At 36.1% G+C, this 144,179-nt stretch overlaps 6 protein-coding genes and 1 pseudogene across 19 annotated transcripts; 3 read left to right on the top strand and 4 right to left on the bottom strand.

The window, feature by feature from the left end:
• Positions 1-23,489: 23,489 nt before the first annotated feature.
• Positions 23,490-26,811, top strand: LOC306879308 (diencephalon/mesencephalon homeobox protein 1-B; the record flags this gene model as incomplete). Its single annotated transcript, XM_079432136.1, has 4 exons — positions 23,490-23,643; positions 23,990-24,168; positions 25,041-25,413; positions 26,399-26,811. 4 exons carry the CDS (start codon positions 23,490-23,492, stop codon positions 26,809-26,811), a joined length of 1,119 nt encoding a protein of 372 aa, XP_079288262.1.
• A 6,734-nt stretch (positions 26,812-33,545) lies between these two features.
• Positions 33,546-47,112, bottom strand: faah (fatty acid amide hydrolase). Of its 2 annotated transcripts, XM_079431791.1 has the most exons (16): positions 46,543-47,112; positions 45,850-45,963; positions 44,817-44,957; positions 44,606-44,739; positions 43,820-44,026; positions 42,273-42,313; positions 42,060-42,184; positions 41,845-41,970; positions 41,516-41,613; positions 41,317-41,416; positions 41,148-41,191; positions 39,391-39,430; positions 38,359-38,467; positions 36,769-36,914; positions 35,585-35,743; positions 33,546-34,144 (listed from the first exon to the last, which is right to left on the bottom strand). In XM_079431791.1, exons 1-15 carry the CDS (start codon positions 46,753-46,755, stop codon positions 35,609-35,611), a joined length of 1,773 nt encoding a protein of 590 aa, XP_079287917.1. In that variant the 5' UTR covers positions 46,756-47,112; the 3' UTR covers positions 33,546-34,144; positions 35,585-35,608. The 2 variants fall into 2 exon arrangements, with proteins under 2 accessions (XP_079287917.1, XP_079287918.1); XM_079431792.1 differs by lacking the exons at positions 45,850-45,963; positions 46,543-47,112 and adding an exon at positions 45,775-45,839 and having other exon boundaries at positions 33,737-34,144.
• Positions 47,113-47,141: 29 nt separating this feature from the next.
• Positions 47,142-48,759, top strand: uqcrh (ubiquinol-cytochrome c reductase hinge protein). The gene is made up of 4 exons (XM_079431972.1): positions 47,142-47,257; positions 47,564-47,596; positions 48,049-48,210; positions 48,469-48,759. The coding sequence occupies exons 1-4, from the start codon at positions 47,213-47,215 to the stop codon at positions 48,499-48,501; spliced, it is 273 nt and encodes a 90-aa protein (XP_079288098.1). The 5' UTR covers positions 47,142-47,212; the 3' UTR covers positions 48,502-48,759.
• Positions 48,760-49,570: 811 nt separating this feature from the next.
• LOC306878845 (leucine-rich repeat-containing protein 41-like) lies at positions 49,571-56,433 on the top strand. Of its 3 annotated transcripts, none has more exons than XM_079431407.1 (10): positions 49,571-49,776; positions 49,905-49,991; positions 50,067-50,137; positions 51,070-51,754; positions 52,707-52,934; positions 53,138-53,284; positions 54,986-55,084; positions 55,158-55,286; positions 55,890-55,962; positions 56,044-56,433. In XM_079431407.1, exons 1-10 carry the CDS (start codon positions 49,689-49,691, stop codon positions 56,261-56,263), a joined length of 1,827 nt encoding a protein of 608 aa, XP_079287533.1. In that variant the 5' UTR covers positions 49,571-49,688; the 3' UTR covers positions 56,264-56,433. The 3 variants fall into 3 exon arrangements, with proteins under 3 accessions (XP_079287533.1, XP_079287534.1, XP_079287535.1); XM_079431408.1 differs by having other exon boundaries at positions 49,633-49,776; positions 54,986-55,069; XM_079431409.1 differs by having other exon boundaries at positions 49,680-49,776; positions 49,855-49,991.
• Positions 56,434-56,451: 18 nt separating this feature from the next.
• On the bottom strand, positions 56,452-60,079 carry LOC306879203 (DNA repair and recombination protein RAD54-like; annotated as a pseudogene). Its single transcript has 8 exons — positions 59,964-60,079; positions 59,466-59,599; positions 59,277-59,379; positions 58,420-58,543; positions 58,179-58,257; positions 57,787-57,945; positions 57,515-57,700; positions 56,452-56,742 (listed from the first exon to the last, which is right to left on the bottom strand). The product of its transcript is annotated as a DNA repair and recombination protein RAD54-like (transcript).
• Positions 60,080-73,455: 13,376 nt separating this feature from the next.
• Positions 73,456-78,724, bottom strand: LOC306879054 (uncharacterized protein; the record flags this gene model as incomplete). The annotated part of the gene is made up of 3 exons (XM_079431741.1): positions 78,658-78,724; positions 77,879-78,056; positions 73,456-73,880 (listed from the first exon to the last, which is right to left on the bottom strand). The coding sequence occupies exons 1-3, from the start codon at positions 78,694-78,696 to the stop codon at positions 73,456-73,458; spliced, it is 642 nt and encodes a 213-aa protein (XP_079287867.1). The 5' UTR covers positions 78,697-78,724.
• Positions 78,725-91,082: 12,358 nt separating this feature from the next.
• Positions 91,083-142,306, bottom strand: LOC306879154 (CMP-N-acetylneuraminate-beta-1,4-galactoside alpha-2,3-sialyltransferase-like). 10 transcript variants are annotated; one of them, XR_013784993.1, is made up of 13 exons: positions 141,971-142,143; positions 139,583-139,731; positions 136,114-136,161; positions 130,629-130,671; positions 128,856-128,948; positions 120,714-120,808; positions 116,381-116,444; positions 116,106-116,201; positions 115,710-115,896; positions 107,984-108,130; positions 105,271-105,417; positions 103,148-103,422; positions 91,083-91,490 (listed from the first exon to the last, which is right to left on the bottom strand). XR_013784993.1 is itself a non-coding variant. In XM_079431912.1 (13 exons), the coding sequence occupies exons 4-13, from the start codon at positions 134,256-134,258 to the stop codon at positions 103,333-103,335; spliced, it is 1,020 nt and encodes a 339-aa protein (XP_079288038.1). In that variant the 5' UTR covers positions 134,259-134,268; positions 136,114-136,161; positions 139,583-139,731; positions 142,015-142,137; the 3' UTR covers positions 102,751-103,332. The 10 variants fall into 10 exon arrangements, 9 of the variants coding, with proteins under 9 accessions (XP_079288038.1, XP_079288045.1, XP_079288042.1 ...); XM_079431912.1 differs by lacking the exon at positions 91,083-91,490 and adding an exon at positions 134,201-134,268 and having other exon boundaries at positions 102,751-103,422; positions 142,015-142,137; XM_079431919.1 differs by lacking the exon at positions 91,083-91,490 and adding an exon at positions 134,201-134,268 and having other exon boundaries at positions 102,751-103,422; positions 141,971-142,130.
• Positions 142,307-144,179: the final 1,873 nt, after the last annotated feature.

Below are 144,179 nucleotides of genomic sequence, written 5' to 3'. Positions count from 1 at the left end.
TTATTTTCAGAATGATTGTTAAAGCTTTATTCCAAAAAAGACATTTATGCTTCACAGTTATTGAAATTATTTGCCAATAAGATGTTGAATACTTGAAATTTATTGCAATTAAATTTGCACAGTAACAGCGAAAAAACAAAATAAAACATTAATGCAACCTGATGCTTTGTAAATTCTTCCAAACATTGTCTTAAAAATTGTCCTAAGTAAAACTGCTAATTTGTTCACTGCATGCAAAATGAATGAAAATATGTTGCTTTTTTACACTGCATTAAAATACACATTCAAGATTAGTTGTTTACACAGAATTCCAGTTAATACAAGCATAAGCTGACTTGTCTTATTCAGACTTCTAGAAACCAGAATATTTGCTTAAACTCATAATGATAATCGAGTTTATGCATTTACATCACAGATTAAAATATGACCAAATGCTGAAATCTGCTCATAAACATGGCCACTGTCAAACTTTGCACATCCTTACACTAAACAAAACCAGAGTTTTGCCAGGGTTGGAACGACATGACCCACAAGCGTGTAAAAGACGGAAATACACTAGAGGACAGATGAAATATATTTCCATCTTTACCATCTGAAAATGTTCAGGAAAAAAATATTAATAGGAGTCCATTACGATCTCTGTGTGTTTTCCACTCCTGACAGGCAGCGGCGTTCGCCCTGACTTGATGACTAGACTCAATCACCTGTGACAGAGTTGATTTGATGTCACTTGCCAGGTCTCTCCATTTGTTTGAGCACTTAAGAGGTAATTGTGTGACATCTTAGAAACGACGACTTGCTCCAGGAGAGCACGGTGGAGCTGATGAACCACGCACGGAGGGGAAGAGTGAAGCTGTTATTAATGACATCTATTTTCTCCAAGATCCACTGGGAGAGACAGAGAAAGAGAGCTACTGGAGGAAACGCCATAGTTCATCACAACTATCAAACATATACATAGTAAAGGTCATATTATAGATCATATTATTTACACACCTTCATGTCGTTCCAAATCCATATGATGTTAGTTTTTTTGTGGAGCACAAAAGTGGGGATTTTAAGCATCAAGTGAAGCAAATAATGGCAGAATTTTCATTTTTGGTTGAACTCTTATGAAGGTTAATATTTCTTTCATGTTCTTACCGTCTCTGAACGCAGTCTACTTTTACATGCCCCTTGGTTTCCAGCCATATTATATTCCAGGATGAAGAATGTTCGGATTAAGCTGCTCTTGACCCATCACCTCAATTGTTCTGCCGTTTTTGCCTCAGGCTACAGAAAAACAAAACTATTTGAAAAGTCTTTGCAGTGAATCTGATAAGAATGACCACCATTGTGAGATTATGAGATGGTGCATTCATTTTAAGACACTTTTAAATACTGGGTTCACTTACTTGCAATGAGTGAGAATCTTCTGTCTTTTCTACTTTTGCACAATAAAGTTATCCACAACCAAGCTAACTAGTGACCAGAGTTTAACTCCTGTCACCATGTGGCCAGTACTAGTGCAATGAAATCAATAGATAACACACTTAAAAAAAATCACCATGGTTCTATACAGAACCTTATAGCATTCTTCACTCAAATCAAGGTTCCATATAAAAACAAAGAAGCTTTTTAATAACCATGGCATTGTATGTTGACTCTATGATGAATTGTGATTTTGGTTAATAGCACCTCCATAAATTAATAAATTATTACTTTTTACTTTAGGCAGTGTTGTGAGATTGTAAAAATCTAAAGAACCGACAGGATTATAAAACCCATAATTCATAATTTGATTAATATTCATTTACATTTAGCACTTTATACAATGCAGATTGTTTCGAAGCAGCTAAACAGTCAATGATGCAAACTTAATCAAATTATGACACGAAGCAGACAAATTAATGCATGCTAAATGATGATAACGGCAGCCTTTCCTTTAATTTTAAGTTAAATAAGAATTGGAAAACGCCTATAAATGTGTGTTTAATGGCAATGTGATTTGAACAGTAGTGATGAAATTAAGAAGTTTTTTTGTCGCTAAGACTTTAGGTACACACTAAAAAAGGTCCAAAAACTCCAGTGCCTTTTCAAAAGGTACAAATGTGTACCATTAATATGATAATATGTACACTTTAAGTTACCTATGTGCACAATTTAGGGGTAAATAAGGTAACAAAATTACTTTTTAAAAGGGTACTGCCCAAGTACAGCTTTTGTACCTTTTTTTCTTGTGTCTACACAAAAATGGACTTTTAAAAAGAAGCCTGGCTTGAGAAATATTCTGTAGAGTCGAAAGCCGAACATCTAGCCCCAGTTTCCTCTATGATATTCTCATAAACTTTTCACCTACAAGAGAAAGAATGTAGATGATTTTGTATAATAATGCATTTTCCCTACAGAAGAAATCTCAACATGCAGTGCCAGTTTATTTCCCCATGCCAAAAAGCTTTTCCTCCTCATTCTCCTCTCATGCATTTGTTTGTTATCTCAGGGAGGGATTTCAAGAGATTCAAAGCTGATCAAGACACAAAAGCATATAGTGGATAAAAGACACTTAGGTAATTGGTTTAGAGCGGCTCTTCAGCATGCTAAAACTCATCCTCTTTCTTCTCACATTGTTTCCTTTTTTATCACTGTGACTTAACTCGCAGAGAAAAGTAGGTGAGGAAGCAAAAGGGAAGACAAAGCGGGAAAGGGAAGAGGCTTTTAGGCTGAGCAGACGGGAGATCAGAAGCACTGAAGGAGCTGTAAACTGCTTGAGGAGACGCCGCTCAGGTTTATCTGGCTGAAAGCTGCGGGCAGCTGTATCATGCCTCACGTTAAGAGAATGGAAAACAAAAAAAGGTGATACAGGAATTGGAAAGCTGACGTGAAATTGTGACAATTATATTTTTTTCAAAGACATTAATAGTTTTATTCAGCAAGCGCTCATTAAACTGACCAGGGTTCTCTCATGTTCTGTTTCAAATAAATGTTGTTCTTTTCAATTTACTATTCATCAGAGAGTCCTGATAAAATGTATCATGTTTCCACAAAAACATTAAGCAGCACAACTGTTTTCAACATTGATAATAATCAGAAATATTTCTTGAGCAGCAAATCCAGAATGATTTCTGATGGATCTGAAGACTGGAGTAATGATGCTGAAAATTCAGCTTTTATTATCATTTATTATTATTATTATTAAATGTATAATTTATTATACATGCATTAAAGCAGCTAACAAGTGCTCATCACATCATACATGCAAACTTTTAAAAAGCATCACAGGATCCCCCTCATGAAATTGGAAATATTTTTTATTTGTTATGTTCAAATAAGTTTTCATGGCTTTTTCTGTCTACTTGTAATGTAAAATATGTTAAATAGTAGATGTTTCTACCATTAGATACTATTAGATATATACATTTTAATCTTAAATCCTGACTATTCATCCAATGTTTGTCCAATTTTTGGATAGTAATATGACTGAAAACTTCATCAATAAAAAGTGGTGTATGGGGTCTTGATGTTAGAAAAGAAACTACTTTACACCACGAGACCAAAACAATACATGAACTTTCTTTCTTTTTTAATGTTAAATCATGAGGTTGAACGTGACTGAAATCTTCATCAATAAAAATGGTGTGTGGGACATTGAGTGAAACACAGCAAACACGGTAGTGTCGTTCCTCCCACTCTCCATATGGAAATAACCCGTGAGAAAGGTGCTTACTCAGGACAGATAACAGGAAAGATGAGCAGCTATGGATTAGAGCCTGGAGGCGATTATGGCCAAAAGGAGGTGTGCGCGTCTGTGTGTGTGTGTGTGTGTGTTTGCAGGGGGGACTGATTCCTCTGTGAGTGTGTAAGTGTGTGTCTGGGCTGCTGGATATAAAGGAATATTAATCTGGGTTTAGTATGAGGAGGACCCCACAAACGGCTCAAGCAAACAGAGCTTAGAGGAGGCCAAGCCTCACAGAAAGTCCTAAATCTTCACATTAGCTCCCCACGTTTCTTCTACTGAACCCATAAGCTCTTTTTCTAAAGGACATCACAAACAACTCGCAACCCCCCAGCACTACCCCTACGCCACCCCGCACCCTCAGACCCACAAAATCAAGACGGATTTGAGAATCCAAGATTGCTGGGAATTTATAAATCCGAGACCCAAGTGGATCGCTGGAGATTAGATGAACCCCTCCCAGCCCGAACCCGAGGACTGCGCTCCTCTCCCAACAGTATGTCCTACTTCTGCATCTGTCAGCCACTGGGGAGCCAGGAGCCACTTTATGGGGTGGAAATGAAAGGCAGGTGCATTTAGACTAACCTATATTCCCTGACTATTGCCATAGACAGTTTGTACCTCTGTTGTGTTTGACAGCTGATTTATGAGCTGATGGAGGTCTTTACCATGTTTTATAGGAGCTCTACCGTCCATACCACGGTGAATTCTGGTACTTTTGAATTCTGACTTAATTAAAAATGGTCTGTTTCAAGCAGCTCATTCATTCATTAATTCTGTATTTAACAGATTTTTACTTTTTATTAAAAATTACAATGTTAATAAAAATGCACTTCAATTCTGAGTAAAACATTTTATATTAAAAAGTTAAAGCAAACAGGATGCATGATTTTGGAGCTGATGCTTTGTAACCTTGTAATTTTGACTTAACTATCTAACTAGCTAGTTATAAAACAAACAAATAAAAATAAATTATTTCCCTGTTCTATGTCTGTGTTTCATGGCCCATCCTGAAAGTGTTTTATTTCACACAATTTCACTTATTGTCAATAAAAATGTAAATAAAAGGCACTTTAAATCTAAAAACAAAATAAGTAAACATGAGGCATGATTTTAGATCTGATGCTTTATTTAGCTAGCTAGCTAAATAACTAACTAAATTAATTAATTAATAAATTGTATTTTAAAAAATATTTATTTGCCTGTTCTATGAATGTGTTTCAAGGCAATTATGTAAATCTTTTTTAGTATTTAACAGAATTTTACTTTGTAAATAAAAACTGTTAATAAATATGCACTTTAATTCTGAATAAAACACTTTTTATATTAAAAAGTTAAAGTAAACAGGATGCATTTTGGAACTGATGCATTATACATACCCATGTTTGTATTTTTAAAATTGTATAATTGTACAAAAAATGCTAAAAATGCACACTTAGTATAAGCATCTATCACTGCCATTCAAATATCCACTTAATCTTTCATTTTTGGCCACCTTTTTAGGATAGAAATGCTACAGCCTATTTAATTTCTTCAACAAAAACATGTGGACATCACAACCCTTACAAACATTAACCATGGTTTTATCGTAGTAAAACTGCTTAATTTTCTTTTGCATGATTTTTGAATGCTTGAAATCTAAATTATAGCCATAGGTAACTGTCTAGAGCTACAATTGTCATTTTCAAATAATACCGTTTAATTACAATTAATTTAATTTATTTATTTACTTTTATACTTTATTAGAGTTCTATTTTGATCCCTATGGTTGTTGTTGTTGTTGTTTTTTACATCCGTAATATTTGGGGGAGGGGCACAACCATCCAATTCTGCTTAGGGCACCTATTTGACCAGCAGCGGCCCTGCATAACACACTCACATCTTTCAAGGAGAATGTAAAACATTTAGTAATTTAGCACTGATATTAATAAAAAGTGCAGTGTAAGAGTTAAAGTGTGATGCTGGAACAGGATGCAGGGGGTTTGGTGGCCCAGCAGTCAGCAGGTAGGCTGAGGTGAGGGATTTAACTACAGATACTAAACCTTATTCTGTCACCTGTGGTTCTCAGGCAGGGTGTAAACCAGGAGAAGCTGCTGTCCTGCAGAGTTTCATTAACCTGCCTGCATGTCCCTAAAGCCCTGCTTTACGCTTAATCAAACTGCAGCCGCTGCAGCCTCAGCGCTTGTCAGGGGCTCCTGAGCGGATCCACGCGCTTTCCCAGCATCCACCGCAGGCCGGATGTGTGACGGACCCAACAGCTTCAGTCCAGTGAGGGCCGTCTAAAATAAGAGAGAGAGACATGTGTGCACTGTATTATTATATAACAGAGGTCAGAGATTAATGTATGTCAGATTATATATTTATTAAGGAACAGTAACTGTCTGATAATATTTTAGATGACCAGACTTTAGATCCTTTAATCCTACCCCATACCAAACCTTAACAACTGCTTATGAAGAGTTTATTGAGGCAAAAGTCATAGTTAATACTGAGAATTGGACCTTAAAATAAAGTGTGACCATATAACAATAATAATAATTTTTACTTTATTTTATTTTGTATCTGTTTCAGTAGTTAAGATGTTATTGGAGGAAAATATAACTTAAAAAATGACCAAGCTTTGGTAAGCACAACTAAGACTCATTAGTACTTTAAGTTCCCTGAATTCTTTGTCAAAATCATAAGATTAATAAATGAATTAAAAAATAAGTGAATAGGAATAAGATCATTTTTAGATGAGCAGATGTGTAGGCCTAACAATGCAAAATCATTGATAACCAAACATCAAAAGGCAAGGGAAACATTGACAAAATGTAAAATAGCACATGAGCATATTTTATACAGTATATGTATGTATGTACGTGTACATTTTTGGTTGTTACCCACCGGATGAGAACCACTGATTCACTTTTTATTTATATAAATTCATGACAACCTAGGGGACGTCATGGCAATCTTTTGGGAAAAAAAAGAGATGTATTGAGATCTATAGTTTTTAAGGAGCTCTTTACTCTGAACCACGGTGAATCCAGACCTAAATAAAAATAAATAAATAAAAGAATAGACAGTATGCTAAACAGACAGCATGCTAGTATGCTATTCCAAATTCAGTCATTTTTAAATTGTTGGTCAGTTTTTATTTTTATTTTTTGCATTGCTTTTCCCTGTTGTCCAGGATAACAGAATGGATTTCGGGTTGTTGCCCACCAAGCAAGAACCACTGTCAAATCAAAGCAACCCATGTTCTTGTTAACAAAAAATGCTGCATTCAGCTGTGTAACGCACACGTTTAGCAGGTCCTCGGTGATGCTGGATGGTCAGCTGATGCTCTGGGCCTGAGGCGCTGCTGCCCAGCTCAGACAGCGACTTCTACAGATCAATCTTCCTCTGACACTTCATTTAGACTGCATTAATGTGGAATTAGGAGCCATTATGGCCATTGGCAGGCCTTGACAGTCCTGAAACGTGTGCAGTTATCCAGCCTCCTGAATTTGAATGGACCAGATAAAGCTTATCCAGCCCCCGCTACAAAGCTCAATAAGTCATTTGATTTTTTTAGCTGCACATTTTCATTCAGCACTGTCATCACTGTTTCAGTCAGCTAAAGGAATGTGCAAGGAATTTATTTAGCATTATTGCTCTCTCTCAAGTGTAAATGAAATGCTGGAATGATATTATCAACCACACGCCACAGAGTTACTCGATACTGCGTTACATTGTCTGGACAACAATCTACACCACAATGCTGATATCACTGTATGACGAAGATACTGAGAAGCCTTTAAATTGATTTGTTATTATTGTATTATTTTTTGTTTTATTTCTTCATCTTAGAGTTGGCTTTTGTTTATTAAGATGGAAAATGTTTATTGTTTTATTGATGTTTCTTGTTTTATCATATCCATGGTTGTGTTTTGCATTTGTTTGGCAATGCAACAGTAGAGCATTATTCAATTTAACTGTATACAAGTATACAATAACAATAAAGGTATTCAAATGCTATTTGATATTTATCTATTCTCTGTGTGTAGCAATAACTTCCATAATTTTAGGCTCAAAAATAGGTTTAACATAATACAATTATGCCACATTTCCACTTGTTTGAATAGATTTATTTTAACTTTAATTGTAAGAATTACTGACAAGGTTCTTCACGGAACCATCAATTCCATTAAAGAAACTTTCAGACACCTGGTTAATTTCTGACCTTGCTCTTATGTCACAAACTTTGTCTTCACACTGTTCTCTCACCTCAGTGTGACTCCTTCTGATTTGGACTCTTGTGGTGTCTTCAATCACACAGTAATTAGGATTAAATAAGCAAAAGCTATATGCAAGAGCAGAAGCACATTATATATATATGTCACGAAAAGCCATATGAAGGGGTGACTCGATAATCACATCACGGCTATCTTTCAGATGTGAATGTACGGGATGACCCTGGTGACCTTTGCATGGGTGCGTGTTATGAATGCAGTCTTGTTCCCCTCCTCCTCTCATTGTTAGTGACCAGAGACTGAGAGGCACACCGATACTCCTTAAGGAGCTTTGCTCTTAGGAGGAAACCTAATCTTCTTTTTTAACGCCATCCCAAAGCTCGTCGCAGACTCTGAAAAGAAAGGGGTGGAGTCCCGTGCTGAGTATCTCTGTCCCCACGAGCGATCATACTCGGGAGAATTAAGCGCTCTATATGCAGGGTAAATCCCTCCTCCTGGTCGCTGCAGCACCTCCTATAGGCTGGGTATTTATTTAGCTTGAGAGAACAGACAAACAGGCTGGATCCCGATTCACATACTTTCCATACTACACAGTGTGCAAGATTAGGAATTGTATGGCCAACAAAAAGGATGGATGATTCTGATTCCACTTAACCAGCTCCTTAAAGAGACAGTTCACTTAAAAATTTACATTTTATCACTTTCAAGCTGTTCCAAACCTGTATGATTATTGTTTATTTTTTTTCTTCTGTCTAGGACAAAAGAAGATATTTTAAAATATGCTGGTAACCAAACAGATGACCAACCTGGTCTCATTAAAGGTAGCAGATGACAGTAGCCATTGACTTCAATATTATGGAAAGAAATCCTATGGAATCAGTGGTTACTGTCAACTGTATGGTTACCCACATTCTTCAAAATATCTTCTTGTGTTCAGCAGAAGAAAGAAACTCATACAGGTTTGGAACGACATGACGGTGAGTAATCATGAAAGGATTTTCATTTTGGGTGAACTAACCCTTTAATGATTATTTTAGTACTTGAAGATTATATAGCTAACAAATCAACTACAGTTCAAAACTTTGGGGTCAGTAAGAAAGAAATTAATATTTTCTTTCATCAAGCATACATTAAATTAAACAAAAGTGACAGACATTGATAATATTGTAAAAGATTTCTATTTCAAATAAATGCTGTTCTTTTGAACTTGCTATTTATCAAAATAATCATGACAATGTACAGTATCTTGATTTCTGTAAAATTATGAACTTTAATTTGGCCGAAGCAGTTTTAAATGTCCAGGACTGTAATCCCTAAAAAAAAAGGCTGGACAGACATCAGTAAAAATAGAAAGAGGAAAACAGAACAGTAAAAGATTTGTGTTGACAACGGCTGTGTGTTTGAGACACGCGTCCACTGTGCCGACAGATACAGAGACAGTCCGCGGCTCTCTCGCTCTGTACAAGAGGTCATGGTAAATATTAATTCTGACAGAGCGCTGTGAAAATCTCAGGCGGTTTTATGGGAAGAAGGTGTGAGAGATTACAGATCTAGAGATTCCTGTGAGGAGAGACAAGTGACATAACTTTTCATCTCGCAAACTCCTGGACTGACTTTCTGACCTTCGCTTTAAGAGTCTTGCCAGTATTCACAAAACAAACACACACACACACACACACACACACACAGATCAGCTCTCGTCAGAATTCACAGACTCTTGTGTACTTTACTCTTTACAGACATTTGAGTAATTAAATGTCTGTAAAGTTCATATTTAAGTTCAGACGTGTTAGTTCTTCTGTTAAACACAATGTGGTCGCTCTGAACATATGGCTCAATGCTTTTAACCAAATATTTCTCAGCTGAAGATTAAAGTGACCATCCTTCTAGCATGTCTGTGTGAAAGAGAGCAAGAGAACGTGTTTAGATGATGCCAGAGCAGGTCAAAGTGAAAGCAAACTGCAGGTATTTTTAATAAAGGTGTGACATTCTGACAGGACCCTGATAATACAGTCCTCACACTAGCTTAAGACAGACAGGAAGTATATAAGGAATTTAAAACCAAAAGAATTAACCGAGAACAACAGCTCTGACAGCTCTACCATAGCAACACATTTATTCTATTTCAGAAACAGTGTTTTTCACAGTAAATCTGTTTTATCATTCAGAAGTGCTAAAGTCTCAGAAAGCACAGTAATATTGTAAAATATTATTACAATTTAAAATAACTCTTTTCTATTTGAATATATTTTAAAATGTAATTTTATCCAGTGATCAAAGTTGAATTTTCAGCATCATTACTCTGGTCTTCAGTTTCACATGATCCTTCAGAAATCATTCTACAACCCGACTTACGGAAATGTTGGGACATTTTTTAAATTTGAATAAAATGAAAATGAAAAGACTTTCAAATCACATGAGCCAATATTTCATTCACAATAGAACATAGAGAACATAACAAATGTTTAAATGGAGAAATTTTAAATTTTTATCCACCAAATGAGCTCATTTCAAATTTGATGCCTGCTACAGGTCTCAAAAAAGTTGTCACGGGGGCAACAAATGGCTGAAAAAGCAAGAAATTTTGAAAAGATTCAGCTGGGAGAATATCTAGCAACTAAGTATGTTAATTGACATCAGGTCTGTAACATGATTAGCTAAAGGGATGTCTTAGAGAGGCAGAGTCTCTCAGAAGTAAAGATGGGCAGAGGCTCTCCAATCTGTGAAAGAGCGCGTAAAAAGATTGTCAAATTGCAAAAGCTTTGCAAATCTCATCATCTACAGTGCATAACATCATCAAAAGATTCAGAGAAACTGGAGAAATCTCTGTGTGTAAGGGACAAGGCCGAAGACCTTTGTTGCATGCCCGTGGTCTTTGGGCCCTCAGACGACACTGCATCACTCATCGGCATGATTCTGTCATTGACATTACTAAATGGGCCCAGGAATACTTCCAGAAACCACTGTCGGTAAACACAATCCGCCGTGCCATCTGCAGATGCCAACTAAAGCTCTATCATGCAAAAAGGAAGCCATATGTTAACATGGTCCAGAAGCGTCGCGGTGTCCTGTGGGCCAAGGCTCATTTAAAATCACAGATGCCATGTCCTCCGGGCTAAAGAGGAGGGAGACCTTCCAGCGTGTTATCAGCGTTCAGTTCAAAAGCCAGCATCTCTGATGGTATGGGAGTGCATAAGTGCATATGCTATGGGTAGCTTGCATGTTTTGGAAGGGACTATGAATGCTGAAAGGTATATAAAGGTTTTAGAGCATATGCTCCCCTCCAGATGATGTCTTTTTCAGGGAAGGCCTTGTGTATTTCAGCAGGACAATGCAAAACCATTGCAGCTATTACAAAAGCATGGCCTCGTAGTAGGAGAGTCCAGTTGCTGAATTGACCTGCCTGCAGTCCAGATCTTTCACCTATAGAGAACATTTGGTGCATCATGAAACGAAAAATACGTCTAAGACGATCACAAACTCTTCAGCAGCTGGAAAACTATATCAGGCAAGAATCTATGCTCTATTGTGAATAAAATATTGGCTCATGTGATTTGAAATTCTTTAAGTTTTAATTTTATACAAATTTTAAAAACGTCCCAACATTTCCGGAATTCGAGTTGTAATATGCTGCTCAAGAAATATTTCTTACTATTATCAATGTTGAAAACAGTTGTGCTTCCCAATATTTTTGTGAAAACTGAGTCTTTGCCGTTTGCTGGTTGCATCAAACCTTTGGACAGTGTTTAGACACTTTCAACGAGATCTCCACTAGCAGGACTGAAGGAAGTATGTCTGTGAAATGATCTCACAAAGTTGATATAAATGTAAAGCAATTGTTCCATTTTACAAAAGGCTTATACAAAACATTTCACTTTTCACTTTTCTGTTTTTTTTTGTTGTTTTTTTCAGATCTAATCATTAAAGGAGTATTTGATGAGATCTGTAAGCAATTATGAAATTCTATTTATTGAAAATAATCAGGTAACACGTAAGGTTTTCTAAAATAATATTATTCAACTACATTCATTAACATGAATTATAAATGAAAATATTTCTAAATCTTAGTAAATGTTCATTTAAATATTTACCAATACATTATTCAAATCAAAAGTTGGACTTGTTAACATTAATTAACGGACCTGAAATTGCATGAACTAAAAATGAACAGTTGCATATTTTTTATTAACTAAAAAAAGATTTGTATTAAATAAGATTAATAAATGCTGCAACAAATGAATTGCCCATTGTTAGTAATTTTTTTATGCATTAACTAGTTAACTAATGTGACCTTAATGTGTTACCAATAATCATTATTTTTTTGGTTCATATTTAGTTTTTTATGGTTATTGTTATTAGTATAATTTAATAATAAATAATATTTATTTATTCGATTTTTTGTCATTTACATTTTGTTTGTTATTTAATGCACAGTGTAAAAAAAAAGTTGAGCCAACTTAAAATTTTAAGGCAAGATTTTTGTGTCCTCAACTTATTTTTGTAGGAGAACTTTTTGTTGTATAAAGTTAAAACAACAAGTTGAGAAAACTCTGCTGAAGCTGGTTGCCTTAAAATTTTAATTTGGCTCAACTTTTTTTTTTTTTACAGTCTACTTAAATGTATTTTTATATTTAGTTTTTTTTTTTTCATTCTTCGGTATGTTTCCAAAAATAAACCAATTTTACCACAGTCATACCTTTTTACTTTGCTCTGTCAGGTCTGGTCTGGTTGTGAGTGCCTTTCCTTTCCGTCTCCAGTGCCACCCTCTGAGACAGAAACAAAATAGGACAAATGAATGATCATCTTTACAATAAAAGGGTTAAGTAGTCTGTTAAATTAATTAGGAATTTCACAGCTGTGAATTTAATGGAGAGATGGAGTGCTAAGTTCATCAAGTGAGATCTAATAGCTCTCAGTCTGCTCAGTGTGTGCATCAGAAGCACTAGGGTGGGGTGAGTTCCTCATATACATTATATCTTGAGAAGTCTTAGACACACTTGTCATGAAACCAAAAGTAAAATACACATACTGTACAGTGAGGGGCCCGGGATTCTATTTTGGGGGAATAATAGTATTTTTCCCCCTGCTGGAGCCTTTCATGTCATTTAGAGAGGTGTTTAATAAGGATGGGCACTAAGAGGATTATGATCCCATTTGGCCATGGCCCCGTTGAGACGGGGGGTTGTGGGGGGCATCCTTCTCACTGTCAAAACTCATTTCCCTCATAAATGATCAGCAAGATGGCAATCCCATATTCTAGAAATGTGCTCCAGCCGCTCCTCACTGGGTTAATGAAGTTAATGATTTGCCCCGACTGGAAGTCTAAAGTCATGTACGTCGCAGAGAGAAGCTGAACCCTTCTTTTCTTTTGGAGACAATAATAGAAATCAAGCAAAATTATGTTTGCATTGCCAAATGTATATAAATGTGATCGTAATTATCATTAATGGTTCTGTCTAGTAGAGTTAGGCCTGTTTCACTCATAATAACATCACAGTTTTTACATCAAGGCAGCAGCTTTCCATAGTTAAAGCGTAAGTGTAATTGCAAACAGAATTTTGCAACTGAGGTTATTTTCGTACAAACTATTGGGAAAATACAGAGAAAATGTTCTGTAAATGCATTAACAGAATCATTTAGACTATAGGCTTTTATTAAGCATCATAAAACAGTGTTACATCTACTCTGTTACTTTTAATAATTTAGCAAATGTTTGTGTCTATAGCGAATTACAAATAAATGAAGTTCAAATGCATGAATGTAAACATGCAAATGGTTTTAATGTATCGTTGTGTTCCAAAATGTGTCGTAACATTTAACATCATAACATCATTTCCTCATGGGAACAGATTTGGAGAAATGTAGCATTGCATCACTTGCTCAACAATGGATGCTCTGCAGTGAATGGGTGCCGTCAGAATGAGAGTCCAAACAGCTGATAAAAACATCATAATATTCCACACCACTCCAGTCCAGCAATTAATGTCTTGTGAAGTGAAAAGCTGCATGTTTGTAAGAAACAAATCCATCATTAATAATTTTTTTTTACTTCAAAGCGTTGCTTCTAGCCAAAATACCAGTCCATAATCCATAACTGCTTTCTCCTGGAGGAAGCAATATTATGGATTATGGACTCATATTTTGGCCAGAAGCAACAGGGAAAATTAAATATGACTTAACAATGGGTTTGTTTCTTACAAACACACAGCTTTTCACTTCATAAGACGTTAATTGATGTATGGATTATTGTGATGTGTTTATCAGCTGTTTGGACTCTTATTCTGACGGCACCCATTCACTGCAGAGCATCCATTGGTGAACAAGTAATGATAAATTTATCCAAATCTCATCCACTTAGATGGCCTGAGGATGAGTACATTTTCAGCAAATTTTTATTTTGGGTGAACTATTCCTATAAGGATTTTTCTGGTCTAAGACATTTTACCATTTATTCATCAGTTGAATTCACTTTGCTTTGTTTTGGTAACACTCGATCACATGGGTGATGTAGAATCTGGATTATACCATAATTATACCGAATCAAGCAGGAGTGCATTATCACCGCCTGCCCTAAGTCAGTACCCTCATGATATCTTCGCCTCTTGCTTTCTTAAGAAAAGACTGCGAGCTTCATTTCCCACAGCATGGGAGTCAAGCTCTTGGCTGGCGTCCCTATTCCAGCCCTCACTTTCTCTCTTTCTCTTCTCTTTTCTGCATGCTTTGGCTATTAAATGCATCTTCAATTCAGCAACTTTGAAGTGGCACTCCAGGAAACGCACTCAATCAATTATAAATGAAATAATCTCCTTATAATATTAGAGATTTTAAAAGTGTAAGAAATACTGCCAGATTAAGGAACCCAAATCAGTTTTAACAGTATCTAAAGTGACAGCAGGAGAATCATGGGAAGGAATGGGGAGAAAGTTAAAATGATTATGTAGATCTGTGTCACGGGCGAATGTTTCTGCAAATCCCTGCAGGATCTCACAGCACAGTGGAAACAGATTATTCCCGGCCTTATTTAAAAAGATATGGCTTTTTTCAAATGGGAAACATTTATATAAATTTATACATAAATTTATGCTGCTCTTGCTATACTTTCTCTCTCGTCTGTTTGATCCAGTGTGGCACCAGTGCTATTGTGAATAATTGACTACTGCACATGTAAATGCAAATTATTAAAAATAATTTGTGTAATTTAAGGTTAAGAATTGTCAAGTAAAACAAGTGCGATTTTGGTCTGAAATGTGAACAAATACTGCAAAAGCATTAAGAAAATCAACATATGTGATTTGATTATTGATTTACATGCAAACGCTGAATTTATTTGTACTTATGATATACTGTAGCTTAAAGTCCATGCCTGTTAGCTTTAATGTCACATATTTATATTAGGAAAAAATATAACAAATATAAATAATATACTGTATAGGAGTAGTGCACTCCTAAAAAAACATTTAGCAGATATAAAAATATTAAAATCTTTCTTATCTTGGAAAACAGACTACAATATTGACGACTAAAGACTAAGGGTTGTTGTTGCTGTTATAATTATAATTATTATTATTATCTATTTATTTTTTATTTATAATAATAAATATTAATTTTTTTAAGTAATTTAATATGTCCTGCAAGTAATTTGTTAACACAGAAAAGAAAACTGTGCTCATTAATCCATATAATGTGGTCTTTAAATGTTCCTGTGTTGCGATTTAATTTTTTTACATTTTAAATTTTTTAAATACAATATAAAAATGTCTTCCATAATAACTACTAAAAATGATTAGCAAAATAATTTTCAAAATAATAATTTTAGATTATATATATATGATGTCACACCACTGGACTGTCACTCTTGTGAAAAGGCTCAGATATAGTTAACGGAGTTTTTACGTGCTTCTAGAAAAGTCTTCCTTGTAAATAATGAAAGCTATTATGTGGAGTGGTGAACTTTCATGCTGTGCTTGTCCTGAACAACGGCTTCAATCAAAAATGATTTTGAAACTTTTGGATGGACAAAAAATAACAGAGCATGGAAGTATTACATGTGGAAATAATTTGGACTGACCTCAGCTGGGTTTCACTACCACCCTATCGGTCAAAAGCTGGACTGTGTGGCTGCCCAGGGGCTGCAAATCAATTGATCATTAGGGGAAGATAAGTAGACAAACACATCCATCACTGCTCTGTTCACTAGCACCCCGCTGCTACAGTGAGCAACAGGGATTATCTGTGTGTGTGTGTGTGTGTGTGTTCTCTGGCGGTCCCCCGTCTAACAGGTTGCTCTCACTCGTTACATGGTTAGTTGAGCTCAATGAGGGCTCTTTCAGCTAAGTGAGAGACAGGCTGTAGGGTTCATTCGGTGTTTGCATCTGTGAAGGAGTTAGACACACTCGGCCAGCGGCTTGACAGCCTTGACTCCACTGAAGCAGCTAGAATCCCTGTGGCTGCACACACACACAGTTTATCAAAGGCATTATGAAACTTCAACAATTTTTCTATAACAGAATGATACTTCAAATTACAGATCAATTTGCCTATAAAAAGGCACAAACAGTCTTAAAATAGACTTTTTAAAATAATTTGTCTTACTTTAATGTGCTTTGTTTGCTGACAGTTTTTACTGCTTACACATCAAATCTTTACTTGTCACACAATTTTTGAAACCTGACACCAAATCTGCAAAACCATACACTAATTCTCGGCCTTTGACTCAGTTTACAATTTCATAAAACACTTTTTGCAAAACACAACACACAATTCTCTATGTAACAAAAATAACAGGAATTAATATTATGGCAAAGGTGTTTGCACATGTTTGCTTTTGAGATGTGTTTGCATATTTTGATTGCAGTGCTTCATTTTGCAAGAGATGTGAGGCATTTTGAATTTTGTGTGTGCAATTCTTGGATTTGTGTGTAAAGTTTTGAAAAAAAGAAAAAGGCAAAGTTTTGAAATGTGTTTAAACAGTTGAAAACAACCGTAAAATCAGATTGTCAGACGGCCACTGCAGCCAAACACTGACAAAGAGTGCATGAAAAGGTTTTCTACTCATCAGACAAGTCTGTCTTAAAACGAGTCTTACTAGGAAATAGAAAACAAAGAGGTCAGAAGAAGCCGTTTGCTCGAGGCGTTGGTGTGTATACGGCTGTGTTTAGACTCCAGAGAGTCATTGCATGGCTTGAGTCCGACTCCATCAGCTCATTCTTTACCTCAATATCCTTCTGAAGGAAAGAATCAGGAGCACAACGGCTCTCTCGTGGAACGTTTAGTGCGAGGGAGAAAATGGAAGCCTTCATCGCTACATTCATAAAGTGGCCACTGAGGGTGAGATTTAGGAGGAAATCGTATTTAAGATTTATACCGGTTGCAGAAATCAGTCACTGGAATACAACAGGTGCAAAACTCATGGCCCAAACCAGACCTACTATTAGCGCTCAAATGGAGTAGACCACTGAGCACATTATTAAGCACTGGGCTTTTGCTTCAGGAGCCAGACTTGAAATTGGACATCAAGCAGCAATGCATGCATCTACCGAATTTGGCAAGCTTCTACCAAGTGACAGGAATTTGCACCAAATCCTGTTTGATTCGACAGAAAACCTCTGTCTTCAGCAACAAAATTTCTGCTCTTTTAAAAATCTTTTGCAAGTTTAAATGAATGGTTGCATTTTATAACTTGCCCTCTTGCACAAAAACAACTTGCAACCTAATTAGTGCAAAGAAAAACAATAATTTTGGGCTTGTAATACAGATTAGGTTTGTACAACTAAAAGCTGTACTTTAAAAACAGTCTTTTACTAGCTTCAGGGGGTAAACAGTGCATGTTAAGATACTTTGAGACTAACATATTTCTTAAAATCAAATCTTACGAAAGTTTCTATGCTTTATCATTTAACTAGTCAAATATCTAATCTGTAGAGCGTTCTCTGTGACTTGGTACTTTGTGTCACTATAGTGTCCCTGAAAGCCTGTCAGAAATGCTTAGTTTCTCCAGGAAAATGTTTTGTATGGATCTTTGCTCCGGGTCTTGCCCTGTTTCTGCACAATTTCTCTCCACCCTCTTGTTTTTTTCTCTCCTTTTGTTTAGGTAAAGCTAGGATTAGGGAAGATTTTCTCCCTAAAGTACTGGTTTGATGGTGCTTTTATCCTCCAGAGTTGCGAAGACGGTGGAGCCCCAGGATTAGACCAACACAAAAGGTGTTGTTGTGTCCGGCCGCAGGCTGGAGGGAAGAAACTCAACTGCCAGTTTCAATATGTCAATGTTCTCAGGATGGGAAGTTGGCCAAACCAATTGAGGAGAGCTCTGGTGTCCAAATACTCATGGGGATGGCAGTTCAGACTTCAGATCAGATTTTGGGGTCCCAAAGTTACAAATCTTCAAAATCCTTCTTTCAGGAAAGAATCCAAAGTATGTCCCATGTGTTACATCTATATATAAAAAAGTAATTGATTAGTATTACACTTTTAGTCTATTTGAGCTCATCTACAAGTGCACTCCTAAAAGTTGGCAAAATTCACTTTTAGAAGTGAAAACACATTTGTCACTAGCAATTGAAGAAAGAAATACTCCAACAAAGAAAACAGAACTTGTTAAGCCATTTCATGATTTTTACATATAAGCAATGTCATTTAAGTAATGATGCCAAATAAAAACTATAGTTTCTATCACTAAAAATCTCTCTTTCAGAAGAGAAAAACATTGCTAGACAATCCTTGTCTCAGCAGTAGCTTCATGCTGCTTTAACCATCCCAAAAACATAATTTCAGCCTTCAACACTAAGTGCTGTGCATTTATGCATGTTAAAGCGGAAAAATTCCAATGCTGTTTAGTATTACTGAGGAAGGATAGAGTGTTATTTTGGCCCCTTTTAATCAGATTCAGCAGAAGTGGAAAGAAAATATTTTAACCAAATGTCTTAATAATAACACCTCTAACGGATTGCTTCTGGCAAGTTGTTTTGCTGTTCTTGTCATAAGAGTCCCCAGGCATCATTCAACTTAAAGCCATTAATCAAAATTATTAATATTTCCTATATCAGCACATACTACAATACCCTTGACCAGAGGTTCAGCCCACTATGAATGGCAAAGTAGGGTGTTTACATTCAAAACTCCATTAGACACAATTTTGCAAGTGTTCCTTTAGTATGTCTCTCAGAGGTAGACTTGATCGAATTCAGACCATAAAATCTTGGATGCATCCATATCATAAACATGAAATTCAAGTAGGCTGACTAAAACCCAGCGTATTGCATTTGGCTCATTGGTTTAAAGTTGGTTTTACACCTCATTGAGTAAGCTTGCACATTTTGGCTGGTTGGTTGAGCTTTAAGAGAGGATAAAGTTTTGTTCTGAAGATCTGCCATGCGAGAGCATCATCTCCAAGAGGAAAGGCGCTAAATCATCTAAAGAGGCTTTCTGTGATGAAGCCTGTTCGGAGTAAAATACAGAGATTGATGCCACAGAACAGCGTCCACGGAGACCGAATAACAGAGATGTGGACCAGAACAGCAAAAATGGTTAAAAATGGTGGTCAGTGCAAAAAACAGAAGGACTCAACTTTAGAATTTTTATTGGCCTAAGTAGCCAATGTATTATAGGAAAACGACTTTGATTAGCCCAGTGATGTTTGTAGAGGCAAGTGTTGCTAAAATTGCTTGTGATTAAAGAGTGTTCACACTGAAATCGAATTGGAGAAAACATTCATTCACTTTTTTGCACCTGTCACCGAGTTGAGAGACAATACTGTATAACAAATGCCACAGTAATGAAATTAATTTTTCTCAATCTCTATAATCCCCTGCTAAATAGATATTTATAAACAAAGAAATCTCAACAGTTGGCTGTAATATAATGTCATAGGCTATCAAACTGAATACACAGGCCTACCTTACTACTGCTAAGGATGCATTTTGTGTCAGAGAAGCTGGCCTAACAACAGTGACATGAAAAAAGCATAATTATTAATAGTTGGTAAGCACTTAAATTTGTCATTAAAAATCGCCAAGCCTAAGGAGAAACCCTAAATGATATTTAGTTTTAGCCAGTAGGATTTCTTTAGTGGCTCACAAGCCCTTGAGACGTGCTGGACACATGTGCATTAGAGTCTGAGACACTGAGGAATTCCTTCTCGCTTTAATTGCCTTAAAAATGGTCTTTACAAAGAGACACTACCCAGATTTACCCCCTATTTAACTTCTTATTTCCACTGGTTCAAAAGTTAATCGGATTTTATTCTAGACCCTAATGCACGCAGATGTGCACAAAACACTAGGAACAGGAGGAAGTTCGGATAGATCAGTAAAATTTTAATCCATTTTAGATGATTATCATGTAAGGAGGTAGCAATATTTCGTTTAATAGAAAATAAATACAATCGTTTTTTAAATAAAAACATAAAACATAAAAGAATTATCAGAAAATATTTAAAGTGCCCCATCAATAAAGGCTTTAATGAATTCACAAAGACTGAAAATATCACCCCGAATCTCCGATTTATCCCAGCATATCAACTAAATATGCAAGTTTTACATTTAAGGACCACTTCTTAATTCCAGCCTAAACGTTTTTCTCTCTCTCTCTCTCTCTCTGAAAAGAAGAAATCTTAAAAAAAGCCTTAAGAAGAGAAGGGCATTATTGTTTTAATCCTCTTAGCATCCGTCATTTTAAGACTGTTTTAAAGGCTGTCTCTTTAAATCCTCCAGGCCGGGAGAGATTCTGCCATCTATTAGAGATCTCATTCTCTCTCCACCTTCTTTGCTTCGGTCCCTCTTAAAAACAGCTTGTAACGCAAATAATAGACTGAACTCCTTCAGAACAGTTTTCTCCTCCACATCTCATGTACAATTCATAATTATCCAGCCTGAAAAACAACATGTTTAGTAGCTTCACCGATAGGCTGTTCCTAAACTGTACATTTGTTTTTGCAGTTTATTAATGGTTTAACAATAATAAATCATATTTGTTTATGAGAAATGCAATTGCAATCATAGCACATTTTTAGAGGTTTAACATTTCAAGATTATTAGTTATGATAACAGCTATCCATTATTTCTTAACTGATTTAGTCCTATTTTTATGGAGACAGCAGAAAAGCATACCGTTGCACGGGTCAGCATCAACCCGTGAAAACTGCTGGAACTGAAGGTGAAGGGAAACCAGTGACTGACAGTGAAATTGGCCAATGAGGTTCTTCTGTGATCTCATCGCGTTCCTCATTGGTCGGTGGGCGGGACCTCCTGGAGCGCTGACCTGGGGAGCCTGTGATATTTTTTGAGGACTAACATCAAACACTCCTCAGAACAGAGCAGCTGTAAACAGTCTCGGATACTTTTGACTTCCAACAGGATATAAAACTACAGACTGGGACAAATCACTTCTGATTAGCTGCGTAAATTGTCAGATAAATTACTGTTCGGAGGAGAAAAAAACTTCTCAGAGGTGAGTAACCACTTTTAAAATTCATATGAACGTGAATATCTGCTTTCATCAAATAAAGCATAAAACTGAGAAATTATAACTCACTCATAGCCTATAAAACTAAATCCTTTTGAAATCTAAATTTTTTGTTCAATCTATTTTTAGGTCCCATAGTCTTTTAAAGTCTAGACTGTAAATGTAAACCTCATAACAATTTTAACAAACGTTGTATTGTTGTTCAATATCGGATTTATAAATTACTTTGTATCATTCAAGATGATTTAGTCGTTTTATTAGGCCTATTTAATAAAATTCTGACCTTTTAAAATAAACATTAATATAGATATTTTTCTAACCATTTTTTACAGTGTTTAATGCTTTATAGATTCAGTTTAGAAATTATTAAACTGATTTATATATTTAGTAGCTACATGAAGTAGGTTATATTTTATAAATATTAAATAGGCCTATATTAAAATATGTATTTATTCTGAATGTACATTAAGCAGTGTTTTTAGATTACTTATAATGGAAAGTAAAAAAAAAAAAAAAGAGGACACATGTAATCTGTATTTTATGTCAATCGCCTAAAATTATTTTAAACAAAAAATACAAATTGTGTCGTGTTGTTGTAGCTTGTTAAAGAACTGTGTTCGAACACAAACTAGCTCCCATCATGTCAGGCTGGCAATGAAAGCTATTTGACATTAGACGCGATCCGACTGGAGCAGCTTTTATAAATGCATGCATCTCCAGCAGAATCAGCCCAGAGGCGATGAAGGACAGAAAGAGCACAACTGAGCCTAACACTGGGAGGCAAAGTAAATGTTTAGCAAAGCACTTTTTGTTCAGCCGAATTAAAGTATTCCCATGTGGCTGGAATATGATTACATTGGAGAATTCAGTGTCAGTGACACAATGCCACGGGCTCTTTAGTGAGGACTAAACCCTCAGGTTGCTTATTCGTGCTTCAAAAAAATAATAATGACTAATAAAGAGATTAATCCCACTGTAGGCAATTATCACCGATTAAAGACTGATCAAACTGGGAAATCATTACACATTCTCCTTGTGAAAATACTTTAGTCTTCTGCTTTTATTTATTTATTATGATTATCATTATTATTATTATTATTAACTGTCGTTTATGGCATTTTTATTTTATTATTTGACAGATGGATATAGTCTAATCATATGCCCTCGAGCCCAGTTCTTGTTAAAGAGAATGCGCAATAATTAATACAAATTGTTAAATATCTATCTAAACGAATTATTTATATATAAATGCCTATATTTAATTTGATAGACGACCTGTCATAATCCCATCCATCAGAGATTTTCACGGCTGTTTGCAAACTGAACGAATGTCATCAATAAAATGCTTTCGCTCAGATTGATTGAATTAAAAACGACGGTGTTTCCCATATTATTTTTTACATTAATTTGATAAAGGTGAATAGATACCATTTACAGGCAGATAAAACAGATATATTATTGGCTGCCGTTATGTAATATGCTATTTATTATTATGTTAAGTCAAAAAGCCATATTATTTGCTTAAAACACAACAAAGAATCCCTTATGAAAATTACTAAAAAAATATTCGATGCAAATTAAATAAAATGCAAAAAATGCGTAGCTTAAAATATGTGATAAAACTTTTTACAAACACACCTGAAGAGAAAGTTTCGGAACACACACAGATATTGAAACACAGCTTTTTATGTTGTAGGAGTCTGCTTTATTGCAATGCACATTCTGTCAAAGACAGCATAGAAATATTTATTCATTTTTGAGGGGGATAAATTATTTAATTTGAACTTAAATTTTACTATATGCGCGATATAAATCATTTATGGTATTTATAGTAAAACATGACATGCATGTAAAGCGCGTGCCGTATTTAAACATTTTAAAGAAGAGGTGCAAATTAGGTTAATACAATACATTTCTGCTAATAGAATTGCATTATTGAGTTCTCTTCATAAATGCTAAATATGCTTTATAACATGACAACACTGAAAATCCTTTAGGATGCCACACTGCAATCAAAAGCAGCATGAACTCATAAGATGATTATTTTAGTCATGACAGTATACTAATTATCTGCATTGTCTGTGGTTGGTCAGAGGGACGCCATGCAGCACTACGGAGTGAATGGTTACTCTCTGCACGCCATGAACTCTCTGAGCGCCATGTACAACCTTCATCAACAGGCCGCCCAGCACGCGCAGCACGCGCCCGACTACCGGCCCTCCGTGCACGCACTCACGCTCGCGGAGAGACTGGCAGGTAAGCCATATCCACTCACCTGAAATAATGATAGATAGATAGATAGATAGATAGATAGATAGATAGATAGATAGATAGATAGATAGATAGATAGATAGATAGATAGATAGATAGATAGATAGATAGATAGATAGATAGATAGATAGATAGATAGATAGATAGATAGATAGATAGATAGATATAGATAGATAGATAGATAGATAGATAGATAGATAGATAGATAGATAGATAGATAGATAGATAGATAGATAGATAGATAGATAGATAGATAGATAGATAGACAGATAGATAGATTGATTTACATATTATGAAACTCACCATAATTTATCACCGTGCACATGTCCAGACATCATCTTGGAGGCGCGCTATGGCTCTCAGCACAGAAAGCAGCGCCGCAGCCGCACAGCCTTCACCGCGCAGCAGCTGGAGGCGCTGGAGAAAACTTTCCAGAAAACTCACTACCCTGATGTGGTCATGCGTGAACGTCTGGCCATGTGCACCAACCTCCCCGAAGCTCGTGTACAGGTGAGTTCACAACATGCGAGGACAGCAGCCAGTGGGGTTAGCCTACAATAATACATGCAAGAACCAAAAAGTGCAAAAAAAATATATATATATATATATATTATTAATTAAAAATAATAATTAAATATATAATTTAAAAAATGAGTATGCTATCAAAACATACACTCAACTTTGTCAGCTATGCAGGTTGTTTGCAGAATTATACATCGTTACATACTTTACACCTTAAGACACTCTAGGGTTTTTTTCTTCATGCAGTGGTCAATTTTGAGACTTCGGTCTATTTTGATTACAAAACATGTCTTCTTTTAGACTAGTAGAAATAAAACAGTCAAACTACACTTTTAATTTTTCCAGAAAGTCAGAAATCTCAAATTCAGCAGCACTTACATACACTAAACTTCACAGTTTTGAAATTATACTTATATTCTGAAGGTATCTACAGAGAGATTTGTTCCTGTATAATTTGCCCGTTTTTTCCCCTAAAAACAGTCAAAATGGTTAAAAATTTCATGTTGTTTTTATCGGATTAATGGAGTGATAAAAAGATAAATATAAAATTCCTTCTTTAAAAACCCTTCAACAAAATGAAGCAAGAAAATTGAACTTGGCTTCATCCAACATTCAGATTTCTGTTCTGGAAATGTATGCAAATTAGTTCATGCTTGATTACTTAGTTAGACAATACCTCATTTGCATATTCAAACATAAGATTTCAGAAAACTGTAATACAAAATTGTCTTAATGTACTATGAATAATTAACCAGGAAGTATGGTGATATCTACTAGTCAAGATTTGTACCCTATTCAAATTAATTCTGTTATTCACAATCTTTAAAGTTTCGCAAACACCAATGTCTTCATGTTAACAGGTGTGGTTTAAAAACCGTCGTGCGAAGTTCCGCAAGAAGCAGCGCAGCCTGCAGAAAGAGCAGCTTCAGCAGCTGAAGGATGCTGGGATGGAGGGAGCCCAGGAAGAGGGGAAAGAAGAAGCTCCACCTGTTGAGGCTCAAGCCCCGCCCTCACCTTCAGATGGGCGTGGCCCCACATGCCCCCCTCCCTGTGAGTTGAGTGAAGAGGTGAATGTCACATCACCGGAGCAGTCAGGGGCGGAGTCAGGGGCTGAGGACATGACTGACAGAGAGGATGAGTCACTGTCCATCAAAGATGAAACAATAGAGGCGGGGCCAACCCTGACTACAGATGACAGTTCACCTTTTTGCAAACCAATCAGCCCTAAATCAGGTATGAATAACTATATATGATCTTTCCTTCACAATGTTCAAAAGGAAACACCTTCAAATAGATTAAAGAATTCATGGAATTAAAGAAATTAAACGAATGTCATCATTTCCTCGCCCTTTCTTTCTGCTGGGATGCACAGAAGGAGAAAAACTGAATGGTCCAGCTCCAAAAAATGTCAAAAAAGGCACCATAACAGTAAATAACGATGGAATTGCAATTTCAGATTTTTTTTTTTTTTACTATTATGTTAAAAATGTGGGTCCAGTTTTTATGGTGAGGGTCAAATTGGAGACAAAATAATTCACCAAAAATCGTAAATATGAAAAATGCTAAATCAATCAATTAGGTAAAACATTAAACTTTGAACATTAATAGTTCTCACACATACATTTTTTTTAACAAAAAAACAAAACAAAACAAAAATTAAGAAAAAACACGAGATCATGATTTTGATTCCAAGTGAAACTGCATGCAAAAAAATATATACAAGTTTCTTCAAATAAAAGAATCATTCAATTGCATAAAAGTAAATGATGACACCTATAGAGATAGTTGAAAAACTGTCATGACATAATTTTTTTTTTTTTTTTGCAACCACCTTTAACCATGAAATTTGGTCAAACTGACCCGGAAATATCACAATCATAACAAATTGTATGCAAATTCCACAACACAGAGTGTTAAAACTCTGTATGCATGTTCATGACTCTACTTCAGGAAAAAGTCACAATATATATATATATATATATATATATATATATATATAAAATCGATCAAATTGGTGGGTCAAAAATGAAGGTTCTTTTTGGGCTCCTTTGATTTGATGGAGAACCTTTAACATCAATGGATCCTTTCCACTGCACAAAAGGTTCTTTATAGCGAAAAAGGTTCTTTATATTATTACAGTTTTCTTCACACTAAAAAAATAGGGTTAAAAATGGGGTCTTTGGGGTTAACAGTTACATTGTCTCCTCTCTCTCCTCAGATGAGCCGCTGGGTTCTCCAGCTCTTCCCTCCTCCAGTGGAGTCAACGGCGGAGTGGTTCAGACCAATTCCTACGCTTCATCTCCTCTTAGTCTGTTCCGTCTGCAGGAACAGTTTCGCCAGCACATGGCCACCACCAACAACCTCATGCACTATCCCGCCTTCGACGTGACCGCGCCATCCTCCTTACCCTACCTGGGTGTGAACGTGAACATGGCGTCTCCGCTGGGATCCCTGCCGTGTCAGCCCTACTACCAGACCCTGTCCCAGGCCCAGCAGATGTGGAGCAGCCCTCTGCTGCAGGGCTCCGGTGCTCTACCGGCCCTCAACAGCAAAACCACAAGCATCGAGAACCTGCGTCTGAGGGCCAAGCAGCATGCTGCATCACTCGGCTTGGACACGCTTCCAAACTGACCTCTGATTTACGCAAATCAATGCATTTCTGCGTCGACGTCTTGTGTTCAGGATCTACATCACATTAGTGTGCTCAAATCAACAACTGGAGCTGTTTCATTATTATATAGCATGGCGGAGTGGAGAAGTTTGGACGACTTTTAAGTGTTTTGGTCCGGCTGCATGGCAGAGGTTTTAATTTTTCCAAACACCCCTGGCTTTGCACTTTGAAACAAAAAAAAGCACATTAATTAATTTCTGTAAATAGGCTTATTCAGGTCCACAGCCTTGGTAGAAGGTTAGTGAAGCCTCCTGTTTGTATATTTGAAGAAGTTTAATTGTCTTCACTGTCTGTGGATGTTATAAAGGGACATAAAGCGCATGGATGAAGCCCCTGCAAACATCAGAAAGACTTCAGACTGACGTTCCTGACATCATGCCATGTGTTTTGTCCATTTAGAGTCTATGGGATATCCCTGAATTGTTTAAATAAATGTGAATAATTTATCAGTGAAATGAAAGGGAATAAACCACATATATAAACTGAATGTGTAACAGTAATTAGTGTATTATTGAGTCTATATTTCAGATTTTCACGTTTTTTTTCTTTTCTGTTGGGCCTAATAATTTATTGCACATGCATTTTCTACCACTGAGTCACATTCATATCAACATGCAGTTTGAAAGTTAAACTTTAAAATGTCAAAAGTTTAAAAAAAGTCATGCATTTCTTACATATCCACAATTGAAACAAAAAATGATCTCAGTCATTAAGTTATCCTTTAGATTTCTGTCATTTCAAACTGAATAATTAAATATTAAAATTAATAAAATATTAACATCTGAATTAGATACACTGCCCTACGAAATGCACAAATCATAATTAAAGGTTTAAGAAAATAATGAAAGTAAATCGCAGGAATACATTTCTCCTCAGTGGAAAAACAACAATCACTGACATAAATTTAGGTTTGTTTTAGATTTCACTTGGATTAGATTTTTAATCATGCCCCTTTTTCCATCTTTATTCTCTCAAATTAGCTTTTTAATCCACATGCACTGCATTACCTGTACACCATTACAAATAAATGGCAAACTTAACCTGGTTAACACACAAATTAAATGTATATGTGCTTCCTCTGTCTGGCCTTTTCCCTCTTTCACATCCATACTCATCTAGATAACCGATCCAATGAAAAGCTTAAAACACCGTGGCAGAAAATGAGTCCATCAACCACATCAGCCTCAGCGAGACGGTCACCACCCACCTGTCAGGTTTGGCAGCTCTGCAGTAAACAGATTAACACGGGTCAGGATTACCAGTGGAAGAATAGAGGAGTGGAGTGAGAAGACATGTCGTGTTCAGACACCTGTTAACAGCCCATACTTTATATGCTGGCACTGCAATGCATTTAAAAACATGGATTTCATTCACATTCCAGAACGAAAATGGAGAATAAAAGACAGGATCTTTATTAAAAGCATAATAATGGTTAACATCTCTAATGCCTTGGTTCTCAAGTAGTTTGTCACTGACAGTGGGGGAAAATCAGTACTAAATGCAATCATTAAAATGTGATTTAAGGATAAAATATTTTTGGAGTTATGAAAATAACAATGAATAAAAATATGGTCCAGGCCACATGAAATAGAGGTTTATGTTTTTATTACAACATGGTTTGTGTGGTGAATTATTTAAACTTAAAAGCCATTTAAAAAAATGATTAAACTTATTTAATCTATGCGGTTTTAGTAATTGTACACATTTAAATGAAAACAAATAAAATGTCAGTTTATGCCATTTTAGTAAATGTACACAAAAAACAAACAAACAAACAAAACACCTCTTAGTCTGTGCATTTTAGGCCATGAAATATGGCTTCACATTTTTATCACTACAAGGATGAATTGTTTGAACTTGAAAGCCATTGTTAAAAAAATAAAACATTATCTTTCTTATTCAGTCTGTCCCATTTTAGTAACTTAATTAAAAATACATTAAAATGAAATAAAATAAAAATACTTAAATTTGTAAATTTTCTTATTTAATCTGCTGTTTTAGCAATTGTACACATTTAAATAAAATTAATAAAAATGTCAGTTTTCTAATTCAGTCTAAACCATAAAAAAAAAATGAATTATTTAAAAAAAACAAAGTCTATGCCATTTTAGTAATTGTACACATTTAAATAAAGATCATAAATAAATAAATAAATAAAGTGTGATGTGCGTTTTTTGTTATTCTCCAATATGAAGCAAAGCCGGTTGAGAGAACCACTGCTTTAGTGATCATTAATGTAATTATACCACAATAAAATGAACTTGATGCCAAGTATGAGATGTCAAATTTCTTCTTTGACAGTTACAACCAACGTTTTTTGTGTGTATGAGTGCCGTTTTTGGGTTGGGTGCTTTTTTCGTCTTTACTTATGTGTGTGTGTGTGTGTGTTAAGCTGTTGAGGTCGTCTTGAGCTCTTTGATGTGTATCAGGGTTGTGCTCTGTTATAGGGATTTATAGGGAGTTGACAGCTGCTTGAATATGTGGCGGTACTGCGACGGCAGTGGGTTAAAGAATGCTGGGAACAGGATTAGGATCATATTCTGGCAGTGGCTGTCAGTTCATCAATGGGCTCAGGTTCCCCAGTGACAGCTCTCCTTTGCCACACGGCTAAGACTTTTAGAGGAGCCATAAAGGAGTGTGAAAAAGGGCTGCTTCAATGGCACGGTATGAGTTTTGTTCTAACCTTGCTGGATGTGCATAAAGTAGAGAAGTCAGGAAATATCAGAGGGGTGTGTCTGATTTTAACACTCGGGAGGGTTGGAGTTTATTAGTTAAACTCCATCTCAGTGGGTGCCCAGCCAAGAAAAAAAGTTAAGGGTGACTACACTATTTAAATATTTAAATGCTATTTGCTTGTTTTTTTCTGCTGCTACAAAAAAATAAAATAAATGAATCTGCAGAGCTGTATGTGCTACACTTGTCTTTCACCTATTTCACTTTTATAATGGGTTTAGAAACAATAGTATCAAGCAATATCCTCATTGCCTCACTGTGAAAGGACGAACCAAGATTCTGAACAGGCACTATTTACATATCAATGTGGGCGGTCTTGTATTAAATGTATTCATCTAATGTTACAAAAGTCCCATGCAGTTTTATTAGATATGCTTATTTTAGAGAGGGGAGGAAGCAGGGCCCAACAGTACCAGCATTTCAATCGCGTTTGAGACTAAAGATAGATGCGAGCAAACTGTAAAATGGATTTAGGAGTACATGTGCAAATATAAAGTGTGTTCGTGTGTCCTAAAAAAAGTCAGAATTTTTTGCTTTTTCTTTCCTTTTTTTTTAATGTAAGGTCATAAAATCTCTTCAATATCTTATAGTATAACAAAAGTATTAATTATTGTCTAAAAAGGAAATAATATTGGACCCAGAAAACAGGAATCACAAGACAGTTTCAGAGCAGCTCGCAATCAATAAATAGGCTACCATGCATTAATGCCAAGAGATGTGTTAATGACAATGTTTACTTAACTGTGTGTATATGTTTTAGACGGTTATACGACATTTTAGAGTCTCAGTGTATTTCAGGTTTATTGCAATTAAACCCCCCGCATGATGCAGACCAATCCCCATTATTAAATAAAAATAAAAAGATCAAGAAAAAATATTTTTCTCCTACAATATGACAGATTTCATGCATGTGACTCAAGTACACTCTAAAAAAATGGTGCTATATAGCACTAAAAGTGGTTCTTTGGCTCGTAATCATATGGGAACCACTTTTGGTGCTGTATAGCACCAAATCTTGGTGCTTCAGTGGTTCTCCAGCATGACTGAGGTGCTATATAGCACCGCTACTATATACAAAACCTGTTAAGCTTCTGTATGGTTCTTCATTGGTTCTTTGGTGTGATTAAGGTGCTATATAGCACCACTGCCATACAAAGAACCTGTTAAGCCCCTTTAAAGGTTCTTTATGAGCCAAAGAACCATTGTTGGTGCTGTTTAGCACCATTTTTGTTGAAGAAACAATGCAAAATGGCACCTCTTATGGTTCTACATAGCACCATTTGACAAAGGTGCTGTATAGCACCTTTAAAGATATGGTGCTATATAGCACCAAAAGTGGTTCCCTTATGATGATGAGCCAAGAACCACTTCTAGTGCTATATAGCACCTTTTTTTTTTTAGAGTGTAGGCTACATGCAATAGCAATTGTTTTCAATTATTGATGACATTGTAAAAAAAAATATCCTGTTCACTAAGAATAATTTATTCCATGCAGAATTGTCCGTTTACACAGAGGTTACAAAGATAAAACATTCAGCTGGTCATGTGATCTCAACATGTTTGCCTCCAAGAGGCGACCCGCTCCCTGTAAATAAACCAGAATTTATAGGCTCCTGATATGACTTGAGTGCACACATTCAGACAAAAAAAGAGAAAATACTCAAGCAGCAGAAAACTGAACGCGATCACTTTTGCAAAACGTTCTCGGTAGGAGTGACATGAAACATCAAAACTCTTCCACCGCTCTCGGCGTTAAGACAACAGAAGAAGCCGCTCAGCAGAAATTCATTCCTCACTTCAGAGGTTTAAAGCAGATTCCACATAATTCCCCTCGACAGGATTCTCACTAGAAAACTCTGCAAAGCGGCGCACATACCCTTGCATCTGACCCGCCCGTCGACTCGCTCTGCCAGCCCTGCAAAACAATACTTTCACAATACCACCGGACTTTTATTGTTGCCGCGGCGTTATATAATTCCAGGAATTACTGACAGGCAAGGATATGCTAAATCCTCCTCTGCTCTACCTGAGAGTGGATGAGACAGACTCGGCGAGCAGCGGCTCTCTGACTTGGTCGGTAATCCCGATACGCACTGTCTGCAGTTTTACTGTATGTGTTTAAGCGCATTTGCAGAGCATTTATCTCCCAATGTAAACCAATTTGGCTGTAAGGGCCTCGGGGCGAGCTCACCGCCGAAGGAAAGAAAGGAAAACTCAAACGTAGCAGAAGCGCGGTGGGGGGTGCTGTGACGTAGAGCAAAAAAATGAGAAAAGACGAAAAGAAGCAGAACGGCGCGAGAGAAAAGAGAATCCTGTCCAGAGGCGATGCTTCCCGTTTGTGCAATAAGAACCCAAAAGCTGCCAAAAACTGAATCACTGGACTGTTGAAACGCAGAAATCTTCACAATCATCGTTATCCCTTAATCCGACTGTACGTGCCGGGCCAGACATACTTTTCAACTTCCAGTCAGGTGTTTGTAGGTACTGCGTGAAACATTTGCACAGTTTTATCCACTGCTTGTAATCTCAAAACTACAATTTTTCTTCAGAAACACTCGTCACCATGATTCTAGGGCCTTCATGCAGAACTTAGAGCCAATGCTGATCAAAATCACCTGTTACTTTTAGTGCAAATATCATATTCATAACTATTACCATAAAGGGATAGTTCACCCAAATTCTGTCATCATTTACTCACCATCATGTTGTTCCAAACCTGTATGAGTTTTTCTCTTCTGCTGAAACAATCAGTTGATGGTCCCCTTTGGAAGATAAGGGCAACCAGCAGCTGTTTTGAACATGAGGGTGAGTAAATGACCGAATTTTAATTTTTTCAGTGAACTGTCACTTTAATAAAATCTCTGCTTACCACACAAGTGATTGTTTGATTTGAACAAATGCCTAAAAACAATTTAAAATCAACTTACAGTTAATTTACAACCCATTACAGGCTTTGAAATGAAATTTGAATTTGACTTACAAATGATATTTTTAAGGTATAATATGTGAGAATGGAGACACTGAATATATAAGTACAGTAATGTACTTCCTGTATAATGTCGCCAAACCAAACCCTATAGTAATTACATGTTTTTTTACTCAGTACTTGTACTCCGCACTGTAACAGGCACCTTAAAGTGTAACTGCATACATTATACTGATCAGTTTCAAGAACTACAATTATTATTCATTCCAATCAATGATCTCCAAATTTAACTACAACTTAAGGAATTGAGTAAGTTGGACACAATTAACAATCACGCACAAATCTTTTCCCACCAAAATATTTGAGTATATCAGATTTTAAAGTGATGAAGACCTTGGTTGGCGTGTGAACAGTTGCTTTGTGTGAGGTACAGACTGGAATTGTGCTCTCTTTCAATGAACAAATCTTTCTTTTGAATCTGTTTTTTGGATTTCAAATGCTCATTTTGTCAGATTTAGGAGTGCTGGGTTAATTTTTGTGCCATATAGTTAGTTGTCTCTAACTGCCGAGAACACTGGTAAGATTTTAAATGTCTTTACTGTCACTTTTGACCAATTTAATGCATCCTTGCAGAATCAAAGTAGTAATTTCTTAAAAAAAAAAAAATCTCCAAACTTTTAAACACAGCATTTGTAGATGTTACATTATTAAAGCAATTTTTTTTTTTTTATATATACAATTGCAGGCCAGAATTAGAATTAGGATCCATTTCAACAGTGAAACAGGAAAGAGAACAATAAGAGGAAGTCAAAATGTCCCTAATTAGTTTCCATCCTTGATGATTAATGTAAATGAAGGATGTATATAATGTGCACAAAACCCAGGACAGACAAATATTTACATTACATCGGAGCTGATGGCGTCATGTGTCATTAAGTCCCATTAAAGCGTTTCCAAGCGAAGTCATCATTCAGGGCACAGAAACGAGAGCCGCTCATTTCATTAATGACAGCCAAGCAAGGACGATGGTTTTCCAGTGAACCCGTGATGTACGGCTCTGATTCATTTTTACTTTAATGAACTTGTGTGGCATTAAATTATACAAAATGATACAGAAATGAAAGGGATACATTCATATCCTCATTCGGTCTTGATGAAGCTGCATTGCTTCTAGAACAGTTTCAATAACATTGTGAGAAATTATTTATTGTTACTTGTTTTTTATTAAAGGTGAGCAATTTCAGCAGCATAATCGTCACCAAACGTTATTGTGCAAAATAAAACCTGATTTCACATCGATTCTTCCCGTATACCACTGGTTGACAAACAAACAAATGTCTTATAGTATTGAAATAAGAAAAAAGGTTTTGGACAAAAGAATGGTACTTATTTTTCAATCACAGAGGCAATCATTAGTAAACATTAAGGAAATGTACAATGGTAAAACTGCATCATACAGAGTTACCAGACTTGTTCTTCGCTGAAAGCATCATATCAGATAAAGCTTTTGATGAACAACAAAGGATTTGTGAGCTTCCTAGAACACCTGTGGATGTTTCTGCGGTCACAGATTCAGTGCAGGCCTGCTCATGACTCACCTAGGACTGAACCGTTAGCAGCCCATACAGGTACATCTAAAAAAATTACAATATCATGAAAAAGGTCAATATTTTTTGTCACTCATTTCAAGTCAAACTTTCATACGTTAGATTCAATACATGTAAAGTAAAACACTTAAAAAAAAAGACAGCTTACAGCTCATGAAAGTCAAAATATTAGAATATTTACATTTGAGTTTCAATTAATGACCATCCCTACAGAATAAATTCTGGGTATCTCTTGTTCTTTGAAACCACAATAATGGAGAAGACTGCTGACTTGGCAATGATCCAGAAGACGAACATTGATGCCCTCCACAAAGAGGGTAAGTGACCGAGGCTCATTACTGAAAGGGGTGGCTGTTTACAGAGTGCTGTATCAAAGCATATTAAATGCAAAGTTGACTGGAAGGAAGGATTTGGGTAGGAAAATGTGCACAAGCAACAGGGATGACCGCAAGCTTGAGAATACTGTCCAGCAAAGCTGATTCAAACACTTGGGAGAGCTTCACAAGGAGTGGACTGAAGCTGGAGTCAGTGCATCAAGAGTCTCCACGCTCAGACGTCTTCAGGAAAAGGGCTACCAAGCCACTTCTGAACCAGAGACAACGTCAGAAGCGTCTTACCTGGGCTGTGGAGCAAAAGAACTGGACTGTTGCTCAGTGCTCCAACGTCCTCTTTTCAGATGAAAGTAAATTTTGCTTTTCATTTGGAAATCAAGGTCTGGAGTCTGGAGGAAGAGTGGAGAGGCACAGAATCCATGTTGCTTGAAGTCTAGTGTGAAGTTTCTGAAGTCAGTGATGATTTGGGGTGCCGTGACGTCTGCTGGTGCTCCACTGTGTTTTATCAAGTCCAGAGTCAATGCAGCCGTCTACCAGGAGATTTTGGAGCACTTTATGCTTCCATCTGCTGACAAGCTTTATGGAGATGCTGATTTCCTTTTCCAGCAGGACTTTAGCACCTACCCACACTGCCAAAACCACTTCCAAGTGCTTTGCTGACCATGACATTACTGTGCTTGATTGGCCAGACGACAAGCCCGACCTGAACCCCAAATGGAATCTATGGGACATTTTCAAGAGAAAGATGAGAAACAGTCGATCCAACAATCAAGACGAACTGAAGGCTCAATCGTGCCTCAGCAGAGCCACAGGCTGATCGCTTCCATGCCCTTCCTCACTGATGCTGGAGTTTGTGCTAAAGGAGCCCCGACCAAGTATTGAGCGCAGAAATGAACATACTTTAAAGAACTTGAACTTTTCTGTTTTGCAAATCCTTTTTTTGATTGATCTTAGGAAATATTCTAATTTTGAGATACTGATTTTTTACTTTCATGAGCTGTAAGCTCTAATCATCAAAATTAAATCAAAAAACTTCTGAAATGTTTTACTTTACATGTAAAGAATCTAAAATATGAAAGTTTCACTTTTTGAAATAAGTAACTTTTTCACAATATTCTAATTTTTTAAGATGTACCTGTATGCAGCAATATTTCAGTCATTAATGTTTCCTGGTGAGTTTGCTCTTGGCTGTAAGCTGTTCAACCTCTCTCATAAAGCGCAGACACATTTCATCCTGCCACGGCAGAGATACACACTGCACTGCCACAGGGAGACCAACGCCACCCTTCACCGCCTGAAAACACACACACACACACACGTTTCAATATATTACTGGGGACATCTCATAAACTTCCATTGTTTTTATATCAGTTCAATTATATTTCAATGGCCTACCCATAACCATAAAAACAACACAGAAACCTGTGCTGATTGATAGAAACATGATTTATAAGACTTTTTAACTAGTGATGGCCACACTATTTTGCTGTCATGATATTTTACTATATAAGTGAGGACATTTGCCCCTCACAAGTACAGCTACAGAAGTACACACAAAGAAACGCAGAAAAGTTTTTTTGTGCCCCATTTTCATCCCATGCCATAGTACTAATATAATTAACCATTAACTTGGATTTGCTTTGTAATACAAAATTAAAGCAAAAACAAAAACTGTATTTTTAACACAAAATGAAACATTATTGACTGTAAAATGAATTCCTACATTCATATAAATCTCTACAGTCGTTTCTACACTGACAATTACACCCAATCACAATTAAATTAAAATATTAAATTAATTAAAATTAAATTTAAACATTTTACATGATTAAACATTTTTTCCTCCATCCTTCAACACATATGAAAACATAGTAAACTATTGGCACTATGTAAGATTGTCATCCTATATTTAGGATTGGGCTAATAGTTTAAAAAATGGCCATAGAAAAACAATGTTCTGACACCTGTTACTTGTTTGGAATTATTAAATAAAATAAAAACATCTGGATCAAATAGCGCAGTCTTTTTAGATTAGAATGACCCAAAAATACACAGTGTCATATATGGCTTTACGACGTTTTTTCCCAAGTTATAAGAGCATTATATTTAATAAAATTATAAAGTTTATTGTTTAATAAAACATGTCAGTCTGCCTCTTGCTGTGTGGTTCCTTCTTTGTAATTGTGACTACACTGCCTCCTTGTGGTAGTCAGGCATTCAACCCACATAATGTTTTTTACAGTATTTTAAGGTTGACTAAAATTACATTTGCATTTAATGTCAATTTACCTCAGTGGTCTTGCACTGGGAAAAACGTACCTTAACGAAGAGTTTGTCCCACACGTCCCCATGGGTACCCGTGTACTGTGGAAGCTGTGCCTCGTCCTCCTCCGTCACTGTAGACACGGTCACGGCCCCGGCTGGGAAGTTCAGCAGGTTGTACAGGCTGGTGTAACTGGCAGCACCTTCAGGAGCAGAGAACATTTACTGCATCTAGGTGACTGTTACTGGCCTTACATTAGGCTAAAATCATTACGGTCGAGTAAATAAGTAACATTAAACTGCAGAAACGTACAACACGATTTCAAACTGACACAGAAACACAATCCACATTAGCACAATTCTTGACCGCTTTTAAGTAACCCACTAACAGGAAGTATAAAATTGGCACATACAGTAGGTAATGCAAGTACATTTTCATTCCCTCAGCATTACAAGTTAAATAGAGTAAAAATTTTATAATAAATGTTACAGGAATATTTCACCCAAAAATGAAAATTTGCTGAAAATGTACTCAACCTCAGGGCATTCGAGGATATATAAGTTTGCTGCTTCTTCTGAACAAATACGTTTTTATTCAAAATAAGTTTGTTTCTCCTTCTGAACAGATTTGGAGAAATGTAGCATTCCATCACTCGTTCACCAGTGGATGCTCTGTAGTGAATGGGTGCCGTCAGAATGAGAGTCCAAACAGCTGATAAAAACATCACAATAATCCACACCACTCCAGTCCATCAGTTAACTTGTGAGAACTTGTGAAGCCAAAAGTTGCGTGTTTGTAAGAAACAAATCCATAATTAAAGCATGTTAACTTTAAAGCGTTGCTTCTGGCCTAATCATGAGTCCATAATCTATAATAAGGCTTCCTCCAGTGAAAAAGTCCAACCTCTGTTGAGTCTCACATCAAAATCCACCCACATATTTGTTTAGAACTATTTTAGCTTGTAAGCGTGCTTGATCTGTGCATATTTCTCTCCGAGTACGACGAGACCACTTTTGGACCGGAGAAAGCAATATTATAGATAGAGGACTCATATTTTAGCTGGAAGCAGCAGTTTGAAGATAAAAACATCTTAATGATTAATTAGTTGTTTTTTTAATACAAACACACAGCTTTTCACTTCACAAGAAATTAATAGATGGACTGGAGTGGTGTGGATTATTGTGATGTTTTTTTATCAGCGGTTTAAACTCATTCTGACGGCACCCATTCACTGCAGAGGATCCATTGTTGAACAAGTGATGTGATGCTACATTTCTCCAAATCTTTTCCCATGACGAAACAAACTCATCGACATGGATAGTCTGAGGGTGAACTGCAACCATCAAGATCTAATCAAAGGGAGACGTATGACAGGTCAAAAAATAATATTTTACTAGTCAGACTAACTAGTAATGCTGAAGGAATTACAACCTAAAAAATAAAAACGAGACGTCAGATGTGATGCAGTGACTAACAAGAAAAAAAAAAAAAAAAAAAGACATTCATATCCACACACACACACACACACACACACACACATATATATAAATTGCATTTCATCACAAAAAATGGTCAAGCCTGGGTTTACAGGCACAAAGATAATAATGAAAATGTAATGGTCATGTAAATATGAGGTAAGACAGTACTGTTGAGTCTCCCACAGTAATGGAAATTGTAGGCTGGTCCAAGCATGGGACACAACAATACATCCACATTCAGTCTCCTCCACTCAGCTATCACCTCCTGAATGTATTCCTACAGATAAGAAAAAAACCTTTTGCAATCACGTCAGAAGAAGAATCTTTCATATTGCTTAACACTGTCACAACAATACACTGGAACAAAAACACAATATCATAAACAGCATGTAAAATACAGTTCAGACACAAGAGGTGAAGAATGTGGTCAATTTGGCAGAAGAATGTCCAATTTAGGAGTTGAGGAAGGCGTGAGGCTATATAGCTATTTGTTGAGTAAGATACGCCAACGTGAAGACGCCATTTAGGTGTACGTTGGTTTTCATCAGGATTTGGTCATTTTCCTTCTCCTCAAAGAGAGCTTTTTGTAGAGTTGTGTGTTCCTGACTTTGTAAGTTTATTTCTTTGGCATTGTTTTATATAATGTTAATTCTTGAGGTTATGTATGTTTGAGTTGCATGTGATTTATCATTCATATGTATCAGTGGTCCTATTTGATTGTTAAACTGTTTAGTGTTGAGTTAATTGGATTATATAATTTGTAACAATTGCTTGAATTCCTATGTTGTTAATTATATTTAAGATTGGTTCTTTGTCTTTTGTTTATAGAAAGCATTCAACTCTATATTTGATTCATACAACTATGCTTTGCTTCCTATGCCTCTGTTGATGAATAAAGATCATGGATTGAGTACTGGATCCCCGGTGTTTTGATGGACACACCATCCTGGTAGCACACTTTCCTGAACCAACGCACTTCCAAACTTTACATTATGTATAATGCAAGAAAACCGCATCGCTGTGCATGGTTTAGTATACTATAGCAATGAGCATTGAGAACAAAGGTCTCTTACAGCCCCCCTCAGTTCAAAAACATCAACATAAAACCACGTCTGTAAAAACCATGTCTTGATCAAGTTGATAATCATTTCTAGTTTCAGTGGTGTTGATGAAAGCTGTTGAAAAACCATAAAAGACTACCTCAATATTTGCATGTTGTCTCCACAATTCTGCCACAGACCTTAAAAAGGTGGAAAAACAAGTTGATTTATATATACAGTATTATACTAAAGGAACAGTTTACCCAAAAATTCATTTAAATTCTGCACAAACACAAAGCTGTCAGAAGACATCTGAAGACTGTGAATATATATTATGCTGTATGAAAAAAAAAAAAAAAGTTTAATAGAAGAAAAAAAAAAAAAGTCATTTTTGAGGTTTTGAAGGGTAAATAATTAATTTTAAAAGTAAATAATTTTTTTCATTTCTAGGCGAAAATACACTTCCATTCAAAAGTTTGTGATTGGTGGAGTCACATGTCGTGCTCATGAACCTAGTCGCACTCCAGTAGCACTCCGTACGTTTGGCCTCTTTTTGCTGATTTTTTCATTTTGTTTTAAGTTTTATTCATTGGTTGTGCTTTACCTGATGGCATGCAGTCGTAAACAGCAGGAGTTGTCTCCATCGGCTTCTCCGATTAAGAAGAAATCCAAGTCACCGAACTCAAGCGATATGATGGACAAGATGCTGAACACGGTTACACACTTTGAGGACAGAGTTGACGGCGATGCGGAACGAGTTCGCTTCTCACATGTCAGTTGTTCAGTCGCTATGCTCTAAACTGGATCTTCTTACAGGGGAGATGTGAAAACAAAAGAAAGTCGTCGCAGATCATGATAGGCGAGTAGCAGCGCTCAAGCAACAGGTTGTGGACTTACAGGATCACAATAGGTGCAGCAATCTGCATCTGGTTAGATTGCCTGAAGGATCCGAAAAGGACGACCCTATGGGCTTTTTGAAAAGATCACTACCGACGTGGCTCCCGACTCTAGCGGGATAAATTCCCCTCACAAACGTACAGGTTTTCTGGATTTTTTGCGAAGAAGGAAGATTGATATAGTGTTAGTTCAAGAATCCCATTTGAAAGAGGAGGTTTCAATACGTTTTATGAAGTGGTATCTCACTCATCTTCGGATACTAAAACCAAGGATGTCCTAATATTGGTGCGGAGGACTTTAAATATTACTATTTTAGATAAAGGCAGCTGCTTTTTGTATTGTACTACTGTTCCACAAAATAAAACTTAATAAACAGTTGTTAACAAAAAAACGTTTGTGATTGGAAAGTCTTATTTTAATGTTTTGAAAGAAGTCTCCTCTGCTCAGCAAGGCTGCATTCATTTGATAAATATACAGCAAAAACAGTAATATTGTGAAAATGTATTATAATTTAACTTTAAAAAAAAATCTGAATATACTCTTAAATATAATGTATTCCTGTGAGTCAAAGCTGTATTTTCAGCATCATTACTCCAGTCTTCAGTGTCACATGATCTTCAGAAATCATTCTAATATGCTGATTTACTGCTCAAGAAACATTTCTGAGAGTTATTAGTGTTGAAAACAGTTGTGCTGCTTCATATTTTAGTGTAAAACATGATAAAAATGTATTTTGTGATTAATACAAAATTTAAAAATGCTGTTTTTTTTACATTTTGCTTTTTTTAACTATGTAAAAGTTTTTAATTGTTGCTTTATCAATTTAATTCATCTTCGCTGAATAAAAGTACTAATTTCTTTGAAAAAAAAAAATCTTACTGATCCCAAACTTTGAGTGGTAGTGCATTTCATTTTTTTCTAAAACTTTCTAAAAAATTGTAACCAATTTAAATTACACTCTAGAAAATTATATTTATCAACATTATTCTAAATGAATAAAAGTGCATCTCTATAACTGACCCAACTCCAAGACTTGCATCTATGGTTGCAGACAACCGTGGATACTGAAGAGCACAAACATAAAGACCAGTGAAAAACAGATTAGGTTGAATATCCCCTTTCCAAAACAACTCATTGCTTAATTAGATGCAAATGAAAAGCAGGAAACAACTGCGATTACAGCACTTACAAAAGGCTTGAGAACAAAAGAAACAAGCTTCTTTATGAAGCGTGGAGTGCTCAGCATGGTGGCCTGAGCGCGGAGACACAGGTCAATGGGACCTGCATTCCTGAAAGCACATGAAACACACACAATACACAACAGACATGTCAATAAGCGGAGACTAGTGTTTTAAATGGAAATCTGAATGTGCTGATAAGAGACATACAGATGACTAAGGAGGGTACGACCTCCGTCAGCCAAGATCCCTCTGACAGTCAACTCATGGAAGACATGGTAGAGCCGCAGGGGTTGCATTGGAACCAGCTAAAATCAAACATCAGACAAGTTTTTCAAGTCTTTACTACACATGTATAACGTGTTGACACAGCGTTTAACCCTTAGTTGTATGGTGTCCACTGTCCACTATAGTAGACTGAAAACCATTCAGACTTTCACGACCAATTCATAACCACTGTTGTGTGGTTTAAAAAGGGCATTTTCTTTCTTACCTACAAGCTGCCATTAGTTAACTGTTAATGCAGTGTGTCTGTGTACCGTGTGCCCCGCTCTCTCCAGCAGGTCCTTAGTCTCCCTGAAGGCCCTGGCCATGCTTGGAGACGGCTGCAGATACCCGTCGTTCTCATAATAACCAATCTTCAGGGGCACGGAGCTCTCATACACCTGTTTAACAAAAGCAAAGTACCGGTATCATAGATTCTGCATTCACATCACAAATACAGGCATCTGGTGTGTGATATTTAATACAGAACCTCTTGGTTGAATGGTATGGGAGGGACGGTGGGGTCTAAGGAGAACATGTCCTGGCAGAGCAGTGCCCGCATACACAGTGCCAAGCTCTCGACGTCCCTTCCCAAAGGGCCAAGAGAGGACAGCACTGCAAACAAACACAATGAGACGAAATACATGACATGATGTTCTGTTTAGTGTATCGTTCAGTCCTAGATCAGCAAGGATGATCTCACCTGATTTCTGGCCTTTGACGCATGAACTGATTCCTTGAATGCTAAATATAAATATTAATAAAAATGTTAAAAAAGCAAGAAAAACAGGTGGATTAAGGTGAAAGTTGAAAGGCGACTTTCAAACAATCTGTCAAGATCATGCTTTATCAAAAACAGGAAATTTTGTACCCCACAATAAAAATAAAATATATATTGCTTGAATAAAATAAAGCATTTTTACAAAGCCACATTTATTTACATGTCAACGAAAATATGACCTAGACACGTTTTTCTGAGATTCAGCCACACATACGCAAATAAACGGACATTACATTGCGTCTCATTAATAATAAAAGTCATATAAAGTTTTTGTTCACATGTTATTATAAGCATTTAGCAATGTGATTCCCTTGATATATTAGCAATTAGGCTACTTTTGATTCATTCTAGTTAATATTACTATCAGTGTTGGGGAGTAACTAGTTACATGTAACGGAATTACGTCATTTAATTACAAAATAAATATAATTGTAATCAGTTACAGTTACTGATAAAACAAAATTGTGATTAAATTATAGTTACTTGTGAAAATGTTAAGAATTAGGGGGTTTCATCTGAATTGTATTCACACACACACACACACACACACACACACACATACAGATTTAATTGATTTCATTCATAAATTACAGTGCCTGCTCTAAAATATAAGACACCGTTGTTTCAGAAGTTTAGGACATGACTGGTCATCTTCGCACCTCCCGTATTAGGAGCGGTGTTAACACATTAATTTATATTTTGTTTGATCTTTCTCTTAAATGATCAACCCTGTTACCTTCATTTTCTATACTAAACAAATGATTATTGAAAACTGGACATTTGTAGCATTACATCATATTTCTAATAAATACCTGAGCACATGGCTATTGATGGCTAAAAGAACTATAGGATGGTTAACCCAGTTACTGTTTAAACACACAGAAATATTTAAACCGTTTATGATTTACATTGAGACGACACACACAACTCTTCATGAGGTCATTTGTAGGACAGAAGCTTTAAAACCTTTGTTGTCAATTACTGTAAGAAGCATCAGTGTAAGGAATTTTAATATTATTCATGTTTACTCCATACATTTACTACAATATTTCTTTGATATTATGAACTGGTATATGTGAGTGTTTAAGAGTGAATATGAGAAGATGTCACCTACGTGTTCTTGCTTAAGAAAAACAGGATATCATGAGGATTTCAGGAAGACGCTACGTGAGAAGTGCTTATCACACTTTCTTAGCTTTATATGGTAATATTGGGAGACAGCTATTGAAAACAATAGGGCAAACGTGTATAAAACATATGTCACACATATGGCGGAGCTCACTGCTGTCTACCTGACTTTCTTGCAAGAATAAAAACTCAAAAGACTGTCTCTGACCGTGTTCTTTATTTAAAAGGAAACTATCTACAACACATCACACTTCCAAAACCTACTGTGGACCCTTTGCTTTGGAATATGAAACTTTTCCTCACAACATACAGTAACCTCACATTGAAAGATGCATATGTACCTTAGCCTCCTTGCTGTGGGCTTGAATCCACAAATCCCACAGAAGGATGCTGGGATACGAATGCTCCCAGCAATGTCAGTGCCTAGGCCCAGGATGGAGCCTCCTCCTCCAATCAGAGCTCCCTCCCCTCCGGATGAACCACCAGGGGTCTTCTGAAGGTTGCAGGGGTTCAAGGTTTGCCCGTAAATGGGGTTACTGCAGTCATAACTAAAGTGTTAAATACAAACACATAGGATCTGATTTGGTAACAACAGTGGATACAATGATACAAAGCAGCTTTCCAGAACCTTCACTCTCTCTGTTCCTGTGTTGTGGCACAGGCTTCTAACCTCCTGATCTGCTGAGACCATCCTTCAATAGGTATATTCATAAGTTGAATTTTTTTCAAATATTTTATTTCAGTTAAATAAAGAAAAAAACAGTAATCAAAACGATCCTTTCTGGACAAAATATTTGATTAAATTAAAAAAAAAGTTAAATTAAAATTCAACAACAAACAATTTTATATTTATAGCTGTACTTTAAAATATAAATAATGCATCATTTTTTCCTTGTTGAAAATGAGATGTTAAATTGATGGTCCATTGACATGGAGGATAAATGGGATAACTGTCATGAATAATGTTTAAAAGACAAAAAACACTTTTATGGCTATGCTCCAGTAAATGAGCTCCTAACTGCATGGTCTCTTCATACACTCCTGCTTGCTAAAGATTAATTTTGCCTTGGCCTGCAATTGATTTGATATTTGATACCCCACCCCCCAGAAATACAGTGTTTTCTCACTTGAGAAGACCTTGTGGTATGTTGGTCTTGATGAACGGGATCGCGCCCTGCTTCTTTAGCACCTTAACCACCACACTGTCCCCAAGCGCAGGCTGATCCAACTTACTCACCACACCACAGGAAGCGTCACGACCCTGCTCACGCAAACAGGATGTTACATACATTACACAGCAAAGACACTTCTCTGAACCTGTCTAACCATCATATTCACCTCATATGCGACATTGTCCTTGATGCTGATGGGCACTCCATACAGAAGACCTTTCTTTTGAGTGCTGATGTCTTTAAGCTGTGCCACGGACTCCATTATGATCTCAGTGCTGCAGTTCAGATTCTTGTTCACCTCCAGAGCCTTTGAAGTACAGCATTACACAACTCAACAATAAGCATTTTCTTTTCCTGCTGGTCCTGTGCACTTTTATATATGTGACCCTGGACCACAAAACCAGTCATAAGTAGCACTGGTATATTTGTAGCAATAGCCAACAATATATTGTATGGGTCAAAATGATTAATTTTTATTTTATGCCAAAAATCATTAGGATATTAAATAAAGATAATGTTCCATTAAGATATTTAGTAAATTTCCTACTGTAAATGTATCATAACTTAATTTTTGATTAGTAATATGCATTGCTAAGAACTTCGTTTGGACAACTTTAAAGGCGATTTTCTCAATATTTAGATTTTTTTTTGCACCCTCAGATTCCAGATTTTCAAATAATTGTATCTCGGTCAAATATTGCCCTATCATAACGAACCATACAATAATGGAAAGCTTATTTATTTATCTTTCAGATTATGTATAAATCTCAATTTCAAAAAAATTTACCTTTATGACTGGTTTTGTGGTCCAGGATCACACATATACATATATATATACGAGAAAATACAATATAGGAAAAGCAATATTATATTCCCACATTATGTACAACTGAATTCAAATGAATTAAAATGTATTAATCAGTTGTTCAACAATATCATAATTGCTATAGCTTTCATTTCTAATAATATATTACTGCTTATGCTCTTTTAAGAAGAGATTTTTTTTAATAATACTATTATAAATAAAAATATGATTAAAACTATTAGTAAATGTTGTATAGAATAGACTGCACAAGACGACTTAAGGTCTCAAAATGATAGCAATTAAAACATTGATTGTAAACCTCTGAAGCTGGCCATAAACTCATAAATCTCATACAGAACTTTATCCACTTGTAAAATATGGCAGCAGTCACAACCTTTTCCATAAAGGCATAAAGCACAGCGTCTGGCTGCAGGGAGCCGTCCTTGAGTTTCCCAGTGAGCTCAGACAAAGACAGAGACACTATAGAGCTGCCCTCAAAGTCTGGCTTCTGGAAAGATGCGAGAAAAACAAACAAAACAATCAGATGTTTATTGAATCAATCTATAATAGAGGAGACTGGGGCTAGTTGTCACAGGTGCTTAATCTCAGTAACTAGTTTTGAGTCAAAAGTCCAATTACACAAATGCTTATTTTCTCTAGCAATTCATTTAAATTTGATTATTCATATATTTAAAGCATTATTTAAATCCACTTAATTTTATTTGTTTACATGTATTAATTATATTTGTTTGGCACAAGCACAGAAAAAAAGTGGATTTTTGTTACACCTTTCATTTTCATAAACTAGTTTGTTTCTTAATTGCTTTGTTTACATTTTGCAGTAGTGGGCGATTTCATTGTGACAACATTAGAATCTGCATACATGAAAATCACATTCATAAACACTTACTCTATATATGAAGAGTTTATTTGCAAAAACAGGTTTTTATTATTATTATGTTATCATGCTTTTGTGTTAGTTAGCTGTTACCTAGTCAAAAAACAACTGTTTGATTGAGATTAACTGGGATGCACAATGAACTCTTCATATATTGCATGAATAACAGATGCATGTTAGTTTTCATACCTGTATTTTAAATTGTTGCACGGCTTGTTCAGCCAGTTGAAGTGATTTATCTCGTCTTTTCCGTGCATTTAGTATTTTCTTCTGAATCTTCTGATAATTTCTCCATTTCAAGAAGAGATATAATGCACCTGTACCACAAACTGTGGCTGCAATCACCGGCGTCCAGTTAATATTCATGTCTAATATAAGCTGCTGCGCATCAAAGCCGTCCATAACTGCTGCTCAGAGAAGAGTAATGCCTTCTTTCTCCAGTTTTTGGTGCATTACCGCCTCCCTCTGCTCCGGAGTGTGGATCAAATAATAGCTTAGTAATGCCAACATGTGCTGGGACCCACATAAATTTAGCCTGACATCCCATATGACTTAATCTTGAGTTTAATTGAAGCACTTCATACATACAGGATATCTTTCTGACCTTAAACTGATAAAGAAACAGAGCATATTAAAACCTTTTCCACCCATTGCAAAGCAATTAAAATTGCCATCATGATGGCAGCACTCTAAATATGTTTATTTACAGCCGAGGTGGTAGACACCGTGAACCGGAAGTTGACGGAGGTGGAGCGTCTCTCTTCACATGAAACTCTTTAAACACTTACAACTTCCGGAAAGTGTCACGCTGTCCTCCATCAGTCCAGAGGGTCACGTCCGGGAAAACTCAGCCGAAATCATGGTTTTCGAAGATAAAATGATCACGAATGGAGAGCCAGAGGAGGTATAGTAGCATATAATGTTCTACAGAGCGCTTTAAATGTCGATTAGTGTAGTAAAGAGACCGCTTTATATAAAGCCGGTGTGGCTAATGGGCCGAGCCTGAGCTATACGTTAAATATAATCTATATAAACTATTATTTTATGCTTCTGCTGTCTAAACTGTTGCGTGACATTTTGCCTTTGTCATGTATGTGTAAGTAAACACACGCATCCTAGGTGTCCTGTGTTTTGTTGTTGTTTTCATGCTATTTCTGTATATATGATATGAATGTATATGTATCCAATTAATATATTTTGTTGTGTTCAGGAGGAAGAAGAAGAAGAAGAGCAGGATTTGGTGGTATGTCTTGTGTTATAAATCAATATTATACTGGCATATTATGTCCAAATCAGTTCAAATTAATTAAAAATTATATTTTGCACTTGATTATTCCAGCAATCAGTATTATGTGCGCCACTTTGGATATATAGCTATATATAATCATTTTAAACAATCTTGTGTGTGTTTATATATATATATATATCAATCATGAAAATGTTAATGAAAAGGTCATTTCACCCCCAATTCAAAAGAAAATGCATCTGCATGCAGCAATTATGAGTCTCCATAATGTGTGTGAAGAACATGGCCAAGATCTTCATCACAGCGGATTTTCTGTTTATGTATCCTTACATTTTCTTATTCACCAATTCACTTTCATTTCAGTCAAACCTACATCAGTTAGCCCTGTAGATGATGCACATCTTCATAATGTCTATGATGAAGAATATGGTTGAATATTTGCTCCTCAGGACCCATTAGAGACGGTGCGTGAGAAGTGTGAGCAGACGGAGCATTGCGTTCACGCTCGTGAGCGTCTGGAGGCGTGCGAGACACGGGTCGGCTCACGCTCGGAGACGACAGAGGACTGTACGGAGGAGCTCTTTGACTTCCTGCACGCTCGTGACCACTGTGTGAGTGCTGAGGCTCAACCAATCCTCTGGATGTCAGTGATTGCTAGAGGTTTAGATGCTGGTGTCTTGTTTACAGATGTGGTTTGAAGTCACACACATTGAGTAGTTTAACCCAAAATATAAATCCTATCAATATTTATTTTCTCATTTGTCATATCAAACTTGTACGCTGCCATTTTATTTCTTTGAAAAATTATTCATGTGACAATTTGGTTTTTGAATGAATAATTTTTGTTCTGCTCTTTTTGTTTTCTGCAGGTGGCTCACAAGGTTTTCCAGTCAGTCAAATAAACGGAGCAGCTGTTTATTAATCAATGTCTGCTAATAGAAATACAGTGCTCGGTTATTTATATAAGATTTGATTTCTGTCCCAGATTCAACAATTCACCATAGGTTCTTCAAATCATCTATGTTGCTGAATTGTGACTGAAGTGTTCATAACTGCTCTGTTTGAATGCGTTTTCTGTTGTTGAGATCAGTAAAGAGGTGATGTTGACAGATTTGGGTTTATTGCGAATGCAACACATAACAATAAAGAAGAAAATACAACTGCTGTTTCATTACTTTATTGCCATAACTTGGCTGTTGGGAATTTAAAGAGCAAATAAGCATCAACAGTATACAAAGATCATAAGTGTACACTACATATAAAAGCTATCTAGCATTAAGGAACATTTTGGATGCAAAACAAGATGCTCTTCATACGAGAATAAATTAAAATAGTAACATCAGAGAAATTAGTTTTGTAAAATTTAAATGAAATTAAGTTTTTTTTTACAACTTTTTTTGTGCAGTCAATCAGTAAATATTGCAGGAGTGCTCTGGTGGGCGGGACTTGCACCACTGCAGCGTGTTTCATTGGCCACTTCAGCGCCCGGAAGTTACAGGCGATCAAAATTGAACCAATTGGCGCGTTCTTTCCGTAGAAATTGAGCAGCTAGAATGGAAATTATCATTAAATATTGCAGTTTTACCTGGCGGGATTAGAAGCCCAAATGTTGTGTAATTACCGCGCATTTTTTAGTTAAATTAATTTTTAAGTTATTAATCACTAGATATATAAATTATAAAAATGTGTTGTCACGTGGTATCCGTTTCTTTACTTTGCGCTGGCCAGATTGGACCAATCGTAGTTGTTTGTGATTACAAGTTACGAATTTAAAAATTATTTTAAGTATTTTTTTTTTAATATTTAAATTGAAACGATTATACTATGTTCCGTTTAAATATCCAAAATAATCGAGATAGAAAAAATATAATTATACAATTCCGCTTAAATGGCTTTTTGAGCCGCCGAGCGCCCCCTGGATAAATCACTACATCACCTCCCATATTTCCTTCTAATAGATTTTTATTTTCCAAACACATGACGGAAGCACAACAGTAGAGAGATGCATGAAACACACGCTCCGGTGTGAGAAAACCCTGGAGCTCGCCGCAGCTAAAAACCTAGAAGAAGAAGAAGAAACGCTCTAGAGATGGGGGTCTTAGATGGAGGCTCGTTGGTGCACATGTGCATCGTCAAAGTTGCTCAGAACATGGATGTGTTGGAAAAAAAGGTTTCGAGTGAGTTTAACTTACAGCAACATGTCTTGCTAATGCCAAACCAATAATTAATATGTACGCAACTTAACTTCATTACAGTTCATGGACATAAAGGACTGTTTTCCGTCTAATCTTCTGTCTTGATGTAGATCTGCCTGTGTCTCTCCTGAAAGACTTACTGCCACATCTAAACATTTATTATCTGGACAGGATTGAAACTGCTGCTGCCACCAAAGGTACAGAACAGCACAGACTCCGCTCTTATATCAGTGACATCTAATGTATTTAACACTAAACTGGTGTTGTTTCAGGCATCTGCACGTCTGTGGTTTGGGCAGCGATATGGAGAGATCTGGACCAGACATGGCGCTGGAGGATGAAGGTTTGTTGATCATTGCTGCTGAATAAAACCATGACGTGAACATGCTTAGAATATCAGGATGCTGTCTTTCAGTGCATTTAGTGCTTCTCTTTTACTTGTTAACTTTTATATTTTCATTTGATACAATTATTTAATTATTTAATTTTTGATGTTTTGTTTTGTTTTATTCTACCCAGTCAAATTCCTTATAAGTGCAACGTACATGGCCAATAAACCTTTATTCATTTATTTATATATTTTCTTGTGTACTTTTATTTTATACTGGCTTTTTAGAGCAAACTACTAAAACAAATTCTTTTTTTGTGTAATTTTTATTACTTTTTAATTATTATTATTATTATTATTTATTTATTTTTTATTCTGGCTTTTCAGAGCAAACTACTCAAACAAATTCTTTTTTTTTGCTTAATTTATTACTTTTTTATTATTATTATTATTTTTATTTTTTTTATTCTGGCTTTTCAGAGCAAACTACTAAAACAAATTCTTTTTTTGCGTAATTTTTATTATTATTTTTATTTTTATTTTTTATTCTGGCTTTTTAGAGCAAACTACTAAAACAAATTAATTTTTTTGCTTAATTTATTACTTTTTTATTATTATTTTTATTTTTTTTATTCTGGCTTTTCAGAGCAAACTACTAAAACAAATTCTTTTTTTTTTGCGTAATTTTTATTACTTTTTTATTATTATTATTATTTTTTATTTTTTTTTATTCTGGCTTTTTAGAGCAAACTACTAAAACAAATTATTTTTTTTGCTTAATTTATTACTTTTTTATTATTATTATTATTTTTATTTTTTTTATTCTGGCTTTTCAGAGTAAACTACTAAGTCAAATTCCTTATAAGTAACATGGGTTTAATGACATTTTATTAATTTAATTTAATTTTGTGTATTTTTTGAGACTCATGTTGTGAGTTTTTCCTCAGTCAGCGCTGCCCGATCAGGACTGGAAGCAGAGGTGTCTGGAATGGCTCTTTCACATGGTCCTGTTCGCTCAGGTCAGACGGGGAGGATCGTACCTTTCCCACCTCAGCGATTCTTGCATTCTCTCCATGACCGTAAAGCACGTCAGAGTCCTTTCTCTCCACACATCAACCAAAAACATCTGCAGGCTGGCATCCGTGGACCTCCGGCCCATCCTGAGCAGTTTAGAAAAGGGAGTGACGTCCCTCAAATTACTGGACGTGAAATCGCTATTCAAACACGGACGGAAATACGTGTTGTTTATCCTCCACCGGCTCCTGGATCACGGCTCTGTTAGAGAAGTGGTTCTGAGAAGAAATCCCGATTCCTCTTTTCTGAGCTGGCTCATGTCCAGACGCAGAGGTCCTCAGCTAACTGTGTCCTCCGCTCCAGAGACGTCCCATGCCGACGGCCATGATTTAGACTCGAGGTGCAGTGCAGAGCTGGAGGAACCCGCTGCCAAACGTCTCGCTTTAGACGTGGAGGGAAACCCAGAGGTTTCGTCCTCAAGCAGCCCTGCTGACCGCTGCCCTGAAGGTCAGATCCACTCGCTCGATTTTGAAGTGTCCAAGCATGAAATCCTGAGCGCAGTGTCACACATCCTGCCCACATGGTTGTGTCTTCGCACGCTGCATCTCCACAGTGACTGTAAGTACATGCTCAATGTCAGCTCTAGTTTTTTGTTGGACAACAGGTTTATAAATGGTTCTTATTACAAGTTTGGGGTCAGTAAGGTTTTGTTTTTTTATTTTATTTTAGTTGTGTATTACTATTTTATTTTATTCTGGCTTTTGATAGCAAACTACTAAATCTAATTCCTTATTAGTGAAAATGACATGACCAATGGACATTTATTTTTATTGATTGATTAAATTTTTTTAAGAAATTAATATTTTTATTCAGCAAGGATGCATTAAATTGAACAAAATATTAATATATTTAATTTTATTTTGTATTATTAAAAAAATGGTTTACTTTTATTTATCAAGGATACATTCAATTGATCATAATATCCATATATTTAATTTAATTTTGTATTATTATTATTGTATTTTTTATTCAACAAGGAGGCATTATATTGATCAAAAGTGACAGTAAAGACATTTATAATGATACAAAAGATTATTTTTTTTATTTTTAAATAAATGCTGTCTTTTTAAACTTGAAAAAATTATCATGCTTTCCAAAAAATGATTAAGCATAATTGACTTAAATTATTAAAACACAGCTGCTTTCAACATTGATAATAATAGGGATGTTTCTTGAGCAGTAGAGTATATTAGAATGATTTCTGAAGATCATGTGACACTGAAGACTGGAGTAATGATGCTGAAAATACAGCTTTGCATCACAGAAATAAATTACATCTTAAAATGTATTCAAATAAAAAAACGTTATCTTAAATTGCAATAATATTTTACAATATTACTGTTTTAACTGCATTTTTAATCACACAAATACAGCCTGGATGAGCATAAGAGACTTCTTTCAAAAACAAACTCATTGGGACCCCAAACTTATATTATTTAAATTATTAGTATATTATTTATTTGTTTAACATGGGCGTCTCTGAATGCAGGAAGTGTGTTTGTGTGTGCAGGGCTCATTAGTGAGCAGGAGATGTCAGTGCTGGTGGAGTCTCTCAGACAGTTGTTTCTGGACCCCGGCTGCTCTCTGACGGATCTCAGTATAAGTTATGTTAGCGGTCACTCACACGTGATCAGCATGCTGAGAGCCTGTCCGACCCTGCAGAGCCTGTGTCTGGAGATCTGCCCGCCTGCCGACAGAAACACACGGCGACCGCAGCCGCGGTTCACTGAGAACAAAGGTGATGGTCTCCTGAGCTGAGACTAACAGCTTTTTTTGGGTCTAAATCCATAGGAATTGTACTGTTGAGATGCTGATATGCTCCAGTTTATCATAGATAGATAGCAGAAGAAAGAATTTGGACACATATTTTGCCACAGGGTAAATACATTTTGTTCTTTAATCTTAAACGTGTATATATAAATGTTCATTATTTATTTGCAGAGCTCTGTCTGGAGAAGCTGACCGTCAGATCCACTGGCCCGATGACTGTGGCGTGTTTTCTGCCGGTCCTGACATCGGCTCCAAAGCTCAACAGCCTTCATTTCACAGGAATCCATCTGTCACAGCAGTTTTTTCACACATTAACAGGTACTCCGACAAATAATCGGTTCCTGGTTTAGCCAGACATTTACACAAAACCTCAACATCCTTTTGACATCCTTGTGAAAAAGTGCACTTCACTATGAGTATGTATTAAACAGTATACTTTTAAACAGTACACTCGTGTGAAGTGAAAGCAATGTTTTTAGACACTTAATTGCATGATCATTTTTTGACCCACTTATGTCTTTGCATGTAATTTCATAATTACTTCAGTTAACCGAAAATGCTTAAAGTGTACCCTGAATGTATTTATGGTAAACTCAAATAAACTTTAATGTAGTTTCTTTTGAAAATTGTATTTAAATGCATTTTATTTATGTGAAGTTGCATTGTAGAACCTTTAAAATATATTAACATTAAATGTAATATTAAACAACACTAGTTTAAAAAAAATATATAATCAAGTACTTTACATAACGCATCAAAATAAGTGTACCTCTTTAAAGCATTACAAAAGATTCGTAAAACAGTGATTTCAAATTGAAAGTACATTTTTAAATGTTATATTATTTTAGTTTACTTTTTAAAGATGTACTTAATTTATATTCTTTATATAATTACAGTGCTATGCATAAGTTTAGGCACCCATGCTAAAGTTGACTAAAAAGAGGAATAAAAAATCATCTTTTGGAAATTGAACTTAATGCCTTAATTAAAAAAATTGGGAAAAATCCTACCTTTAAGGACACCAATTTTCTTTGTGAATGAATAATGTATCGTAAATAAATAAATGTTCTTCCTTAAAATACAGGGTGCATAAGTTTGGGCACCCCTATGTTAAATTCCCATAGAGGCAGGCAGATTTTTATTTTTAAAGGCCAGTTACTTCATGGATCCAGGATACTATGCATCCTGATAACGTTCCCTTGGCTTTTGGAATTAAAATAGCCCCACATCATCACATAGCCTTCACCATACCTAGAGATTGGCATGGTTTTATTTCAGTTAGCCTAATAGCTGGTTTGATTTGCATTGAGAGGTGATTTTATGGAAAGTACTCCATGCCAATCTCTAGGTATGGTGAAGGCTATGTGATGGCTATTTTAATCCTGAACTTTATCAGGATGCATAGTATCCTGGATCCATGAAGTAACTGGCCTTTAAAAATAAAAATCTGCCTGCCTCTATGGGAATTTAACATAGGGGTGCCCAAACTTATGCACCCTGTATTTTAAGGAAGAACATTTATTTATTTACGATACATTATTCATTCACAAAGAAAATTGGTGTCCTTAAAGGTAGGATTTTTCCCAATTTTTTTAATTAAGGCATTAAGTTGAATTTCCAAAAGATGATTTTTTATTCCTCTTTTTAGTCAACTTTAGCATGGGTGCCTAAACTTATGCATAGCACTGTAAGTATAATATTAAGAAACTCTTGAAAGTATGCTCTCAAGCACACTTTAAAATTGTAATTATATTGCAAGTAGTTTTTTAATACTCTTAATATGTATTGATGTACAATATAAGTTCAGATTCAATAGTTAAGTGCACTTCTTTTTCACTTGTATTTCTGAGGTCATGAAGAGTACGTCATACCATGCTTCTCTTACCCGTCCCACCTGATACATCTTTTCATCTAGTGTTTGAATATAATGAATTATATCTGTTGTTTTTCAAACTGTGTTTTTATTACAAAATGTTTTTCCAGACTAAATGGCTATTAAGATTTAATTTCCCCCCATAGGATCTAATCCACTCCTCAAGGTATTAAAGCTGGAAGACATAAACTTGTCTGGCTGTCACCAGGAGATTCTTCAGTTTCTGGAACGTTCTGTTTTGGAAGGTACAACATAATACTGCGGAACACAAGATAAAAAACCTAGTGGCTAATGTTTGTGCTGTTGTTTGAATCTCAGAGCTGTCCTTCAGAAACTGCAGGCTGCTGTATAAGTGTGCTGTAAAGAAGGACTTCCTGCTGCCATTTGTGGAAGCACTGAAAGGGATTTCTTCCCTCCGGACCCTGATGCTCAGCCAGAATCGCCTGGGTAAGACCGAACTTCCTCTGTAGAATAACTACACTACTTACATACACTATCAGGTTAGGGGTCAGTATGATTTATTTTTTCTCTCTCTCTGAAAGAAATGATTACTTGGATGCATTAAATTGATCAAAATCGAGAGTAGTGAGCTTTATTACAAAATATGTATTATTTTTCACATATCTGCTGCTCTTTTGAACTTTTTATATTTATAAATAATCCTGATGAAAACTGTATCAGTGTTTCCACAAAAATATTATCCGTTTTCAACATTAATAAAAACAGTTTCCTGAGCAGCAAATCAGCATATTATTATGATTTCTGAAGGATCATGTGACACTGAAGACTGGAGTAGGAATAAATTATATTTCACAATATATTACAACAGATCTTTGAAATTTTAATATTACTGTATTTTTAATCAAATAAATGCAGCCTTGGTAAACAGAAGAGACATCTTTCAAAACAAATAAAAAATTCTGACTTTATAACAGTAGTGTATATTTTATGATGGGTTTAAATTGATTGTCATCAATTAAAAAAAAAAATCGTATGGGTTTGGAATGACTCAATGGGAAATGAATGACAAATCTGTTTTTCTTCCTCCAGCAACGAGTGCCATAGAGATGGCTGAATTATTCTCAGGATGCCGCCCAAGTAAAATCACAAAACTAGACCTTAGGTAATGCTGGTTCTGTTACATGCATCATTCGTACACATTTACACATGTTGTTAAATAAATGTCATCTCTCCTTTCAAACAGCTCAAATTTCATTCTTCCTGCTGAACTGCTGGAGTTTGCGCAGCTGCTGGAAACATACAGGCCTGTTCAGCGACTGATGCTTGACCTGCAGTTTAATCCACTGGATCGTGACCCTGAGGTCAAAGGTCAAGCACTGCGAAAGCTCATCCCGTACTGTAATATATTAACAGATGACTGGGACTCCAGGTCGATGATGGCAGATCACATCAGTGTGATGTAACAAGTGTTTAGCTGCCCTTTTAAAAGACATTAGCAAATGTGAGCAAAAGCACATGCAAACATGATTGTAGGTAATAAATGACCAGCACAAACACTTTGGGTATAATTATACTTTTAATAACGCAGATGGAGATAATTATTGAATGTTTACAAAATAAATACAATGAAAGCAAAAGGAAAAAGTCAGTGTACTAGTGATTGAACGGTAGAAAAGTTTCAGGAATCCTCTCACTGTTCTCAGATCAGCTCTGGTATCAGTTCCACAGATGATCTGGTGTTTGACTCGTGATGCTCAGATGACTCCTCTCTGGTCCTCATGCAAGCGCTGGTGGAAGACGAACGAGCCGGCAGCGTCCCAGGATGCCTGCAGCACTGGGTCCCTCAGGCCTCTTATCCGAACAGTGATGCCAGTTGGACAGATCACTGGTGCAGTCTGAATCTTCTGGAGGAGGATTGTTCACACAGCGCCTGCAGCGAAACCTGACGGCACAAAAATGGATTTGAATGATCATGCGTCCTTCGATAACACCGTGCATCTTAAAAATTCTGCAGAAGTGTCTTCATATCTAACTGATGATGCGAGGTTCATTAAAGTAGTCAAATGTCTCATTTTAATGAATAGTAGTAATCGGTGCTTGGTGGGCACCAAGCACTTTTTGTCTCCTTATAATGAAAGAAGCTGCGTCCTCGCTTCAGGTGTTTCATTGTGATGTTATCTCCAAGCCTCAAACATCATCGGTCATCAGAGATTTGATACAAGCCTCGACACAGTCTGAGTAAAACAGGCTTCGGAGCGTCAGTGCCAGACGTCCCATCTCTACATCTGGCTCATGTTTGCATTTTGTTTCTGACACTCATAATTCTAACCATGAAATCAGGATTAGGCATAAAATAATGTCTTCAGAATCATTCATACTTGTGAAAATCAACTGAGAATTGTACAAACGGTTGTAATCTGGCTCAGAGGAAAATATGACTCATGTTTTTCTGGAGTTGAAAGGATAATACAAGATGATGTCACCTTGCAACTGACTGTCAAAAGCAGAAATGCTATGAAACGCATTGATTTTGAGAGAAAGTGTTTCATACTAGAGCAAAACAGGCAGTATTTTTGGAATCAGCAAAATTGGATTTCATTCTGCAAATGATGCAGGGTGTCATTTATGAGCTTATGCATTTTCCTTATTCATAAATGAATCTTATGCTGCTTTAGGATTTAGTCAAAAGGCAGAAGCATAAGTGTGTTTTTTACCTGTCATGTGTGTCGCTGACTGTGTCCTCGTTGAGTAAAGAGTTCTCGTAGCTCTCCGAGAGAGAAATGTCTTTCCACATCCTGTTCCTCGTCCACGACGCAGCTACTGAAGGCTTTCGTATGAGCCTGTCTCTGTAAGATCTTCTCCTCTATCGTTCCCGTCTGACAGAGGAAAGAAGAAACAAGCTGGCTAGTCATCCACTTTTAAATAAGCATTTAAAAGACATTGTTTGAGACATTTCCTCTATAATCTGGGAAACATCTCTTTAGATGTAGCAGGTCTTCTTCTGTCCATCTCGCCACACCCTGGCCATCGCCTGCTCGTCATTGGCTGGATTCCAGTCAGGGTCCAACATCAGGCGATTTGCACCAATCAGATTAAGGCCACAGCCGCCAGCCTTACTGCTCAGCATGAAGAAGAACTCTGGATTCTGGAAGAGAAGAATTTAAAGTGTGCAAGACTCAGGGTTTTATCATTAACTAAACTTAAAGCAAAAAAGCATATAAAATTATTAAAGATTAAAATGAAAGCCCAAAAAAAATAACTTAGTAAAAATACAAAAAATAATAGAATACCAAAAAATAAATAAATAAGACTCGATTAATAAATAGACTTAATATGACAGGTTGAACACACAATGTGTTTGAATGGAAACAGACTTACAGAAGGGCTGTTGAATCTCTCCACAATCTTTGCTCTCTTCTTGATGGACATTGTCCCATCCAGCCTAACATAAAGGTATCTATTTGTGAAGAAATATATATTATTAGACCAATTTCAACTTGGTAATATTTTGGTTCATGGCTAATCATGTAAAATATTTTTTTTAAACCTCTATAAAGAAAGTAACTGGGGAAATGTGAGCAGCCTCTGATGTTGGATTTATGTTATATGAATCTCTCACCTTCGGGTTCGATACAGTTTTTCAAAAAGATCCAAAGTCTGTGTGTAGTTAGAAACCAGAACCACTTTATCACTCGTTGTTGTTCTGATCATCGCCAGGATATAGTCCAGTACTAGCATCTTCCCTGAAAACAAGTCATATAGATTACAGTCAGAAATCAATGAATCTGGGCGTCAATGCCACACAGCCTGACCTGTCGCTGGCAGATTAGTTCATGCATTTTTTTTTTTTAATCTGAGGTGAGTGATGTTCTTTGCATGAAAAACAATGAAGAATTGCTTAGAGGGTCCCATGGAGCAACTCTGTCTCTTGGGTTAATGGTCCTTGTGGCGCAGCTCCATCTCTGAGCCCACAGCGCACGTTTGTGGTTGATAAGATTTTTAATGTTTCCGAAATATTTGAATGATTTTTGAAGCTCTTCTGCTCACCAAAACGGAGCCTGGAACTTTTATTTGATCAAAAATACAGTAAACAGTTAATAATAATACAGTTAAATATTATTACAGTTTAAAATAACTGCTTTTATGTGAATATATTTTAAAATGTAATTTATTCCTGTGATCAAAGTTGAATTTTCAGCATCATTAGTCCAGTCTTCAGTGTCACACGATCATTCTAATATACTGATTTGCTGCTCAATAAATGTTTCTTTTACCAATGCTGAAAACAGTTGTGCTGCTTCACATTTTTGTGAATGTTTGATATACATATATATTTTTCAGGATTCTTTGATGAACAGAAAGTTCAAAAGAACAGCATTTATCGGATATAGAAATATTTTGTAATACAAATTTTGTCACTTTTGAGGAATTAAATGCATCTTTGCTGAATAAAAGGTAGTGCAAGTCAGAACTGACCTGAGAGCTGAGGCTCCACTGCTTTAGTGGAATACTTTTGGGGGAAGAGATCCATCAAACCCCTCTTCTCCTGCCAGACACTTCTCATAAATCAAGGCAGAATCTAACAGAGAGACCAAACACACTTGTATTTAAAGCACGGTTTTCATGTCAGAAATGATAAAGAGGGCTGATTATATTGATGAATACTGAGGTTGCAGAGCTTCTTAAGCGAGGTGATGGACGACAGAGAAGACACGCTGCTCTTGCCGCTCTGCACACTCTCCACAGGTTTGGCCTGCTTCAGGAATAACTTATACAGCTCTTTCTGGAGGAGAGTCAGTCTGACAAAGACACACAAATAGAACTCATTAATACTTCTTTCAAGGAAAAATGATCACAGTCACACTAAAATAAAGCCACATGCTCATTTCCAACTAATTATCTTATTGCTCAAGTGCTAATGATGACAAACATGCAAAAGGTTGCTGATTACTGAAATAATGTTATTTTGAGCCTTGCTATTACAAAAAGTAGAGAATATCAATTGATGTCTTGCAGCAGACAACCTGTTCAATCTTCACAGGCAGATACTTGGAAAGAATATCTGAGGTGTTCGAATCAAACACCTTCACAAAACAAACAAGGTTTAATCCAGATGATTTGAATGGTGAGACAGGGAGGAGTCTTTTATAAACTCAAGCTCACCTGTTGACGATGCTGATGAGCTCGTGCAGGGCCTTCCTCACCCCGGCCCGCCTCAATCCCAGAGCCCTGATCAGAGCAACACAAGCACATCTGAACCTCCACAATACATTTACCATGCTAATTATAAAAAAAAAAAAATAATATATATATATATATATATATATATATATATATATATATATATATATATATATATATATATATATATATATATATATATATATATATATATATATATATATATATATATATATGAAGGGAGGCTAATCGTTTATATAAAAATCACACCATTAATTAAAAGATAGTAAAAAACACATTGATGACAATTGCTGAAGTAACATTTATATTTATTTAATATAATTAGGGCTGCAACACGATTAATCGCAATTAATTGCATTCAAAATAAAAGTTTATGTTTACATGCTATATGTGTGTGAACGGTCTATATACACATAATATACACAGTATGCAAACATTAACTTTTATTTTGAATGCGATTAATCACGAATAATAATTTTTACAGCCCTAAATATATTATTTACCAAATCAGAATATATATTTTTTTAAATAAATTAATGTAAAAAAAATAAAAATCTATCTATAAAATAGACTTGTTTAGCTGTCAATAAATGAATAGACAAAACTGTTTAACAGAGACAGTAAAATAATTAAGAGAATGGGAGCTCCATCTGTTCAGGTGCTTGCATTCTTAGCGCTGTCAAAACAAAAGTCCCATTACTGACACATCGACCAATGCTGATAATTAAAAAATGTCAAATATCAGCTTTGGTGATATATCGGTCAACCATTAATGAAAATGAGTTATGAGTACAGACTGACCTGTATAATTTGGGATGGGAACTTTAAATGGCTTTGTGTCCTTTCCAGAATTGATCAATAGTAGTGTTGTCAAACGATCAATCACGATTAATCGCATCCAAAATTAAATATTTTGTTTACATAATATATGTGTGTGTGCTGTGTATATTTATTATGTATATATTTAAAAATGTGTATATATTAAATATATTTATATATGATATAAATGAATCGTTTGACAGAACTAATCAATAGCCTTGTACATGAATACTGCACATTAGGATCCTAAACTTTCCTGTCAAATCTATCATGTATATAATAATGCATCAGTACAAAAATTGGCCAAGTTGTCTGTTAATATTTACATTTATGCATGGCTGTCCTCACACACGGATGTATAATTTCTCGTATTTCCGTTTTTATTTTTTTATTATTAGTTTAGTGTGTTTTAATTTGAAATATAACTCGCATGCTCATTGCCATCTGTGCACAGGGGTCTGTCGGGGAGTGCTGTCAGGGGTTTTCTGTAGGCAGAGATGTAGTCTCTCTTACTTTGTGATGCCTGTAGAGTAAAATCAGTGAAAACACTCCATCATGTCCTCACTGATGATGATAATTCAGTCAAGAACTCACGATGCCAGGCTCCCAGAGTCCTCATCATCTGAATCCGGTGTTCTGTTGATGTAGCATACTTTGTCAGAATAGCATACCGGAAGTTGAGTTTTATAGCAGGGTCTATCAATTTACCCTACTTTGTCAAAACAGCATACCAGTGTTTGTGAAGGGTATGCTGTTTTGATAGCTCCTGGTTTAATAGAAAAATACAGTTTATAAAGGGGTATGCTGTTTTGATAGCCCCTGTTTTAATAAAAATACAGTTTATAAAGGGGTATGCTGTTTTGATAGCCCCTGGTTTAATAGAAAAATACAGTTTATAAAGGGGTATGCTGTTTTGATAGCTCCTGGTTTAATAAAAATACAGTTTATAAAGGGGTATGCTGTTTTGATAGCCCCTGGTTTAATAAAAATACAGTTTATAAAGGGGTATGCTGTTTTGATAGCCCCTGGTTTAATAGAAAAATACAGTTTATAAAGGGGTATGCTGTTTTGATAGCCCCTGGTTTAATAAAAATACAGTTTATAAAGGGGTATGCTGTTTTGATAGCCCCTGGTTTAATAAAAATACAGTTTATAAAGGGGTATGCTGTTTTGATAGCTCCTGGTTTAATAGAAAAATACAGTTTATAAAGGGGTATGCTGTTTTGATAGCCTCTGGTTTAATAAAAATACAGTTTATAAAGGGGTATGCTGTTTTGATAGCTCCTGGTTTAATAGAAAAATACAGTTTATAAAGGGGTATGCTGTTTTGATAGCCCCTGGTTTAATAAAAATACAGTTTATAAAGGGGTATGCTGTTTTGATAGCTCCTGGTTTAATAGAAAAATACAGTTTATAAAGGGGTATGCTGTTTTGATAGCCCGTGGTTTAATAAAAATACAGTTTATAAAGGGGTATGCTGTTTTGATAGCCCCTGGTTTAATAAAAATACAGTTTATAAAGGGTATGCTGTTTTGATAGCCCCTGGTTTAATAAAAATACAGTTTATAAAGGGGTATGCTGTTTTGATAGCCCCTGGTTTAATAAAAATACAGTTTATAAAGGGGTATGCTGTTTTGATAGCTCCTGGTTTAATAAAAATACAGTTTATAAAGGGGTATGCTGTTTTGATAGCTCCTGGTTTAATAAAAATACAGTTTATAAAGGGGTATGCTGTTTTGATAGCCCCTGGTTTAATAAAAATACAGTTTATAAAGGGGTATGCTGTTTTGATAGCCCCTGGTTTAATAAAAATACAGTTTATAAAGGAGTATGCTGTTTTGATAGCTCCTGGTTTAATAGAAAAATACAGTTTATAAAGGGGTATGCTGTTTTGATAGCCCGTGGTTTAATAAAAATACAGTTTATAAAGGGGTATGCTGTTTTGATAGCCCCTGGTTTAATAAAAATACAGTTTATAAAGGGTATGCTGTTTTGATAGCCCCTGGTTTAATAAAAATACAGTTTATAAAGGGGTATGCTGTTTTGATAGCCCCTGGTTTAATAAAAATACAGTTTATAAAGGGGTATGCTGTTTTGATAGCTCCTGGTTTAATAAAAATACAGTTTATAAAGGGGTATGCTGTTTTGATAGCTCCTGGTTTAATAAAAATACAGTTTATAAAGGGGTATGCTGTTTTGATAGCCCCTGGTTTAATAAAAATACAGTTTATAAAGGGGTATGCTGTTTTGATAGCTCCTGGTTTAATAAAAATACAGTTTATAAAGGGGTATGCTGTTTTGATAGCTCCTGGTTTAATAGAAAAATACAGTTTATAAAGGGGTATGCTGTTTTGATAGCCCCTGGTTTAATAGAAAAATACAGTTTATAAAGGGGTATGCTGTTTTGATAGCCCCTGGTTTAATAGAAAAATACAGTTTATAAAGGGGTGTGCTGTTTTGATAGCCCCTGGTTTAATAGAAAAATACAGTTTATAAAGGGGTATGCTGTTTTGATAGCCCCTGTTTTAATAAAAATACAGTTTATAAAGGGGTATGCTGTTTTGATAGCCCCTGTTTTAATAAAAATACAGTTTATAAAGGGGTATGCTGTTTTGATAGCCCCTGTTTTAATAAAAATACAGTTTATAAAGGGGTATGCTGTTTTGATAGCCCCTGGTTTAATAAAAATACAGTTTATAAAGGGGTATGCTGTTTTGATAGCCCCTGGTTTAATAAAAATACAGTTTATAAAGGGGTATGCTGTTTTGATAGCCCCTGGTTTAATAGAAAAATACAGTTTATAAAGGGGTATGCTGTTTTGATAGCCCCTGGTTTAATAAAAATACAGTTTATAAAGGGGTATGCTGTTTTGATAGCTCCTGGTTTAATAGAAATACAGTTTATAAAGGGGTATGCTGTTTTGATAGCCCCTGGTTTAATAAAAATACAGTTTATAAAGGGGTATGCTGTTTTGATAGCTCCTGGTTTAATAAAAATACAGTTTATAAAGGGGTATGCTGTTTTGATAGCCCGTGGTTTAATAAAAATACAGTTTATAAAGGGGTATGCTGTTTTGATAGCCCCTGGTTTAATAGAAATACAGTTTATAAAGGGGTATGCTGTTTTGATAGCCCCTGGTTTAATAGAAAAATACAGTTTATAAAGGGGTATGCTGTTTTGATAGCCCCTGGTTTAATAAAAATACAGTTTATAAAGGGGTATGCTGTTTTGATAGCTCCTGGTTTAATAAAAATACAGTTTATAAAGGGGTATGCTGTTTTGATAGCCCGTGGTTTAATAGAAATACAGTTTATAAAGGGGTATGCTGTTTTGATAGCCCCTGGTTTAATAGAAAAATACAGTTTATAAAGGGGTATGCTGTTTTGATAGCCCCTGGTTTAATAAAAATACAGTTTATAAAGGGGTATGCTGTTTTGATAGCCCGTGGTTTAATAAAAATACAGTTTATAAAGGGGTATGCTGTTTTGATAGCCCCTGGTTTAATAGAAAAATACAGTTTATAAAGGGGTATGCTGTTTTGATAGCCCCTGGTTTAATAGAAAAATACAGTTTATAAAGGGGTATGCTGTTTTGATAGCCCCTGGTTTAATAAAAATACAGTTTATAAAGGGGTATGCTGTTTTGATAGCCCGTGGTTTAATAAAAATACAGTTTATAAAGGGGTATGCTGTTTTGATAGCCCCTGGTTTAATAAAAATACAGTTTATAAAGGGGTATGCTGTTTTGATAGCCCCTGGTTTAATAAAAATACAGTTTATAAAGGGGTATGCTGTTTTGATAGCCCCTGGTTTAATAGAAAAATACAGTTTATAAAGGGGTATGCTGTTTTGATAGCCCCTGGTTTAATAAAAATACAGTTTATAAAGGGGTATGCTGTTTTGATAGCCCCTGGTTTAATAGAAAAATACAGTTTATAAAGGGGTATGCTGTTTTGATAGCCCCTGGTTTAATAAAAATACAGTTTATAAAGGGGTATGCTGTTTTGATAGCTCCTGGTTTAATAGAAATACAGTTTATAAAGGGGTATGCTGTTTTGATAGCCCGTGGTTTAATAGAAATACAGTTTATAAAGGGGTATGCTGTTTTGATAGCCCCTGGTTTAATAGAAAAATACAGTTTATAAAGGGGTATGCTGTTTTGATAGCCCCTGGTTTAATAAAAATACAGTTTATAAAGGGGTATGCTGTTTTGATAGCTCCTGGTTTAATAGAAATACAGTTTATAAAGGGGTATGCTGTTTTGATAGCCCGTGGTTTAATAGAAATACAGTTTATAAAGGGGTATGCTGTTTTGATAGCCCCTGGTTTAATAGAAATACAGTTTATAAAGGGGTATGCTGTTTTGATAGCCCCTGGTTTAATAAAAATACAGTTTATAAAGGGGTATGCTGTTTTGATAGCCCGTGGTTTAATAGAAATACAGTTTATAAAGGGGTATGCTGTTTTGATAGCCCCTGGTTTAATAGAAAAATACAGTTTATAAAGGGGTATGCTGTTTTGATAGCCCCTGGTTTAATAAAAATACAGTTTATAAAGGGGTATGCTGTTTTGATAGCCCGTGGTTTAATAAAAATACAGTTTATAAAGGGGTATGCTGTTTTGATAGCCCCTGGTTTAATAGAAAAATACAGTTTATAAAGGGGTATGCTGTTTTGATAGCCCCTGGTTTAATAAAAATACAGTTTATAAAGGGGTATGCTGTTTTGATAGCCCCTGGTTTAATAGAAAAATACAGTTTATAAAGGGGTATGCTGTTTTGATAGCCCCTGGTTTAATAAAAATACAGTTTATAAAGGGGTATGCTGTTTTGATAGCCCCTGGTTTAATAGAAAAATACAGTTTATAAAGGGGTATGCTGTTTTGATAGCCCCTGGTTTAATAAAAATACAGTTTATAAAGGGGTATGCTGTTTTGATAGCTCCTGGTTTAATAAAAATACAGTTTATAAAGGGGTATGCTGTTTTGATAGCCCCTGGTTTAATAGAAAAATACAGTTTATAAAGGGGTATGCTGTTTTGATAGCCCCTGGTTTAATAAAAATACAGTTTATAAAGGGGTATGCTGTTTTGATAGCCCGTGGTTTAATAAAAATACAGTTTATAAAGGGGTATGCTGTTTTGATAGCCCCTGGTTTAATAAAAATACAGTTTATAAAGGGGTATGCTGTTTTGATAGCCCCTGGTTTAATAAAAATACAGTTTATAAAGGGGTATGCTGTTTTGATAGCCCCTGGTTTAATAGAAAAATACAGTTTATAAAGGGGTATGCTGTTTTGATAGCCCCTGGTTTAATAAAAATACAGTTTATAAAGGGGTATGCTGTTTTGATAGCCCGTGGTTTAATAAAAATACAGTTTATAAAGGGGTATGCTGTTTTGATAGCCCCTGGTTTAATAAAAATACAGTTTATAAAGGGTATGCTGTTTTGATAGCCCCTGGTTTAATAAAAATACAGTTTATAAAGGGGTATGCTGTTTTGATAGCCCCTGGTTTAATAAAAATACAGTTTATAAAGGGGTATGCTGTTTTGATAGCCCCTGGTTTAATAGAAAAATACAGTTTATAAAGGGGTATGCTGTTTTGATAGCCCCTGGTTTAATAAAAATACAGTTTATAAAGGGGTATGCTGTTTTGATAGCCCGTGGTTTAATAAAAATACAGTTTATAAAGGGGTATGCTGTTTTGATAGCCCGTGGTTTAATAAAAATACAGTTTATAAAGGGGTATGCTGTTTTGATAGCCCCTGGTTTAATAAAAATACAGTTTATAAAGGGGTATGCTGTTTTGATAGCCCGTGGTTTAATAAAAATACAGTTTATAAAGGGGTATGCTGTTTTGATAGCCCCTGGTTTAATAAAAATACAGTTTATAAAGGGGTATGCTGTTTTGATAGCCCCTGGTTTAATAGAAAAATACAGTTTATAAAGGGGTATGCTGTTTTGATAGCCCCTGGTTTAATAAAAATACAGTTTATAAAGGGGTATGCTGTTTTGATAGCTCCTGGTTTAATAGAAAAATACAGTTTATAAAGGGGTATGCTGTTTTGATAGCCCCTGGTTTAATAAAAATACAGTTTATAAAGGGGTATGCTGTTTTGATAGCCCCTGGTTTAATAAAAATACAGTTTATAAAGGGGTATGCTGTTTTGATAGCCCCTGGTTTAATAGAAAAATACAGTTTATAAAGGGGTATGCTGTTTTGATAGCCCCTGGTTTAATAAAAATACAGTTTATAAAGGGGTATGCTGTTTTGATAGCCCCTGGTTTAATAAAAATACAGTTTATAAAGGGGTATGCTGTTTTGATAGCCCCTGGTTTAATAGAAAAATACAGTTTATAAAGGGGTATGCTGTTTTGATAGCTCCTGGTTTAATAGAAAAATACAGTTTATAAAGGGGTATGCTGTTTTGATAGCCCCTGGTTTAATAAAAATACAGTTTATAAAGGGGTATGCTGTTTTGATAGCCCCTGGTTTAATAAAAATACAGTTTATAAAGGGGTATGCTGTTTTGATAGCCCCTGGTTTAATAGAAAAATACAGTTTATAAAGGGGTATGCTGTTTTGATAGCCCCTGGTTTAATAAAAATACAGTTTATAAAGGGGTATGCTGTTTTGATAGCTCCTGGTTTAATAGAAATACAGTTTATAAAGGGGTATGCTGTTTTGATAGCCCCTGGTTTAATAGAAATACAGTTTATAAAGGGGTATGCTGTTTTGATAGCCCCTGGTTTAATAGAAAAATACAGTTTATAAAGGGGTATGCTGTTTTGATAGCCCCTGGTTTAATAAAAATACAGTTTATAAAGGGGTATGCTGTTTTGATAGCTCCTGGTTTAATAGAAATACAGTTTATAAAGGGGTATGCTGTTTTGATAGCCCCTGGTTTAATAGAAATACAGTTTATAAAGGGGTATGCTGTTTTGATAGCCCCTGGTTTAATAGAAAAATACAGTTTATAAAGGGGTATGCTGTTTTGATAGCCCCTGGTTTAATAAAAATACAGTTTATAAAGGGGTATGCTGTTTTGATAGCCCCTGGTTTAATAGAAAAATACAGTTTATAAAGGGGTATGCTGTTTTGATAGCTCCTGGTTTAATAAAAATACAGTTTATAAAGGGGTATGCTGTTTTGATAGCTCCTGGTTTAATAGAAATACAGTTTATAAAGGGGTATGCTGTTTTGATAGCTCCTGGTTTAATAGAAATACAGTTTATAAAGGGGTATGCTGTTTTGATAGCCCCTGGTTTAATAAAAATACAGTTTATAAAGGGGTATGCTGTTTTGATAGCCCCTGGTTTAATAAAAATACAGTTTATAAAGGGGTATGCTGTTTTGATAGCTCCTGGTTTAATAAAAATACAGTTTATAAAGGGGTATGCTGTTTTGATAGCTCCTGGTTTAATAGAAATACAGTTTATAAAGGGGTATGCTGTTTTGATAGCCCCTGGTTTAATAGAAATACAGTTTATAAAGGGGTATGCTGTTTTGATAGCCCCTGGTTTAATAAAAATACAGTTTATAAAGGGGTATGCTGTTTTGATAGCCCCTGGTTTAATAAAAATACAGTTTATAAAGGGGTATGCTGTTTTGATAGCCCCTGGTTTAATAAAAATACAGTTTATAAAGGGGTATGCTGTTTTGATAGCTCCTGGTTTAATAGAAATACAGTTTATAAAGGGGTATGCTGTTTTGATAGCCCCTGGTTTAATATAGTTTTTAAGGTTCCTGTATGTCCTCCAATAGGTGAGGCATGAAATTCTTTAAATAAATTCATAGCCTCCTCCTTTGTCTTTATGACTCTTCTGTCACTGCCAAAGGGTTCTCCATCTTTAAGGAATATTGACATTACCAATAATAAATAATACAAAATATGAACACGTGCATATTCCTGTCAGTAAGATGTATTTTGATGTAAATACTGACCGTGAATCCTGAATTTCGAGGAGTATTTCCTTAGGCTTTGCTTCTGCCCTTTATTTAGTTCTGCAGGGTATGAACCCTTTAAAAGGTAATTGAAAATTTCCTCCCACTTATTTTCCATGGTTAAACTACAGTTAGCAGAAAAATAAGCATTAATCATTTAAAAGCAACACATTAGTCGATGTGTTTAATCTCGGTCAGATGGCGCCAAACGCTAGAACCTCGAGTTAACACCAGATTTAACGTTTTAACACGACTTTACGACCCCACTTGCTAAAAATAATATATTGAAAACGTCTGTCAACATTTCTTGTGATTGTACAAGGCATGCAATTAGGTAATGTGTATATAATATGCAATATATTACACCAACACTTACCGCTTGTAATCTTAGTATGTTGAAATGATGGTTTAAATTTAACGCATGCGCAATTCAACAAATTTCACTGCTGCGCATGCGCATTAACCGAAGGTATGCCATTCTGATGGGTACTTGACACCTGGCCCTTGTTTCCTTTTGGCCACCTGACTTCTCCTCTGCAGGGGTTAATAATTGAGGAAGATTTAATGAACTAAGTGACACTAGTACATGAAGATTACAGGTATCTAAGCGTACATCAATCAACATTTATAACGAATTAAAATATTAAAATTGCACCTACCATTCTGAATCAGGAATTTAATCCAAATTAAAGGAATACATTTAAATAGATGTGCATTTTTCGGTCTTTTAAAAAGTCCTTTTCCTCTTACTTTGGCAACAGAAGCACTCCGATAGTTCAAAAAGAGTATCTTATTTAAGAACATATATCAAGTAAACAAAAAGGAAGGGACAGGCGTCTCTGACACGCGTTTCGAAAATAAACACTGCAACAGAATATCATAATTAATTCAGCGTTTTATAATAATATTATATGTAATTTTACTTTTATTGCATAATATTATTTGTCATTACTTGTCAGTGTAAGTGAGCCCATGGCATCAAAATGGAAAGATATATTTTTATTTTACTTGATATTAAAGGTTTGACTGTTTGATAGTTTTAAAAAATAGAATTCTCTTTTAGGTTTTTGTGCTGCTGATTATGCATTTTTTAGATTCTACTTTGGAATTCTAAGGTTCTAAGCGTGTTTTATATAAACGTCCAGTAGATGGCGCTGTTGGGTTATTAATATTGACTGCAGCAGTGACAGCAAGCGGGGACAAATATCATGAATTCATCATCTCTTGTGTGAAAAATAACAGAAAAGACAAGTGAAATTATAGTTGTTCAATAGAAAGATGTGAGCATTAGTAAGCCTAAGCCCCGGAGAACATAAACGCCTCCATAACACTGTGCTCAAGCTGCCTTCATTTCATGGCCTGCGTCCCAATCTGCATACTATCTAATCTCATTTTCAGTACTATTTAGAGCAGATAGGGTGGACGGTGTGCACACTGGGCTGCAGGGACGCTTTCACTCACCTTTTGTTCTAAAAGAGCCAAACACTTGTCTGTGTTTAGTATATGTTGTGCTGTGAGAGCATTCACATGGAAACTTCCTGCTGAGGCCTTTATATGTACTAGACAGTAAACAAGTTAACATACTATTGCAAGAACATTTGTTCTAGTATAACTTATGTTTGTTCAAAAATGCATTTTTTATAGGCTAGTGGTTTATAGAGAGAAACTGTGTCTTGTCTGGTATGTAAATGTTGGTGCAAAGCAAAACACAAAATGAAACACGTGGTATGACACACAAAGATAAAATGTATTTTTCTTTAAATGCATCATCTGTATAAAAATCTGAGCAATAAATTCCAGGTATATACATTTTATAAATAATAAAAAATATAATTATGATAACATGTATACCAAAAAATGCAATAAATACAACAAACAATAGCAGTAATTTCCCTTAAATAAAGCAGGGGATGCATAGCATCCAAAGGGTAAAATGATGCCATCCTGAAGGAAAGGAATTCACTGCGCCGCTGGGAAACTAAATGAGCAGTTCAAGACTAAACCTGCTTTCCTCAGATCTCAGAGGAACAAAACTCAAAGCTGATTATCAGAACAACATTATAGCATTTGATATAAAGGCGAGTGATTATCACATGACATGATGAAAAAGGCTCTGCCCTATCTGGCATCTTTCAAATGTTGGATAATATAGTAAATAACCTATTAGATCTATGATCTAGGAGTCAAAAAACAGAAATGCAACACAAAAACAGGGCCAAAACACTGCAAGTAATCTAATAAAACATTAGGAGGTTAAGCTGGTATCTACTGTATGATGTTTTCTATTAATCGAATGCTTAATATGTAAGTTGGTAAAATCCCTGTTACATTCAAAGGCAGTAACAAAAATGGAATTTGTGATTTTTAATTCCCTTAGTCATAAAATGCGTTTAGTTTGAGGGTGAATCTCATGACAACACAGTCTGGTCACACTTAAAAATAATAATAATAATAATAAAACTAAAATAAGAAATTATGCAATTTGTACTGTAACAGTCATTTTATGTACTACAAATACTACTATAATGTTAAATACAATTTAATTTATGCATTATATTTTTACATTACAGTATTGAGAATGTGAGTTTTGGGGAAAATTTATTTAATTGATTAAATAAAAATAAAAACAACAAAAAAAGTCAAAAAATTCTAAAAATTGGCTTCATTTTTTAAAAACAAAGTCAATTTTTCTGTTTATTTCTGTTGAATTTAGAGTGAAACGTGATCCAGATGTATAGTGTCTTTGAAAACATTATACGTGATATATATAAAAGTAAAAGTAAACCATGAGATTAATACAGTAAGTGTGAGAAACGGAATAGAAGTGTGTGATGGTCGATTATAGAAGTGTAAACCACAGGTTTCATATACTGCCCACTGTCCCTACCTGAGGTGATCTGCTATTTATCTATCTATCTATTGCTTTGGTATATCATTCACCTTGCATACAATAAGTCAACACCCAAAAACACCGAACAAAAACATGAAATGTGACAAGGTCTCAATTAAAATACATTTTGGTAAACCGGCACAGTGCTGTGTGCTACGAACCATAGCCAGGGCACCATTTCATTTAACTGACAAATCAAATGTCACGTATCCCGACAAAGATCCAGTCCATAATAGAACACGCACAGAAAAACAGACATCCACTCGAGCAGTGAAGCAAAATAACAATGTTGATCAAAGAAGCTTAAATTAAAGAGGTATTTCTTGATAGCAGAGGTTACTGAATGTGGCATCAGGATAAGTGGTTAGCTGTTGGTTGTGTTTGTGCAACTGTGTAACGCCAAGAGCACATTACAAGACTGTCACAAGTCAACCCGAGTCATTTAAACACCCACGAAAGAGTTTTGCTTGCAAAAACCTGCATATTATTCATTAACGACCCGCAATACAGTTTCATCTGTGCTGGTACGGCAATGCGCTGTATTATTTTCACTTTTAAAGAAGCCTCTTCTGCTCACCAAAGCCGCATTTATTTGATCAAAAATACAGTAAAATTACAGTAATATTGTGTAATATTATTACAATTTAAAATAGCTGTTTTCTATGTGAATATATTTTAAAATGTAATTTATTCCTGGGATCAAAGCTGAATTTTCAGCATCACTGGAAACCAGACTATTTTTTTCAAGATCCTTTAATGGATAGAAATGTCAAAATTTCTATGAAACAGAACCCTTTTGTAACATTATAAATGTCTTACTATCACTTTTGATCAATTTAATGCATTGCTGCTGAATAAAAGTATCAATTTCTTACCGACTCCAAACAATTTGAACAATAATGTAAATTAGATTGACATTCTTGTAAATCCAAGAATGATTCATTTCTCAGCCTTTTATAGAATACAACATTATTCCAAAAAATTCAACGCTTGTACTGCTTATGGAAAACAGGCGGAATTTGTTTAAAAGAGAAAAGAGTTGAAAAGAGTTAAAAATAGTTTGTGTACATTTTCTAGCGATCATGGCAGCAGTAATTCATCTAATGATGATCAGATGATGGAAGAGAGTGTTATAGCTGGGCATACGTCCAGACATGCAGTGTAATCGAGCATGATTTCATCATTATAAAGAGCCGATGCAGAACTCCACCACTTAGCATTCAGAACCGGCCTGCAAACTGGTAAAATGCTGCATGCATTATGCATTCAGGACAAATTTGGCCTGTATCTGAAAAAAAAAAAAAAAAAAAAACTGGAAATCTTTGTTATAGACAACTCACATACATAAAAAAGTGACACGCTTCAGTCTTGTAATGTGCACACGGCTTAAGGAACGTGTGTGTGTGTATTAAACACACATGCTAAGCTGATGAGTGAATTAAAAGCACCTTCTGTTCTGTTATAATGAACCTTCATGGTATCCAAGTTCTTAAAACATCTCCAATTTCAGATAATGTGAAATGTAGGCCTTCAAGTTACTTTTCACAAACTTCCCATGCGGAACTGCAGTCTGGAACAGGAATCTGACGATTCGCTTCACAGCTCTCCATGCTCTACGGTTTCCGACCGTCTCCCTGCAGGACGTCCCATGTTCCTGTGGTTCCCGTGCTGATGCTAGCAGATCGGCTGCGTTTGCAGTGCATCATCAGGAGCGCTGCATCCCTTTCCTTGCACTGGAATTCCCTCGCTTTCTACACCGGAGCTCTGGGTTGATTTGACCGGCTGCGTCTCCTCGGCTTCTCTCATCCCACACAGCTGCAGTTGGCCGCTGAAAGCCATTTGATGGTCTGCCAGCTCGTCTGGGCGTCCATGAAGGAGATGGTCTCGAAGCACGTGGGTCTGCAGCAGGGTTGAGTGCTCACGTTGCGGCTGGAAACGCTGCCGTTATCCGTCAGCACCTTCAGGGCCAGGTCATAGTTCTTACGGGCACTCATGCACGTCCCCACACAGTACTTAAACACCACGATCTCGTCCGAGTCGTAGCCGAGGCCCAGATCACGCACCTTCATCTCTTTCCTCTCCAAACGACAGTCCTGGCTGCCCCGGCCCCGCTTCCGGTTGCGCCGCTCCTTACGGTTCCTAGGGGACTTCCGTGAACTGGAGCTGTTTGCAGAGGAACGCTGCCACCGGATTCGATGACCCTCGCCTTCCTCGACCAAGGACGAATCTGAGGAGACAGAAAACACGAGCTGATGAGAGAAGTGACCACAGAACGTGACCAAACATAAAGATTCTGTCCCCATTTCTTATTTCATTACAAACCCATATGACTTTTTTTCTTCTGGGCGACCGATAGATGAATTTCTGAAGAATATCTTAGGAGGTAAATTGGGGCTATTAAGTTTAAAAATGACAAAAAGCTCCTTAAAACCATCATAAATTATGAAACTTTTAGCGCTGGTCCTTGAGCTAACAGTCCAACAGCATCGGGACTTTTCACCGTTTCACTTTCATTTTTTTAAAAAGAAAATACAAACTCTATTTTAAAGATTTATTCATTATTAAATGTAGAAAAAGTTGACATCAAGTCAGGAATTGAATAAAGTCGACTTTTAGGCTATTTAATATGAGCCAACTGCGGCAAGAACACACAATGTCAAGTTTGGTGGCGAGGGTTCAACTACCAACATTGATTATTTAGTTTGTGCTTTTGTTCAAAGCATATGGACTGATTTTTAAATGATTTTTAGTAGAACTATTTCTCTAGAGAATACAGCTTCTGGCACGTGGCTCTGATGCATTAAAATAGTCTCAATTCCTGCCAGCGCAAAGCACATCCGCCCACTGTAATGTAACACTGGCATTTAAAAAGGTGATAACACTAGTGGCCCTGGTTCACACCTCAGCAGCTGATTGTGTAACGTGTGCACGTCTCTCCACGGTGTGAAATTCCTCCTGCTGTTTGCTGCCACTGCACTGGACTATTATTGTACTGTATCTCATGCAACTGCAGCATGCAGCTCTGAAAACATCCCACAACATGCCACATCATGTTTATAGAGATTTGTTTAAAGTTACAAGGTGAGGAGAACCTTAGAATATGATTCAAACTTTCTCCAGGCAAAGACTGCAATAATTAGCTTCCAAGAGAGCAATTTGCTGTGTCAGAACCTGCACAGAGGAGCTCTGGATTATTTGAAGTGGAACATAAAACTGATAAGGAATAGTGAGCTGAGATTATTCCATTGCATGCATGAGCCAGAGAAAAACATGACAAATGTACTGGATGTGACAACCTCGGTGAGTCTCAGTAAAAAAACAATCCTCCTTCTTAAAGGTGAAGTGTGACGTTTTTTATGTTGAAATACTTTCTCATCCCAGTTGGTGCTGTAAGCTGTTCTTTTTACGCTTATACAATCATATTTATTTAAATATTGCAAATTCCACAATTAAGAAAAAAAAAAAAGTTCTATATTGCCATAGTTTGTGGTAACTAAATTGTGTTTTTGAAAGAAATTAATACTTTTAAGGATGCAATAAATTGCACAGTGAAGACATTTAAAATGTTACAAAAGATTTATATTACAAATAAATGGTGTTCTTTTGAACTTTTTATTCATCAAAGAATTCTGAAAAATAAAATGCATCCTGGTTTCCACAAAAATATGAATTAACAATAATCAGAAATGATTCAAATGTTTTCTGAAGGATCATGTGACGCACTGAAAACTGGAGTGACAATGCTGAAAATAAAGCTTTGCATCGCAGGAATAAATTACATTTTAAGACATATTCACATAGAAAACAGCTATTTTAAATTCTAATAATATCTCACAATATTACAGTTTTTACTGTATTTTTAATAAAATAAATGCAGTCGTGAGACATCTTTCAAAAACACAGTGTATGCTTTATATATTTTCTTTGCAGACCTCCAGCAGTACCGTTCACATCTGTTAATATATTGTATATTTTAGCCGTTTTGTGTATTTTAATGGCCTGTCAGCATACACTGATGGCGGTGTTTTTGAGAACGGGGTTTAATTCAGTGGCGGTAAAATGGTCAATATCACGGTTGAGTTCCTGAAGAGTGTAAACACTCTGGGGCTGTAGCTCTAAAAACACTGCTCTGTTTGTTTGCCCAACATGTCAGCTTGTGGCTCAGCTAATGCTGATCGTGTTTATCATACTGCACAAAACAAAGTACATGGGCATGTCAGCATTAAATGTCAGAAGATATAGAAATATTTTTGGTTTAATTAGCTCTAAGGATCTTAAGTCTATTGCAATGCATGTCCTCACAAGAGATACTCACGGTAAGTTTGCATTCCACTCGTGTTTCTACATTATTATTTGCACAGATATTTTATTTCCACTGAGCATAAGGAAAATAACAAAAAATTGAATAATTAGCAAGGAATTTGCCTTGAAGCAATGTGTCACTGTGACATAACACAAAATCACAGGATGAGAAAAAAAACACTTTGTCTTAAATTTCAACAAAGACTTTCTCTATAAATGCAGAAAACGTGTGGAAGGATGAATTTCACTTAAACGTCCAGGTCACATTTCACCCTAAAATCAAAAGAAAAGAAGAAATCATTTTTTTTTATGATCTGGGCATGTTTTTGACAGGTTTCGTGAGATTCACCCATTAGGGCTTTGTGAAGTGTTTGAGGTAACAGAAAGTGTAAAGCACCATTCCCAAAGGATTCAGATCTCTGGCAGGTTAGACAGAAAATGTAATATTAACTTCAGCCTGAGAAGACAGAAAACAACTGGTTTCACCTTCCATTTCCTCCGACCTATAGGTTTTCCATGACAAAAAACACACAATGAAATCTCTTTTATCTCAATTGTTTTTCCCAGAAAGAAGATTAAGTTAGGGAAAAAAAAGAAAAACAGAGTTCTGTTTTAGTGGTCTAAATCTGCAATAAAGTTTCAATATAAATAAGCATTCCTCATCAAATTTCCAAATGATCCACATTTTATAGCTCTATATAAAACATACTGTACAGTATGCCAACTACTGACTCATTTGTTAATACTTCTATTTCTCCAAAGGAATTTTAAGAGAAACACCTGAGACAAAGTTGATGAAACACACAGCAACTTATACCTTTATCGAGACCTTCACATCTGAAACAGCTCAGTGAAGATCCATGAACTTCTGTCTGCTAGAGAATTAGCAATATGACTTGATACACAGCCTTTGGTACACACTTTGTGACAACATATCATTTTGAAATTACTCTCATCTATCACCAAGTGTTGCTGATGGGTTAATTTTGCTGTTAGTACAGACGACAAGTCTCCAATTTTAATTACAGGCTTTGCAATAACGTCATGATCTGGATGAGGCTTGTAAACTAAACTAAAGTGTATATTTGAAATGGGGAGGTTGTCAAAAGCGTATCTCAATAACGAAGACTAAGTCAAAAATGCAATTACACGTTTGTTTTCTTTAACAGTGTTTTGTATGTTGAATTTAGTCTTTAATTTAAACTTTGTCCTGGGGTTTTAAAGACAATTAATATATTAATATTATAATTTTAACTGGACTGACACTATCAGATGAGAATAAAATGTGAACTGAATCGATGACACTAACTTTGCACTAAATTGAATAAACATTGAACTGACCTGAGCTGAATAATGGACCTATCTTCTGTATAGTTGCACTGCAGCTGAAATTAAATATGTTTCATAACTGATTAATTTTATAGCATCAACACTGTTATTTTCCTGTTTATCAACACGAAGCTGCTTTGAAACCATCTGTATTGTATAAAGCGCTATATAAAACACTTTTTCTTCACTTCATTTCTTCTCTTCTCTTGCTTTCTAATCTAGTTGTCAAATAAACCTGGCATTGTATATTACAAATATTATTGGCATTATTGGAAATGCTTTTGTTCCTCTTTTGCTTTGGATAAAAACAATGCATAAATGTATGCATGTATATATACACACACACACACACACACACACAAGATTAAGATATAAGATATATATATATATATATATATATATATATATATATATTTTTTTTTTTTTTATTAATAATTTTTTTCAGGGCGAAAATAATAATAAAAATAAATAAATAATAATAATAAAACTTTTAGCAGCTTTAACCTCTTAGAATTCAACACTCATTGCTCATTCACTGAGGTAGAAAGTGTGACAACTAGCCCCGGTTGCCCTCAGTGTCAGGGATGTACTGACCATGCAGTCGTGCCCATGGTGCTCTGCTCTGCCACTCATCTAGATCCTTCTGCCGTCCTGGATGTTCTGGAGAGGTTGAAGAGGCTCTCAGCTTGCTAGGATGGGGTTCGTCTTTCTCCTCCTGAAGGAAATGTCCATCAGTGAGACCCAGAAGACATACAAACACAAGCAGCATCACCTGCAAGAAGGACAAAAGATGTCAATCACTGATACAGCATGGACTGAACTGAAGCTGTTGTTCTGATTGCAAAGAAAGAGCAGAGCCAATAAAACACGCTAGTAGGAAATATAATGACATGAATCCTCAGGGTTAATCTAGTGCGCTGTCACGGCCTGCCCATTACTCGTCTGTGTTATATAAACCCTGACAGCGCAAACCGATCCGTGATGTCCGATCGGCCCATTCACATGGATATGCTTCCCACCCCCAAACCTGAACTACAGCAGACCTCCAGTGATCCTACACAGCCAACACTTCAGCCCCTTTAATTACTTAAGCAACACCCTACACCGCCGTAGATCCCCATGAGTAAATATTTCAGGATGACTTTAATGAATGAATGTCTGTGGAGTGTCTGGCTGAAAAGATCCGATGAGCCGGAGTGAAAATCGAGCGCGCTGACACACAAACAAGTCCAAACTGACACGTTTCTGACACATTTGGTAATGTAGTACAGGCAAGCCGAGGCTAAACAGGGGCTGCGGTGTTATGTCAGGCGGCATCAAAAGCATGCGTTTATTTATTAGCTGATAACCCAAATGATATGAGGACTGCTCACCTTCCAGTTCCTCAGGTGACATCGGGCAGGTGCGGCCATGCAGTTCTCCAGACTTCTCCACCCTTTGCCATCTAGAAAGGAAAAGATGTACAGTTTGATATGCATGCAAATATAATGGCACTAAACAAGTGGTTCTTAAATAAACAGTCTCCCACAAATTAAAAGTCTACAATTATTTTCAGAAATGCATTTCTGAATGTGAATCATTTGGTGAATCCTTTACTAAATTAAATTAGAATCTTTTATTTTTTTTAAATACAATTTAAAAAAAAAATACTTTTTCATTAAATTTTCATCAAATGCTCTAGCAACCCCTGAAAATTATTATAATTAGAGATTCAAAATGATTAGGGGGGAAGTCGTGGCCTAATGGTTAGAGAGTTGGACTCGTGATCCAAAGGTTGCGGGTTCGAGTCCCCGGCCGGCAGGGATTGTAGGTGGGGGGAGTGAATGTCCAGCGCTCTCTCCACCCTCAATACCACGACTGAGGTGCCCTTGAGCAAGGCACCGAACCCCCAAATGCTCCCCGGGCGCCGCAGCATAAAATGGCTGCCCACTGCTCCGGGTGTGTGTTCACGGTGTGTGTGTGTTCACTGCTGTGTGTGTGCACGTTGGATGGGTTAAATGCAGAGCACGAATTCCGAGTATGGGTCACCATACTTGGCTGAATGTCACTTCACTTCACTTCACTTCACTTCATTATTAATATGATTTTTGCAATAAATATTGGTCCAAAGCAACTTTTTACTTCATTTTTTACAGTTTCATTTAACTGACATGTTCCCCAGATGCTCTAGCACCCCCTTAAGAAATCATTATTATTATTATAAATTCAAAATAATTTTTAATATGCTTTTCACAATAAATACTGGTCCAAAAGCAACCTTTTCCTTTATGTTTTGCAGTTTCTTATTGCTGAAATTTCCTGCAGACACTCTCCCATCCCTTTCAGGCATGCTGGGATTCCCATAAACTTTTTATTTACTAAGCAACAGTACAATTTTCATCTAGCAATGTCCTAGCAACCACCCAGAACACCCTTTTACCTCAAAATAAAAAAAAATTGTATTTGGCAAATGTAAAAGCCCTTTCACTTAAAGTGAAATGAATAAGCCTCAGGCTGAAGGAAATGTAAATTCAAAAAGCTCAAACAAACCATTCAGCTGTGCTGCCATTCCTGATTGCATGAAGAATAGGACGCAAGAAAAGAAAGTGTTATGTTTATCTAAAGTCAGTTTTGTTGAATTGGATCATTTAAGGTCAACAGCAAAGACACTGTGTATTAAATACATAAAGGATATTTGTATTATATTTAACATTTAATTATTGTAGGTTTGTGTAATATTCTGAGTTTCCATTTGACAGTTTTTATTAATTTAGAGGAATATTGAATCTGTTTTTGAGCAAGTGTAAATGCATGTTCACATTTAGTCCAGAACTGTGGCAGTCATATCACCCTGCAGCCCAAGACTGGTTGCCCGCTGAAGCTAAGCAGGGTTGAGCCTGGTCAGTACCTGGATGGGAGACCTCCGGTGAAAACTAGGTTGCTGCTGGAAGAGGTGTTAGTGAGGCCAGAAGGGGGTGCTCACCCTGTGGTCTGTGTGGGCCCCAGTATAGTGACGGGGGACACCGAGGTCCTGACTCTCTGTGGTCATTAAAAATCCCAGGATGTCCTTTGAAAAAGAGTAGGGGTGTAACCCCGGCATCCTGGCCAAATTTGCCCATTGGCCTCTGACCATCATGGCCTCCTAACTGGCGTTACTTAGGCCTATTTGAAAAAGTAACTCAGACATTTTCTTGTAAATTAAAAAGTAATGTGTTACTTTTCTAGTTACTTGAAAAAAGTAATCTGATTACATAATTCAATTTACTTGTAATGTGTTACCCCCAACACTGCTAGCAGATACCCAGTACACTTAGCACTTCCACTTTGCCGTGGCAATCATTCAGAACAGAATGTGGGACACTTAGTCTGTTCTAATAAAACATTCCACCTAAATTGATACTATATCATCATTAATCACATAGCTCTGAGGGTTTCCTTGACCACATGTATAAACATGCAGACACCGAAACATTCTCTCGTGCTGCACGTAAATGGCACGCATTTAAAGGCGGCTGCTATAAAACGATTAAGCAACAGGATGTGATGAAAGTAGCAATGCAATTCAGAGCTGACCTAGAGAGATGGGTTCACCTGCAGCCTTAAATATCAAATTTACAGCACACTGTTGCTATGAATAACCCACCATTGCCGAAGGCTTCAAGCTGTTGTGTGCACTGACACAATCTGCACAGTTTGGCAGCTTCACTGAGTGACATCAAGGTTAACAGAAGATTTAAAACACTCTGCGACTGATAACACTCTTCAATTATAAACTACAAGCATATGCAACAATTAAAGCTCAAGTGTCATTGAATAAATGAAGAACAGATAGTCCTGCACCAAACTCACGTCAACGGGTGCGCCAATGTCTACATTTTGGATTGGAAAATCAAAACTTGAATATCAAGACGACTGATGCATTGGTGGATCATGTTGATAGTTAATGTGATTCTCTACATCTGTGTTTCCTCTGTTCGGACACCTGTGAGAACTTGAGGAGAGCTGACTTCATATACTGATTAAAAATCACCAAAACACCAACAGATTCAAACACACTGCATAAAAATAACGAAGAAAAGTGATGTTAGTCATGCAGTATTTGATATAGACACCTGATCTGATGTTTAATCATCAAATGCTTTGACATTCAGACTAACATACTGATACTAACACCCAAACAACTTTAATTTTGATCTCACCTTTAAGTGTGTTATTCTTAGTCCCAATAGTTTCTGGGCCACTGTATAGGTCAACAAGGTCATACAGCATACAACAATATCCATATATATATATATATATATTTAAATTTACATACATATACTGTATGCATGTATGTATATCCTCAAATAAACATTTGTGTCAAAGCAGTAAATCACAAACACGCCAACACCCAATCACAATATACAAATAGTTTTAAGATGATTCAACATTAAGCAACTTCTTTCAACTTCAAATTAAGAAATCGTATCTTTCATCACTGTGAAAGTTTGTGAAAACATACTGCAAGCCAACAAAGGTTTTGATGTGGCAAGATGTTGATGACACAGGAAACTTAAGTCAATATCCTTCTGACATACATCAAAGAGAACGTGCTTAAAGACAGACTGTGAAACTGATATGAGGTGTCTGGTTTCAAACAGTCACACTGAGCTGCTAATGCTGCACGTGCCAATCACATTCATCCAATGAAGATGCCTATAAATCAGCTTTGAATCACAGGAATAAATTACATTTAACATCTATTCAAATCGAAAACACTTATTTTAAATTATAAAAATATTTAGCAATTTTCTGTATTTTTGATCAAATAAATGAAGCCTTAACTAAGAAAAACATAAAAAATTTAAGAAATATTCCCGTCCACAATCTTTTGAATGCTAATGTATGTCTATGAAAATGTATGCGTGATGCAGCTTATTTACAGCATGCAAATATCGGTACTTTATTATTCTGACACTTAAAAGTGTGCAACTTGTTGAGGAAGAGTGTTCTTTAAAAAAAAAAAAATCAAAAATGATCATTTTTCACCTTCAAACAGCAAACTAAACCCCACAGCCGTACACTGAAGGAAAGATGCAAGGCATATTGAGACCAGAATATCAGAGACTTCAGGATGAACTCTTTTCACTTGTTCCAGTAAGTACCCACCTAGCAACCGCCCAGAACCCCGTAGCAACCCCCCAGAATGCCCCATCCACTGCATAGCAACAGCCTTGCATCATGACAGGGAGATTTTAACAGGCAAGCACCAGTCAAACTGTCTTCAGGAGTATCTACTGTTGTGAATAATACAGACAGAGAGATGATCAGAGATGTATACATTTTATACAAGCCCGTCTGTGAACGAAGAGAGATGAGCTGCTCTGGAAGGACAATTTTGACAGAATTTAAACATGTTTCTGTTTCTGTAAATGAAGAGGCGTCTGTTTGGATTCTCTACTGAGAAACGTCTGTGTGAGTGTGACAGCGGAGAACCAGATGTCCGGCTGCGAACACACACACTCTCACACAACCATCTATCTCTCATCTCCTTGTTTCTCTGTGGTGTATACAGATACACACATCTGTCAGCTCCATTAAGACAAATGAACCTGCTCACTGACATGATGAATCAAAAACACCTCGCAAATAATAAAATCCAGTGTGTGTGTGAAACAGATCGCGTACACTTTGCAGCAGTGTGTGTGCGTTCGCTGTGGGGTCCGAGCTGTCAGATGGAGAAATGGGAGCCAAAGGAGAAATCTGGGTGGGTAACGTGTGTTATTGGGAATAATGAAGACCGAGATTGAGAGCTCAACTGAAGTGACAGAAGGAGAAAAAGAGATGAATTCTCAAGTGTTTGTATTTGTTTACTTTGATGACATTACAGAACATTCCACATGGCTGAGTTTGCTGAGTGAACTCAATAACTATCCTGCACACAAGCACAGACTCATACACTGTTCACTGATACTTCAAAATTACTTTCTATACCGTGGCATACTGGTACAAATCCTTACCAGAGGAACATTTTAAAGCAATAAAATGTTGCTCTTTTATAGATTAGGAGAAATACATAAATAAAAACAGACTAAAAGAGTCAACAGTCGACATACTGTATGGAGTAGGTTAGGTAATACTTAAATTATGTGCAAGCTCCTTGGTGTTGGAAGAATTTGATCAGAAACGTTTGAGTTCATATTGAGATCTCTGATTTTTGATTGGCATCTTGATAAATCTGAGCACAGTTTGAGACATTGTTGAGATCCTGTCTGAAACTCTACAGAAAATGTATTTAAAGTATTTCTCAGGGGAAAACAAGTTTGTGACACATTATATGAGAAAAATAAAAGTGAACTCATTTTATCATTGGTCTATAATTCTTTTCTAAGCAGTTAGCATTTAACTAGTTTTACTAGCTCACAGTCTGTTTACTGACCATCTGTTGAAAATCAAACACAAACCGGAAAGCACTTCTTGATCTGGAAAGCTCTAACTTCACTTTAGCTGACTTCTGGGAGTAAGAGCGCACAGGTTTCATTTACAAGCCCTCCTGGAAACTAAGTCATGTTTTCAAGGTTTTGAGGATGAAATAATCACTGAATAGGCAACATTTTCCGGCCTGGCAGCATCAGAGCTTGATGGGTTTTGACTGAGGCACTCAGTAGGAACTTTAAAATGTAAATGAGCAAAGCTTCAGTATCTGTGTAATAATCTGTATATAACTTTTTGGAGTCTATAAACATTCTGTTTGTTTTGAGGTTTTTGTTTTCTGCTGTGCAATTACTTGAATTAATTTTTCCATAATGATAGTGTGGTATTCTATATTTCACATAAACTTGCCCCTAATCAAATGTCGTCTCAGTCAGCTGGTCTCTTTCTGTCTAAGTGGGCGGTTCTTTTCCAAAATAATCTGTACAATGTGCACCAGACTTTACATCAAACACCTTGCTGCACAAAACTAGTATTTAACTTTATGTAAGAATCTCTCTGTGGGCTCTAGTGTCCATCTGCCCTGCTCTGACCCTGGATAAGATGTTTCTCATTATTGCACAACTAGGCTGTTCATTAGTGGAGGCTGTAATAAATTATCCAGCGGTGGACTGCCATGCAGTGACTGCGGCCCATAATTCTTACTAACACCACGGCACTCCTGTGTCCCGTGTGATCGCCTGACACTCATGCTCTGCCCCGTTTCCATGCACACAGAGTCACGAAACCTACACTTGCTATTTAGTCGCTTCATCAAAATTAAATGGACGCTAAAAATATACACCTGAGCAATTTAAACACCTGCAGTTTACATGGAAAGTTCTGATCTACTGGCTCAAATATGCAAAATAATGGATTAATAAACTAAGATCAAACGCAACTAATCATATATTTGCATAGTTAGGATTGCAAAATAAATTATCTTTAAAAAAGGAGATAATAAAAAAGGTAACTGGAACTTTTTTTTAATCACAATTCCGAGTTTACATCTTGCAATCCTAGATTTTTTTTCTCAGAATTCTGAGATTACATGAGATTCTGTTTTTTTTGTGCCATGTAATAAAAAATAAAAAGGTAAACTTTCGTCTCACAATATCCAATAAAACTTTTTATTTATTTTATAATATTATTTATTGATAATATTTAAAACAGAAATTAATTTTCAATTAACTTTTAATTATTTATATTTAATTTAATAACATTTTATGTTTTATATATTTAAAACAAAGAATAAAATAATGTATAAAAATAAAATTATTAATTAATATCTGATTTTAATGACAAAAAAAAAGTTAAATCTGGTTCCTGCAAACGTGAGAGCTTCGATCCAGCGTTAAAGTAAACAGTGACTAGGTGAAAACTAGAAAAATAGACAGTTTGGAAGCGATTAAACAGTATTACAGCTTTCAGCAGACAGTAAAACTGAAAAGGGCTGGACGCTTGCATTAGGGTCTCTTAAAGGAGGTGTGATTCAGACACTTGAGCGTTCAGTGCCAGCACACCCAATCTATCACAGCAACAGGAAAACGCAGCACATTAAAGACATTTCATCATGAATACATGGCAGATCATAAACTACAGAGACCCACCTATGATAATACAGAGGATCAACAAAACTCCATCAAACTCTACTTAGCAGCATCACCATAAAGCACATCATGTGCCCTGTGAAAAAATACCATATGCTGTACATCTTTAAAAAAAAAAAAGAGCACACCAATGACTCAGCAGTGCTATTTAATCTTTCAACATGACATAACAAATAACCCGAGAGAAATTCCACAGTCTGCTGCCTTAGTCACATAAAACCATGCCAACAGACAAATAAATTAATAATTTTGATCCAAAGATTACAGTATACCAGGGAGTAGCCTGCAGTCTATTTGGAAGTGTTTGCAATCTGATCCTGAAATGCAATATTACCTGCTCAACAAACGTGCCAACCAACTCAGCCAGATGGGTGGGATATAGGTAGGAAGCTACATATGGGACTGCTTCAGTGTACGAATCTCGCACATTCCGATCCAAATCTTTTAAAAAGACATTTACAAGAGGAGACAGCAGTGGTGTGGTGTGCATTTGTTCCAGCAGAGAACAGATGGGGAGAAAAACAATGCACCTGAACCAGAACTGAGACCAAATTTATAGAAATGAGAATTTATAATTACATACATGACACTTCTTAGCAAGATATAAGACTTAAAGAACCACAAATGGCCATAATAAGACCCCGGGGTGGAGAAAACAGTCCTGGGATTCTCTTCTAACTGTATCCAGATTGCATCCCTTCCAGACAGGAAAACAGCTCTTTCAGGAGCACACTTACTGTCAGTCCCATAATCAATCATCAGCTCAGTCAGCTGGGAGAAGCTTGTCAAATTACTCTTAATTAAGTATTCTGAGGTACATTTTCAACCTGTTTGTGCGAGATTGAGGAAAGCCAAGCAGCTTTTATTTTCCTTTCATTTTAGGGATCAACCACTTTTCAACAGATCCAACAAAAACTGATGCATATTTATACGGTTTTATAAATAAAAGGACATTTTAAAGGAACAAAAAGAATCGAAAACCAAGATAAAGTAAAAAAAAAAAAAAAAAAAAAGTTAAATTCAAAATGTTTAATTTAATCGAATATTCAGTGACAAATTATTTCTGATTATTTTGAGGGCCGCAACACTTAAAGAACATTATATTACATATAAACTACAAGTTAACATATATACACTTTTTATCAATTATGTGAGAAAATAGCATGCATTTTTTTCTAATAAGCACCACAATAAGAAAGGTTCTGCCAACATAAATACATAATCTAAATATACACAAATTAATACTATAGGTCTATATAAATGTAGTTGACTAATTATGAAAAAAAAAATGTTCAAAGACGCAAACTTAAGACCAATGCCTTACTGCAACAGAAAAGAAGATATAATATACAATCTTACCTTCTCGGTCCTGATCGACCTCTCCTGTCATGGACTTGAGTGAAATAAATTAAGAAACGGACAAGTGAAAATAATCCACAGATAATGAAAATGTATTCCTTAAAATGTTTCCTCTCGAGCTCTCCCTGTAGTGATGATGCATAATTCTGAACTTGCACGTTTTTCACATAAACTTGTGTCCGGTGCGACCAGAAACTAGGGTTATCTTGACGGACCCAGACGCCGGATCAGACGCGTCAGGTCCAGGACACGCTCTCTACTCTAAACGCAGGAGTCCGAGCCAAAATCAAGTCCCATAAACATGAGAGGTTTGAATCCCTGAGGCGTCAAATTCCAGCCCCTATCACATGATACGCTACAAGCGAGCGACGCGACGCGACAAACTCCAGCGCTCCCATGATAATCCACGACGCTCCGCTGATTATAATGAGAGCCTTCTGATTGGCCGATTGGGTGCCTACGTCCCTCGCGTCGCTGATTTTATATATATATATATATATATATATATATATTTTTTTTTTATTGAATGCCATAAAGAACATACAAAAATAAATAATAAATAATCAATGCCAGGGGTGAGTGCAATTAGAAATACAGTTATTAGTTACAAAATATTATGAAAATGACACAGTTAGACAGTTTTAAGAGCTTTGGAGTTGTTGGATGTAAGAAGAGTGTCCAGGTAAGATTTAAGGTCCTTACAGAAAACAGGAAAGTAAGGTTTAGCACCTTGAAACTTACATTTGTGTAAAAATAATTTTGCAAGAAAAATGAACAAGTTTATCAGATAATATCTGTCCTTGTCTTCTTTAGTAAAGTCATGACAACCAAATAAGACATCTTTATATAACAAAAAGAAACTGTGAATAAAAAGCATGTACAAAAATCCTTCCAAAATAAAGTAGTATATGTACATTCCCAAAAGAAATGGGACATAGATTCATCTTCAGCCTCACAAAAGGAGCATAAAGAGTCAAAATCTGGAATCCTTTTTTTTAATATAAAGCTTAACAGGGTTGTCGCTGATGATACTTCTAGTCCGACACGTCGCCAGCAGCGTAGATGGAGTGAGATGCAAGATCAGGTAACGCGCTCACCTGGTCCAGACACTGGAGTAACTGAGCTCTGTTCTATTCTAATGGTTCACTTGATAATATAGGTCTAAGTAGATTTTTACAGTTTCAGAAGGGAATGCGAGTGGCTCCCATAAAGTTTTCCCAGTGTCTTGCTATGCATTTGCTGTGCTTTTGAGTGTTTAAAGGTTGCTATGCAGCTGCTGGAGTTACTTACCTTGGTTGCTATGACTGCTTACTAGCCTGAGTCAAAAACAGGCAACTCACAATTTAGATATTAAATCCATATCTAGATACTCTATTTCTTATTTTTGCAAGCCTATATGTCATTATGTGCCATATTTTAATAATTAGGCTTAGAGAGTTTGTTCAAATCACTAATCAAACGTACACCATATATGTGCAATACTCTTGTAGCTCAAAATGCTTGATAAAGAAGACTTTAATATTTTTTGGGGCAATGCAAAATCCTTGCTGATTTATGTTCACATAAGTTATACAAACAACGATTTTGAAATGCTTTTAAAAATATAATATATATGTATGTAAATATATTTTAAAATATAATTTAGAAAACACATTTTTGGACTTATTATATATATATATATATATATATATATATAATAGTACTTACTATCATTAAGCAATTAGTTATAGTCTTTAATATAGGCCTATAAGGATTAAGATTGCATAAAGCTCTCAGATTTCACATCCATTCATTTTCAATAAATAAATAAAGCATATTTCGATTTGGCACATTGTCATAGCAAAGTTATGCAACCAAAAAGCAGCACTCTATTTAAGGACTACGAAAATGAAAGAGAAAATTAAAATCAGTGACATATTAAATAAACACTAATGAGACATTCTGATTTAAAGGGCAAATACCAAAGCTTTCTGGCTCAATCAGAAACTGCACTGTTATCTGTGATTGCGTCACTTCACGGCTCTAATAGAAATCAGCGTGCTTGATATCAACACCAGATTTCAGACTTTTTAGAATAACTGACAGGTAAGCAAACAACACACTTTCCCACAATGCCGAGGTGGGATTTCTGAACGCCTGAGTTTATCAAGATTGGCTGCAGCTCAAGCACTTCTGCGCTGCTTTCTGAGCTGCTCTCAGACCGTGTGTGTGTGTGTGTGCCCATGCCATCTGAAACAGACAGAGAAAGAGGATTAAAATACCTTCCTCGGGTGAAGCTTGACCTGATGTCTTGCTGGTCCTGATGGAAAACCTCTGTCAGGGTGTAAATGAGGTGCTGTGGCTTAGTGGTTAAAGATGTGGGCTAATCCAAAGGTTGCAGGTTCAAATCATAAACTCCTGTAATTGGCAATGCATTGCTTTGGATAACAAAGCCTCTGCTTTATGTATAATTAGAATAAGATGAGTGATGTCTGCCCATGCAAAAATCACCATCATGATGGCTGGGTGATCCTATGTGCTTGCCAGGAAGTTGATGAAAACCCTTACAATGAGTCACAGATATATTAGCTGTATCCTGAAACTATTTTTACCAGACGTCCAAACATCGTTTCAAACTAAGAGGAGAGATTCAGGAGCCTATAGACACAAGACTGACACACAGCCACGCTCTTAAGAGCTGTATGACACTCAGTAGGGATTCTTGTTTTTCACTCAAACACACACACACACCCTCAGCTTAAAACAAACAAGAAAGAGCCCACCTGCTCTGACTAAAGTGATAAACCCTGCCCTCACACCCCACACACACTGCATTATATCTGAACTTTTATTATTGTTACAAAGCATGTGCAATAGATATTTTTACACTGTGAATATTGTGGAAATTGTCATTTAACAATTTAATTTATTACATTTAATCATTTACTTTCTGATTTTGTTGGTTTATTGTAATATTATATTGTGTAAATTGTATACAGTATATTAAATGGTATAACAGTATAATATATTATTTATAATAGAATATATTTCTAACTCTGCACTTTATTGTGATATCCCCCCAAAATAAAATAAAATGATAAAACAAATAAAATGATCAAATAAAATATTTTGGACTCCCTTAACACATAAAAACTATCCATAATCAAACATTTTAAATAAAAAAATAAGATAAAACCAAATTAAAATAAAATAAAAAACATTTTGACACCCTCCTAGTTTACTAGTCACCCTAGAAATAATCAAAATTTTTAATTTTTTTTTTTTTTGCACTGGTCATCCTTGAAATGTCTATAATAATTTTTTTTTTAATAAATTAAATCAAATATTTTTCATTAGTCAAAATTAAAAAATGTCTGAATGTCAACTGCATTAGAAAATGCTAGAAATATCAAACCATGTTGCTGGAACGTTTCTCTTCACCAACCTATCATTTTCGTTCTTTTAATCAACAGTTTTTTAATTTTTTTTTAGGGATGTATGAAGTCAGTTCTCCTCAAGTTCGCACAGGTGTAGAGAATCACATTAACTGGACAATTGCAGAGTGTCAGAATATATCCTAATCTACATGTTGAACTGTACTAATTTTATTCATTTCAGCTAACAAACTTTTGAACTCAAGAAATGTTTTGCAGGGACAGTTTTGTGCTACTATTCATTTACACAAAAGCAACTTGGTCTGATATAGATATTGATTCAAAGACATTTATACTTTGTTAATTCAGCGATAATCTAATGAAGAGCACGGCGCAGTAACTCAAGTGGCTCTGAATGAAAAGCAGCTGCTCGCTGGTTTCACGCTGCATGTTCCCGAGCGCTGTCTCTGACAATAAAGCAGGCCGTGAAAATGGACTAATGACGAATATGATTTGATTTCAATACTCATTCACTCCACTCGGTTTCTGTCAAAGTGATATATATTCAAGGATACGCTCTTCAGCTGCGAAAACAAAGCGCTTCGCTTGTAAGATCTCCGAGTGTGAGGGAAAGTCGGTCCCCGTAGTGCGATCACAGAGCCGGAGCCCATTCAGACAGATGTGATGGAGTTCGCTCAGGAAGCCAGACTGCGTGTTTTCACAATTCCTGCTACACAAAGTTCTCCTAAAAAAGTCCAGTCTGGATAACATCAAGCTAATTAAAAGAAAAAGCATGCTGTTTTTCCACAAGAAAGTCCTTAGATTTGGTATATTTTGACAAAGTGTGCCAACATTAGAAGCCAGAATTTTACACTCTTTTCAGTCTTGTGACCTGATATTTAATCAGGGAAATGAAAGAATAATTTACATTAATAAATGGCTAAGGAAATAAATAGCATATGAGATATGCTGTGTCTGAGCCAGTATGAAATTGCATGTGTTGACCAATGCCATCAATCTAAAGCACATTATGGCTCGAGCCCCAACGAAGTTCAAGTTCAAATTTATTTGTATAGCGCCTTTTTACGATACAAATCGTTGCAAAGCAGCTCTACGGGAAATTAAGTTTCCACAATACATTTATAAATTGCAGAAACGTAATATTTAACTTATGGCAAAATTTGGTAATTCTGTATGTTGTCTGAGCGTTGGCATCCTCTGAGGGGTTGGCATCATCTCTTCTCAGGTGTTTGGTCATCTCAGATCATTTAAGGCAGGGGTGCCCAACCCTGTTCCTGGCGATCGACTGTCCGGCAAAGTTCAGCTCCAACTCTAATCAAACACACCTGAAGCAACTAATTAAGGTCTTCAGGATTGCGTGAAAATTAAAGGCAGGTGTGTTTGATTTGGCACCCCTGATTAAGGGTTGGATCCAGACTGAAGCTTCTGTAATTCCTGTTAATCCCATGACAGAAACAGAGAAACAAATAGACACATAATTAGTTCCATCTAAGCAAAAATTATTTGTTAAACCCAAGCTAAAGAATAATAATGTACATTTGATCAGATATAACTGCAGTACAAGATTATAAAATGCATTGTGTGAATGCTTGGTTTGAGAGATTTAATCTAGATTTAAACAGAGAGAGTGTGTCTGAACCCCGAACGTTATCAGGAAGGCTATTCCAGAGTTTGGGAGCCAAATGTGAAAGAGCTCTACCTCCTTTAGTGGACTTTGCCATCCTAGGTACTACCAAAAATCCAGAGATTTGTGACCTTAGGGAAAGGGTTGGATTGTAGCGTGGTAGAAGACAAGTAAGGTACGCAGGAGCTAAACTGTAACGAGGAGTCAGTGACGTTAGGATCCATGTGCAGCTCTATTAAAACAGAATGCAAGTCAAACAGGCAGAGTTCAATCACGGGCTTCAAACACAACGTATAGGTAAGGCAGAATCAAAGTCAGAGTTCAGGCTGAAGATCAGGGCAGGCGGCAAACACACAGGATAAATCAAATGACAAGGCAGATTGAATCAGAGTAGGCAGGCGGCAGAGAATCAGAGTCCAGGTCATAGACGGGGAATCACACACGGACTAAACGCTCAGAAATGTTTGCATGGTAAGACAAGACTTCACAATGAGGAAGCTGGGAGAACAGTTTAAATAGTTCAGAGTCAATGGGAAACACCTGTGAGTGTAATCAGTCACAGGTACGGGGTATATGGGAAATGAAGTCCAATGATAGTTAGTACTCAGGTGATGGTGTCTTCTGGTGGTGAGCAGAGGGAGCCACAGAGGCTGAATTCGTGACATAAACCATTTAGGGCCTTATAGGCAAGTAATAATATTTTGTAAATGATACGGAACTGAATAGGTAGCCAGTGCAGAGACTGTAAAATTGGGGTAATATGATCATATTTTCTTGACCTGGTAAGAACTCTAGCTGCTGCATTTTGGACTATCTGTAGCTTGTTTATTGAAGATACAGGACAACCACCTAGCAGTGCTTTACAATAGTCCAGTCAAGAGGTCATGAATGCATGAACTGGATTTTCTGTATCAGAAACAGGTAGCATGTTTTTCGAAGCTTGGCAATGTTTCTAAGATGGAAGAATGCTGTTTTTGTAACATGGGAAATATGATTGTGAAAGGACAAGTTGCTGTCTAATATAACACACAGATTTTTGACTTTAGAGGATGTAACAGTGCATCCGTCTAGTTGCAAATTGTAATCCAAGAGATCCTTGTATACTGTTTTTTGGTCCAATAAGTAATATCTCTGTCTTATCTGAATTTAATAGGACTAATCCCGTATTTTCTAATATTACCAAGGGGCAACATGTATATTGAAAATAGCAGAGGACCTAGGACAGATCCTTGTGGTACTCCATACTTTACTGGTGATAATTGAGACCTAGGATCTAAACCATCTTAAAGCCTGCCCTTGAATACCAGTATAGTTTTGTAATCGATCTATGAGTATGTCATGGTCTATAGTGTCGAACACAGCACTAAGATCAAGTAATACTAGCAATGAGATGCAGCCTTGATCTGAAGCAAGAAGCAAGTCATTTGTAATTTTAACAAGTGCAGTTTCTGTACTATGGTGAGGCCTGAAACCTGACTGAAATTCTTCAGAGAGATCATTTTTTTGCAAGGAGCAGCACAATTGAGCAGACACAACTTTTTCTAAAATAGTAGACATAAACTGAAGACTTGAAATGGGTCTGTAATTTGCCAGTTCATTAGAATCTAGTTGTGGTTTCTTAATAAGAGGCTTAATAACCGCCAGATTGAATGGTCTTGTGACCTAAAGATAACGATGAGTTAACAATATTGAGAAGCGGTTCTTCTGCTACAGGTAACAACTCTTTCAGTAGTTTAGTGGGTACCATACAGGATCTAATAAACATGTTGTTGGTTTAGATGCACTGATAAGTTTATTTAGCTCTTCCTGTCCTATAGTTGTAAAGCACTGCAGTTTTTCTTTGGGTGCGATGAATGGAGCTGAAATACTAGAATCTAAATTTGTTATTGTATTTCTGATGTTATCTATTTTATCAGTGAAGAAATTCATAAATTCATTACCATTACTATTAAACTGTGAGGGAATATTTAGATCGGGTGGCGTCTGTTTATTTGTTAATCTAGCCACTGTGCTAAATGAAAACCTTGGATTGTTTTGGTTATTATCTATGAGTTTGCGGATATGCTGGCAGCTTTTAGAGCCTCTCTATAGCTGGACATACTGTTTTATGATTAAAACGATGAGTGGGCCCGGTGACGTTTTGCTTGACTCCCAAAGAGTTTATTAGGTCAGTAAACGCAATCCTAACACACGAAGCACTTGATGTGGACCGACTAGGTCTATACACAATATTTTTAACATAAGACTGGCCCATACTGAAAACATGTATATTTTCAAATGTATTTCAAAATATACGAAACGACAACAACAAAAACATAAATATATTTTCTACCAATTTATTTTTCAGCCAGTTTTTTTTATATATCTTTGAAAATATATTATAAAAATAACTTTTTTAAAGCATTAAAAATATATTTAGTCATCCATGTATTTCAATCCAAGAAATCACATTGACCTGTCGCATTTGAAGAACAACTTATGTTGTCTATATAACTCGTGAACATTTCAGTGTTATTTTACTATTATTTAGATACTTGCCATTTTTATTACTAATTTGAATCAGCTTTTATTTTTAAATTGTATTATAATTTTTATTAAAATTTTAGTCATATTTTACATCATTAAAATTAAAATGAGAAATGTTGTTTGAATCTAGCTTAAATACATTTTTTTAGATTTTATTTTATTTCAGTCAAAGTTTATTTTATTTCAAGCAACAATTTTTTTTTTATTTTTACAATAACCTTGGAATAAAACATTTGAAGCAGCAAATGTTTCAAAAATAATTTAGCCTATATGTAGGCTTCTGTAAAATTGGAAATTTTCCTTCTATATAAATACATTTTTGGAATAAGAAGGTTGAAACTAAAGATATTTTTAGTTTCAAAAATATATTTCATGGAGATTCCCTATTTATATAACATGTATTTTGCATATATTATCATTCACTTAGCTGTACAAAAAAGCCCATTATGCATCTAAATATTGCAAACTGATATTTGTGATCATATTATTTTAATGTATTGTCATAATGAGACACACACTGCTTTGTAGCACAAATAGTTTTACCTTTTACTGTGCTTTGTTATTCTTCTAGTTATCTATAGCAGCTAATGATTGGGAAGTCTCACATATTCACAGAAAACAGCTTTCTTCAGTGTTGCAACATAAGGTGGGTAGTGTCAGAAGAAATCAAAATGCAATATTACATCACCAGAGGATTGAGTGTAGCATTCAGCACAGGTCCTAAGCTGGTGACCTCGGAGCTTGACCTTTGCCCCCGAGTCCCTGTGTCCTTCATGTGTGTCCAGATGTCCCACTGAGACCGGTTCTCACTCTGCTGTCTATTGTGAGGAAGTTCTTGAGCATTAGAAAACATCGGCTCAGAACGGGACTGTGATCATCCCAGACTGACCTCCTGAGCCCTTCATGCAGAGGAGCGCTGGAGGTCCTGGGTGGTCACTGCAGGTCTACGGCTTCAGAATCAGACTCCTGTGGTTCAGGTCAAGCTGCTAAATCACTCCTCTTCCTCACCACAGCAGGAGACAAAACTAGCAGTAACACCACAGCTCTGCTCAACAAGACACTTGAATTGAGGAGGCATTCAAGTCTGGAGAACAAATGCTGCAGGACGAGTTACATGATAAAATTAATACTTTATGGTTATTATTATATATATTTTTAGATGGTTATTATTATGGAGATATGGGGTTATTCCATTGTTATTTATTATCACTGATATACTATTATAGCATTATTGAATTTTGAATTAGTTTTGTGTTTTCATTTTATTGTAGTTAAAGTTTACATTATTTTAGCGCATTACGGTAAATTACTTGAAAATGAGAAACGTTAACTATAATAACCCATGATTTGGTAAAAAAGCAACAAAAAAAGTACACTGCCATTCATAAGTTTGGGTTTAGAAAGACATAAGTATATAATAATAATATAGTTATAATAAGAAATGTTTCTTGAGCAGTAAATCAGAATATTAGAATGATTTCTGAAGGATCATGTGACACTGAAGACTGGAGAAATGATGCTGAAAATTCAGCTTTGATCACAGGAATAAATTATATTTTAAAATATAAAACAATAGACAGCATTTACCTTAAATTGTAATAATATTTCACAATATTACTGTTTTTACTGCATGTTTGATGTAGCCATGGTGAGCAAAAGACATTAAATAATCCTTAAGACCCAAACTTTTGAACAGTAGTGTTAAAAAAATATGAGCAGCAAACATCACTTATAATGCTAATAAAATTACAAATCAAAAACATTATGTTCATCACAGGTTGTGAATGAAATGTGAAGTTGAGACATTAAAAAAACATTCATTCAAATACAGAATCCAAATCAGCAGTAGAAAGTGAACTATTCAAGGAATGTGTGCTGTTTTCATGTTGGAAAACAGCACATGCTGACCTCTTTAAGACAAACTATAAACTAAACGATATAGTAAACAGCGCTGGAGTTTATATTTAGTGCCTCCAGCCAGAGAATGCAGCAGTACATAGAGAGGATGCTTGACTCTGAGGTAAACACACACACACACACACACACACATACACACACTTCCCAGAAGGGCCTCAAACTCAAAACCTTTATCTTCCACATCAGATCCGTCCTTCTCTCGAGGTACAAGTACATGGTGTAGCTTTACAGAGAACATTCTGAGAGTTAAACAACATTTAGATGCACCAATCACAAGGAGTCTGCTTCAGGATGTGAGCCTCGGAAATTAAATGAAAGGAATGGAGTGACATGAGGATTGAGGGAATTAATTTACTTTTAATGCAAGAAAGACTGGCAGATGAATACTCTAGGACAAGGGAGTTCAAGCTTTTTGATTCCTATGACCCCTTTACACTGAATTAATACAAAGAAAGAGCTAGCACATTGAATGAAACAGTACTGAAACAGTATTTCCTTGTAAAATGTTGAAGAAAAAAACTTTTAAAAATTCAAAATATACAGTATTTGTTTTTGTTGTTTTTTTATGGTGTATTAATATATAACGGCAGTTCACACACACACACACATCCCCCCCCCCATGTATGAAGGCCCAAAAAACTTCAAATTTAACAAAATTTAACAAAAAAAAAAACATTTGTGCTTGACTTAAAATTATAAATTAACTTAATTTGTCTCTTTTTTTTATTTACTTTTAGTAACATTAGAAATAAATTACATTTCTGTTTTTAATATAAATTCCTTTTTCCTTTTAAAATATATTTTTATTTTTACATATTAAATTTTAATTTAATAGTTTTATAACAGGGCTGTCAGCAGAATAAAATCACCACATTTATTTTTAAGTGTGCGAATGTCGATGCATTAGAATTGGAAAATACCAAAAGAAAGTGTCATCATGCTTTTCTCTTCACTAATTTCACTTTAATTTAATTCTTGCATTTATCTTTTAATCAGCAGGTTTTTTTGTGATTTCTATTGGATGTATGAAGCGAGTTTTCCTCCAATTCAAACGTGTACAAAATCACATTAAATATGGATGTTTTTACAATCGCTGTGTCTCAAGTCAGTCAAATCTACATAGAATAATCACAATTAATCTCATCATTTAAAGCCAGTCTCTAGAAAGCAAAATGAACCGGTCATATAAAATTTGTTAAATATATTTTAAAAGTTTGCATTAAATGTGTTACTTTTTTTCCACTTAAATGTTTTGCAGGTCCAGTTTGAAAACGTCTGCTCTAGGAAACACAACCCACACTGAAACTTTTTACTGCTTGAACTCTCATTGAGTGCGAGGGCATTAAAATGCTTCATTTGACGGTGCGGAAGCTGCCCTAGCTGTGCTTTCTGTTGGACGTCTGAAGAGAGGGTGCGAGTGGATGACCTGTCGGGAAGAATAAAGCCAAAGCGGAGTGATTCTTCACAGGCGGAGCTCAGAAACACGGCACACACTGGCCTTCAGTCCGACTGTAACCAAACCCTGCTCAACTCTGCTCCGCCGGGTGTGAAGCTGTCAGGATGTGACCTCTCCATCGCAGCCGTGTCACGAAGGCCCACCTACATGGACAGACGCACCTGTCAGAGCCCGTTCCAGCCCTCCATTCACTTCTCCAGCTCCCAAACCTCGCTGCACCCTCGTCCCGCGGCGTACAGCCAGGTCAAGGATTGTCTTTAAATAGGAGACACCTGCCCGTTGTGTCCATAGCTCAACTGTCTGTGATCTCACACTACTTTCTAAGTCTGTTCAGTGCACTCCGAGCACATCAAGCACATGAAGCGCAGCAGGTTGAAGGCAAGGCATCCCAGCCACGCGGCCCTGAACACCACACAGCCACGCTCTTCTTCTGTAAATGCCTGTTCGCAAGATTTACATTCAACATTTCACTGTTAACACGCCAATTAAAAGACATCTGGAAACACTTCAGAACGTTCCTTAATAACGTAAACAAACATGAAAAATGTGCTGTTTTTACAGTGGATTTGGGCCAGTTCTTTACTGTAAATTTAACAGGGTTTTTTCCCATTGTACATTCAGCCATGGAGCATCCAGTCGTCTGGTCACTGTATCAATGAAAATGTTACAAGCCTGAAAGAATCTCAAGGACAGCGTTTGCTGAAGCAAAAACATTTGGAGGCAGGACATAAACGAAGGAGTTTTCAAAAAAAGTTTTGATCCACCAGAATCCATCTGAAGATGTTATTAAAAGTTTTTTTTAACCCAGGCAGCATTTCATTAACCCAGCATTATATTTTCACTGTTTCTTCATGCCACAAATGTAACAGTAATGCACTTCAGTTACAAAATGTAAGGAGAAAATGGCTTTAAAACTAAAATCTCATATACACTACCATTTCAGAAGTAAAAAAATAATAAAAATAAGTAGTATGTTAGACAGTAAGCACATTTATATTATTATAAAACATTTCTATTACAAATATAAATGCTGTTGTTTTGAACGTCCTATTCATCAAAAAAAAAAAAAACCTTAAATGCATCTGTTTCTACAAAAATATGAAGCAGCACAACTGTTTTAAACACTGATAATAATCAGAAATGTTTCTCGAGCAGCAAATCAGCATATTAGAATGATTTCTGAAGAATCATGAGACACTGAAGAATGGTATTAAATTGTAATAATATTTTTATAATTTTACTGTATTTTTGATTAAATAAACTCAGCCTTGGTAAGCAGAGGAGACGTCTTTTAAAAACGTTCAAAAAATCTATCCAATCCAAAACCTTTGAATAGTAGTCGAAAAAAAAAAAAAAATACAAAATCTAACTATTGATGTTGATTCAGTTTTATGGATAAGAGATCATACATTCCAATTGTCCAAATACTCAGGTTGAGAATTGGTGTAATTTAACAGACTAAAAATATTTAACATAAAAGGATGACAATATATTTTGTGTGTTACAAAAATAAACACACCCTTTAAAAAAAATAAAATTAAGAATGGCAATCTTGCTTCTAAACTTAAAAGCTAATTTCTGCCACTGATCTAGAGCAATCCTCTATAACTAGTCTGATAACTAGTAGGTTACTGGTTCAATCCCATTGAGGAGGAAGCCAATCTTTTACCATTAAGTGCTTAACCAAGACCACTTGTGTTTCTCCAGTGGAAGTGAATCTGTGTGCTAAAAGAGATTCAAAGCCTCAGTTAAATGACTACTGTACATACAGACTGACAGAAAGAAAGAAGAGTAGCAGCTGATCACAGTTAAACAGTAAACACACAGCAAACAAGCCATTACCCACCAGCCGCACATCTGATGCACCACACATGAATAACTATAATCACATTCTGATATGTCGCTACTTGATTCTGAACAGCCTGGAGCAGAACTTCATGCCACAAAAAAAAAGGATAAGATGTGGTTTATGAATCCAGATCGTCTGGATACCAAACAGAAGGATTTCCAGGAACAGCGCCTGACAGCACACACTCTTTAAAAATTCCTAATATTTCCATTAACCTTTTGGTACAAGGACCCTGAAAACCCCCCCATTACCGCCGTGAGTCATGAGACAAGCAGCTGGAGTGTTTGCTTCCGCCGCACACATAAACATCCAACTGTTTGTTTGAAAAAAAAAAAAGAAGAAGCCAGGTTGATCAGGTGGAAGTTTAAATGCTAAACATGAGCTTTCCATAAACCGGTGCTAATGTCTTCCAATCATGTAACACTAACTGAATTGAGGAAGATGTCATTTTTTGCAACAGTTTGCAACAGACAGTTATTGAACTGAATCAACACTGAACTGACTTCAGCTGAATAATGACACTATTTGTTTTTTTTTTAAATCTGTAGAACTGCTTTATAGATGAAATTAGTTTAATAACTGATGAATTTTACAACATTAACACACTTGTTTATTAATGTGAAGCAGCTTTTAAATAATCTGCAAGTACTATATAAACATTTATTATATAATATAATAGTATTTATAATATTATATATTATATGCTATACTATAAACTTTAAATAAAAGTGTTTATAAAATAAAACTATTATAATAGTGTTATAAATATTAACCTATTAATTTAAAGATGTTTATTTAATACATAAAAATATATTTTAAGTTTACTGCAAAATATGCATTTATATATAAAACTCTTTCATTTAATTCTTTTAATTTCTTTGCAGAATCATGGGTAATGTAGTTCTCACCCCAGGAATTCCCGTTAAATGTGATTATTTAAAAAATAAGCTGAAATAATATATCATCAATTAACAACCTTGCAGCTCACAATAGGTCCATTAAAATCAATTACCATATACAGTCCTGGTCAGAATTATTGTAACCCTTGGCAAATATGATCAAAGAAGGCTGTGAAAATAAATCTGCATTGTTAATCCTTTTGATCTTTTATAAAATAAATAAATAAAAATCACAAAAATCTAACCTTTCATTGGGTAATAAGAATTTAAATTGGGAGGAAATATCATTATGAAATAAATGTTTTTCTGTAATACACATTGGCCACAATTAACGGCACCCTTTTATTCAATATTTTTTGAAACCTCCATTTGTCAGTTTAACAGCTCTAAATGTTCTCCTATAACGCCTGATGAGGTTAGAGAACACCTGACAAGAGATCAGAGACCATTCCTTCATCCAGAATCACTCCAGATCCTTCAGATTCACAGCTCCATGATGGTGCTTCTTCTCTTCAGTTCACCTCACTCATCTTCTACAGAGTTCAGGTCAGAGGACTGGAATGGCCAGCAGAAGCTTGGTTTTGTGCTCAATGGCCCATTTTTGTGTTGTTTTTGAGGTTTGTGTTTGGATTATTGTCCGGTTGGAAGATCCAAACATGGCCCATTATAAGATTTCTAATAGAGTCAGTCACTTGTTGATTTTTTTATCTGCTGGTATTTGATAGAATCCATGATGCCATGTGTCTAAACAAGATGTCCAGGACCTCCAGCAGAAATATAGGCCCACAACATCAAAAATACAGCAGTATATTTCATTGTACACATGGGGTACTTTTTATCCCTGTGTTCACCAAACCCATCTTGAGTGTTTGCTGCTAAAAAGCTCATTTTTTGTTTCATCTGACCATAGAAGCCAGTCCCATTTGAAGTGCCAGTCGTGTCTGATAACTGAATATGCTGGAGTTTGTTTTTGGATGATCTAGGAGCATTTTTCTTGAATTTTCCTCCCAAACAACATGTGCTGATGTAGGTGAAGTTTGACTATTTTTTTTTAAAGGTTTTCTGACCCCGAAACTAAACCTTTCTCTACAATTCTCCAGCTGAGGTCCTTGAAGAGTCTTTAGCCACTCAAACTCTCCTTCTCACCGTGCATTAGGACGATATAGACACACGTCCTCTTCCAGGCAGTTTCGTAACATTTTCTGTTGATTGGAAATTCTTAATTATTGCCCTGATGGTGGAAATGGGAATTTTCACTGCTCTAGCTCTTTTCTTAAAGCCACTTCACTAATTTGTGAAGCTCAATTATCTTTTGCTGCACATCAGAAATATATTCTTTGGTTTTTCTCATTGTGATGGATGATTAAGGGAATTTGGGCTTTGTTTTCCCTCCTATTTATATTTCTGTGAAACAGGAAGCCATGGCTGGATAATTTCATGTTCATAATCACCTGGAGTGCTCAAAATTGTAATTATGAATGGGAATATACTTCAGAGATATTTTACTCATAAGAATTTCTAGGGGTACCAATAATTGTGTCCAACGTGTATTTGAGAAAAACAATTATTTCATAATGAGATTTTCCCCCAATTTCAATTGTTTTAGTTCAATGAAAGGTTAGATTTTCGTGATTTTTGGCGCCGGGAAAATAACGTATTTTCCTGGTGCCCCTTTATACTGTGGCCGTGCCAGTAGTGACGTCATAGGCTGTCGCCGGCCAATGTTATTGTCGTGTTTAGATATATACTTCAAGACACCAGTCACGCCGAGGCGTTCCCCATAGCGACCCCTAGAGGACGCAGGCCGAAGTTCCCTTGAAATGGAAATACCATTATTTTAATTATTAAAATACTTATTTTATAGGTGGTATCAACAGTGGTATAGAGAATCCTGTAATTTGACTTGTATTGGTACCAACAAATGTAACCTGCTACCGACACATCACCCACTGAAGTTCTACTATAACATACAATTCTTATGCATTTTTAGGGGGCCGTTCACACAGAATGCATCTTTGCATCTAAAAACACGAGACGCAGCACTCAGGAATGGTTTAGAAAAAAGCACAGAATAAAATGCTTTCTCTGTCATGTTGCCATCAAATAAAACAGTTGCCATGACAATTTGTTGCTGTAAATAAAAGCTTGCAATGCTTGCCCCGCCTCCGGCGTCTTCTGATTGGTCCACTGCTTTGGAACTGACATTGATGAGCGGCGCTGCATGTAAAAGTTGAAATTCTTTTAAAAAGCAGTGCTCATGTGCGAGATGCTGCAAAAGACATGAGGCACGAGCGTAAAGGTCGTACACGTCCATCTAGTGCGTGTTTACATAGAAAAATAATGAAAAAGTAGCACATTGGAATGGAAAAACACGTTGTGTGTGAACGGCCCCTTACAAAAGAAAAGCCCATTTCAGACTGAATGTAGAAATCTTGATAATACTTTAATCCACCTGGTCTCATGATCTGGTTATACACACAGATGGATATACATGTGCAAGGTGCAGCAAACAAGTGGATGCTGATTGATTTAATGGCACACGTCAGAAGAGCAGCAGAAAATCAACAGTGACAATCATTTGTTGTGTGCTGTTGTGCATAGCCTGAGATTAAAGAGAGCATTATTAAAGCAATCAAGCTGACTCAGCTTAAAAAATAAAGCATCTTAATGACGTGATTAAAATACTGTCTAATAAATACTAAATACAGCGGAGTAAAAAAACAGGAGAAAGCAGCACATTTCCAGTCTCTGCTGGGCGCTGCTGTGGCGCACAGGGACGGACTCTTTCCCGCCTACGTGGCATCTTAAAACAAGCATTACCATGTTTGAGGTGAGGTTGCCATGGATACCGTCCAGCATATGAGGTGAGGTCACTTCCTCCATCATGCGATTGGCTCAAACATCTCTGGAGGTTTGACGGCTCGCGTTTGTGTCAGTCAATCGGCTGGGATGTCGGTCACCAGTGATATGGTGAATACTATCAGCTGCGTGAAAGGGACGTGGCGTCAGATCCCGTTGGTCAGGTCCTGGATGACGTCCCCCTTCACCAGCTTTCGGAGAAACTCTTTCTCTTTGGATATGTTGTGTGTCCATGACTGGGTGTGTGTGAGAGAAAAAGAGAAACAGAAAGAGCACAATAGGGTAAACGCTCATAAGTTGGTCACGTGCTGCGTTTAAAAGAGCTATGACGTCTGCACATGCGGCTTTGCTTTTGATTTCACAAGCCACAAAAGCGGTTCGGACGGTCTACCTAAAGTAAACATGTGCAACAACAGAGGTGCTCTTCTAGGTAAAGAGAGAAAATGACAAGTCACTGTGAAATACAGTGCCATCTACTGATTTGCCATTTAAGCTGAATCATCCTTTTAATAAAATAAAATGCATCATCTAATTACAAAAAAATAATAATAATAATTTTGCACCTGAAATAGGTCAGTTTCACACAGCACAGGTGTTTTGGATAAGTATTTCACGTTGCATCACAAAAGCCAATATAGTGTTTGCTACCTATTTTAATCTTTCTGGTCACCGCTGTGATGCTACTGAAAATATAATCTTGTGCATGCATTTTTATGTTTTGCAAACTTAACCCTCATATTGCATTCAAAATCTGTACACTATTATACCATTACACATCCGTTTTGACCTGAAGTATCATTATTTAATAACAGTAATAATTTAATGTTATTCACCTAAAACCATTTTTCCCAAAATTGATGAGAAATTTTATCTGAATATTTCATTGTATGAAATTTATTACTGAATGACCAGTACTAACCCTATCGGAATTCATAGAATTGAATGAAAATTGATTCATAGAATTTAATGAATAACGATTGCTCAAAACAGCCCGAATTTATGAAACATACATATATCAAAAATAAATAAATAAAAGTGGTCAATTTTTAATTTTTTCCTTCTTCGTTCATCAATAGATGTACATACTCATGTTTATCAACTAAATTTTATCAAGTTTCTTAAAGCATTTGCAAGTTTCATTCCCTTAATAAAAAATATACATATATATATTTTTTTAGAAATGTTTATGTATCTCTTCCGGGTCAAAATGGAATGCGAATGCGTTATGAGGGCCATTATACAAACATGTAAGAAACATTACATTATACCGGTGTCATTATACAAATGTATGTCCTCATTTGTCACAAAAACGCGCGCACACACACACAAAGGAACTCCTGGCCTGACTAGACCATCAGAGATGAATCCTTATTTTTGAACCCCGTTAGTATCTTGTAGTATCTGACTGCTTGACTTTATTAGTAGCTTGGCAAAGCTACAGTATCAAAGTAGTTTCCTCAACACTGAAAGAAGAACACACACACAGCTCAGACTGCTAATGCTGCCTCATTACTCTGACCTCTCAGGTTTCTGCATGTTCCTGGAACAGAGAGCAGCGTGAGGTCATGTGACCTGTTTGTGGACGTGACTCAGTGGACGGGATATTCCCAAATATCATCAACCAGCGAGCAGACATATGATAAGACAGAGTTCAGAAATCAATCAGGTTTCAGAGCAAAAAAGTGACAGAAATCCTACAGATATTTGAAATATGAAGGGATATGAAAATTTCCCGCAGTGAATTTCTCTGTCATTATCTGCTATCAAACATGTCATACAAACAAAATAAAAGATCTTCATTAAGAATCTTTCATATCCATGGAATCTTTCAATTGCACAAAAGGCTTTTCAGAGTGGGAAAAAATGGTTCTTTTAAGAACTGTTCACTGAAAGGTCCTTTGGCAAACAAAAAATGTTTCTATGCCATCACCGTGAAAATCTCCTTGAGAGTGTAATATCTAATAATGGGGTTGAATGGGAACAATTCCCTGAAAATCAATTCCAGGGAGCTTTTAAATGCAGCTCACTAGTTCTGTAAGATTGAGAGAGAAATTCTTCAGATCAGGTGAGTGTGGTGCCGTTACCTCTTTGATTGCAGACATCATGAGTTTCTCATAGTAGTGCAGAGGTGCATGAGGTGTGTTCATGTCATATCCGAATCCGGCCACCGCCACCTCATCACAGTTATGGAGAGCCATCGTGATCGCAACAGTACCCAGTGTAGGAATATTCTGGAAAAACAAAACACTTTTAGTACTGCATGTCAATAAGTGTTCAGTCACAGTATATAAAAACCCCAACGGTCATACTTGAGCATGGAGGTAATTCATAGAACCTCAAGTTTAAGAAAACAAAAAGTTTCTAGTTACTGCAAATGTTCAAATAAAAGTTGCATTGTTTTGTTAATATGACTCATCATATACAGCCTCTTTATCAAGTATTTTCCATTGTCTAGTCTTTAATAAACAAACAAAAAACACAAATTGTTATATCGAATCGCAATAGTTTTATAATCGCAATACTCAATTACCGCAATATATACTGAATCGGCACACAAGTATCGGGATAGTATTGAATCTGCAGATTAGCGTATCGTCCCAGTCCTATAAAATATCTACTTTTATTTTATATACAAAACATAAACATTTGTATAAACACACATACATATATAAACCTGTGACTGACAGTCTTGAACTACGAAATCAAGACTAATCTCAATCAAGATTTTGATTTCTAGGCAATTTAAAAGAAAATTTACATTAATGACCAGAAATAATACAGTTATAATGATGCAAAAATGTACAAATCTGTAAATGATCAGTGATTCACTTACAAATCTGATTCAGACAGATTCGTAAATCAACCATTCAGACCAATTTTTTAAACCAAATTTTCAACGATTCACTGAAAAGAACTCAAAAGAATGATACATTTATAAATCAGTCATCTCTATAATGCATGTAGTTTGTATTTACAATATTGTTTGCACAAAAGTAACATAAAAGTATTAAATTGCAAAATGTCTGTTTGAACATGAAAAACATTTGTACTCAAGTAGTCATTTTCTATTAGTAATAAAACAATCAAGTTTTAATTCATTACAATATGCTTTAATTCAGACTACAGCACAGTGAAAAGAAGAGATGAAATGAGTCGAGCAAATGCTGAACCACCATGGATGGACTGGACACTCAGGGTAGTCGAGTGCACTGCTCACACACTTCAGTGCAGATAATGCACCGTGTGACTGACTTTATCAGAGACACAGACAGAGCGGGACGTGTGGGTATCAGCAGAGAGGGATCATCCAGTCACCACCTGATCCACTGAGGCTGGAGAGACGAGTCTGAATGTGAAAGTTATCACCACAGAGAGACACTCTCTGGACTAATCCGGCCCCAGACACTCCGCCTGCATGCTGATAACAGGAAACGCATCACCGCTCGAGCCCCTCCAACCGGGTCTCCATAGCAGCAGAGCGCAAACAGTCTCTGGATCAGGTGGAGATGTGACGGTCCAACACTTCATTTCAACTTCATCTCAAGGGGCTCAAAAATAAGGATGACCCATTGGGAGAGAGTTGAGGGTCATTTCAGGACATTTTCATAGATTTTTTTAATTTTTTTTTGTTTGTTTGCTTGTTTGTCTGTCTGTAAACTTTTAGGGAAAATCATCTTAAAGTATCTATCTGGCTATCATAGATGAGGTTTTGTTGAAATTGCAAGAGTGACTGTGCGAAAAGTTAAAGAGGTCAAAAATACAATTATATTATTAATAATTCTCTCTATCTTTGGAATGCATGTCATCATTTTACATAAAATGTTCAGAAATAAATAAAATCATAAAATGCTTAAAATATTTTATGAAATACATTACATTTATATATTATATATATATATATATATATATATATATATATTTTTTTTTTTTTTTTTTTTTTTACAAGTAAATAATAATGTAAAATAATAAATATATGTACTATATAACTAAAACTATATATGATTTTAAAAAAGAACTAAAAAAATAAAAAAATAAAAAAAATAAAAATCACTGCACCTTGACTCACAAATCCCAAAAGAACTTTTTAACAAACCTTAAAAGTCTTAAAACTAATCTAACTTTTTTTTTTAAGACTGGTCATAACTTTTTTCCCCTATAATTTACAAAATATAGTGGTCTGGTTTCACAGACGGGGCTTATCTTATACCAGGACTACTAGACCTCAGTTAAATTAAGATATTTAAGCAGCTTTTATAAAAATGCCTTAGAAGAAAACGTTACAGTTGTCCATCTTGAGACAGAACAATGGCACAGACATATTTTAAGATATGTCAGAGCAAGATATTTTCAGTTGAGACCACTCAAACATGCATTTTAGTCTGGTACTAGCCTTAAGCCTTGGGGAGTATGCATTTGTGTGTATTTTAAGCACATTTTTATTCTATAATAATTTTTAAATACATGCTTGTACATTTTTCACATATGCAAATGATATGTTTTTCATAAAATATTTAATTAAAAGCTAATTTGCAGTAATAATCAGAAAATATACGGTTACAGTGAATCAGATTTGTAAATGAATCACAGATCAATTACAGATTCGTAAATAAAACGTAGACTGGGCTAATTTGAATATGAAAGGTTAGACAGATTACCTCTTGTCTAACTAGTCCCTAAAACATAGGCTGTGTTTATGCAACTAGCCTCTGGTCTTTTTCAAAAAGGAGAAAGTTGCGATTCTGTTACGGCATGTTTTGGATTGACCGCTTCAATATTTATTCATTGTTTGCTCCTCACCCCTCTTCCCATGAGGCCATTGTGGTGTGGAAGGCCGATGAATTTGAAGGCCGCTTCCTGGATGAAATACGGGTTCAGGATCCGTATGTCTTCTGGCTCTCTGGGAACGTCACGTGCCACGGACTTCCAGAATCCCTCCACACGCCGCTGAAAAACATAGAGCGGAACACAGAAGACACTGAATTAATACAAGAAACAAATGAAAGAATAAACCTGCGTGACTTCGCTGACGGCCTTTACCAGCTTTTCTTTTCAAGCAGTCCTGCTCTGTGAATACGCTATTATAAACGCTGAAAGGCCTAAAGTGAAGCTGACACAGAACAGTCACTCACGGCCCGCTGAATAACGCTCTCAGCTGAGTAAATAAGCCGCTCACTTTGATAATCAGAATAAAAAGGGTGACGCTAGCAAAGCGCTGAAGCCAAGAGCGTGTCCGAACACAGAGCTCTCGCTCTCCTCATGGGAGGCTCACTTCACCTGCAGCTAATACGAAGGATCTTTCGGACGCACCTGGGAGAGAGTGACTGTTAGAAGCCGTAACACCGCTTGACATCCTGGAGCAACGACTCCTGTGGGATTTCATCAAATGGCATCCCGAGTCACGGTACTACAAATAAATACGCCGCGTATTTACGTCCTGCCCGGGTTTTCTTTTCAAGGGAGGGACAGGCTTTACAGAGGGTCGCGCAACTACACAAAAACAAGGGCTTTGGCCCAGGGAGCCTTACTTGTGGTTTTCTGGTGTAACACAAAGAATGTGTGATACAAGGTGTAATACAAACCACGTGTGTCACAGCACAGCTATCAGTCACATCGGCCTGGTTTAAGACGTGCACAAACTCCTCCCTTATTACTATCCAAATGCTATCAATGAAGTTTGACCTTTTTTGAATGTTTTTAGCTTTTTACATTATAATTTGTGCCAGGTTTGTTATTTTGCATGAGTAAGTCCTAGCGTTCTAGACACTGATAGAGCATTGCATATGCTACTGAATACACAGATTTCCAAGAATTTCATTTTAATCCGATTTCATATCATAAACAATAGCTGGCGTTTAAAAGTTTGCCACAGTCGTTTTTTTCATGTTTCAAGTCTCTTACGTTCACTAAGGCTGCATTTATTTAATCAAAAATACAGCAAAATTGTTAAATATTATTACAATTTAAAACATCCATTTTCTATTTGCATATATTTGAACATATATTTTATTCATGTGATCAAAGCTGAATTTTCAGCGTCATTACTCCAGTCTTCAGTGTCACACAGTCCTTCAGAAATCATTCTAATATGCTGGTTTGCATATTATTTGCATAGATTTGATGAATAGAAAGTTCAAAAGAACAGCATTTATTTGAAATTCAAATGCTTTGTAACATTATAAATGTCTTTAAAGTCACTTTTGAGAACTTTAATGTGTCCTTGCTGAATAAAAGTATTAATTTCTTAAAAAAATATTACTGATCACAAACTTTTGTCATGCATACATTTTTTTTAGTCTTAAAAGTCATCGCTACACTCAAGGCCTGGCCAGGATTACTAAGGACGCAGAAAGCAGGTGCAGGATAAATGCTGACATATTTTGAGCGAGCACTGAAGCAGAGCTGAATCGATCTGTTGTTGGGTGCTGGACTCATAGGGCGAGAGTCATAAACACACAGGTGGAAAATGTGACGTGGCTCGGGCAGAGAGAGATGAACACAATACCCTGCATCGTGGAGAGGAGAGGGGCCATTTAAAAGCCCCATGAAAAACAAGAAGCGCAAACAAAGCCACAAAGGCAAGGAAGACCCTATATCAATCACCCGGTGGCAGGATCCACCTCCTACATCGCACGAGGCCTTTGTCTCTGATACCTGTCACCGAGCTGCTTGAAACAGACCTGCAGAAAAGCTGACTAATGATTACAAACTCTGAACTCTGGCTGATGTCTGCTGATGCGTCCAAATGACTCATTGTGCTGTATTACAGACACGGTCACTCAACACTGCCGTTGCAACAAGCAGAAAACTAATCTGTAAGAAAAAAAGTTTTCGAAAAATTGTGATCACCCAACTTTTTCAGCAAACTTAGTTCTGGAAATATTTTTCCAAATTATATGAGATTTAAAAAGAATTCTAAAGATGAGCATTTCATTGCAATTGATGAAATCATAAACCCTTTGTCAACAAGCAATTTTGTCCCTGGCAATATAAATACTTGTCTTGAAGCTCAGGTTTGTCTTGAAAAGAGCAGATGTTTGTCATCTTCAAAACTCAATTTCTCTATGGACAAAATGAATGGCATTTGACTTCCGGAAACCTCCTCGTGATTAATTTACTCAAGCACATGAATCTCTGTATCAACCTAACGAACCAGTCACTGAGTGAACTCTTAGTGATTCACTTACTGAATCATAAGTCATTACTTTCGGTCATATCCGACTATCTGATGAGCACATCCACACACATACTTTCTCTGATGGGTAATTCCCAAACCCCTTCGTTTTTCAAACTTCCCTTGCTTTGGTTAAAAGAGTTCCTGACACATTTTTGAGGGATGATGCTAGGCTGTAACCTGTGGGCGTGGAGTGGGCCCTGTGTTTGCCTGCGCTGGAAGCCATTGTGGCTCATTCACTACAATAGCTGCTCTCAGTCGCTCTGACACTCTGGAGGTGCGAGTCGCAGATGTTATCACAGAATCCATCAGTTTCCAGCGGGCTGAAACACACTGTGGCATTCATAAACCACTGTGGTTTTCTGCAGCCGTCTGTGGAGTGGTAGGGGCCGCTGACCCTGACATTGACCCCCAGCCCTCTGTCTCCTCATGTCTGAGTCACCAGACTCTGAGGACACTTGACACTCACAAATACCATTGTATTGCAGTGTGTAAGCTGAAGATGTCATACAAAGCATCTAATGATTCATAAGACTTGAGCTCTGTTCCGAACCATAGAGAGCTGCCTACCTAGACAGCATGCTCAGTATCACAGGAATGGTCCGGATGAGAATGCTGACAGAAAATAGGAGATCAGAAAAGAAGGATCCACTAAATCGCTTTCAAATTGAGTTTGTTGGGTCAAACACTGAATCTTCTCGAGTTGAATTAAATCTTCTCAATTTCTCTAAATCTTTCTTAATGTTCTCAAATCATTGCAAACCTTCTAGAATGTTCTCAAATTTGAGTAAAATCACATCATCTTAGTCTACCTGAATCTTTTGAAATTCATTGTTTCTTTTTAAATATGACCACAGTTAAATGCTTTTAAAATGTTCCTTCTCTTCGCTTCTCGTCAAATCCTCTCAAATAATATCTTTTTCTCAAACATTCTTGAATGTTCCCAACGTTGTTGAATCAAATCATCTTAGTCAAATGAAACCATCTTTTCAAATTAAGTCACTTCATGTAAAAAGTTCCTTCTCAGGTCACATGAGATCTTAATTTGAGAACAGTTAGAGAAGAATAGATTACATGTGACCCTGGAGCACAAAACCAGTCACTGGGGTATATTTGTAGCAGTAGCCAAAAATACATTGTATGGGTCAAAATGATTTATTTTTCTTTTATGCCAAAAATCATTAGGATATTAAGTAAAGATCATGTTCTATGAAGCTATTTTGTACATTTCCTACCGTAAATATATGAAAACGTAATATTTGATTAGTTTTATGAATTGCTAAGGACTTCATTTGGACAACTTTAAAAGGCAATTGATTTGTTTGCACCCTCAGATTCCAGATTTTCAAATAGTTTTATCTCATAACAATGATAGGACAGCTTATTTATTCAGCTTTCAGATGATGTATAAATCTCAATTTTGAAACATTGACCCTTATGACTGGTTTTGTGGTTCAGTGTCACATACTTTTTCCTCAAATCTTCTTAAATTTGAGTCACATCTAATCATCTTAGTCAAATCTTGTATTTTCAAATTCAGTTGTTTTCTGTATCTTCTTGTGAAATGTCCTTACAACGTTCTTCCTCTTCCTCTTCTTAAATGCCCTCAAATCATCTGAAATGGCCTCAAAATTGTGTCACATCAAATCATCTTAGTCAAATTAAATCTTATCTTTTGATCAATCATTTTTTAAATCATCTTGTGAAATATTTGTAAAAAGTTTCTTCTATACTCTTCTAAATCACGTCAAATCTTCTCTATTATGTTCTCAAATGACCGCAAACCTTCTAGAATGTTCTCAAACTTGTCAAATTACTTTTTTTCTTTTCTTCAAATTGTCATTTTCTTAAAAGTTCTTGTGAAAAGTTCTTGCAAGGTTCCTTTTCAAGTCCCATCAAATCATCTTAATGTGAGAACATTTAAGAATAGATTAGAGAATATATTAAATGTCCTCAAACGATCTCAAACCATCTTGAATGACCTCAAATTTAAGTCACATCAAATCTCAAGTATTCTCTAATCTGTTGTTAAATGCTCTTCAATTTTCTCGGTTCTTCTTAAATGTTCTCAAACCTTCTTGAATGTTCTCAAAGCATCTCACAACTTCCTGAATGTTCTCAAATTTGATTTGCATCAAATCATCTCAGCCAAATTAAATATTATCTTCTCAAATACAATCTTTTCTCCTTTAGTTTTTTAATCTTGTCTTCTAAAATGTTCTTTCAATGTTCCTACTCTTGTCTTTTGCAATTAGTCATCCAAAGCAGCTCGACATGACTCACTGCACCAACAGTGGAAACAACAGCAGCTAGTTTATTGACCCCTTGTCCACCTGCTCATGTTTGCCTTTCTATATGGCTGTGTTTGAAGCTGATTTCAAAGAGGAGACAAAAGCAGAGGACAACGACCCGTTGGACAGCTGACATGACCAAAACCTCCTCGGCAGATCTTGGGCTGGCCTAACATCTCACATATGGTGGCATTAGTCTAAACAGGCTACTGATGATTTAGCTGTTTTGACGCATCATTTACGACAAGATATCTTGGCCGTTCTTTTGCTTTCAGAAGACATAGCTGCCATTTAATCCCAAATCAACAGAGATTGAAGTAATGAGAGTATTTCTGCGTCAAAGAATCACAAGCAAAGACTACGGCCAACAAACACACACAAAGGAAAAACATCTACTTCATCTCTTGACCTCCCAATTATCCTCATCAGTATTCCTGTCTGAATGTTTTGAACGGAAGAATATTTACAAGACAGTCTGCACACTTCAAAACCTTCAGCGAATTAACACGTTCCGCTTAATTTCATGTGTAAATGAGAGCCGTGATTGTAGCATGCAGTAGGACGTGAATGAATGTTTCACATGGACGGGTCAGAGACGGATAATGCTCTCAAAGTGGAAGAGACATTTTAACTGAAAACAATTATCGGAAGAATTTATTTCACTGCTCTTTGCCGCAAAGTTTTTTGGTTTAAGTCTGTTTATCATTATGCAAAATTACACAAATTCGACTTAAATCGGTTCATTTATTGTTCAGTTTGTTCAGTAAATCACTGTTTTGGCAGTAAACGGTAATGGATCTATTTCAAACGCACGCTATGGCATGAAACTATTTCTTTTTTCCCCTTCAGAGTAAGCAGTATTTTAAGAGAATGAAACATAAAACCCTTTTAAGACTTTTAGAAGCAAATTAAATAATTTCAGACCAACTAAATAACACCAGTCATGTTTTCCACTAAACTGAACATGCTAAACATTTCCAACAAAATATCATAGTTACTGTAGTATATTCATGTGCAACCATTACTGATGAATATTTCTACAGAAAAAAAAAAATCCAACAGTTATAAACAAATATTAAGCTGATAATAAGAAATCTTTCTTGAGGACCAAATCAGCACATCAGATTTTTTTTATACTTTAGGTTCCTTTTTTTTCATGGCTTTAAATGTTGAAAATGTAACTTTTTTATGATCCCTTCACCCAAGAACACTTATGTCCCAGATCCAAGATATTCATATGTTTCTCCTCTGATCTTCTAATGGCTTTTCAGCTGGCGCTGGGAATTCTAATGGAGCAGTATACAGAAGGCACAAGAAATGTTATCAGTGTTTTTAGAAAGAGAAAGACCCAGTCAAGCTGCTGCCCAAGGGAAACGTATTTCTAAAGATAGGCTATATCAACAAATCTCAGCCACTAACCTTATCAGGATACAGAAAGACACTGTATTTATCTCCCACTACCTGTGTGTGGCCATTATGTGGTTTGCTTTGCATAAATCTCTACTGACTTTACAAGTCATTTTCTTTAAAAGTAATCCAGAAAGATCATTGGAGATCAATTTGTTACATTTGCATACTCAAACATTGCTTACTACATTATATCTACTCTGGCCTGCAAAAATAAATAAAAATAATAACATTAAATAATAATTATTATGATACAGAGTCACTGAAAAGTATCCAGCGCTAAATGTGTGGCAACAGAAATATTACAAGTAACTCCTCATGACCAGTTACACACCGGTGACTTTTATTAGAGCGCTGTGACCCGGGGATACAAATAATGCAGAAATGTGAGTGAACTAGAGTCAGCTTTCATCACGGGAGAAGGTCCTCTAACAGAAGAGAGGCCAGATGTGTGCACCATTTTCATTAGCATTCTGGAGATAACGCAGAGACAGAGCTGCTTGACTAAACCCAAACCGGCGAGATAAGGTGGCCATTCTCCAGGCCAGACCACACAATTAAGCACATCGCTGAGTTCCTGTCAGTCACCTGAGGAAACGCTACACTGGCTGACTCACAAAGACATCGGCCTCGCACACAGCTGCATATCAAAGCCACGACAAACACAAAGCCCACATCCACCTCTACTTCATTCACCACAATCCCAAAGCAGTTTCATAGGTACCTGTGGTGACAAACCTGTCCAATATTTCATAAACTCAACTTTAGAAGTGGTTAGCTTTTGACTCAGATATTTGATTCAGCAATGCCTTGTTTTTACTCCATGCAAACGTTTTTAATGCACATTCTGCTGATTTGTCACCAAGATAATAATATCTAGCTTTCTAAAAGAGATCAATACTGCAAGAATGACTTGAAAGCATCAGTAAAAATGTGTTGAAACCTGCAAATAAATCAGTAATTTTTTTCCAGCAAAAGTGTTTGATATTTATGGTTACATTATAGCTGTTTTGTAACAAAAAATTGAGTAACACTTTATTTTAGGGTCTCTTAACTAGTTGCTTATTAGTTTACTAGAATATTAGCCATTAATCAGTACTAATTAAGCACATATTAATGCCTTATTCTACATCCCTAATCCTACCCAATGCGTAAACTTAACAACTACTTTACTAACTATTAAAAAGCAGCAAATTAGGAATTTATTGAGAGAAAATTCTTAGTTTATAGTAAGTGTTCCCTATTCTAGTGTTACCAAAAATTCTATGGAAAAAACTAAAGAACATAGCTTATTTCTAAAATTAAAAATGTCTTAAAAATACATTTTTGACCCTAGGCATTCATATTTAATATTATTGTTCAGAGCACACACTATGCTGCCCCCTACTGGTAAATGTGTACATCAGCAAATACTCTTTCTAAACCCTCTTTTTAAACACTTTGACTGATTTACTATCAGCAGACATTTTCTTGAGCATTTTCTGTGCTGGAGATCTGTGGAATAACATAAAAAAACCAGAACTGAGAATACTGCATTCCTAATGCTGCGTACAAATAAAATCAAATTAGCCCACAAAACTTGAAAAAATGCATTAAATTAAAAAAATAGAGCAGTTGAGTCCATTATGCGTGGTCCGATTTTTGGATGCCTTACCAGCTTTTCATTAAACACCATGTGACGCAGCCATTTGAAGTCCATGGTTTTAAAGGCAGATAAGACGAAAAGCGAGCTCTTCTCGTAGCGCTCAGTTTTCTGGATGGCTCCTTCAGGGTACGTGATACGCATGGTGGTCTTTGAGCCGACATCCTTCTCGAACCCGACGACTGGAGCCTCGTTCAGTCTAAACCCAGAGGACAAATCAACATGAAATCCAAACGGTCTCCATTTACTTTCTGCTATTAATGTACATGATTCAGCTGTGAACATTATTAACGGTTTATATTTGTATTCAAAATCAGTTATCAAATGTAACAACTTGCTCCTCTTCTGAAACAACAACTGATTTGTGTTAGCATGCCAATAAAATATTTTACTTTGATAATAACTTACCGTACGACAACATCATACTGATCGATTTGGGATCCCAGGGACTTGTTGAACAGAATGCCTCCGTTGCCAATAATAATACATTTCTTACAACTTATGCTACAGGAGAAAATGACAAAACATGATTACAGAAACTGATCCGCTGTACAGCATCACAAGTCTAGAGAATGAAAATATAGATTTTTTAATATATGAGATATGGTTCATCATAGATAGTTCTTTCAAAAGAAAAGGAGTGAGTGAGATTGTGTTGGTGTTTATGTGGATGTTATAATTACCCGTCCAGTTCTGAACCAAGTGAATATCTCTTTGTAGCTTTTAATATATGATCGATGATATTTTCTGTAGACAAGAGAAAATGCAATAATTAGCTTATTTAGAGAGAAAAACTACATAAAAACAGAGGTCTGAACAAAACAGGCTTTTGATTTTCTAACAGAAATATCTAAACTGTGACATTATAGTTCACTAAAGATTAGTTAGTTTATGCTCTGATGAGCTGTTTCTAAACTACAGTGCACTGAGGCATCCTCATTTATTAATATTACTAATAATGTGATTCAATATTAGTCATACCGCCCACTCATTCCTCTTGACCACCCTTAGCATAGTATGTTTATGCAGCATGATTTGGGTCGCAGTTATACTAATTGTACATAATATTTCATATTATCATTCATATTATGTATGAATGTAGGACTGCATTAAAGAAATAGTTCACCCAAAATTAAACACTTGCTGAAAATTTACTCACCCTCAGTCCATCTAAAATGTTAATGTGTTTGTTTGTTCAGGGGAACAGATTTGGAGAAACGTAGCATTCCATCACTTGCTCATCAGCGGGTCCTCTGCAGTGAATGGGTGCCGTCAGAATGAGAGTCCAAACAGCTGATAAAAACATCACAATAATCCACATCACTCCAGTCCATCAGTTGAAAAAACTAATTAATCATTAAGACGTTTTTAACTTCAAACCATTGCTTCCAGCTAAAATGTGATTCCTCTATGATTAGTTTTGCTTTCTCCAGTGAAAAGAAGACATTTTCTGAATCAGGAGAGAAATATGCACAGATCAAACACTATAGGGAAAATGGAAGACGGTTTAAAACATTTCTTACAAACACACAAGATGTGTATGATTTCACAAAATGTTAACTGATGGACTGGAGTGGTGTGGCTTAATTGTGATGTTTTTATCAACTGTTTGGGCTCTCATTCTGACGGCACCCATTCACTGTAGAGCATCCATTGGAGAGTAAGTGATGTAATGCTACATTTTCCAAATCTGTTCCCCTGAAAAAACAAACACATTAACATTTTAGATGGACTGAGGGTGAGTAAATTTTCAACAAAGTTTTATTTTTGGATGAGGGACATTTCAAAAGCAGCCCGGTCACACACTGCCAACAACGCTGTAGCCTCCTGGGAAAGAACCTATATCACAGCTTCAAACACACTCAAGAATGAGGAAAAACCCTACGTTTAGAACACTCTTTATCTTTTGCACAATCCACCATGCTATTGTTAGTAAAACATTCCAATGAAAGACATTCCACTGGAGAAAAAGCTCTTTATGCTAAAGATAATAGAACAGGATTTGTACGTGACCTCCACAACAACAAAACCAATGATCTGCGTCACTTTTGGTCAATTTTGTAGTCTACCTGCCAAACAATGTGATCCAGATTACTTGGAAAATTAATTTCCTTTCCTTTCCTCAACATGTCACACTATTTAAGGCATCATTCATGTCTGCTGCATAAAAAGTTGAATCCATAGGGTTAGGGCTCTGTTTAAAAGCATGAGCAGAATTTTAAGTTTGCATCTCAACATCACATTAGACAGCAGTAATTCCCACACAGACATGTAATTCAAGTACAAGTGTTTCTGCTGAAAGGCACGGCTTGAGAAACATCAGCGGGACGGATGCAGAGATGCCGACAGCTCTGCTCTTAATGTCCCACACCATCTGCCAAAGCAGCTAAACGGAGTAGAACTCATCACTTAACATGCACATTTGTGATTTAATCAGGCTGGAAGGTAATTACACCCAAAACCTCCAGGGCAGACATGAATGAAGGTGAGTGGAAAGGGGAAATGCCTCATGTTTTTGGTTTACACGTCTGAAAGCACACCGGATGAAAGAACCACTGAAAACATGATTGAATAGAGGCCACGGAAAAATGGCTTCCACCTTACCTGCAGGAGCCCTTGGTGACTGGTTAAGTGGACATTAGTTTAACATCTACAAACCATCTACCTAATCATAATTTTTTTCTCATTTGTAAGTCATGTGTAAACATTAATAATCTTTGCGAAAACACTGGCGTATGCTTAGATTCATTGGTGTTTGCTGCTAATCTATGCACATATGCTATCAGTCAAAAGTGTGGAATCATTAAGATTTTTTTGTTTTAGAAATAAGTCTCTTATGCTTTTATTGCAGAAACCATGATACATTACTATACAAAGGTTTGGGGTAAGTATGATTAAAAATAAATAAATTACTATAAAACTTTAGTATAGGGACCAATTCTCACAATTAACTAGTTGCTTATTAGCATACCTATAATTAACATATTGGCTGTTTATTAATACTTATAAAGCACATATTATGAAGTGAAGTGAAGTGACATTCAGCCAAGTATGGTGACTCATACTCGGAATTCGTGCTCTGTATTTAACCCATCCAATGTGCACACACACAGCAGTGAACACACACAGACACAGCAGTGAACACACACACACACACCGTGAACACACAGTGGGCAGCCATTTATGCTGCGGCGCCCGGGGAGCAGTTGGGGGTTCGGTGTCTTGCTCAAGGGCACCTCAGTCGTGGTATTGAGGGTGGAGAGAGCGCTGGACATTCACTCCCCCCACCTACAATCCCTGCCGGCCCGAGACTCGAACCCGCAACCTTTGGATTACGAGCCCGACTCTCTAACCATTAGGCCACGACTTCCCAAAGCTTCGTTTGGGAATATATGATAGATATATGCATATATATTCGTTAGATATATGCATGGCCATATTCTACATCCCTAATCCAACCCAAAACCTAAACTTAACAACTACCTTACTAAGTATTAATAAGCAGCAAATTAGGAGTTTGAGGCAAAAGTTGTAGTTAATGGTTTGTTTATAGCGAGAATTGGACCTTAAAATAAAGTGTGACCTGAAATTAACACTTTTTTCAGCAAGGCAGCATCAAATTGATTAAAAGTGACAGTAAAGACATTTATAATGTTACAAAAGATTTCTATTTTAAATAAATGCTTATCTCTTGAACTTTCTATTCAAACAACCCTGAAAAATCTAATTTTGAGTAAATAAATGCAGTCTTTCAAAATTATTGAAAAATCTTAAATTGACATTGTCAAGGCCCAGAAAAGTATGAAAGACATCGTCAAAATAGTCCATATGCCATCAGTGGTTCAACCGTAATTTTATGAAGCTACGAGAATGCTTTTTGTTTGCGAAGAAAACAAAAATAATAACTTTATTCAACAAAAAGTATTCTTGTAGCTTCATAAAATTCAGATTGAACCACTGGTGATGGACTATTTTGAGGATGTCTTTCATACTTTTCTGGGCCTTGGCAGTGTTAATTGTTTGGCAGTCAATGGGACAGTCACAAACCTCCCGGTTTTCATCCAAAATATCTTACATTGTGTTCTGAAGACGAACGAAGCTTTTACGGGTGTGGAACGACATGGGGGTCAGTGATTAATGACAATAATGGACCCTTGGTGAAGTACAACATAACGCCCTTTCGAGTTTCATATAATCATGGACACCTGAAAATATGTAATTTGTGGGAAAATTTCTGTGAGGAGAAGAATTGTGAAAATAAAAATTTACAACAATCATTGAGATTCCTATCCGACCGGCATTAGATTTCTCAGAAGACCTCTGACTGAACAACAGATTGCGATTTCCTTTGTGATTTGTACAGCGGCTGTGTAAGAAAAACACATGCGTTTGAAATTACAAAGCAAGTCTTGTGAAACACGTTATTTACTTGACCTCCTCAGGGAGAGCTAGGCCCGTCTGAATCAAGTGTGTGAGTTATGATTGTTCTTTTGGTTACACATAATACAATGTTAACACGTTTAATTGGATCATCTGTTAATGAAACCGGAAAATACCTCCAATCTGTTCTTTTACCAGAGCAGTTTTCAGAGTAGAAAAAAAAAATAAATGTTGCATTGTATCTAACTAATATATATATATATCATAGAGTGCCTTTCAACCCCCTCACGATACTCAAAAATGTTGGTTTCAATTTCCCATTCACTTTATGTCATATCATAAATAGTAGACACTCAAGTACTATAGAAACATATTATTAGCTGATCCCACACATTTTTTTAGATAATTATGGGCCATTATTTGAAGCATAAACCATAAGATATGTCCACCCTGTCATGTATATATATATATTATACACACACACACATATATTTTATTATATAATGTTTACATAATTTTTTAGTTAAATTAATTTATACAGTTTTTTTTATAAATGATGCAAAAAACAACAACAACAAAAAACAATTTTTTCCCCTCGTCTTGTGAAATAAAACAGACTCAGGAAGACAGACATACCTTGTGTTCTTACTCCAAACGGAGGCAGGTAACTGCTGATCTTTGATAGCCGCTTAAAATTTGGATCAAGGAACATGGGGGCAGGTTTTGAAAACCTAAAACAATAAATAAAAGAAAGAGAGAAAGCACAAGTTAAAACAAGCATGCTAAACACTCCAAAGCCTGCGTGAGAAAAAGGCTGCGATACTTTGATAACCGGTGGAATATCTCAAACGGTGGAATATTTGAAAGGATGTTACCCATAATCCACTGGCTACCGGTCTGTTTATCAGTTAGTAAGAGATGAGCACTGGAATGTCTAAGGAAGTCCAGCCTAAACTTGACCTTTCCTCAAAACAAGCAGAGAGACTTATAAGGAGCTACAAGCTGCTCACTTACAGACATTACACTACAATCCAACTACAATGAAGCTATTTAAGGAGTTGTAAATATACAACTGTGAAATGACGATTTATTTTTGCAATCTGACTATTTTTTTGGCACAAAAACTAAAGATGCACAGAATATTTCCACCAAAAATACTTATCTGAAATGCTATTTTTATTTGTGGCATTTTTTTTTTTTTAATGGACAAAAAACAGCGTGCACTTAAAAAATGACCTACGTTTAATTAGGCTATACTTACTGCAAATGTGAATGATGACAGACAGGTTCTATATTTACAGGATAGTTAAAAAGAAAAGAAACTGACCTGACTCAATGTATGACTCAGAGAACAAGGAACTGTTTTCAATTTACATCAATCATCTGAATAAATCGATTCACTAAGAATTTGATCTTCATAGGCTATTTAAGCAATATGACACTAGTTAAAGTCTCATTATACTCCGTATCAGACTAGATTCATTGATTATTCTTGCTCTGATGGGTTACAATGTTGCAAATTCTAGCAATCAAATAAAACACTTCCATTAAAATGCTGCTTGATGACCGAAAATAATCTAGAGTTAGCGTATTTATACTGATGAACTATATTCCTTGGCAGAATTGATTGTTATTTACAATATTATTTATTAACAAAATATTTATTTTATTATAAATTATTACAAATGCAAAAAGGTATTTTTATATAAAAATTTTGTGCATTGTGACTAGGGCTGCCCTCAACTAAGGATTTTTCTGGTCGACTAGTAGTCATTTATTTTAAGCATGAAATCGCACGTTTATTAATAAACCATTTAAATCATTATAACGAGCCTTTAATTGCCTACATAGCCTATGAGCGCTCAAGCACACGCATAAAGCTTGTCACGGCACACTGGCAGAAGTAATGATTATGAATGTGTCAGTGAAAAACAGTAAGGAGACCGCATTAACATTTTAATAATTTGATAAACTTGTGCGTTCTTTGCTTTTCGGCTTAAGATGAAGTTGGTGACACGGACTCGTCATCTCCGCAGTAGTGGACGTGCCTGTATGTGAGGTTTCATACGGATTACATTATCCAAGTTTTCCATTTGAATTGAGTCATTTGAAAGTAGACATTTCACTTTCAATAGATGTATTTTTAATGTCTGTAAGGCAAAGCTATGCGCTCAAGTTCACAGAGACCAAGACGGCAGAACGCGCATCCTGTTTGCTTTCATTATTTTACAAAAGCGAGTTTTGCTGTTATTGTGAGTGCACACAAATAAATGTAGAGTCTTTACAGATTGGAAAGAATGACCAAAACTGAGGGAGTATTTTAAGAGCAAGTGACCTCACCGGCGCCTCCATCGGTCCTGCAGTGAGCGCACTACTCTTCCTCACGCCGCACTGACACTTGAACAGCGCACATTTCTCAAGGTTAACATTAGATTGAGCGGCCATGTAAAGTTGCTAATACTTACATATTTCAGATGATAAGTCATTTTTGAGGTCGATGAATGATCGGCGAGTGTTTGGATGTCCTGCATTACCACAAAGACCAGCTGTTAACGGTCTTTCCGTCACGGACTGCGTGACTTTGCCTGTGGATTTTTTATTTTATTTTGTTTCTGCGACTAAGAGACTAAAAAAATTGGGTCGACCAAGCCTCTTCTAGTTGACTAACGAATAGTCAACTATTAGTGGGCAGCCCTAATTGTGACATTATGTAAAATGACATAATTGTAAATATGAAACTAATAATTTTAAACAATAACTGTGAAACAATTACTCTATTGCAACTTAATGAGAGAAAAACTTCAAGTAAAATGTCCAGAAGCGTTACAGAAAATGTGCTTAACTAAAAAAAAATTAATTATCTAAAAATCTTATCCTTACTTCCTGGAAAAAGCATGAAACTAGAAAAGCTACACTACTTTAAAATAGCTACAATCATAAAGGCTGTGAAGTTTGAAGTTACTTTTAGTTACTCTCCAAAGCCGTTCCCTAAGAAAAACAAGAAAAGAGTATAAAAGGGAATATGAGAAAAACTGCATCATGTGACCAACAGATTATAATAGGTCTTGAGTACTTCTTTAAAAAAATGGCTTTATTGTTTAATGCTATGCACCTAACATGTTATACAAACATCATTAACACTGCCAGTGGAAAAACTCTCTCGTTCCGTCCACAAATACCACCTGGCAAAGCTGTATTTCAAGGAGAAACGCCTTGATTTCTGTTAACATCCTCCACCCAGCGTGCACCTGATACAACTATCCACCTCACAAACTACCCCGAACGTTTCACTGGCTGACAAAACAACACCTGAACACTTCCGTCATGCCGTACGCAGCTGTCCGACCCCTGGAGTAATGCACTAATGACACAGGTGGTCCGGTGTATCCGATTCCCACGACCACGACCGTGACTCTGCGCTTCCTCACATCCCAACACTGTAAGTGAAGGTGACACACACTCCCGCGTTTCTCACTGCCTCAAACCTCCAAACACTTGTGAGAAAAGTATGTGAACCCTTCATAATTACTAGGATTACAGCATACGCGAGTCCTAGACTATAATCAGATATTCATTTCATAATAATACCAATTTCAAAAGGGCCACATTTTCACAGAACAAATGTTGAGATGAAGCTTTTCGGAAAGTTTCAGCAGGTGCCTTTTAGAGATTGTTTCAAAAGTTATTAAATGACTAAAACTGCACTTGAAAATCAGAGACATCAAACACGTTTGATCAGATTCTCACTAAATCATCTAATCTGAGCTGCCAAACTGATTTGTGGGCCAAAGATGAGACATCCTATTTTGGTGTCTGCATCAAATTAATAAAAAAAAGTAATTATATATTCACAAACAAACATTAAATGTAAGTAAAGTATCAACTTTAGTGTTTCAAATAACTTGTGAAAATAAAATGTCAAAATATGGGTGAAATAATGTTCCATTGTCATTCAGTGTAACAAATATATTTATGCAAAAATGAAACGGCATACTTTTTCCGACCTGTATTTTAAATGTCATCTAATGATTAATCTAAATACGCCTGACAAGATTTATTGGCATATGAACTATTGTTGCACTGAATGACATTTTAGTGGATGTCTACTATAAATCATGGTAAAAATGTATGATAGTCATTGAAGTTTGCTCAGAAAAAAGTCAAATTAAACAGGACAAATTCTAATGTATGAAAAACAACAACAACAAAAAACCTTAAAGCTGTATTAAACTTTCATTTTTTTGATGCTTGAAACACCCTTTTTTCTTTGACCCATGTTAATTATTGACTCATTTAATTCTATTTATATCACCAAAGGACACCAATATCAAGGATCAAAGTTCAAATGAGTTAAATTAAAATGTTAATTTTTAATATTTTGTTGAGAATCCTTTGCAGGCAATGACAGCCATAAGTCTGGAACTCATAGACATCACCAGAGACTCGGTTACCTAATTTGTGATGCTTTGCTAGGCCTTTATTGCAGCTGACTTCAGTTGTTGTTTGTGGGTCTTTCTGCCTTTAGTTTAGTTTTAGTCTTGAGCGAGTGAAAGTTTAGTTTAGTTTTAGTCTTGAGCGAGTGAAAAGCAGCTCAATCGGGTTGACATCAGGAGATTGACTTGTCCATCGCAGGATATTCCACTTTTACCTTCAAAAACTCCTGGGTTGCTTTTGCTGTATGTCTTGGGTCACTTCCACTTGTACTATGAAGCACCGTCCAACCACTTTGCTCCATTTGGCTGAATGAATCTAGGCAGATAGTATATCCCTACACACTTCAGATTTCATCCAGCTGCTTCTGTCTCATCATCACTAAACACCAGTAACCCAGTGCCACTGGAAGCCATGCATGCTCATGATCACACTGCTCCACCATGCTTCACAGATGATGCTGTATGATTTGGATCATGAGCTGTTCCAAATTTTTCTTCCCGTCATTCTGGAACAGGTTGATCTTAATTTCAGCTATCCAAAGAATGCTTTTCCAGAAGTGGTCTGGCTTTTTTAGATGTTTTTTTTGTGTGACACATCTACCTCCTGGAGAGTGTTGTTCTCTTGGCAGGATGTTGTGAAAGGGTTTTTCTTCACCATGGAGAGGATTCTCTCATCATCCACCACTGTTGTCCTCCGTGGACGTCCAGGCCTTTTTATGTTCCTGAGCTCACCAGTCCATTCTTTTTTTTCCTCTCCTGTACCAAACTGTTGATTTGGCCACTCCTAATGCTCCTGGTATCTCTCTGATGGATGTTTTGTTTTTGAAGTCAAACAATTGTCTGTTTCACTTGTATGGAGAGCTCCTTTGACCGCATGATGTGGGTTCACAGCAACAGCTTCCAAATGCAAGTGGCACACTTAGAATTAACTCCAGACCTTTTACCTGCTTAATTGATGTAGAAATAACAAAGGGATAGCACACATCTGTCCATGAAATGGCTTTTGAGTCAATTGTCCAATTACTTAATGTCCTTTGAAAAAGGGGGGGATCTACATATTAAAGAGCTGTAATTCCTTAACCTTTCCTCCAATTGTGATGAGAATACCCCAAAATTAAAGATCAGAGTGTGCACTTTCATTATATAACAGTAACTTGAATATGTTTTGGTCAGCAGCTAAAATAATAAAAATTGTGCCCGTGTCCAAATATATATGGACCTAGCTGTAAATGCATGTACGCGCGTGACTATTACTAGTTGGCAGAATTTTTGCTTTTATTCCCAGAGCAGTGGTCAGGCTATAAACAGGTTCCCGGATCATGTTCATTAATGCATGTCAGATGCTAATTACATGGCTAACTAAATGTTAAAGGTTTAGTGTCTCAACAAACACTGTAGATGTCATGGTCTATTTAATATTCCCATCTGACTCCAATTACACAAGAAAGGTTCAGCATCAAGACCAACCTGAGTCATGTGATCTGGTTCTGAGCCCCATTTTTACACAACTCATCTCTACTTAAAGGGATGGTTCACCCAAATATACAAACTGTCATCATTTAGTGACCCTCATGTCGTTTCAAACCTGCATGAATTTCATTCTTTTGTGGAAAATAAAACAATATATTCTGAAGAATGTTGGTAACCAAACAGTTACCATTGACTTCCATTGTATGAACAAAAATAAATAAATAAATATAAAAAATTTAATTCTTCTTTCATTAGCTTTCACAGAAGAAAGCAAGTCATACAGGGTTGAACTGACATGAGTAAATGACGACATATATAAATGATTACATAACCTTCATATGAATGGTGGGTAATTTTTGAAGCCATTGCAGTAAATTATGAAGAATGCAGAATCTGCAAAATGTTGATTATTTTACCAAAATAAGAACATATTATTGTTACATGCATGTTAATGTTTATTTAGTACTGACCTGAATAAGATATTTCACATAAAAGATGCTTACATAGTCCACAAGAGAAAATAGTTGAATTTATAAAAATTACCCCGTTCAAAAGTTTACATCCCCATGATTCTTAATACTGTGTTGTTACCTGAATGATCCACATCTGTGTTTTTTTGTTAAGTGATAGTTGTTCATGAGTCCCTTGTTTGTCCTGAACAGTTAAACTGCCTGCTGTTCTTCAGAAAAATCCTTCAGGTCCCACAAATTCTGTGGTTTTTCAGCATTTTTGTGTATTTGAACCCTTTCAAACAATGACTGTATGATTTTGAGATCCATCTTTCCACACTGAGGACAACTGAGGGACTCGTGTGCAACTATTACAGAAGGTTCAAATGCTCACTGATGCTCCAGAAGGAAAAGCCATGCATTAAGAGCCGGGGGGTGAAAACTTCTGAACAGAATGAAGATTTTTCTTATTTTGCCTAAATATTATATTTTTTCATTTAGTACTGCCCTTAAGAAGCTACAGAAGATGTTTCCCGGAAGACAAAATAAGTTAAATTTACCCTGATCTTCACATTTCACCAGATTCTGCAAGATGTGTGCGTGTATATATATGATTAAAATCATATAAACTATATGATTTTAAAACAATTTTTAAATAATTACTGATCATTATTTAATGAGAATTACAAAACAAAGTCAAACGTCCAGACACATCAAAGAACATGTGCTTAATAGCTATGAAAATATCACAAATTTAAAATCTTAATGGTTCTAAAAACAAGCTATTAACTGTGTATTTTGAATGTGTTTTGATGTGAACCAAGAACCAGAAAACAAATAAGGTCAACACACACTTAAATGTATTTATGCATCCCACAGTGATTTTAAAAGGATTCCGTTAATATAAGAATGAATAAGATCCATAAACAGTGGTTTATATTAATCTCAGAGGCTCAGGCAGAAATCTTGCGGCTAAAGGAAAGCTTTGCGTGTCAGTCGTGTGAATGAGAAGCACGGGTTTCTCACGCACTGGGAGCTCAGAGGAGCACAACAGACCCAAAAAAAGATCTGCACCATTCTGAAACATGCCTTAAATCAACACATAAGGGATAAAGAGCATTCAGGGAATCTTCTCAGGCACTGAATTATTTAAAAGAGAAAGGAAATGTCTTTCTATGCTCCTCTCAAGAGCATTGCATCCTCACTGTGTAATGGGTTTAAGACAAACTATAAAACACACATGAAGTGATGCACGATTCTAAAAGGAAGAACAAGGTCAAGTCTTATGTAGCCAACAAAACTGTGATAACTGTTCTTTTCTTGTCTACTGTAACAAATCAGAATGCAGCGCGCCTAAATGGAGCGCGAGAACAGAACAGACCAGGCACACAGACATAACACAGGTTCACACATACTCCGTCTGTGGTGCGTATGCGGTGCATATTTTTCCCGCACCCATGTTAATGGATCAGAGCGAGCGTTCACACTGTACACAGTTGTGGTCCGGCAGCGCTCTCCAGTGGTGCTCCTGCAGCAGTCATACAGCGATCGTTTCCGCACGGAGTCTATTTTTGCTGTGCTGCATGTGCTGAATTAAAGTAATAGATAAATGTTGTGTTCGTGGATCAGGAGAGGACTGCAAACGCATCCTGTGCGAAAGCAAAATGAGTCTTACACAAGGTATACGCACTGCAGACAAAGTACGTGTGAACCTGGCGCAACAAATCTATTTCAACACCTGAGGCAGTGCCACAAAGTGTTCTATGACCAATGCATGGGAAAAAAATCCCTGGACATGGGATTTATATATATTATATATATATTTTATTTTTTTTGTCATAGGCCTATGTCTGATCTGGAGACATTTTGTTACACATTTACTTACTGATTATTTGGTCTTATGTCTGTTCTAGAGACATGTTACAGCTTTTTGATAAAGCTCTAATTGGTTTTCATTTGGAAATATGTTTCAAATACACACTGAATGCATTTATGACTGTAAAGCATCTCTGTGTGTGTCAAAATCGTGATTAAAATCGAAAACGCAAAATTAATCAAAGAAATCTTGATAGTTTTTGTTTTGTCCATATCGCACAGCCCTAATTCCTGGTTGCCAGTATAAGATTGTTTTGTGCACTTTCAAGATGATTTCATCTGGTCAAGCTGATGCATTTGCAACAGTAACCAGCTTGCCAGTCAAAGACCAGCAATGCTTGTACAGAACCAATAAAGAAATCTAGTCATTTCTCTTTGTAATCTTGTAAACTCTTTGTTCCTGTTCTTAAGGTGAATGTCATTCATCTAAATCTAAATCATTTATCTAAATTGCAGGGCTGTAAATGTCTAAATGCATGTCTGCATGCACATTTACAAATATGAAATAGTGAACTTGCATTATTTCACAATCCACGATGAGATCAGCTTACTTTGGATAGATTGAAGTCATCTTGGCCTCTGCGTAACCCGGTTTACACTCGCCTTTACTGAGATTACCATATTTATACTGCAGCTCCAGAGGCCTGCGAACCAAAGACAGAAGAAGATCCTTTTCATTAGGTGTCCTAGCAGAGTAATCACAAGTGTAGAAAAGCACATTACTGGCATGTTCCACTAGCGGTTCAGTGTCACAATACTTAGTGACACATATTTACTGCGTTATCACTTCAAATCTAACAAACATCCTTTTGCAAAATGTGCTTGTGCATGAGCCGTTTTCTTTATAATGCATGGCTTAAGTGTACATTTTTTGGTCAAAGAAATTCTAACTTTTATTCAGCAATGATGCATTAAATTGATCACAAAATTACGAAGCAGCAACTGTTTACAACATTAATAATAATCAGCAAATTCTGCTAATTCTTGAGCAGCAAATCAGCATATTAGAATGATTTCTGAAGGACCATGTGACATGATGCTGAAAATTCAGCTTTGATCACAGGAATAAATTACATTTTACCATATATTCATACAGAAAACAGTTACATTTTAATAACACTTAACAAAATTTCAGTTTTACTTGATTTTATGATCAAATAAATGCAGCCGTTTCTTCTCAAAGATAAAAAATCTTACCGACCCCAAATTTTTCAACAGTAGTGTACCATTAAAATTCACCTTAATCTAACCAAAACCAAGTAATTTTGTGAAATAAAACATGAACAATACAGATTTGGTTCGAAATATGGCTGCAAGTTAAAAGAATGATCCTAATAAATCCCAGACCGTACCGATTTAAATTTGATTGATTTAAAATTTGACGATTGTGGAAGTTCATTAATTCTCAAAGAGATTAACATGCCTAGAGCTCTGTATCTTATTAAATGCTTTGGGGTCTGGAGAGAGGGGAAAGCAGCTGTGTCGAGCTCACGGTGCCCAGAGGATGTACAATGATGTACAAGGCTGCTCAATGAGATGACAACTTGTGTGAGGAGTAGTTTATTTTATATAAGCGCCAGTATAAACCCACTAATTCACAAGCCAGCAAATGGAAACTTTCTAGTAAGTTTACATCAATACTGTGAGTGCTGGACATATAAAGATGACCTGTTGACAGTGCCATTTATACAGGTGGCCGTTAATGGTAATAAGAGAGGTCGAGCCATGTTTTAGTTTGGGTAAACGGACCTCCCATACAGATACAATCAGGACTGTTAAATCAGACAAGGCTGGGTGAGAGCCAAGAGATCATTCATTAGAAATGCTTTAGGGCGCCATTAATTATCCTTCCAAAGTAAAGCTCAAATAAACAAGCCGAGTTATAAAGAGAGACAAATTGCTGGACAGTACAGGCCAAAGTGAACTCACAAATACACGCACACTGAAATTCTTTTACGAAACCTAGTGAGCAGTCTTGCCCTACATAGCCAGCTGCTTTCGAAGGCAACATCCCAACTGAAAAAAAAACAAACAAAAAAATCCGGGTTGGAACAGACAAAAATTCTGTGTGTCATACAAATATTTTATTTCATGAATTATAAAAACCAATGGATTTTTTTTTTTCCAGCAGACTAAAAATATGCAAAACGTGATCTTACCTTAAAATTTGCCTAAAAAGTAAGGTATTTTAGAAGGTAGCGTAACTACCTTTAGTACAGTGACGAATGCATATTGAAATGCTGTCTATGTAGGCAACTCACTAGGTTTTGGAACAGAACCTCATGCTCACGCAGAACCCAGACACTCAACAATGTGTTACTTACAGTTTTCTGTCAAGCTTGGTGTGGAAACCCTGCTTGTCGTATTCTAAAGTGAGAAATAAAAATACAAGAAATCAACAGAGTTCATGTCCCTGAAAGAGAAAGTAGAGAGAGATTGTGTTATCGTCACTGTGCCGACAGGAAGGGATGGAAATATTTCAGCAGAAAAGTATATCTGTTGTTGAGAGTACAGGTTATTAAGAAAGAGATTATTATTGTAGTTACACAGAAGGAAATGTGAGAAGCTGTTTCCTGTTTATAGACAGACATTGGTGGTATATATGTGACAGTCAGTAGCACAAAAACAATAAAGTAAACAAAATTGAATATGGCTGTTCAGTTAAATGGCATTCAATGGCTACCAGCATCGACTCTGCGTTTCAGTATTTTCCTTCCTGGCTGTTCACTCTATGCAAAAAAAGAAAATACAAACACTGCAGAGTCCAAGTGATTACACAATGCAAGTACGCATAGCTTTCTCACTTTAGTGAACTATTCATTTTAAAGGAATCTTGATGGGATTGATGAGTGTGTTTATAATTATCTACCTATAGCTAAATACATGAGGAATGTGCGCTTGCAATGTTTGCATGTTTTGGCCAAACATTTCACAAACTTTAGATGAAACTATGTACAGTTGCAATATGGACATGAAATACTAATTGGTGTAAGAATAAAAAAAAAAAGTGTGAAAAAAGGGATTTGACTAGCACAGTGTGAGTTAATTATATATCTTAGCTATAAGTCTAAGTGGAGTCGGACTTGTAATCCAAAGGTTGCAGGTTCGAGTCTCGGGCCGGCAGGGATTGTAGGTGAGGAGAGTGAATGTCCAGCGCTCTCTCCACCCTCAATACCACGACTGAGGTGCCCTTGAGCAAGGCACCGAACCACCAACTGCTCCCTGGGCGCCGCAGCATAAATGGCTGCCCACTGCTCCGGTGTGTGTTCACGGTGTGTGTGTGTTCACTGCTGTGTGTGTGTGTGTTCACTGCTGTGTGTGTGTGCACTTTGGATGGGTTAAATGCAGAGCATGAATTCCAAGTATGGGTCACCATACTTGGCCGTATGTCACGTCACTTACTTTAAAATACAAAAGAGTATATGATTAAAGAATAAGGATGACAAACACACATTCTTATGCAAGCTGATAAATAAGATTAAATATGACATTTATGAAATCATAAAAAGAGGACTGGCTGCTACAAAGTAAGATCAACAAACGTATTACTGTTCTACGTGCCAGGCAACATTAGACTGCATAGTTCAATGAACAGAGTAATAAAGTTTTATAACCCATGAAGTCCAATTTTATAACAGTGAAGTGATGTTATATGTTTAACACAGAAGGATATTACAGAGATGACAAAAGATAAATATACAAAGAAAGAAGCATTAAAATTACGTCAAGACATACAGTCATGGCCAATAATATCGGCACCCTTGGTAAATATGATCAAAGAAGGCTGTGAAAGTTTATCTGCATTGTTAATCCTTTTGATCTTTTATTTAAAAAAAAAAAAAAAAAAAAAAAAAAAAAAAAAAAATCACAAAAATCTAACCTTTCATTGGATAATAAGAATTTAAAACGGAGGAAATCTCATTATGAAATAAATGTTTTTCTCAAATACACGTTGGACACAATTATTGGTACCCCTAGAAATTCTTATGAGTAAAATATCTCTGAAGTATATTCCCATTCATATTCACAATATTGAGCACTCCAGGGTGATTATGAACATGAAATTATCCAGCCATGGCTTCCTGTTTCACATAACTATAAATAGGAGGGAAAAGAAAGTCCAAATTACTTTAATCATCCATCACAATGAGAAAAACCAAAGAATATATTTCTAATGTGCAGCAAAATATAATTGAGCTTCACAAATTAGTGAAGTGGCTTTAAGAAAAGAGCGAGAGCAGTGAAAATTCCCATTTCCACCATCAGGGCAATAATTAAGAATTTCCAATCAACAGAAAATGTTACGAAACTGCCTGGAAGAGGACGTGTGTCTATATCGTCCTAATGCACGGTGAGGAGGAGAGTTTAAGTGGCTAAAGACTCTCCAAGGACCTCAGCTGGAGAATTGCAGAAAATAGTTGAGTCTCGGGGTCAGAATACCTTAATAAAAAAAAAAATTGTCAAACAGCCCCTACATCACCACATGTTGTTTGGGAGGGTTTCAAGAAAAATGCTCCTAGCTCATCCAAAAACAAACTCCAGCATATTCAGTTATCAGACACGACTGGAACTTCAAATGGGACTGGCTTCTATGGTCAGATGAAACTAAAAATGAGCTTTTTAGCAGCAAACACTCAAGATGGGTTTGGTGAACACAGGGATAAAAAGTACCCCATGTGTACAATGAAATATACTGCTGTATTTGTGATGTTGTGGGCCTATATTTCTGCTGGAGGTCCTGGACATCTTGTTTAGACACATGGCATCATGGATTCTATCAAATACCAACAGATAAAAAAATCAACAAGTGACTGACTCTGTTAGAAATCTTATAATGGGCCATGTTTGGATCTTCCAACCGTACAATAATCCAAACACAAACCTCAAAAACAACACAAAAATGGGTCATTGAGCACAAAACCAAGCTTCAGCTGGCCATTCCAGTCCTCTGACCTGAACCCTGTAGAAGATGAGTGAGGTGAACTGAAGAGAAGAAGCACCATCATGGAGCTGTGAATCTGAAGGATCTGGAGTGATTCTGGATGAAGGATTGGTCTCTGATCTCTTGTCAGGTGTTCTCTAACCTCATCAGGCGTTATAGGAGAACATTTAGAGCTGTTAAACTGGCAAATGGAGGTTTCAAAAAATATTGAATAAAAGGGTGGCGTTAATTGTGGCCAACGTGTATTAGAGAAAAACATTTATTTCATAATGATATTTCCCCCCATTTTAAATTCTTATTATCCAATGGACGGTTAAATTGTGATTTTTTTTTAAATAAAATATCAAAAGGATTAACAATGCAGATTAATTTTCACAGCCTTCTTTGATCATATTTACCAAGGGTGCCAATATTTTTGGCCATGACTGTATTTTTGACACATCTCAAGCTGAATACTTAATAACCTGAGAAAGAAAGAAAGAATGAACGAACAAGACAGAAAGAACGATAAAATGAAAGAACAAAATAAATTAAAGGAACAAAAAGAAACAAAGAAAGAACAAATGATGAATGAAAAAAGAATGATTGAAAAAAACAACAATAGAAAGAAAGAAAAGAACATATAAACTAAAAGAACAAAAGAAACAAGCAAATAAAAACAAAACAAAAAAAGAATGAACAAAAAGAAAAAGGAACCCAGGAAACAGAACGAATGAAAGAACAAACAGAACAAATGAAAGAAAGAGTTCTGGGCACATGAGCTCTGGGGGTTGTTGAGGCCGGTACAGACGTGTGTTCTGGGCGCTGCATTAGTGCTGTTGGTAGCAGTGATGTTGCATTAGAAGTCGCAGGAGCTGCAGCAGGTGTTAGTCACAGCAGAAATCACTGCGCAGGGAGTCTTACAAACATCACAGTGCTTCTGTCAGATACCTGCCACCTGTTATCACTGCCTACCTCCAGAAATCTTCTGGGTCAAATGCAGCTTAAGCTCCACTGACAACATCTGTGACATGCTGCTACGCCTTTGAAATGGAGGAATAGCGCAAGGATTTAAATGTTTACATGTGTATTACTGGAAAAACATTTGTTTTTATAAACACTAAGAAAGTATTTGCAGGTCACAGATATTGTTGATAGACCTACAGTTGCATCTTGCTGGAAAATACATTTGTTACCATTTTAATAATTTAAAAGTCAGTATCATTATCAGCACATTATCCCTATATCAACATTATTATTAGTAGTAGCAGTATTTTCTAGATTCTAATCTAGATTTTAATATGGGAAAGACTGGACTGGTATTTACTTCATATTAATAGATCAATGTTTAGTACAGCATATAAATCATTCCAGGTTTATAACTTTTTAATAGCGTTCAGGAGAGTTTTTCACCAGTGCTTGATATGGAAAAAAATCTGCAAAGCATAAAAATATAAATCTTTATTAACTTCATCATTTCGTCAGACAGAAGCACGCAGATGTCTTTGTACTGAATGTGCATAAATACTAGAAATGCAAGCTTCATAATGTTGGGAGACTAAATGTGCAATTTTAGTGATTTCATTATTTTTGAATATTAATTTAAACTTCTAGTATTTTGAACAGTGTTGAACTATGATGCTTAAGAAAACAAGCATTTGTCTCAAACCTGCTTGTGACATGCAATTTAAAGCTGCAGTCCGCAACTTTTGCCTCTTTGTCGCCCTCTCTGTTTGAAAACCTGGAATTGTAGCTGTTTGCAGAATTATCTAGATTGCGCAGGTGGTGCACTGGCATGGCTCCAGCGCGGATGAATCTAATGTTTTGAGGTGAATGTGTGGATATTTACTGTACTTCGCAATCACAGATTAGTCTACGTCTTAGAATATGACCCAAATAAGAATTTTCACCGTATATTGTCATCTGAACAATAAGTAACAAGTCTGCCACGTTTGTTCTGACCAACTGAGGAAAAATAAATCGTGCTACCAATGGTGATTTAATCTAAAGATCGGTTAGCTCATATCACATCAAACCGTGCAAATTATTATTGTTATACTTTATTCTCAAATTATTAATGTTAACAACATCAGCGTTGCGTGACTATGAGTATATTGTGTATTAGCGTGTAGATTTCAATTTCTGTACAGTCTAATCTAATTGTCATGCCATTCGAATTTCATATTAAGAAATTCTTTTAACTCAAAAAACTAATTATGCTCCCTTCGAACTGATTTTCTTTAAAATACAAATCTTGTGTAATTCCAGGCTATCTGTAATCAGAAGCACATTTAAAACTGGAATATCATTTAATGTAATTTGCATGTGTTTCATAATGCTTTCTGGATTACAATCCGCCATCAAAATGATAAGTTTAATTGTTCTAGCTGCTGAGAGAAAAGGCTAAACGAGCCACCACCTGCAGGATCCTCACATGTTATAGCCTACTAGCCAGGAAAGCTTCTTCATGTTTACAGACGTGACGTAATGACGCAGTGCCAAACCTACCCGTACCACTCAAATTACAAAACATTATTATAAGATAAACGTTGCGAATCGGGCTAAAGTAAGGCGATAGTTTTGAACACTGGCTGGTTATGTACTTGCTCAAATATAGATTTTTGGATCATTTGTAGCCAAAAAAAAGTTATGGACTGCAGCTTTATTAGAGTTATATAAACTTAAAATTTCGGGGTGAATAAAATGGATACTTTTATTCAGCAAAGATGCATTAAATTGATCAAAGAATCCTGAGAAAAATGTATCTCAGTTTCCACAAAAACCATGAAGCAGCACAACTGCTTTCAACATTGATCTCCCTTAATAATGAAATTATGCGGATGAATCTCCCAACATTACTGTAGAATCAGTATACGGTAAACCTCTACCTGAAGCTACTACACGTCCCGCGGCGAGTAACCTATTCAAATCAGCCTCTGAAACACAAGAGTGTGAGTTCAGCATACAGAAGGCATGTCATCACCTCTGTTTGAGTGAGATCTGATGCTTCTAGTGTCTCTGTAAACAGTGTTAAACAGCAGCACCCGGACTAGAGCGATGACAGAAAAACAAGGCTGTGAATTCACTCAACATTTGATACACTGGTTAGCAGATCAGACAACAAATACAACACTCATAGTGCATAATGCAGCTAAACCAAACAAACAGACCTGCGGAGGGTGCAGTACAGCACACACTGTTACAAACAACGCATTCTTTTATACAGTATGTATGAGAGAAACTGGACAACAAGCATAAGTTCCACACATCTGCAGTTCCTGAAAAACAATGCACACATTTAATAACTAACCAGCTTATAAACCAATTTAGCGACTGCAACGTGATTTACATACTGGTTACGTCTGGACACAATTGATTGAATCTTAAAACGATCTTGAAACAGTTCTGCATAAATATTTGAAATTAGTTTTGTAGACACAGAAATTGTGCTTAAAAGAACAGTTCACCAAATAGGAAAATTTGCTGAATATTTACTCACCCTCAGGTCATATAAGTTGTAGATGAGTTACACAGATTTGGAGAAATGTAGAATTCCATCACTTGCTCACCAATGGATCCTCTGCAGTGAATGGGTGCCGTCAGAATGAGAGTCCATACAGATGATAAAAACCATCACAATAATCCACAAGTAATCCACACCACTCCAGTACATCAATTAACATCTTGTGAAGGGAAAAGCTGCATGTTTGTAAGAAACACATCTATAATAAACATAATTTTTAACTTAAAATCATTGCTTCCAGCTAAAATACAAGTCCTCTATCCATATTAGTGCTTTCTCCAGTGAAAAAGTAATTTGGTCTGAATCGGTAGAGAAATCTGCACAGATCAAGCACTGTTTACAAGCATAAACAGTCCAAAACAGCTCTACCAGGGGGAGCATTATTATCAATTATGAACTCATATTTTGGCCAGAAGTGACCGTTTAAAAGTTAAAATGTCTTGATGGATTTGTTTCTTATAAACACGCAAGTTTTCACTTAAGATGTTAACTGATGGACTGGAGTGGTGTGGCTTAATTGTGGATTATTGTGATGTTTTTATCAGCTGTTTGGACTCTCATTCTGACGGCACCCATTCACTGCAGAGGATCCACTGGTGAGCAAGTGATGGAATGCTAAACTCATCTACATCTTTGGGTTGAGTAACTTTTCAGGGTGATTTTTTGTGTGGAACTATTCCTTACGCATTTCTATACCCCAAAAAAGAACCCTGAAAAATGTTTGATTTGACAATTATTTGAAAAATATGAAAAAACAGTAATAATCAAGAATGTGTTCAAACATTTGACCTGCAGAGTTGGCGGGTTGATAAACAGGGATATTTCACCGGATCATCTGTTTTATTTGTTGGATCTGGTAAAACAGACAATTGTACCAGATATCTATAATAAAACATCAAGGCTAAATTCATTTCTGATTTACAGTCAAGAGTTTCTGCCAGGTGGACTTTGAGGGGGAACCAAGAATATTCATAGAAACCACACCATATCTGTGTAAGGAATGCCTCAGTGCTAGAAAAGTCTGTGTGCGACTGTGAACAGAGAAAAGCTGATTTTCCGTTCTTGCACTTAAATGATTATGAATTACACTAGTTACACAATAAGCAATATGGTAGCATTTTGTGGTTCAATTTTAGAGTGACGCAGCCTGGTGAACGAGAAAAAGTCCTGAAGCTTTTGTCTGTTGTACGTGCCAAAAAGCAAAATGCAGCAAAATTACTAACAAATGCTGATCAGACTTCGTTAAAGAGATTATTCCCAGTTCCAATGTACGTTAAAACACAGAGGCTTGTATTATTTGTCATTACTTTGTTACCTGAACTCCATAAATGATTACATGAAACATAAAATGTGTTATACATGGTAACATTTACTAGTCTGATGTGAAAAACAAGGTTTAATGACTGAATCAACAAGACTACACCGACTACAGTCATTCTTAGTCTCTTTAATGTAATTGCATATCTTCACTTCTGCATGTAGTCAGTACCAAAAGTTTTAGTATCAGCAGCACAGATAATGAACAACAGATTCGTAAATCAATTTATAATACATGACAATATACACTAACGTTCAATAGCTAATAGTAAGATTTTTTTTTTAAAGAAAGATACTTGTATTAAGCAAGAATCCATTAAATTGATTAAAAGTAACAGTACAGACATTTATAAAAAAGATTTCTATTTCAAATAAATGCTGATTTTTTTTTACTTTCTTTTCATCAAATAATCCTTAAAAAATGCACCACAGTATGAAGCAGCACAACTGTTTTCAACATTGATGATGAATGAAGGATCATGTGACACTGGAGTAATGATGCTGGAAATTCAGCTTTGCATAGCAGGAATAAATTACATTTTACAATACATTACAATTGAAAACCACTATTTTAAACTGCAATAATATTTGACAAAACTATTTTTACTATACCTTGGTGAGCCTTAGAGACTTCCTTTGAAATAATTCAAATAAAAAATTACTCAAACCTTTAAGCAGCATTTTTTTTTTTGCTGCTAATAGCTATAGGAATCAAATTTTTTCAGTTGTATAATGAATTCCCTTATTCACTGCTGTAGTTCAGAGGTGGAGATGATATCAGATACCACAGCTTCTATTTTTATCCCGTGACATGTGATTGTGGTGGTGCTGTGTTACACGTGTGAAACTAGAGTGAAAAGTACTTCAAGTGAAAACTGTTAGCAGCTAATCTAAAAGGTGCTTTTGTGAAATACAAATTATAGAAATATACTTTTTGCTTTTTGCTGAACAAACATGTGCTGAGTAAACTTCCATCATGGCAAAGATTGTTTTGTGTATTATTTTGTCTTCAAAGCTGAACCTTTTTAGTCTGCTGGCTACTTTTTGACTTATTCCATGTGGTGGACACGGACAGCGATGGGCTCTTAGCTCCCTCCTCTGGCCATTATAGCAAACCAAACCTTTATTTTCCAGGGTCTTAGTTTAAGATCATGGCTTCCCCAGTGATCTCAGAAAGACTAGGCAGAATCGCAGTCAGTGAGAAAGCTTGCTAAACCAACAGCCTTAATTTCAGGCATTACGTAACGTGGGGAAAACCAGATCTAGAGAAGCAAAGTTGTGACATTTCACTGTTCAGAGAAACAAAAAGCATTTTCAGAGATCCCTGCGGTGACACCACACATAAGGGGATTCACGTGCATTACTAACTAGAGCTAGAAAACTGCATAACGCTGATTCATTCTGTACTGACCACTGCTCTATATAATCATTATAATTCATTTAAAGGCATGTGGGCTGGAAGTTCTCCTTTTGTGTTCCACGTAACAAAATAGTCATACGACGACATGTTTACTCACGAGATTTCTGGACTGGGCTCCGCAGGTGCAGTCTGCCAGACGAATAGTAGAGGAATATCAGTACCATGATGGGACAAATTAAAAACATGAAGCTCCGTGTGGACTTCATCCTGATCATCTCACACGAGGCTTCATCTGGTCTGAGTCACCTGAAAACACAAGCACGCAACACACTGATCAATCACAATGCTTTCGCAAGACAAACGTCAACTTCATAAACTGTTTAAAACCTAAACTGTGGCTTAAAACAAACAGTAAAATGTTAGTAACATGACTGAGGAGTTCAACATAGGTCAGGAACAACAGAGATGGGTTTTACTTTTATGTGGATGCGTTCAGAACATGCAGTAACAGGCCTGCAAGTGAAATGAAGCAAGCTCACTTTCCAGGGTAACCAAAGTTTCTACCAAACCACTCTAGTTACTACAGTTACAAATGACTCTGACCCTTGAAAAAAAAAGTTGTTGATGTAAGCAAATATTCTGGAAGCTGTTTATAAGCTGGTGACATGCAACTGTTTCTTTAAGGAGTTATTTCTACCCGATTTAACCATGTGGTCCATCATATTAATAAAATAAAACCAGTTAATTCAGATGTTTTGTTAATCTAATCTAAAAATAGGCTTCATGTGGCAAGATTTCAACAGTTTATGCCATCTAACCAAGCTTCCTCATTATTATTACAAACCAACTATGACATTTCGGTAGGGATGCACCGATACCGCTTTTTCCAGTACTCGCCCGATACCGATACTTTTATTTTTGGTACTTGCCGATACTGAGTACCGATACTGATATTTGCATTGCATTTGTACATTTTTAAAATATTGGGTACAGAAACCAACAGAGTATGTATAATGCTAATCGGTTAACTTCATTTATCAAATAAATACAGTCATTTATTCAAACACCTTTAAAATTTCTCACATTATCACGGTTTATTCGCTATAGTTTAGAAAATGGTAATAAAATATGACAAGAACTCAGAGTAAAACTGTGTCTGAACAAATTCAGCTTGATAATGTCAGATAACTTTGATAGAAAGGTACATAATGGATTACAATCAACTAAAAATGATTCAGACAGCTGTTAGTATGACAATATTTACACAACTATCAATACTCTGTCGGGCCACCCTTAGCTTTAATGACAGCCTGTAGTCTCCTGGGCATGCTGTAAACCAGCTTCATGCAAACCTCAACTTCAGTTTTTTTCCCAGACTCGATCTGAATAATTTTTTGTCCCAAATTTGTATCAATTTTACTGGTAGTCCACTGCATGAAGAATTTTTGGTTATAATATGTCACAGTTTACTTTATTTTGATTTGACTGTATAATATCTTCGGTTATTTTCACACTTAATTATGCCGATTAAAATGTATTTTACAAGTTTTTGTTACTTTCACTGTTCATATTTTTGCTCTATGGTACATCATCTTTAATTTAACAGTATCGGTGCATCCCTACATTTTGGTGTGAACCATGTTTGCAAATGTTTTTATTAAGTGACTACCTTTACAAAGATGCACTGTAGCAATACCAAGATACAGTGATGAAAAAAACAACAACAACAAAAAAACCCTAAAGAAAGCTAAAGGGAATTTTCATATACAATTACATAACAGAACATATAGTATATTTTTTTGTTATAATGTAATTGTATATAATATAATATAAACTATAATTGGCTAATATTTTAACAAATTTTATACTATATTATACTATATTAAGATTGATAAGATTAAGGTACTATTAACTAGTTGCTTATTATAGTGCATATTACTAGTATATTAGTACTTATAAAGCATGTGTGTCAGAGATCCATCAGCCTCGAGACAATATTAATGGTTTATTCAAATACCTAAACATAACTACTTCAATAACTACATTAATTAGTATCAAATTAGGAAATTACAGTTAAGAGTGACGCGTTTCCTAATATAATGTGTTACCTTTATATATTTTATAACATAAAATAACAACTGGATCTTTTCTGAAACATAACAATTCATGGTACTACTACGTTAAACGTCCAAAAATCGCATCACCACAGTACTTTTGTTCATTTGTTTGGTATCAAATTAAACCAAACCCAAAAACTCACTTCTTTTAACAACTAGTGAAGGTTTTTAACGATTCAGAAACTGTGGAGCCTGGTAACCAGTGGAAACTGCTCGCTTGTGGTCTGTATGCTACATAACGATAACACACATCCGGTTAGCGCTTTAGCTAGACCTCAAAACCACCGAACACATATTCCTCTCGGCCCACCGACTCGTGTCAATTACGTGAACTACACGGTGTTAATAAGAAACGGCCGACACCACAGCCGTTACGAGAGACAAAATGTCAACAAAACGTTTAGCGAGTGTCAGCGGCTGTCTCCTACCTCACAGAAACGGACCAATAACGTAAACATTTCCATAAACACACCGTTGTCTCACACGTCGGTCGTTACAGCTCTTCTGAAGGAACGGGGAAAACATGTCTTTTATCTCAGCTCGGTTCCCCGGGTGAGCGAAGTGAAGAGATAGCGGAGTTCATCCCGTAAAGATTGAGCAGGAAGAGGAGGAGGGTACCTTCTATCAGGTCTGAACAGCTATTGGCTTACACACACACACACACACACACACACACACACAGAGAGAGAGAGAGAGACACACACACACACACTCAGAGAGAGAGAGACACACACACACACACGCGTCTGGTTTGCAATCGTTGTGGGGACTCTCCATAGGCGTAATGGTTTTTCTACTGTACAGACCGTATTTTCTATTGCCCTACACCTAAACCTATCCCGTACAGGAAACTTTCTGCATTTTTAGATTTTCAAAAAACGACATTCTGTGTGATTTATTAGCTTGTTTACCCGTGGGGACCTCAGATTAGTGACACCAGTCCCCATGAGTCTGTGTGTATTCAGGTTTAAGTCCCCACCTGAACAGAAAAACAGGTACACACACACCACACAGGTCCAAAACACACCATACTCCACAACTACACACACACACACACACAGCTGAGTGAACACTGTGTTGTGTTACTTGAGATAGGCTATGTGTTATAAGTATTAAAAGGTAAGAACAATAACAATAGTTCTGTCACTAATTGAGAATTACCAAAATACAATGCCATTACGATGGTGTTTTGGAAATTCATCATGGAAAAATTGAGGAACAATATGATAGTCATGCACCATAAATATATCACAGTGATTCTTTATTGCACTATAAATCACTCAGTTGTATTGGGCTGTTACCACTACATATTTAAAAGTCAATTGTGTATCAGTCTTGTTGTTAATCTGTCTTGTGGTGATCTACGAACATGGCTTTTCTGATTTCAGTGTTGAAAAATAGAACACAATCAAAATCCATCTACTTGTATAACAGCTATATATACTTTGTAGGTCAAAGGATGGTTAAACAGATGCACAGATATTACTACCTAAATGAATACAAATGCTTCTTCAGCTTTTTTCAGGGGGGAAATCCCTTATGATGTCAGTAAAGTCCAACTTCCAGTGAAGTTAATTCTCAGTGGAAGTGCACATGAGATCATTTAGTCTTTGTTGCCTCGTAATTGTTGACCGCAGTCTGTTCTAATCCAAGGACAGTTTAGAAATAGAGTCTTATCCGCAGGATAATGGAAGTGCACTTCGCAATAACACAATGCTCTGTCTGTTCTCACATCTATGAGCACAGGAAGCAAAATTAAACTGAACAATTTTGTTTGCATTATTCTTATTTTAAAGTCAATTTGAAAAAATAAAATCTTCAAAATGAATAAAATGAACGCAAATGCAATTTTAAAAGAAAAACAGATTCTATAAATGTAAAAACTGAAGTAACCTGTTTCCCATATCTCATCTCGCATGCATAAAGAAGTTATTGTTGCTGTGCTTTATGAGCTTTGGTGATAATGAAAGGTGCTGTATTTATTGTGGCAGCACACAAATTACAGAGGCCTTGACTAAAATAATGACTGTCTCTTAGATAAATGCATGTTTGATATTATAAGAGTTTCATAGAGATTTCCTGGTGAAAGGTGGGCAGAGCTTGTAGGCTGCTTTATTGTGCAAATCTCTGAGCACACATTTCACACACACTTTGATCTCTGAGCATTGATCTCATGCTAACTTGGGTCATCATAAGTTCAGTTTGTGAGTCAGATCTCTATAACCCTCTTTATAAATGAAAGATCACTTACCTTTCTGTCTCCTGTTACAGACGGATCAACTTTTGCACTTCAGCATCACATCGAAACATTCTTTCTAAAAACATGAATAGACCTTTTGTTAACAATTGGTATGACGAGGCTTTAAATAAGGGCGTCACGTCACAAAGAGATAACAATACTTCACAGTATTGGCAGGCTTCGCAATCCTTATTGTTTCCCAAGAATTATGGTTTCACAATCGTGAATAAACATTCATAACTTGATCTTCATTTTTAATGCATAATGATACCATGCAGTACCTCTTTTCATAGGGGAACTAATATTAGTGTAACAGAACTAACAGAAGTAGTAGAATTTTTGAGTGAAAGGTCAAAACGTGGGGTATTTAACAACAAACTCCAAACTCCTAACAATAT

This window comes from Barbus barbus (assembly GCF_936440315.1).
Source record: "Barbus barbus genome assembly, chromosome: 13".
NCBI classification, from domain to species: domain Eukaryota; kingdom Metazoa; phylum Chordata; class Actinopteri; order Cypriniformes; family Cyprinidae; genus Barbus; species Barbus barbus.
Note: the sequence above shows the minus strand (reverse complement) of the source record. Positions and strands in the feature narration are given on the sequence as shown.

Coding starts and splice junctions, on each gene's coding strand:
- faah (XM_079431791.1), bottom strand. CDS start 46,755: ATGGACGGCTTTGATGCGCAGCAGCTTATATTAGACATGAATATTAAC. Junction 44,958..45,849: donor TTTATGCCTTTATGGAAAAG/GTTGTGACTGCT, acceptor TGTACTTCAAAG/GCTCTGGAGGTGAACAAGAA. Junction 35,744..36,768: donor GGGACAAACTCTTCGTTAAG/GTACGTTTTTCC, acceptor GTGTGTTTTCAG/GCGGTGAAGGGTGGCGTTGG.
- uqcrh (XM_079431972.1), top strand. CDS start 47,213: ATGGTTTTCGAAGATAAAATGATCACGAATGGAGAGCCAGAGGAG. Junction 47,258..47,563: donor CGAATGGAGAGCCAGAGGAG/GTATAGTAGCAT, acceptor TGTTGTGTTCAG/GAGGAAGAAGAAGAAGAAGA. Junction 48,211..48,468: donor TGCACGCTCGTGACCACTGT/GTGAGTGCTGAG, acceptor TGTTTTCTGCAG/GTGGCTCACAAGGTTTTCCA.
- LOC306878845 (XM_079431407.1), top strand. CDS start 49,689: ATGGGGGTCTTAGATGGAGGCTCGTTGGTGCACATGTGCATCGTCAAA. Junction 55,287..55,889: donor GCTCAGCCAGAATCGCCTGG/GTAAGACCGAAC, acceptor TTCTTCCTCCAG/CAACGAGTGCCATAGAGATG. Junction 55,963..56,043: donor ATCACAAAACTAGACCTTAG/GTAATGCTGGTT, acceptor CCTTTCAAACAG/CTCAAATTTCATTCTTCCTG.
- LOC306879154 (XM_079431914.1), bottom strand. CDS start 139,700: ATGATCAGGATGAAGTCCACACGGAGCTTCATGTTTTTAATTTGTCCC. Junction 130,672..136,113: donor GGGACGTGTAGTAGCTTCAG/GTAGAGGTTTAC, acceptor TTCTCACTTTAG/AATACGACAAGCAGGGTTTC. Junction 103,423..105,270: donor TGATGTCTGCAATCAAAGAG/GTAACGGCACCA, acceptor ACACACACCCAG/TCATGGACACACAACATATC.